Source organism: Myxine glutinosa, chromosome 9 (assembly GCF_964187855.1).
Source record: "Myxine glutinosa chromosome 9, kmMyxGlut1.1, whole genome shotgun sequence".
Lineage (NCBI taxonomy): Eukaryota > Metazoa > Chordata > Myxini > Myxiniformes > Myxinidae > Myxine > Myxine glutinosa.
In genome coordinates, this window is record NC_136269.1 from 92137436 (window position 1) to 92266957 (window position 129522).

At 43.1% G+C, this 129522-nt stretch overlaps 2 protein-coding genes across 9 annotated transcripts in view; one reads left to right on the forward strand and one right to left on the reverse strand.

Moving 5' to 3' along the window:
• The window catches only part of HEATR3 (HEAT repeat containing 3), a 92685-nt gene extending 87287 nt beyond the window's left edge, over nt 1-5398 (reverse strand). For 4 of the 8 annotated variants that reach the window (XR_013624553.1, XR_013624554.1, XM_068128822.2 and 1 more), the window contains exon 1: nt 169-404. Coding sequence is in view for 4 of the 8 variants with exons in the window: in XM_068128822.2 (XP_067984923.2) it covers nt 169-285 (117 nt within the window). In the remaining 4 variants the exon portion in view is untranslated. Of the gene's footprint in view, nt 1-168; nt 405-5332 lie in introns of those variants that run through there. The other 4 variants (XM_078784522.1, XM_078784524.1, XM_068128824.2 and 1 more) reach the window with 4 other exon arrangements.
• Nucleotides 5399-38889: 33491 nt separating this feature from the next.
• Nucleotides 38890-94017, forward strand: LOC137435225 (troponin C, skeletal muscle). The gene is made up of 6 exons (XM_068128826.2): nt 38890-39016; nt 52693-52747; nt 61642-61785; nt 80446-80560; nt 89236-89372; nt 93075-94017. Exons 1-6 carry the CDS (start codon nt 39014-39016, stop codon nt 93110-93112), a joined length of 492 nt encoding a protein of 163 aa, XP_067984927.1. The 5' UTR covers nt 38890-39013; the 3' UTR covers nt 93113-94017.
• Nucleotides 94018-129522: the final 35505 nt, after the last annotated feature.

Here is a 129522-nt window from a genome sequence, read left to right on the forward strand (position 1 = left end):
ACACGCAAGGGAATGAACAAAAAAAGGGGAGAGCGAGGAGAGAAAACACAGGAACATGCAAGTACGGGCCTCAGGTTAGTTAGGTGGGGTAAATGGGGGTAAGCAAGATCGCGGGTCACTGAAGTCTGAAGTCACGTTACATAGTCATAGTATTAGTAACATACATACCCTTTCCAGCAGTGATGTTGCCGGCAGCACCTCAAGATCCCCGGCATCCTCTACCTCTTGGTTACGAGCGATTGGGGAGGACTGCAAGCGCCTGAACTTCTTCTTGCTTTTACCCATTATGAGACTGACAAGAACCGCCTTTTACATGAATATTACAAGCGAATCCCCGACACCATAACACCATGACACCCACGTGTACTGAGGAAGTGTTGTGCGCATGCGCATCAACCTCGACCGAATCGTCACTTCCTGATTGTTGTTCTTGTTGTTAATTATTATACAAAAAAACTACAAAAATTGCATCGACATTGAAACGTTAAAATAATCCAACTTTACAAGATAATCAATTATAAGCGAGGTCTAATTACATGTTATTGTACACCAATAGTCGAGTTAACGTTAAGCCGGAAGTTAACGGCTCGTTTTGCACCACGTGATAACTCGCCGAGCAGGAAAACAAACACACAAGACTTGGACACAGGAGGAGATCATTTGGCCCATCGTGCCTGTGCTTCATCCACACCTCAATAATAAATCAAACACTGACAGTACAAAATAATGTACAAATCACTTTTTAACGATAATCGTTTATACAGACATCACAATCACTCAAGACTCGTACAGTAGTTATTGAAGTTATATATATATATATATATATATATATATATATATATATATATATATATATATCTCTTTCTAACCACTGACTGACTGATATTAATGTTCGGTACATTCCGGGTGACGTAGAAAGCTAAAATTTCACATGCCGACAGACATCGAAGCCGGTACACCGGGAAAAAAAAAATCTCAGAACCGTCAGAAAGCATCCATTATAAATGAAAATATGCCTCAAAAAAACCGTAAACGCATCCGTTAAAAAATAAATAAACAACCTCAATCGATACCTAGCAGGTCGGTGATGCTTGCCTATAATCATAACGCTTATATTTATTATATACCCCACTGGTATACATATATACAATCACCCATCCATACCTAAGCTACTTTGTACCTGTCCAACTAATGTCTCTATGTATCCTACGATGCCCAATTAGATAGGAACCCATCTAATTCCAGTTTAAACCTATCAACTCTACTGTACTTCTGCTGACACGACCTTTCCATACATTAACAACTCTGAGTGTAAAGGACCTCCATATTACTCCTCTTCTTCACTCAGTCTGAGGCTGCTGGTACTGTCACTGCCCATTCTGCCAAAAACGTCAGTATTTATTTTGTCTCTACACTTCATTATCTTAAACATCTCTGCTAGACCCCCACATAATCGCCTCCTTTCTAATGTATGGTAAAAATTGTGCTGTCTCCTTTTGCCGCTCCTCCTATCTGAGTCTAGCTGGACCTGGAATATCAATCTACGTCCGCTCTATGCTGAACCCTCTGTAAAAGCAGCTTGATGTCCTTCTTCAAATGTGGTGACCAAAACTGCACACAATATGTAAGGCCTCACTAAATTGCAGTTAACACTACTTCAGCTGAATTACAATTTCTCAACTTGTGAATACAACCTAAAACCATATTTACCTGTATCTACCAAGCACTGCAATGCTGTCTGCTTTCCCCTCGCTGTATGTATTACCATCCACAGATCCTTCTCCTGTGTGCTCCAACACTGCCCCTTACATCATGCAATCCCCATTTCAATTATCCCCTCCATCCCCACCTCCTCCCACCTCTCCCTACCCCTAAGCTTGACTTAGCATCAATTTCCACAAAACTAAATTGAGGTCTATTAGTAAAAATAAACAAAAGAATTGTCACTTTTGAATGTAAAGATCGATGGTAAACAGTTAAAACAGGTCAATTGTCTTGCGTACTTTGGGCATCTTCTTACTGATGACGACAGATGTGTGATGCGGAAATGAAGAGAATAATTGAGATGGCCAGATCAGCTTGTCACAATATGAAACTAGTTCTACAAGTAAGCTGAAGAAGAGCACTGATGATTCTATTCAAACTGCAGTGCTATGTATATGTGCTCAATATTGCTGTGTGGAGTGGAAACTTGTACCATTTCAAAATCTAAAGGTAATAAAAATCGTTTTTTTATGTAAAGGGTGTAGTAGGAATGTAATGGCAGAAAGTAGGTAAACAAGGTAGGGATGGTCACAAGAAATTATCATGTGAAACCATCGCTACATCTTCCTTTAAATAATGCTTCTGCCTGGAAATACAATGACAAATCTCTCTCGATTTGCTTTGCTTAAGTGTGTGTGTGTGTGTGTGTGTGTGTGTGTGTGTGTGTGTGTGTGTGTGTGTGTGTGTGTGTGTGTGTGTGTGTGTGTGTGTGTGTGTGTGTGTGTGTGTGTGTGTGTGTGTCTAAGTCTGTGTCTAAGTCTGTGTGGTTGGTTGTTATCTCCAAAGGCAGGTTTCAGAAGGTGAATCAGAGTCCTCTCAGGTCGAAGAGTGCCGACGTTCATGTGTGTGTGTGTGTGTGTGTTTAAGTGTTTACTATCTCGCTGGTCAAATCAATATACACCATCATTGTAAATGAATGCATGGAATGGGCAGGGAGCAACCATTATTTAAAGAAAGATGAAGCGATGGTTTCCCATGACAATTTCTTGTGACCTTCTCTACCTTATTCACATACTTTTTGCCATATCATCCCCATTTCCTTTGACATTGATGTTTTTATAATTTTGTACTCGTTTCTGTACTTTAAAAATGTATTTCCATGCTGGATAATTTATTTTGATTGCACAATGAAATATCTTGTCGTTTAGGTGTGAAAACACGGAAGATGTGATTATTGGTTAAGCATCGAGTCCACAGCATCAGTGCTTTTTCCGTCGGCTGACTCCACATCATCGCTAAGCAGACGCTCAAGGTCGATTGTGTTGGTGACTCCCATTAGGGCCTGGAAGTCACCAACACACAGAGCAGTGTCAATGTCATAAACACACTTATGAGCATCGAGAGCGTCGTGCAAATGACGCATTAATTCTACCAACACGGAATAATGCGCAGATGCTGCTTTAAGTATCCTAAATGTACTATGACATTCACTGTCATTAAAGCACATGGGACAATACACAAGGACAGTAAGAAAAGGGTCTTCACTCATTGCATCTTGAACAACTGTACACTCGGTAAAGTGCTGGTTATGACTACCATGGTCAATGGTGTCTAATGCTCTTCTCACGTCTTCCATGGGTTTGTCAAATGCTTCCTTCAGTGAAACAATTGCGCAAACCTCGACATCCGTGAGAGGCTTACATTCGCTAGAGCACTCCCATTTCATGGGTTCTTCCTCATTTGTCTCGATTTGTTTAGCAACCACAGCATTGCCATTCTCAATGGGTATGGGAGAGTACCTCCTAACAGGCTGGTGAGAGGGTTCGTCAAGGTTTGGCTCTGAGGAAGCAGTGTGACAGCCTCGAGCGAGGTCTTGTCTGGATTTTATTTTCAGGGATTTGATCTCCCCAGTACTTTTGAGCAAGGAGGCAGCAAATATTTGTCGCTTTTCAAGTGCCTTGTTTAGCAGTCGCCCAGCTGCTATTCTACAGACAGCTTTACCCATGACCCTTTGGTTGGCTGGAGTTTTCTGCTGTTTCTTAAAAGCTTCTATTAATGAATTTCTTATTTTTGAGTGCATAAAAAGTTTGCTCTGCATACCCTTCATGTACATCTCTTTCACGTCTACCGTCGGCTCTTGCAAGTCATGTCGGCCTCCACTATCAGCACACAAACTTTCTTTCTCCTTTGCACAGTTTCTTTTTGTGGAGCTCTTCCTGGCTGTATGCTTCTTGGTACAGCTCCCTTTGGAATCCATCTTCTTTCTTTGTAAGCGTTTCCCATACCTCATTTTAGAGGCAGCCTTCTGTTCCTCAGGGCTTAGCCCATACCTCATTTTAGAGGCAGCCTTCTGTTCCTCAGGGCTTAGCCCATACCTCATTTTAGAGGCAGCCTTCTGTTCCTCAGGGCTTAGCCCATACCTCATTTTAGAGGCAGCCTTCTGTTCCTCAGGGCTTAGCCCATACCTCATTTTAGAGGCAGCCTTCTGTTCCTCAGGGCTTAGCCCATACCTCATTTTAGAGGCAGCCTTCTGTTCCTCAGGGCTTAGCCCATACCTCATTTTAGAGGCAGCCTTCTGTTCCTCAGGGCTTAGCCCATACCTCATTTTAGAGGCAGCCTTCTGTTCCTCAGGGCTTAGCCCATACCTCATTTTAGAGGCAGCCTTCTGTTCCTCAGGGCTTAGCCAATACCTCATTTTAGAGGCAGCCTTCTGTTCCTCAGGGTTTAGCCAATACCTCATTTTAGAGGCAGCCTTCTGTTCCTCAGGGTTTAGCCAATACCTCATTTTAGAGGCAGCCTTCTTTTTCTCAGGGTTTAGCCAATACCTCATTTTAGAGGCAGCCTTCTTTTTCTCAGGGTCTAGTCTATATCGCCTTCTTGAGGCAGCCTTCTTTTTCTCAAGCTTTGCTCTGCGGATAGCCTTTAATTCCCCAATACTCTTATTGTAGTGATCCTTTCTTCGGACCAAAATTTTATCTTTGTTTTGTTGATAATTTTTTTTTGACCGAGCTCTTTTTGTCTTTGCAGAAGGCATACTTTGTCTTTAAATGTGTACTGCACACACTTGATTTAATAATAATAAAAAAATTTAAAAAATCTTTCTGTTGTAGGACGGTAGGTAATAGTGCACTGTTAACCAACCACACCCAAAAAGGTGTGGGTTTAGCAATACAGTTCGTATAATGCAGTAAAAGCAAGCACAGTGTTATATACACGTACAGTAGAAAGTACGCTTGACTTATCTTAAGTTAAGAATCCAAGATGGGAGGTAGACACAATAACAATTACGAATGGCTGTAACAAACTACCGGTTTAATACGACCGACAGAACACAAAGGATCTGAAGACGAAAGAGCAGTCAGACTTGAAAATATTTTTTGTACTTATACTATAGGACAGTACGTGATAGTCCACCGTTAACCACACCCATATAGGTGTGGCTTAGTGGGTTTAGCAATACAGTGCAACAAAGCAAGCACAGTGTTATGTATGTACAGTAGATAGTACGCTGACTTATCTTATGAATCCAAAGTGGGAGGTGGACACAACAATTACGTGGCGGTTAAAACTGCAGGTTGAACACGAACACAGGAACACAAAGGATGTGACGGCTGAGCAGTAGTCAGACCTGAAGTAGACCAACTTGAAAATGGCGCTCTGTTGATAGGACTGTACTGTACGACTGTACGTACGATTCGACGATTAACCACACCCATGTAGGTGTGATTGGCCATCTCCCCACTAGCCCGCCCCCACCATGCTGATTGGCAGGCGTTGCCCCACCCACTTCTCGTGGCCCTTCTTTGCGCTGAACCGAGTTATGCAGGTGTCCTTGCTTTTCGTGGAATCCTTTCAAGTTATGAATATTTCGAGTAGTCATGGACTCTCCCACTATAAAATGTAACTTGTAACTGTAACAAGGCCTCAAAAGCTTGAGAGTGATAAAACGAGATTGTATCCACCTTCGTGTAGAAACACATCGTCCTTGTCTTGTTAATCAATATTGTCCCTCATGAGACCTGTGCTTGAATTAAATGATTACTTGGCATGGGGTCCTGCAATTGTTTCTGATGCAGATGAAATATAAAGGCTTTCTTTTTTCTTTTTCTTTAAATACAAGATCGAGGCTCGTGAAAGAGCTAACATTTATCACACAAAAATGAAAAAGACATAAAACATATCGCAAGTGGAGTGGTAGACAAGATGGGGAGAGAAGGGGAAGCACACAAACACAACATTTGAGAGCAGGGACATCGGGAGATCTGTGGGAGGGAGAGGGTTTGGGGGAAGGAGGCGTGAGAAGGGGACGGGTGGGATGGGGTGGTCGAAGTATAAAACACAAGGACACTGCAAGGACGTCCAGGAAAGAAGTCGGTATTTCAAAAAAGTGGAATTGGGGTGAAATTAGCGGGGGTAGAAAAGATCAAAGTTTTGGATGGTGGAAGATAAGAGATGGTGGTGAACAGCTGTTTTAAAGACCTGGAGGGAGGCGTGGGATTGAAGAGAGTGAGGGAGTTTGTTCCAGAGGCGGGAGAAAAGAGGAATGAAAGGGTGAAGGTGAGCAAAGAGTCTTGATTTTGGCAGTTTAACCATAAGAGGGTTGCTGGCAGATCTTGTGCAACCTGGAGGAATATTTGGGGGACAGAGCACAGAGAGAGCTGGGGGAGCAAGGCCGGAGAGGAGTCGGTAGAAGACAGAAAGACCACCAACCTGCCTGCGGTGATTAAGTGAAAGGCCCTCGGAGTTAGCTTAATCACAGGAGATTCCAATGATTCCGAAAGCTTTGGTTTCAACAGCGTGAAGCCGAGCTAGGTGCGAGGCAGGAGTACCGGCCCAGAGGGGAAAACAGTATTCCATTGAGCTGCGGATGAAAGCCTTGCATGTGGTGAGGAGCTCAGGTGTGCCAAGGAAAGACTTCGCACGACGGAGGATGCCCAGTCGGCGACTGGCTTTGGAGGCCAGATTGGAAATGTGGTTTCCCCAGGAAAGATCATGGCAGATATTGAGACCCAAAAGCTTGACTGACAGAACTTATTGGAGAGGAATTTCCAGAAAGTGGATGGGAGGGTTGTTCAGTCGGTCTTTTTGGAGAGACATAGTAAGAGTGTGAGATTTGTCAGGATTGAAAGACATGTTCCACTTGTTTGACCAGTCTGTAATTTTGCCCAGGTCTGCAGAGAGTGAGGAGGCTGCAGACTGCTGGTCTGAGGGATGAGGAATGGAGCGGCAGAGAGTGGAGTCATCAGCAAAGATATAGAGAGGATTTTCAAGAGAGTCAGAGAGATCATTGATGAAGACCAGAAAAAGCACAGGGCCCAGAACACTGCCTTGGGGAACTCCAGCCTAAACAGGAAGGGGAGATGAGAGAAACCCATTCAGGGCCACATGTTGACTACGACTAGAGAGGAAGTCCGCAAGCAATGCGTGGAGATTTCCATGGATACCATAGGAGGAGAGTTTGGAGAGCGGGGTGCCCGACCGTATCGAAGGCACGCGATATGTCAAGGGAGACAGCTCTAATTTCCTGTTTGGCATTGAGGACCTCCATCCATTGTTGAGACAGCAGAAGCAGCATGTCTAGAGTAGAATGACCTGGTCTGAATCCAAATTGATGATCCGAGATGAGGCCATTCGAGAAGAGGAAGGATTTGATGTCAGAAGCGATGATTGAATCCATGACCTTGCTGATTATTGGGAGCAGGCTGATTGGTCTGTCGTTGCAAGGATCTGTTTTTGCACCTTTTTTGTGTAAAGCAGTGATGTTGGCTGATTTCCAAGCTGATGGAAGATGACCTTGAGCAAAAGAGAGGGTGAAGAGAACAGAGAGAGGGAGTGTAAGAGCGGCAGAGCAGGATTTTAGGACCCGTGGGCTGATGCCGTCTGGTCCAGTTGCAGAATCAGAGTCGAGGAATGACAGAAACTTCTCGACCTTGTCAAGAGAAAAGGACACATAGTCCAGGAGCAGTTGGGTACGACTGGGTACGGTGGATACAGAGAGGGGTGGGTTTGGGACACAAGATTTTGAGGCAAACACAGAGTTGAGGCATTCAGCTTTTTCACGTGCAGAGTCAGCTGTGCAGCCGTTTGAGGTAAGGGAGGGGATGGAGGGGGAACAAACACCAGAAACAGATTTGATGCCACCAGGATTTGGAAGAGGGAGACAGGTTTGAGAGTTCAGTCTTGAGAGTGGAGAGATATTGTTTTCTGGCTCTCCTGAGGGTGGACACACACTTGTTTCAGGCTTTGTGAAAGGAAATGAGATTTCCTTCCGTTGGATTTGCTTTCCAGGAGACGAAGGCAAGTTGTTTCTGGGCAACAGTCTCACCACAAGATTCCGTGTACCATGAATGGGAGGAAGGGTATGACAACTGAAGACGAGATGGGATAAATCTGTGCATGAGAGAGAGCAGTTCGCTTTGGAAGAATTCCCAGGATGAGTTGATGCCAGAGGCGGTAGAGATGGGAGACCAGTCCAGATGATTGATGGCTGCTTGAAGACCGTGCCAGTTGGCCTGAGTGAAATGCCAGACTCGTCGACGCTGAGGAGGCTCTCTGAGAATGGTCAGAGAGATGTCCACTTTAGCAAGCACATGATCAGATGAGCCGATTGGAGCAGAAGAAGAGCAGCAGACATTTGCAGGAAAGTTAGTCATAACTCATAACCAAGTCTAGAAGAGAAGATGATCCATTGAATGAGATCCGTGTCGGGAAATTGACAGATTGTGTCAGACCCAATGAGTCACAGAAGACCTTTGCTGAGGAGCCATAGCTGGTGAGAGAGGTACCCACACCCAGCCAACCTTCATGGTGACAATTGAAATCACCACATATGAGGAAGAGATGGGTTGGGATGAGTCGATAGAAGTTGGTCCATATTGTGAGACAGCGAGATGTAGATGGAGTCATCACTGTTTGGTGGATGGTACAACACACATATGAACAAAAGGTGGGAGCGAAAGGGAAGCCGTAGCCAGAGGTACTCCTGGGGGTGAGGTGGAGAGAGGGCAGTGCAGGGAGAGTGAGGAAGAGAGTTTTTGAAAAAGATAGCAACCCCACCTCCAGGACGAGGCTCAGGTCTATAATACTGGAGAAGTGAGTAACCCGGGAGAAATATTAAGGAATCAGAGACATCATGAAGGAGCAAAGTTTCTGTTAAGCAGATTAAGTCTGGTTTGTCAGAAGCAACCTGTATGGAGAGATCAGTCAGGTTTGAGCGAAGGCCATGGATGTTTGAGGTCCATAAGAGCTTCATATATGTTCATATAGGTCCATATAGGCTTCAGAGAAGAGCTACTTAGCTTGTGCCATCTGTAAACCATCCGCCATATAAAGACAGGCTTAAGAGATTGGGCATGCACTCACTGAACTATCGAGGCAAGAGAGGTTTCCGCCACTGGTATTCAAAATCTTGAACACCTTCGACAGGCTTTCTCAAGATGATTTATTTGTGAGTGCAGATATACCAACCCATGAGAGGTCACATGATGAATTTATTAAGCAGAGAAGCAAACTAAACATCAGAAGAGGATTCTTTCATCAAAAAGAACATCACTGATTGAAACCGTCTTGCATGACATGACACATAGTTGGGGCCCCAAAAGTGAAGACCCTGAAGACAATTTTAGATCAACACTGGAAATGCAGGCAAATCAGCTTAAGCTGTCTCTCCGACATGCCTTGTCAAAAGTATTGTAACGAATTTGGAAAGTGTAAAGAATGTGAGAACTGGTTTGCTGTGTTTTAACTGACCCTCGTAGAGTAAATAAGGTCGAAGGACGTCCCCCTAGTTAATTCCATGAAACTTACACACAGGCCACGATATATCTTTTTAAATAGCTTATTTCCTTATTCCATGTAGGCTAAATATGTGTTTCCCACTAGATTGACTCTGCATTGTATCAAACGAAATAAGCGTAGGCCCCTTTCAATTTCCCCAATCATCTCCGCTCTCCAAAGTTCCTTTCAAAAGCGGTGCGAGTGGTGTACAATCCAGCAAGCCGCCATTGCCCATGTGCTAATCTCGGAGAAGAGGGGGGTAGGAGCCGCCAACTCACGGGCGTGGCACGTCGTCATGATCAAAGGGGGAATCGGACAGCCCTAACAGCCAACCAGCACCGCGGTGAGCGACCCGGTAGGCGTGCCCTCGCAGCCGGCGGCTTGATTCCGACCCGAGTAATAAAAGTGACTGGAAGGGACTGCTTCGCCAGATGAGATGAGATGAGAGGTGAGATGAGAGATGAGCTGTGAGATGAGAGATGAGAGACGCTCCAAAAGAGAAGAGGTACTTGGAGATGAAACAAGCTTTGGAGAGACGCGCTGAGAGGAGGGAGACGGCTCCACCAGAAGGAGAGGAGCAGGTGTGACCGAGCCAGCGCGTGACGTCCACAGCATCAGCAGCATCGACGCGACCGAGGGTTTTCCCGCCAAAAACGCGAAGAGTGGGAGCTGCTACCTCCAGCCCTGCCGGTTGCAGGGACCTGACCCTGCCTCCCTCTCCAGCAACCCACCTCCGCCATTCCTGCCTGCAATTTCCCCCGTGTAAGTGTGAACGTCGTCTGTCTTAATCGTTGTCCTGGGGTTAAGTAAACTGCATAGATAAGCTAACGATTCACTGTGTGACTGCTTCTTCCATCAATTGCTTGTAAATAACTTTGATCGCTCCTTCTTTTTGCTTGTGTGTATAATAAATCCTGTTATTCCTCCGAACTCTGTCTTCTTCTCTCTTCCTTCTCTTTCGGTCGCTTTAGAGGTTTCCAAATTGAATATCTGTGGCGCGATCTGGTCAACGTTGGGGGAGTCGGGCCAATCGGGGATCCTGTAACGGTCGCGGTTGACCATCCGCTCGGCCCAAAGTAACATCTTGTCCGCGACCCGTAACAATTGGTGTCTAGGAGTGGGATACGAGGCCCGACCCAAATTTTTAAAAACGTCTAGAAAAAATTTGGTCAAAATTACGAGCTGCTGAAATTTTGTTGTTTTATAAAACCCGAATTTTGAGATCGCGCCATGGACAATCAAGGCGATCGGATGTCGGTGGGGGAGATAGACGGGTTAGGGGTAACCCAGGACTTAGGGGAAGAAAGGGAGGAGGAGAGCAATGAGGTGGTTGAGGGTGTATCAGGTGCACAAAATGGCGGCCTCGCGCACATGGTTATTGTGGCGCCAAATTTAGCCGCGCCCGTGACCGTAGCAGCGCCGCCGATGGATTGGGGCCTATTTATGGAACAAATAAAGGCGCTCATGGTCCAGACAAGGGAAGACCTGAGGAATGACTTGGGAAACCAATTGGGAGCAATGAGGGCTGATAGTGAGTGATTAGAGGGCCAAATGGGGGCAATGAGGGACGAAGCGAGGGGTACCGGTGAGGGGTTAGACAAGAAATTTGGGAAGTTAGACAATAATTTTGAGGGGATAGACAACGGGATAAAAGAGGTGAAAAATGGGTTAATGGGGTTAGAAAATAGGATGGAGGACAAATTGCGGGAAATAGGGGAACAATCCACCAGGGAAATCAAACGAATGGGGAACCAGATAGAGGAGGTGCAAATCGGGTTAGAAAGTAAACTGGATGCTCAGAGGGATGAATTGGGACAGATGAGGGTAGCATCTACAAAAGAGAGGGAGGAGATGAAAGAGGAGATACGACGAGGTGTAAGTGAGGAGGTCTCGGGGGTACGCGAGGAGGTAAAGCGAGGCGAAAAGCGTATAGAGAAAGAGGTGAGAAATAATACGGCGAGGTTACAAGGGGGAATAGAAGATCTGACGGAGGAGGTGGAACAGCTGACGGAGGGACAGACGGAGTTAGTGGAGCAGGTTCAAAGGAACACTGCGGTACTAGGAGGGTTAAAGGCGACACAAAAAGAAATTAAAAATGACTTGATAGCGACACAGAGGCAATGTCAGATGGTACGTGAGGGACTGACAATGAGGTTGGACGAGGTGACAGAGGTAATGGAGACAAAGGACCGGCAGGTGAGGATGCACATAGAGACGGTCACGGTAGCCTTAGAGGACGAACTTGAGGAGACGCACTGGGAAATAAAAGAGGTGAAGCAAAAATTAGAGGAAGTGGAAGAAGAGGTGAGTGAAATTAAGAAGGGACGGACAGAAACTAAGAGGGAGATAAAGGAGGAAGTAATGGAATATGTACAAGGTCGGTGCTCAACTCATGATGTGCTGCTCACTACCAAATAAAGAGTTTGCAGGTGGCAAAAGAGGTGCGGAGACGAGGTGACAAGGTGAGTGGCGAAATATTTGGCAATGTATATGATGTGAGGAAAGCTTCAGTCGGCTTGGGGATTGATTTGGATCCGGGTGTTCGTGAAAGGCCGTTGGTAAAGTGTGCGACAGGACTGGTGTGCGAAAAACTAGGTGTGCGAGAATGTCCGACCATGGGGTGTGTGAGGAAAAAGTGCGCGCCGACCAGTGACTGTGCTGTCGAGAGTGAGTCGGTAGTAGCGCGTGTGCGAGGGAGCACATGGAAGCGCGGTGTGGTGAGTGTTACAGAGGATGTAACGAGAGAGTGTACACCTGTGGTGAGTGTTACAGAGGATGTAACGAGAGAATGCACGCCTGTGGTGAGAGTTACGGAGGAAGTAACGGGAGAGTGTGCGCAAGAGTGTGCGCGAGAAAGGTGTGTAACGGACAGGTGCATGAGGAAAGAGTGCGCTGTCAAGAGTGGAGGGGAAAGTAGTGAGAGTGACACGGAGCGTGAGTTGGTTGTGACAAGTGAGCGAGGATGTACACCTGGCATGGAAGGATGCACACCTGGAATGGTAGAGCGGGTGTGGGAATGCACACTTGAGTTGGTAGTGAGGCACGTGGTTGGGTGTGCGAGTGAGAGCACCCCTGTGATAGTCACAGAGGAGGTGACCGAGAAGGGGGCGCGAAGAGGTGTGTTGGTGAGGTGTGCGAGCGACGAGTGCGTGCAAAGGTGTTCGGTGGTCAGGTGTGTGACCAAGTCTGTGAGCGGAATGAGTGTACCTGGGTGTGTTAGAGAAGGTACGACGAGGAGCATGGGAACAGCTGGATGTATGGGCAAGAAAGGGGTAGCGTATGCGTGTACCCATGCAGGTGAGGCATCGACGGTAACCGGGTTAGCGGTTAGAGCGACTTATAGCCGAATCGGGCCCTCGGTGCGTGCCGGGCTTCGCGTGCCGCGAGAACCAGCGGGGATCCGAGCCACGGCGGGTTCGAAAGGACCGCCGTACGCGATCCACGCTGGGCCTCGCTTGGAACGGCCGCGTCCGTGCTCCACTAGGCGGAGCGGGCAGCCCGATAGGAAGGGTCGTCATGGCGACCCCCTTTTATTGAGACGTTCCGGCAGGTCGAGATCGGGCAATTGGATGGCTCCGCGCCGAGGTGGTGCGTGGGATCTCGGCACGGGTAAGCCCCCGTCCCTGCACCGAGTGCCGGACGCATCCAGCCGCCGGCACCAAAGAACCCGCGTTCATTGCTCGGCTGTACGAAGCCGGGCTGTAGACGTGAATTGGCGCACCGAGAGGATCTAATAAGTAGACGGGTGATGAGGTTAGTGTTTTGGACCCAAAATTAGAAAAAGGCGAAATTTGATGATTGGTACGATGATTGGAAGATGATTGGCAAAATTTTTGATTTGTTGGATTTGGTGTGCAAAATTGATAGTGGGAACGTCCCCCATGTGGAGGGATGGCAACTCTGTCATCCCTCACAAGGGGGGCAAAGGAGCACGAGGTTTATGGGGTTTATGGCAGTGAAAACTAGCCCGGGTGGGTTAGGATATTGTGTGTAGGGCCCTAGAAGATGACATTAGGTAACGTTAAGGTTAGTTAATGACTGATACCTGTAGTGGGGGACGCAGGTAGATTAGGTGGATTATAATGACGTGGTATGTGCTTAGTTTAAAGGGAAGACGGGGAGCACTAGGTTAGCAGGGCAACAGGTAGATGAGATGATGCCGTGTGTTTGAGGATTGAACAGGTGTGATTGCACAGGTGTGCAACTGAACAGGTGGATGGAGCAGTGTATGAGTGAGTGAAGGTGATTGTGTATTGTGATGACCAAATGGTCCAGGAAGAAAGGAGGGTGCAGGTGGCACCAGGTATGATTGCACAGGTGTGCAACGACAGGTGAATGGAGAACAGGTGTATGGAATAAATGGTATGGAGTATTGGAATGGATGGTCGTGGAGTGAGTATGGTGGAAATTGTGGAGTGGAGTGGATGGTGCGAAGGTGTGAATGGGGGAAGGATGGACCCCCATCACGGATACCCGGGGCGGGTAGTGTAAGTGTTAGGTAGAGTGTACAGGTAAATTGTGGTTGGATATTGGCATCTGTGGTGCGGTTGGAAGAATGATGTTTGGATGGGTGCATTAGTGTTGTGGAAATGGCTGGGCGTGTAGCCTGTTAGTGTGTGTAGTTGGTTTGGGCACTCTACCATTGTGAGGATGTCGGCCAGGTGAGGCCGCAGGTGGGCTATGGGAGCCGGTAGTTGTTGTGGATGGGGCCCGAGGATCCGGAGGACGGACCCGGGTAGACCAGTGCCAGAGGGCACCAGTGGGGTGACAGAGCCAGGAGGGGCCTTCCCCAGTTAGATAGGTTAGGGTGAGGAGCTAGGTAAGCTCGGGTGGCAACTACAGTGGTGGAGGTGTGCAGGTGGGTAGACCTGCTGGGAGAGTTACACGCCCCAGTCCTGAAATTGTGCCAGGGCACCGGGAGATGAATCGGGGGAGTGAGACCCCAAATTGAGAAGCACCACAGTTTGGTCAATGGGAATTGGTTTTTAGAACCCATAGAGTAAGTTGGCCAATGGATTGGCAGGGAAAGACCCCAGGTAGTGTAAAGTGTGTTAAAGTCATTTAGAGGATAGTTAGGATTGAAGTCTCCTCGCACCATCTACATCCACTCACCTGAGGTGACAGGTACTCCACACCATGCCATGTTTTGTTATTTTATTGTGCAGATGTTTGGAATGTGAGACGCATCATGACGTGGGTGTGACATTGTGCTTTGTTGTTCCATCTCTCCCTCCTTATGAGGATTGATGATGAATTGGGTGATGGCAAATTTTGAAGTAGAGGGATTGTGGAGACGAATTTGGTATAAGGGAAATATGGGGAAGACGTGACAGTAGTGACGAATTTGTAAAGGTGTAAATTGTTGTAAATATGGGGTAAAGGCAAGGGTAGTGTAGGTGACAGGGGGGGGTGACGTACAGTAGGGACGAGTTTTTCTCACTTCGCTCTCCGTATGCACTTCACCCTGCATTGCCTTTATTGACGTGTACCCTTGTGACCTTACCCCTCGCTCATTTGTCTTCCCCCCTTTTGTCTCCCACTTGAGGACCTGTGCGCCATTGGGCGCCGAGGGGAGCGTGCGTGAGGTGGCCATTGTCGCACGAGATTCTCAGAACCAGCATGCATTGCGTTGATGTACCACTTTATGGACCGCTGTTCTGCGGCCAAGTACCACTTGATGGACCCCAGGTTCTGGGGCAGGGCACCTCTGTTGGAGACTGGCCATAGTGGCCAGGGAATCTTGCTTGCGGACCTCGGTAAGGTGGCACCTATGCCAAACAGGTGGACCACCCTTAGTTGGCCCCTGAGGCCCTAAATAAAAATGAACACAAGTTGTGCTTTGTATTATTTCCAAGTAGGCCGCATGAAGCCAGAAGACGTCGGGAAGAACATCGGCCCAGCAGAAAAAGAGAAGACCACCACCAGTTGTTTTGTTGTGTTTATTATGAACAGTGGTGACTGTGCACCGAGTGGTGCTTTTGGTGCTTTGTGGTGCTTTTGGTGCTTTGTGGTGCTTTTGGTGCTTTTGGGTGCTTTGGAGGTATTGGTACTGGTGCATCGATGCAATGCGTGCTGTCTCCTCCCTCCCAACAGGAATTTCTTTTTCTTGTTCCCTAAAAAAAGAAAAAAAAAACACAGGTCCTGGGTTGCGTTGTAAATAAGAAATAACGTTACTGTAAATAATGCTCCCCACCGTAAATGTATAGTTTGAGAACAATTCCGTAATTCGGTTAGCTGTGGGCTTGAGTCTGTTAGACAGGGTGCAATGCAATAGGGGGACATACTTATTTGTGTTTTAAAATCGTCACACTCAGGGTCAGGTTAAAAGTAGAGGGAACTACACCGACGTGTCACACTAAATTAAAGTTGTAGGCCCGGGCACGGACCTGAAGAAAGGAGGGTGCAGTGTAACGAATTTGGAAAGTGTAAAGAATGTGAGAACTGGTTTGCTGTGTTTTAACTGACCCTCGTAGAGTAAATAAGGTCGAAGGACGTCCCCCTAGTTAATTCCATGAAACTTACACACAGGCCACGATATATCTTTTTAAATAGCTTATTTCCTTATTCTATGTAGGCTAAATATGTGTTTCCCACTAGATTGACTCTGCATTGTATCAAACGAAATAAGCGTAGGCCCCTTTCAATTTCCCCAATCATCTCCGCTCTCCAAAGTTCCTTTCAAAAGCGGTGCGAGTGGTGTTCAATCCCACAAGCCGCCATTGCCCATGTGCTAATCTCGGAGAAGAGGGGGGTAGGAGCCGCCAACTCACGGGCGTGGCACGTCGTCATGATCAAAGGGGGAATCGGACAGCCCTAACAGCCAACCAGCACCGCGGTGAGCGACCCGGTAGGCGTGCCCTCGCAGCCGGCGGCTTGATTCCGACCCGAGTAATAAAAGCGACTGGAAGGGACTGCTTCGCCAGATGAGATGAGATGAGAGGTGAGATGAGAGATGAGAGATGCTCCAAAAGAGGAGAGGTACTTGGAGATGAAACAAGCTTTGGAGAGACGCGCTGAGAGGAGGGAGACGGCTCCACCAGAAGGAGAGGAGCAGGTGTGACCGAGCCAGCACATGACGTCCACAGCATCAGCAGCGTCGACGCGACCGAGGGTTTTCCCACCAAAAACGCGAAGAGTGGGAGCTGCTACCTCCAGCCCTGCCGGTTGCAGGGACCTGACCCTGCCTCCCTCTCCAGAAACCCACCTCCGCCATCCCTGCCTGCAATTTCCCCCGTGTAAGTGTGAACGTCGTCTGTCTTAATCGTTGTCCTGGGGTTAAGTAAACTGCATAGATAAGCTAACGATTCACTGTGTGACTGCTTCTTCCATCAATTGCTTGTAAATAACTTTGATCGCTCCTTCTTTTTGCTTGTGTGTATAATAAATCCTGTTATTCCTCCGTACTCTGTCTTCTTCTCTCTTCCTTCTCTTTCGGTCGCTTTAGATGTTTCCAAATTAAATATCTGTGGCGCGATCTGGTCAACGTTGGGGGAGTCGGGCCAATCGGGGATCCTGTAACGGTCGCGGTTGACCATCCGCTCGGCCCAAAGTAACATCTTGTCCGTGACCCGTAACAGTATCAATTTTGCAAAGAATGGAAGTGAAGTGATATGGGTTCAGGCAAATGTATCTATATATATACAGTGCATTCAGAAAGTATTCAGACCCCTTCACTTTTTTCACATTTTGTTATGTTGCAGCCTTATGCCGAAATCGTTTAAATTCATTTTTTCCCGCATCAATCTACACTCAATACCCCATAATGACAAAGACAAAACAGGGTTTCAGAAAGTTTTGCATATTTATAAAAAAGAAAAAACTGAAATATCACATTGACATAAGTATTCATATCCTTTGCTATGACACTTGAAATTTAGCTCAGGTGCCTCCCATTTCTCTTGATCACCTGTGAGATGTTTCTACACCTTGATTGGAGTCCACCTGTGGTAAATTCAATTGATTGGACATGATTTGGAAAGGCACACCCTGTCTATATAAGGTCTCACAACTGACAATGCATATCAGAGCACAAACCAAGCCATGGGGTCGAAGGAACTGCTTGCAGAGCTCAGAGACAGGATTGTGTCGAGGCACAGATCTGTGGAAGCCTACAAAAAAATTCTGCTGCATTGAAGGTTCCCAAGAGCACAGTGGCCTCCATAATACTTAAATGGAAGAAGTTTGGAACAACCAGGACTCTTCCTAGAGCTGGCCACCCGGCTAAACTGAGCAATCGGGGGAGAAGGGCCTTGGTAATAGAGGTGACCAAGAACCCGATGGTCACTCTGGCTGAGCTCCAGAGATCCTGTGTGGAGATGGGAGAAACTTCCAGAAGGACAACCATCACTGCAACACTCCACCGATCTGGGCTTTATGGCAGAGTGGTCAGACGGAAGCTAAACAGTTCAATCTTGGTTTCATCAGACCACAGAATCTTGTTTCTCACAGACTGAGAGTCCTTTAGGTGCTTTTTTGCAAACTGCAATCGGGCTTTCATGGGTCTTTCACTGAGGAGAGGCTTCCGTCAGGCCATGAGCATGACATGTACATGACCTAGTGTCGCGAATATTTTCTCGTGGCAAGATGCCGAAAAGTTGTGCCTGCTGCGGGTGCACAAATCGTAGCAACCAGAAGAAGGATGTTAGTTTTCACAGGTGAGTACTCTGTCTGTGTTTTTCTTTTTAAAAGTAGAAATTGTGGTCGGAATTTGGTCAGATTCATTGAGAGTGGCGGACAGGCATACAACAAGAAGCAGGGCTGTGTGGCTCTCTTTTATGTCATGGGTCTTATTGTTGTCGCCATTACAATAAGACCCATGGTCTCAGATCCATCTCAGACCCAGACCAGCTCGGGTCCAGACCATCTCAGAACCAGGCCAGCTCGGGTCCAGACCAACTCAGACCCAAGAGTTTTTTTCAGTGTGACTTATCTTAATTTTTATCATGAAGTATCATTCTTTTAAAGTCATTTTTTTTCTAAAACCAAGTGGGACAAAAGTCATATTATACATATTCTTGCTTCAGGTTAATTTTGCCCTTATACCGGTGTACATTAAACTATTAAAGGATAGCAAACCTTAAAGACTTTTTTCCCCACGTATCAAAAGATGTTAGAGAAGTCGAAAACAACTACACATTTTCCCTTTGGTGTTTTCTTTTGTGGATTTTTGACCCAAAATATATTTGTACATTTTCCATGTGCAGTACCATATTGAGACCCTGTGATGTAATGGGGTCCCATCGATCCAGACTACCATCACAAGGTCAATACTAAAACATGCCTGTAGCAACGTCACATGTGCAGCCTCAACAAAATCCAACAATCTGCTTTGGATTTTTGTTAGGTCATGCGAAGAATGGATGTGGTGTTTATTTGTTGGGGTGTTTGTTTGTTTGTATGTTTGTTTGTGGGTGGGTGGCTGGGTGGCTGGGTGGCTGGTTGGTTGGGTGGGTGGGTGGGTGGCTGGTTGGTTGGGTGGGTGGGTGGGTGGCTGGTTGGTTGGGTGGGTGGGTGGCTGGTTGGTTGGGTGGGTGGGTGGGTGGCTGGTTTGTTGGGTGGGTGGGTGGTTGGTGGGTGGGTGGGTGGGTGGCTGGTGGGTGGGTGGGTGGCTGGTTTGTTGGCTGGTGGGTGGGTGGGTGGCTGGGTGGGTGGGTGGGTGGCTGGTTGGTTGGGTGGGTGGGTGGCTGGTTGGTTGGGTGGGTGGGTGGCTGGTTGGTTGGGTGGGTGGGTGGGTTGGGTGGCTGGTTGGTTGGGTGGGTGGGTGGCTGGTGGGTGGCTGGTTGGTTGGGTGGGTGGGTGGTTGGTTGGGTGGGTGGGTGGGTGGGTGGGTGGGTGGTTGGGTGGGTTGGGTGGCTGGTTGGTTGGGTGGGTGAGTGGCTGGTGGGTGGCTGGTTGGTTGGGTGGTTGATGGGTGGGTGGGTGGTTGGTTGGTTGGTTGGGTGGGTGGTTGGTTGGGTGGGTGGGTGGTTGGTTGGGTGGGTGGGTGGGTGGGTTGGGTGGCTGGTTGGTTGGGTGGCTGGTGGGTGGCTGGTTGATGGGTGGGTGGGTGGTTGGTTGGGTGGTTGGTAGGGTGGGTGGATGGTTGGGTGGGTGGTTGTGTGTGTGGTTTAGAGTCCCTGTATAAAGAGAGTTGCGCCATGCGCTGACCCGAGATTTCTGGTCACATGATTTCGTGGCGCCATTTTGTGTCTAACTTCACCGTGCGTGAACGTCAGCTTGGTACGGGAATGTTGTTTATTGCCAAACAAAATGACTGGTTGTTCTGCTTTTGGTTGTTCAAACCAATCTGGGAAATATAAGATGTATAGATTTCCAAGTGATAAAGTCAGAAGACAAATTTGGGAAGCGAAAGTCAGACGAAAGAGCTGGAAAGCGATCGACTCCTCGAGACTCTGCCAGGTAGGCCCACGCCGCTTGATGATCGATGTTCAAAAGCAATTCTATCTGCTCGGTTTTTTTTTGGTTGTCTGTCCGTTGAAAACCCTTTTAAAGGGAAGTGATTTGTGTTTGTTTATAATCTTCAAGGAGCTGACCAAAAATGCATTTCCGTGGGAAGAACCCTGCTCAATTTTTTTCGGGTAGTCCTAGCGGACCGCATATTATCATTGTGAACAGAGTAGTGATGAGTCTCACTTGTGAGGAGTGAACGGAGTAGTGATGAGTCTCACTTGTGAGGAGTGAACGGAGTAGTGATGAGTTTCACTTGTGAGGAGTGAACGGAGTAGTGATGAGTCTCACTTATGAGGAATGAACGGAGCAGTGATGAGTCACTTGTGAGGAGTGAACGGAGTAGTGATGGTGTCTCACTTGTGAGGAGTGAACAGAGTAGTGATGAGTCTCACTTGTGAGGAGTGAACGGAGTAGTGATGAGTCTCACTTGTGAGGAGTGAACGGAGTAGTGATGAGTTTCACTTGTGAGGAGTGAACGTAGTGGGATGAAGTGTTGGTCTGGTCAGAGTGTTGTATTACGGGCAGAGTTTTCTTACGGTCTGAATGTATGAATCATGTTCTGTACTGAATGTATGAACCAAGTTTTGTACTGAATGTTTACTGTGTTGGCCTCATCGTGTTCCTGGTGAAATTAAACAAGTTATGGTGAATACGACGTCTTATCTGTGCTTTTCCATATCTGTTCGACTAGACTAGACGAACCGTGCACACTGCAGGTATTTTTAAAAGTTTTTTCTCTGTTTAATTACGGCTTGGCGCAGTCGAAAATTAAGTGTTAATTAAGTCGCCAGCTATGAAACATATTAATCGATCAGGCAATATCCATCAGAGTTCTGGGCAAGGGTGTAGTAATAAATGAACGTTTCAATCTTACTAGATGCCGATGACGTTTTCCTTATGTCAGAGACAGAAGCTGACTTGCAGCTTGTTAAATCATTACAATGGAAATTGAATATAAATGTCGATAAAACTAAAGTTGTATACTATAGAAATATGGCAATACCACGTACAGAATTTGTTTTAAGTGTGTTAGACTATATGTCGGCTGGAAGTCCTCCACCGGAATTGCTCTCGGCACCCTTTAAAAAATATTGGATATGCCCACACTCCTTTCTAAAAGTTATTAAAATTCAGAGAACGACAGCATTGGTTTGTCTTACTTATAATGTTAGCTCTTATATGCAGTGTTGGCTTGTAATATGCATTGCCATACCACTTTTAATATCACCACACAGCTCTTTTTCACGGCAATAGCTGAGTTTTTGACAAAACAAATATCACCTGTATGTAATAATAAGACTAAATATGTGTAGTAATTTTTTTTTTAGCAGGTTTAGAATATATCACCCCATATCGCGAATGTACATGTATATCTAATCCGACACACTTAGACACAAAATGGCGTCCAAATTTGAGTTGACACAACTCTCTATATACAGGGACTCTAGTGTGGTTGTGTGTGTGGTTGTGTGTGGTTGTGTGTGTGGTTGGTTGATTTTGTATTATATATATTTTTATTTATTAAGGTTTGAATTATAAATGAAGTTGAAATGAATTAAATTAAATATGAAAGTGATCTTTCTTGTCACTGTGCCTCAGTTTTTTATGTTGCAGTTTTATACTATCAGCATATAAGTGTGATTGTGCCCCCCTTCCCGTTACAGTGAGCAGAGTGAATGTCCAGATGACCGACAATAACTTAGTTTTATCATGGGTGCTTTATAATCAACTGTTTTACACTCCATTAATAATCAGGAAAATAGAACTTTTTTTTTAGGTAAATAAATGTATCGTTCGTTCGTTCGTTCGTGTGGGTGCAACTTCAATCAAGATTGGTGCTTTAATGTATGAAAAATAGTGGCAATGACGATATTGTTCGTTTAGATTAAAGAAAAAAGAAACAAATAATAGCCGGCGAAGCCGGTGTTGTGAATGAACGCGTACGTATTACGTTGAAAAGCCAGATTTTTCTGGATCCCTTGAGAATTTCGAAGCTTTGACGCACCAAATCGCTCAATGGAGGCCGCCATCTTGCGGATGCGGAAGTATGCATATTAAAATTGCGAAAAAGTTCAATGGAAGTTTCTTTCACCCGTATTTGTTTGATTCACATTGTTATGCACATCTAATTTGTAACTAAAATACTTTAAGACCAACCTCCTTCCCCGGGCCCACATGGGCCCTGGTTATCTTCAACGAAAATCGTCACCAATTACCGGAACCAATGAGATTCGAGCATTTGAAAAAATATTTCCAAAAAGCTTTTTACCACATTTCGGACGCTGAAAACGGCGTCAAATATTCTAAAATTGACGAAGAATTATTTTTTAGAAATCTTGCGGCCGTAGGGAATAGATTTTCACGGCCGGAAATATCCGAAGTTGAGACGGAATTCACCGAATTAATCAGGAAGGAAATTTTATAAATATTAATCTCATCCAGAATGCAAATGGTGTCATTTTGAACTAGGTACGGTACCTACTACACCTACCTACCACCAACTACCTAACCGACTGATGCCATAGTGATGGGTAAAATAGTGGCAAGAGGCTTTGGCTTCGCCGGCTCATTGCGGCTTTGCAGTCAGGTACTAGTAGCCGGCGAAGCCGGTGTTGTCAATAACCGCGTACGTATTATGTCGAAAACCAGATTATGCCTTGGCTTGAGAATTCCGAAGCTCAATGGAGGCCGCCATCTTGCGGATGCGGAAGTATGCATCACAAATTGAAAAACGTTCAATAGGAGTTTCTTTCACCCGTCTTTGTTTGATTCACATTCTTATGCACCTCCAATTTATTATTAAAATACTTTAAGACCAACCTCGGCCCGCACGGGCCTGGTTATATTCAACGAAAAGCGTCACCAAACACCGGAACCAACGAGATTCAAGCATTTGAAAAAATATTTCTAAAACCAAATCACGCAATGGAGGCCGCCATCGACCGGATGCGGAAGTTTGCATAAAACAATTGCGAAAAAGTTCATTAGGAGTTTGTTTCACCCGTCTTTCTTTGATTCACAATCTAATGCACCTCTAATTTGTAATTAAAATACGTTAAGACCAACCTCGTTATCTTCAACGAAAATCGTCACCAAACACCGGAACCAATGAGATTCGAGCATTTGAAAAATATTTTTAAAAAGCTTATTACGCGTTTCGGACGCTGAAAACGGCGTCAAATATTCTAAAATTGACGAAGAATTATTTTTTAGAAATCTCGTGGCCGTAGGGGATAGTTTTTCATGGCCAGAAATACGGTATAAGCTGTTTACATAAAGAAAGAAAGCTCGGTTTGATTAACGACAGTCACACATTGCCGTTGAAACGGCGCTATCGTCTGACCTGTCGGCACTGATCTTACTGCAAGCTAACTTCTTCTGGTGGAGGAAGCTGCCGTGCCCGGAGAGAACCAGCCCTGACAGTGACTGAAATTAGAAGACGACACACATACTGTGAAAACGTATGTTAAGCCCAGTTAAAATTTCTTAAAATAGGCCTTAAGCTAGCACATCGTATAGTTACTTCCTTCAGCTTCTTGTGACATTTATTGTATGTAGGTATTGGGGAGGACTGTCTGCTCTTCTCTTTTACCAAGTCTTACCAGGTACAGTACCTACACCGACCTACTATCAACTACCTAACCTACTGATGCCATCGTGATGGGTAAAATAGTGGCAAGAGGCTTTGGCTTCGACGGCTCATTGCAGCTTTGCAGTCGGGTACTAGTATCCGGCTAAGCCGGTGTTGTCAATAAACGCGTACGTATTATGTCGAAAACCAGATTATGCCTTGGCTTGAGAATTCCGAAGCTCAATGGAGGCCGCCATCTTGCGGATGCGGAAGTATGCATAACAAATTGAAAAACGTTCAATAGGAGTTTGTTTCACCCGTCGTTGTTTGATTCACAATCTTATGCACCTCTAATTTGTAATTAAAATACTTTAAGACCAACCTCGGCCCGCACGGGCCTGGTTATCTTCAACGAAAATCGTCACCAAACACTGGAACCAATGAGATTCGAGCATTTGAAAAAATATTTCTAAAACCAAATCACTCAATGGAGGCCGCCATCGACCGGATGCGGAAGTTTGCATAAAACAATTGCGAAAAAGTTCAATAGGAGTTTGTTTCACCCGTCTTTGTTTGATTCACAATCTCATGCACCTCTAATTTGTAATTAAAATACGTTAAGACCAACCTCGTTATCTTCAACGAAAATCGTCACCAAACACCGGAGCCAATGAGATTCGAGCATTTGAAAAAATATTTCTAAAACCAAATCACTCAATGGAGGCCGCCTTCGACCGGATGCGGAAGTTTGCATAAAACAATTGCTGAAAAGTTCAATAGGAGTTTGTTTCACCTGTCTTTGTTTGATTCACAATCTAATGCACCTCTAATTTGTAATTAAAATACGTTAAGACCAACCTCGTTATCTTCAACGAAAATCGTCACCAAACACCGGAACCAATGAGATTCGAGCATTTGAAAAATATTTTAAAAAAAGCTTATTACGCGTTTCGGAGGGTGAAAACGGCGTCAAATATTCTAAAATTGACGAAGAATTATTTTTTAGAAATCTCGCGGCCGTCGGGAATAGTTTTTCACGGCCGGAAATATCCGAAGTTGAGACGGAATTCACCGAATTAATCAAGAAGTAAATTTTATCAATTTTAATCTCATCCAGAATGCAAATGGTGTCATTTTGAACTAGGTACGGTACCTACTACACCTACCTACTACCAACTACCTAACCGACTGATGCCATGGTGATGGGTAAAATAGTGGCAAGATGCTTTGGCTTCGCCGGCTCTTTGCGGCTTTGCAGTCGAATACTAGTAGCCGGCGAAGCCGGTGTTGTCAATGAACGCGTACGTATTATGTTGAAAAAACAGATTATGCTGGATCCTTTGAGAATTCCAAGCTTTGACGCACCAAATCGCTCAATGGAGGCCGCCATCTTGCGGATGCGGAAGTATGCATAAAAAATTGAGAAAAGGTTCAATAGGAGTTTGTTTCACCTGTCTTTGTTTGATTCACAATGTTATGCACCTCTAATTTGTAATTAAAATACTTTAAGGTCAACCTCGGTCCCCGGGCCCGCACGGGCCCTGGTTATCTTCAACGAAAATCGTCACCAAACACCGGAACCAATGAGATTCGAGCATTTGAAAAAATATTTCAAAAACCAAATCGCTCAATGGAGGCCGCCATCTTGCGGATGCGGAAGTGTGCATAAAAAATTGCGAAAAAGTTCAATAGGAGTTTGTTTCACCCGTATTTTTTTGATTCACCATCTTATGCACCTCTAATTTGTAATTAAAATACTTTCAGACCAACCTCGTTCCCCGGGCCCACACGGGCCCTGATTAGGCCAAAAAAATATATATTTACGGTCTCTGTTCAGCGCGCGCGTCGATTTTGCCCCTGCGCGTCAACATTTTTTTTTTCCATCGGAACGTACAACAGCGCGCGCCGTCTATATATATATAGCAAATGATCAATTATAGAGCACATTAAACATAAACAATGCCGCACAATTTGCGCGCCTCGCGGGAATTGCGCTGCCGGCTCATAACACATGTACTGTATGTTAAAAATGGCGGCGTGGTGAAAACTAGGACAAACATTGCGAGTCAAATTAGTTCTTTTGTGGTCTAAATATGCCGCTTATTTCTGTATCTCTTGTTTGTGGAGTGAAAACTCTTCGACCTTTCGGCATTGTATCGTGTGATGGCTCGGCTCGTCTTCTTTACGTGTACGAATCGGTGTGGGATGGGACTCTGGCCTCCGGCAGTGCTGATCAATTTGTTCTGGACCCAGAACACGCTGGATCGAAGGTCACTGCGATGGTTGTATCGTCCCCCGGCGGATTTTTCCAAGCTATCCCCCTTACGGAACAAGTTAGTGACTGTCTGGAATTCGGGAAGTATTTTAAATTCGTGGTAGACATGCCAGTTGTTCAAAAGAGGGCCGCGGTGACTAATGCTTTTGAACTCATGATGCAGTCTGCCAAAGGAAAATGCCTGCCGCGTCCTCGAGACACGACACAAAAAAATGCGAAGTTCGAACTTTACAACTCCATCCTAACGTGCTTGCGTGCCGGTGACCTCGGTTGGAGGAGGGAATACCTACACCTTGGAGAACATTTTGTGGGGGTTCTCTGCGATACACTTTGGATGTTAGACCCCCATAGACCAACCCTGCAACAGCAGATGTGTGGAGTTCCTCACATTTTTGACTCTTTTACGGGATTTAATGACCCCAGAAAACATAAGCACTTTCCACAGGGACTCAACCATGATGAATTAGTGACACTATCACAGCAGCTCTTCAACATTTTCGAACAGGTATGAACATCATGATCAAAATCACTATCCTATAAATCCCTAGCTATATATTATGATTTGCCAATACCTGATTCACTGTCTGCTCTAGCGACGTGAGTCAGGTATGCAGAATGAACTGGTGTGAATGGTTCGAGGGTGCAGATTCTGTGTTAATTTTTTATATTGATTTATTTTCAGCCATGGTTGCAAAAGGATGAATGGAGAGAGATGTTTTGTGGTTTGTGGCTGTCATGCTGCGAGGACATTCAGAAATGCTCTGTGTTGATGACAAACATAAAGTGAAAGTTGGTGAACCTGGACACCCAGTTGCCGCAGTCGAGAGGGGCAAGAAAGTTCTGATAGGCCTAAAACAGTCCTTTGAGGTGTCGGACCATGGATTTACCAAGATGACCTTGACAACTAGTGTAGTCCTTCAGATTGACATTCCAGAGACTATAGAGGGCAGTTTTTACCAGGGTCAAGTCTACACTGCCTTGAAGGATTCAGTTTTCCAGTCCTCCTCACCTAACCCTTATGCCATGCCACAGAGATGATAAAGATTATTAATGGTGGTGAAGAACCATTGAAGGAAGTGATGTTCTTGTATTCTGATGGTGGTCCAGACCACAGAGTAAACTACCTCTCGGTACAGCTGTCACTCATTACATTATTCCTTCAGGGTGATTTTGATGCCGTCATTGCAGTACAAACACCACCTGGCCATTCCTGGAAAAATCCATGTGAGCAAATCATGTCGATTTTGAATTTAGCTCTGCAGGCTGTTGGAGTCATGCGCCACGAAATGTCACCAGAAATGGAGGCTTTGCTAGCCAAGTGCAATAGTGTTACAGACATCCGTACAGCTGCCACAAAGGACCCAGCCCTCAATGACTCACTGTCTGATAGCCTCCAGGACACCATCTGCCTGATATCATCCCTGTTCCGCCAGTTAAAGTTGAAGGACGTTCCCTTTAAATCTTTTAGTCCTGCCACTCGTGATGAAATGGATGCCCATCATGACCATGTCCACCAGATCGATGCAGATCTGCCCCCAAAAGCCACCATGAAAGTCCTAAACAAATCAGATAGTCTGAAGAACTTTTTTGACAAGCACTGCCAAGTCAGACACGACAGTTTCTGTGTCAAGAAGTGTTCTGATCCTGGATGTCAATTCCACAAAGCCCCAAGACTGCCAGAAGCTGAGTTTGAAAAGCTCCATCACCTTCCCGATCCCATCATGGCTGCTGATGGACTCCACTACAAGGGGTTTACTGAAGTGTATGGAACTCCGACAACTGAACGTGACCGCCCATCACTCAAAGAAGGACAAAAGACAGCCCATGGACTACCCTTTAATCCATCCGCACAAATGTCAGCACGTGTCAAAAGAACAGTTTCTTGTCAGGAGTGTGATAAACCTAGGGCACTGCATGCAGCACGAAAGCTAAAACAGGAGCAACTAGATCAGCTGGATGCTGCCCTGAGTCAAGTTGACTACACTTGTGGGACAGACCTTGAAGACTTTGCGCCACATGATTTAGATCCCGAGGGAGAGCATATTTTGAAGAAAGTGTTTGTGAGGAAGGACTTGCAATGTGTTCAGCCAGTTGAGGTGACCTACTATTCTTCTGGGGTGTTCGCAGCAGTCTGTTGTCATTGTGCATCGGGAGATGATTTGCTGAGTGGACCTCAAGCTCAGGACATATACCCAATATGTCACACCTGCAAAGCTACTCCAACGAAGTCAACCATTTTGAAAAGAAAAAGGAAGTTTATAAACTTCTCATATTTGACTAATAGTCAAATAGAAAGAAGTCTTTGAAGCAAAATATTTGTTGGTATTTGCAGTGATGGGGAGGAATGGTTTCTAGCCTTTTCGACTTGCTTGCTGCAGAAAAATTAAGACTTTGTATTGATACATGTACTTCAAATGAACATGATGAAGGAACAATAGGCCTCTCTTGCATTTTTTTCATTTATGCATCACTCCCGTCAGTATTTTAATTTTCACCACTACTTGCTTACAAGATCTGCATCTTTTTGCATGTATAAGTTTTGTCATGCACAGAATTTTTACCTGGTATCTATATTATAATAGCCGTAGGTGATATAGCTTACTTACTCGGTTAGCTTACTTACTTACTACTTACTCGTAGGTAGGTACTCGTAGGTACTTACTCGTAGGTAAGTTATAGCTTACTTACTCGTAGGCTTACTCGGTTTGCAGAGTAGCTCCACCCATAGCTCCACCCATTCTGGGAGAGGCTTCATATAAACAAATATCCTCCATTTTATTAACTCGCATAGCTTTGAGGCCTGTTTTGTAGGCCCGTGGTGTCTTGCTCTCTCTCCCAGTTTTATTTCAAATCAAATTCGATATATCATTTCATTTTTCACAGTCGCTAACATAGTTTTAGACTCAGTTGAAAATAAACGGGAAGAGAATCCGATGAAAGTTGCCGTTTATAGAACGAAATGAATTCTCAAAGGCCTGTAACTTCAAGGCCATTGAGTCTCTCTCACGCCTTTATCTCCAATCTAACTCACCATATGATTTCATTTTTATCGATGGTTTTGGACTCGGTGTCAGCAATAATTGAGAACATTCCACACACGCGGGAAAATGCAGAGATATATTTTTTAAAATCGCGTCATGGTGTATCATACACCGCCCAACATGACACTGACGGCAACGTGTCGACATATATTAAAAATTCGCTTTTGCTTTTCCGTTAAGATATATTACTTTTTCGTTTGATGACAGTCATCACAAAAACGTCAACAATGATGCTGACATATATTTCTTCGTTTTTATTTCATTCAACATTATTATCCGGAAGTAAAATATGTTTCAGGAAATTACTGAGAGATATTTCTTCGTTTTTTAAAATTAGTTATGTGCGCATACACTTTAAATAGGTTTATTTGAAATCTTAAATTTTCCACAATATAATTTACTTGCCATTTATCATTTGATGATTACGAGACACTTCCTCTTGAGGATTGTGACAATTCATGCGCTGCGTGGAAACTTCTATTTCCAAAATGAATGAGACGATCGATGAAGAACGCAGACTTGAACAGGATGTAGCAAGAAAACGAATGAGACGGGCGAACGAGTCCATCGACGAACGTCAATGCAAACCTGAACATGATGGAGCAAGAAAAAGAACGAGACGGGAGAAAAACGAGAGAAACGAGACGGGGAAAAGCCGATTGGAGAGGCGAGTGAGGAGCGATTGGAGAGGAGAGTGAGGAGCGATTGGAGGGGAGTGTGAGGCGCGATTGGAGAGGAGTGTGAGGCGCGATTGGAGAGGAGTGTGAGGCGCGATTGGAGAGGAGTGTGAGGCGCTATTGGAGAGGAGTGTGAGGCGCGATTGGAGAGGAGTGTGAGGCGCGATTGGAGAGGAGTGTGAGGCGCGATTGGAGAGGAGTGTGAGGCGCGATTGTAGAGGAGTGTGAGGGATTGGAGAGGAGTGTGAGGGATTGGAGAGGTGAGGGATTGGAGAGGAGAGGAGTGTGAGGGATTGGAGAGGAGTGTGAGGGATTGGAGAGGAGTGTGAGGGATTGGAGAGGTGAGGGATTGGAGAGGAGAGGAATGTGAGGGATTGGAGAGGAGATGAGTGCTCGGTGGAGAGAGGAGAGTGTCAGGTGGAGAGAGGAGAGTGTCAGGTGGAGAGAGGAGAGTGTCAGGTGGAGAGGAGTGAGGGGTCACATATTATGTGAAATAAATAAATTGTGTTCATTACACCATTTCTGGATCTGATGAATTGCCAGTAACCATTTTGTAAAAATGAATGTGCAGCATCTAACTCAATATGTCGAAATGTCACACACGTCCATGCCCGTGGGATTCCCACGGTGACCCCACTAGTAAAGCTATATTTTCATACTTGCTTTTCCATCTGCACACTTGTGAACGTGTATTGAAAAACGTTGTTCACATCTGATCCATATTTCAAACTGACTTTGATCGATACCTAGTTTGTACTGACTATTTTCATACAGTCCTCCTAAATAGGGATCAGTGCTGGTGGTCTAAGTCACCCAGCATGATCAACAATACATCACAGGTGAGGGGTATTGGGTATCTTGAAAATGCTGCTACCTTGCCTACTTGTAGAAATAGTACAACAAGGTATTCACACCATGTTTGTATTAAAAAAAAAACACTCGTTTACCAACCATGCAAGTCAGTCTATAATATGCTTGAAGAACTGAATGATTTTCAGAATAAATACGTTTTAAAATAACTTATTAAGCTTGTGTTCGTTATTTACAAAAAGGCCTACCAGTCCCATTGGCTGTCTTTAATTTATCTCTGGGCGGCGCCACAGCAGATGAGGAGGACCGCAAGGCATGAGGACACAAAAAAACACCTTTATATGTGCAGTCCATGCTTTTCAAAAAAAAAAAGAAAAAAAAAAAGAACCGCATCGCCGCATCAATTCTGGAACTTTGGTCTGACCAGAGACCAGCAATATATTTTCTTCGGCCTTATCTTCAACGAAAATCGTCACCAATTACCGGAACTAATGAGATTCGAGCATTTAAAAAAATATTTCAAAAAAGCTTTTTACCACATTTCGGACGCTGAAAACGGCGTCAAATATTCTAAAATTTACGAAGAATTATTTTTTAGAAATCTCGCGGCCGTAGGGGATAGTTTTCACGGCCGGAAATATCCGAAGTTGAGACGGAATTCACCGAATTAATCAAGAAGGGAATTTTATAAATGTTAATTTCATCCAGAATGCAAATGGTGTCATTTTGAACTAGGTACGGTACCTACTACGCCTGCATACTAACAACTACCTAACCGACTGATGCCATAGTGATGGGTAAAATAGTGGCAAGAGGCTTTGGCTTCGCCGGCTCATTGCGGCTTTGCAGTCGGGTACTAGTAGCCGGTGAAGCCGGTGTTGTCAATGAACGCCTACGTATTATGTTGAAAAGCCAGATTTTGCTGGATCCTTTGAGAATTTCGAAGATTTGAAGCACCAAATCGCTCCATGGAGGCCGACATCTTGCGGATGCGGAAGTATGCATAAACAATTGCGAAAAAGTTCAATAGAGGCTTTGGCTTCGCCGGCTCATTGCGGCTTTGCAGTAGGGTCATATTAAAAATCAACTTTAAACGGCCACTCATTCTTCGACACCAAAGCGTTAGTGTGCACATCCGTCTACTTGTGCCCCCCAAAAACATGGCGGGCGGGTCTCCATGGTGGCACGGCCGGGTTCTGTACACGGCAAAGCGAGTGCACCCTCTAGTCTATAATATAACTCTATGTGTGCTCCATAGGCCTACGATCGGCCTCTGATGTGGATTTTAAGACTGAATCAACATGTCTTCGATCATAAATTACTTTTTGAAGAAACAAAGGTACATTGTGATTACAACTCAAGCAAAGGAAAGCAGGTAATGCCTGTTTCGTTCGGGGCGATTATACACCGCCCAAAGAAAATGCGTTTCATAGCTACAGGAAATAAAATCGTGAAATCTTTATTGAAATTTTTTTCCCCGTGTGTGTGTATATGTGTGTCTATGTGTGTGTCTATGTGTGTGTGTGTGTGTGTGTGTGTGTGTGTGTGTGTGTGTGTGTGTGTGTGTGTGTGTGTGTGTGTGTGTGTGTATAAATATGTGTAGGCCTATACGGGTGGGCCAAAAGTAACCATACATAGGGAAAATAAACACTTTTATGAAATTACTCCAATAACGTAACGTTTGCCGATTAACCTCTCCATTGACGTAAAAATTGGCTTCATCGGTAAACAAGATCCCAGATGAGAAGTTTGCGTCGTCGTTCAATTTGCTTTTTTTTTTTTTTTTTGTATACTGAATCGAGGCTCGTGAAAGAGCTGACATTTACTTCACAAACAAATCAACCAGACAAACAAAATATATAAAAAGAGGGAGCGGAAGACAAGAGAAGGGGAAGCACACAACCACTTGAGGGCACACAACATTTAAGAGCAGGGAGATGTGTGGGAGGGAGAGGGCTTGGGGGGAGGGGGGTGGCAGAAGTATCAAACACAAGGACACCAAGGACTTCCAGGACAGAAGTTGGTATTTCAAAAAAGTGGAATTGGGGTGAAATTAGCGGGGATAGAAAAGATCAATGTTTTGGATGGGGGAAGATAAGAGATGGTGGTGAACATCTGTTTTAAAGACCTGGAGGGTGGAGTGGGATTGAAGAGAGTGAGGGAGTTTGTTCCAGAGGCGGGAGAAAAGAGGAATGAAGGAGTGAAGGTGAGCAGAGAGTCTTGATTTTGGCAGTTTAACCATAAGAGGGTTGCAGGCAGATCTTGTGCGACCTGTAGGAATATTTGCTGGACAGAGCCCAGAGAGAGCTGGGGGGGCAAGGCCAGAGAGGAGTCGGTAGAAGACGGAAAGACCACCAACCTGCCTGCGGTGAGTGAGTGAGAGGCCCTTGGAGTTAGCTTCATCGCGGGAGATTCCAATGATTCTGAATGCTTTGGTTTCAACAGCGTGAAGACAAGCTAGGTGTGAGGCAGGTGCACCAGCCCAGAGGGGAGAGCAGTATTCCATTGAGCTGCGGATGAAAGCCTTGTATGTGGTGAGGAGCTCAGGTGTGCCAAGGAAGGACTTCGCACGATGGAGGATGCCCAGTCGGCGACTGGCTTTGGAGGCCAGATTTGAAATGTGGTTTTCCCAGGAAAGATCATGGCAGATAGTGAGACCCAAAAGCTTGAGTGACAGAACTTCTTGGAGAGGATTATTCAGAAAGTGGATGGGACGGTTGTCCAGTCGGTCTTTTCAGAGAGACATCGTAAGAGTGTGAGATTTGTCAGGATTGAAAGACATGTTCTACTTGTATGCCCAGTCTGTGATTTTGTCCAGGTCTGCAGAGAGTGAGGAGGCTGCAGACTGCCGATCTGAGGGATGAAGAATGGAGTGACAGAGAGTAGAGTCATCAGCAAAGAGATAGAGAGGATTTTCAAGAGAGTCAGAGAGATCATTGATGAAGACCAGAAAAAGCACAGGGCCCAGAACACTGCCTTGGGGAACTCCAGCCTGAACAGGAAGAGGAGATGAGAGAAATCCATTCAGGGCCACACGTTGACTACGACTAGAGAGGAAGTCCGCCAGCCATGCATGGATTTCTCCATGGATACCAAAAGAGGAGAGTTTGGTGAGCAGAGCGGGGTGCCAGACCGTATCGAAGGCACGTGATATGTCAAGGGAGACAGCTCTAATTTCCTGTTTGGCATTGAGGACCTCCATCCATTGTTGAGAAAGCAGAAGCAGCATGTCCAGAGTAGAGTGACCTGGTCTGAAACCAAATTGATGATCAGAGATCAAGCCATTGGAGAAGAGGAAAGATTTCATATCTGAAGCAATGATGGATTCCATGACTTTGCTGATATAATTGGGAGAAGGCTGATTGGTCTGTAGTTGCTGGGATCTATTTTTGCACCTTTTTTGTGCAAAGCGGTGATGTTGGCAGATTTCCAAGCAGATGGCAGATGACCTTGAGCAAAAGAGAGGGTGAAGAGAACAGAGAGAGGGAGTGAAAGAGCGGAAGAACAGGATTTTAGGACCCGTGGGCTGATGCCGTCAGGTCCAGTTGCAGAATCAGAGTCGAGGGTTGACAGAAACTTTTCCACCTTGTCAGGAGGAAAGGACACAGAGTCCAGGAGCAGCTGGGTACGACTGGGTACGGTGGGTACAGAGAGGGATGGGTTTGGGACACAAGATTTAGAGGCAAACACAGAGTTGAGGCATTCAGCTTTTTCACATGCGGAATCAGCCGTGTGGCCATTTGAGGTGAGGGAGGGGATGGAGGGGGAACAGACACCAGAAACAGATTTGACCAGACGCCACCAGGATTTGGAAGAGGGAGACAGATAAGAGAGTTCTGTCCTGAGAACGGAGAGATATTGTTTCCTGGCTCTCCTGAGGGTGGACACACACTTGTTTCGGGCTTTGTGAAAGGAAATGAGATTTCCTTCCGTTGGATTTGCTTTCCAGGAGACGAAAGCAAGTTGTTTCTGGGCAATAGCCTCACCACAAGAATCTGTGTACCATGGATGGGAGGAAAGGTATGACAACTGAAGACGAGATGGGATAAATCTGTGCATGAGAGAGAGCAATTTACTTTGGAAGAATTCCCAGGATGAGTTGATGTCAGAGGCGGTAGAGATGGGAGACCAGTCCAGATGATTGATGGCTGCTTGAAGACCGTGCCAGTTGGCCTGAGTGAAATGCCAGACTCGTCGACACTGAGGAGGCTCTCTGAGAATGGTCAGAGAGATGTCCACTTTAACAAGCACATGATCAGATGAGCCGATTGGAGCAGAAGAAGAGCAGCAGACATTTTCAGGGAAGTTTGTCATCACCAAGTCCAGAAGAGAAGATGCTCCGTTGACTGAGATCCGGGTCGGGAAATTGACAGATTGTGTCAGTCCCAGTGAGTCACAGAAATCCTTTGCTGAAGAGCCATGGCTGGTGAGAGAGGAACCCACACCCAGCCAACTGGCATGGTGACAATTGAAATCACCACATATGAGGAAGAGAGAGTTGGGATGGGTAGATAGAAGTTGGTCCATATTATCAGACAGCGAGATGTAGATGGAGTCATCACTGTTTGGTGGACGGTACAACACACATATGAACAAAAGGTGGGAGCGAAGGGGAAGCCGTAGCCAAAGGTATTCCTGGGGGTGAGGTGGAGAGAGGGCAGTGCAGGGCGAGTGAGGAAGAGAGTTTTTTTTATAAAGATAGCAACTCCCCCTCCAGGACGAGGCTCAGGTCTATCATACCGGAGGAGGGAGTAACCTGGTAGAGATACCAAGGAATCAGAGACATCATGAAGGAGGAAAGATTCTGTTAAGCAGATAACGTCTGGTTTATCAGAAGCAACCTGTATGGAGAGATCATTCAAGTTTGAGCGAAGGCCCCGGATGTTTGAGGTCCATACTGTTAAAGAAGAGGAAGGGGGAGCATCGGATACAGAACAGGGGTGGGGGGGGGGGGGGGGGAGCAGTAGGGTAAGATGTGGAAGAGGAGGAAGAGGTAGGGAGAGCTGTTGAAGGTGTGTCAGAGATTTCAGAATAGCTTGGAGAAAGGGAAGAATGGGGCGGACAAAAGGTTTGATGGTGATTGGGTGAGGTGCAGTGAGGTGTTATTTGAGGAGGGGGAAGAGTGAGGCAGAAGGTTGAGGGAGATGAAGGTGAAAGTTGGAAGGGGGAAGAAGCGGGGAGGACGCTTTGAGGAGGAGGGGTGAGAGGGGAGTCTAGGAGGGGAAGAGTGAGGGAGGGTCTCGGAGGGGAGGGGTGTGGGGGGAGTTTAGGAGGGAAGGGGCAAGGGGGGAGATCTGAAAGGGATGGGTGATGGGGAAGATTTGGAGGGGAGGGGCAAGGGGGAAGATTTGAAAGGGATGGGTGATGGGGAAGATTTGGAGGGGAGGAGCAAGGGGGAATATTTGAAAGAGATGGGTGATGGGGAAGATTTGGAGGGGAGGGGCAAGGGGGTGGATTTGGAGGGGAGGGGTGATGGGCAAGTTTTGAAGGGGAGGGGTGATGGGGAAGTTTTTGAAGGAAGGGGTGATGGGGAAGTTTTGGAGGGAAGGGGTGATGGGGAAGATTTGGAGGGGAGGGGTGAGATTGGATTTTAGAAAGTGTACGATTAATGGGAAACGAACATTTATTGCAAAATAAGTTTCTTGAGACCTTCAAATCAAAAATACATTTGAGGACGCTGAAGGATGGGTGGAGTTCTGGAGAGTTTAGGGAATGGATGAAAGAGGCACTGTAACTGTAAGAGATGGAATTTTTTTTTGGAATGAATAGATTTGGTGAGCAAGTCGAAAGCATCCTTTTATAGAAGAAGAAGAAAAAGGTGTTATAGTATATGACAGAATACAGTTCTTCAGGGGACAGTTGAAACATTTTTTAACGACGTGAACACGTGATCACGAACAACGTGGTCGAAACACCAACGAGCAAATAAGAACGAACAACGGATAAGAACAGAGAAGGGATTTTTTTTATTTTTTTTATTTTTTTATTTTTTAGTTGAGATGAAAACAGAGACAGAGACCGAACGTGAAACGTGAAAAATAGAGAACGAAAGTAATTGCGAGCGCAATCGAAGAACCGCTGAGACAGAAACAAAGCCTCAAGCCAAGGTCAGACACGGTAGCCTACTAGTACTACACTAGGCGTCAGTACTACACTGACACGATAGCGTCAGTACTACACTGACACACTGTACTTCACGTCAGTATTACACTGACACACTGTACTAGTACTACAGACACGGTAGCCTACTAGTACTACACTAGGCGTCAGAGTACACGACACGAACTAACCGACGATTCTGTACACAGGTATGAAAAACCAACACCAAGAATACTATTAAAGACACACCAATAGTTACGCACACCGTAAGAAAGATACAGTTTCGACAAAACACAATTGTAAAGTTACTTAACTTCGAAAGCGTGCGCGCATGGACAGCTTTGAAGAGACGTGACATGACATGACGAGAAGAGACGTGAAGAGACTTTGAAGAGATTTAAAACGTTAGACAAGTGGTCGATGTTCGGGGAAGTTAGGGGGAGAAGAGAAACTCTAAGAAATAAGCAATACAGCAAAGGAAATAACTTAAATTCACAGAACACCTATGGGGGTAGGGAAGCCGAGAGAAACCAGGCCGCGCACGCGGTGAGACAGAAAATGTTTAAATTATACAAAAGTTTGCAAGAATTGCAAATCAACACCAACTGGAAAACACCCTGCAACACATGCACAATAAAAAACGAGTAGAAATTGACGAAAACACGAATGGAAAAAATACTTTAACTTTTGCTGCCGTCCAGTGGTCGAAAGACGCTTCCTTGCTCCAGGGACCGGAAACGGAAGTGCTTAATACACATTCACAAAATTCCATCCGTCTATCCGGGTCGTCTTCACTCAGATGCTGCGCCATATGCAATTTGTATGGATGCCATTTGTTTGCTTTCAAAATGCACCTGATACTCGATCTGCTGACACCGCTTTCTGCAGACAACCGTCGTGTACTTTTTAGGGGACTCCGTGTAAGCTTTGTTAGTATTCTGTCCGCTGTATCTTCATCTGTGGCTATACGTCTGCGACCACTTTTAAAAACCCTATGTATGGCTACTTATGGCCCACCCTGTATGTGCATATATATGTGGATGTATGTGTATGTGTGTATGTGTGTGTGTGTGTCTGTGAATAAGAGAGACAGAATTGTGAGGAACAGAAATGAAAAAACGAGGTGTGTGTGTGTGTGTGTGTATGTGTATGTGTGTATGTGTGTATGTGTGTATGTGTGTATGTATGTGTGTGTGGGTGTACGTGTGTGTGTGTGTGTGTGTGTGTGTGTGTGTGTGTGTGTGTGTGTGTGTGTGTGTGAGACCCACTCCCCCGTGTGTGTGTGTGTGTGTGTGTGTGTATGTGTGTATGTGTGTATGTGTGTATGTATGTGTGTGTGGGTGTACGTGTGTGTGTGTGTGTGTGTGTGTGTGTGTGTGTGTGTGTGTGACCCACTCCCCCGTGTGTGTGTGATCCACTCCCTGGTGCAGTGTGCGTGATGTGGGAGGGATGGGGGGAGGAGGGAGAAGATTTGAGCTCTTGAAGTCACATTTTATGTGAGAATGTAATAACACATTTCAAACTGTATTTCCCATGTGCATGCACACGCATTCACATGTTATCAGAAGTAAATACATTGTGTAGATTACATCATTTGTGGATCTGATAAATTGGCAGCAACCATTTTGTAAAACTGAAGGTGCAGCAACTAAATGAAGATGTCCAAATGTCACACACGTCCATGCCCGTGGGATTCCCACGGGTGACCCCAATAGTATGTAAATAATTGCTCCAGTCAATAAAAGTAGAGATGCCACTTCTGGCAAAAAACATTTTGGATTTTATGCTTTTTTTCATAATTCTGGGTTTTTTTCTTCCAAATGTCGGAAAAGTCACGCGCCGAGGTAGTATAGGCAGTTAAACGGCAACAGCAACCATGTTGTCCTTTCGGATTAATACATACCGCACTTTGCGGCAAATTATGGCATTATTAATCAACAAAGGAAAATGCCGTTTTGAACACACATGCCGCATTGTGGAGGTTCTTTTTATTTATTGTAGCAGCTATTTTTTTGCCATTTTACAACCAACAGCATCTCTACAATTAAGGTATGTATACCTATCATGTATACCTACCTACCACATCACTCAAATATCACGTATGGACATCACAATGTTATTCTTTTTAAATAAAAAATAAAATTGGAGGGACACAGTATTATACTGTAGATCCAAAGATCACATCGATTAATTCCACAAAATAATGATTATTGAATGTGGATGATTATGAAGTGTATATTTTCAAGATGTTTTTAGCATGATTTCAATGAGTGGTTATTAAAAGACTATTTACATTAGATTACATTCTACATACATTTTGTTTTTTTCTCAAAACTTTTCTTACTTGCGATGATATTAAAACTGTGTACGTAACTTGAAGCTTCTGCTACACAGTTCTTCCAAATGTAACAAGACTGTCGTTTAACGTACACGGTTTGGTAACCCAAACCTCCATCAATGCCCTGAACACTAAAAATGGTCATGCCTTCACCAGCCTTATTCTGGGCCTGGGTACTTAAGGGACTTGGTGAGAATTCTCACAGGTGTTGTGGAAGAGTGGTCTGTAACATCTCCTTCATCCCCAGTGTGCAAGAAAGAAAGATCTACCAAAATGGTAAGCACGTCTCTGGCAGAGGCAGCTCAAAAGTTTTCCTGTGATTAGCTCTTTTAACACCCATGCTGAGCATGCTTGTTGGCAGGATAGAGACCTATGAAGAGTGATTACCGATCTGAACTAACATGGAAAAAAATGATGAAATTCCAACATTTTTGTGGGAGATTCACCGGTAAGAAAATCTTTGTAATTCGCTGCTCCTTGGTATATACATTAAGGAGGCGGAACGTTTTCTCGTGGAATTATGGCCAATCGACATTTGTTTTGACATTTCTAAAATTTGTTGTTTCTTTCTAAAAAAAAAAAAAAAAATTGTTTCTAAAATTTGTTGTTTCTTTCTAAAAAATAATATTTGTTTCTAAAATTTGTTGCTTCTTTCTAAAAAAAAAAGTTTCTAAAATTTGTTGTTTCTTTCTACAAACTCTTTGTTTATAAAATTTGTTGTTTCTTTCTAAAAAGATTGTTTCTAAAATTTGTTGTTTCTTTCTTTAAAAATGTAGTTTCTAAAATTTGTTTCTTTCTAAAAAAAATGTAGTTTCTAAAATTTGTTGTTTCTTTCTACAAACTTTTTGTTTCTAAAATTTGTTGTTTCTTTCTAAAAAGATTGTTTCTAAAATTTGTTGTTTCTTTCTAAAAAAAATGTAGTTTCTAAAATTTGTTGTTTCTTTCTCCAAACTTTTTGTTTCTAAAATTTGTTGTTTCTTTCTAAAAAGATTGTTTCTAAAATTTGTTGTTTCTTTCTAAAAAATGTAGTTTCAAAAATTTGTTGTCTTTCTAAAAAAAAATGTAGTTTCTAAAATTTGTTGTTTCTTTCTACAAACTTTTTGTTTCTAAAATTTGTTTTCTTTCTAAAAAAAAAAGTTTCTAAAATTTGTTGTTTTTATCTAAAAGAAAAAAAAAGGTTTTTAAAATCTCAAAAATATATATTCTAAAATTCTGATATTGTTGAAAAGCACTCGAAACTTGTGTGCTTTGAAATGAATACTGTCGCGTTGAGTCGCCCGCTTTCAAAATTCCAGGTCGACATTACCGAAGCCTCAGTCGAACACACGAGGCATAACAAAGTTCCAGTTTATTTCCCTCGCACTTTCGGCCAGCTCCCATCGCGGCTCGGTCCTTTTGGGGTCTTCCCACAAGCGGTCAAGTGACAGTTGCTAACACAGCGCTTTCGCAGCCATTCCCTGCATTCCCTTGCACCGACGCAGCAGATTTCCCAAAATACTCTCGCAGAGGTTGGCCAAACGCGGGAGCATGGCAGATATGTCCTCGAGCAGATGTTTGTAGCACCCCGTAAGATTATGAGCGATCTGCTGTGCCGGAGGATTAAGCCAAAACACTATAGTTAGTAATGCAAACTCACGCGAGAAGGTTCCGGTGACAACCACGTGTGTTTTCACTGCTTGTCTCAACATACCTGCAATGAATTATCTTTAAAAGTTTCTTAAAACTTAATATTATCTTTAAAAAGTTATTATTTTCTTTTTATAATCCTGTGTAAATCTCACGTGCTTGAAAATTCATGGGTAGAACCATCGTAACCACGTTGAACTCTCAATAACCACTCAATAAATTAACAAATACTTCAAGAAATGGAAAGTATGGCTTATTCCCTTCCTCCTGATGACTCCATCCTTGCTCTTTACCTTTTTATGCTTCCTTCTGATGACTCCAATGCAGTATTTGGTTTTCTGTTTCATTCAATATTTCTGTAGTTATAGGCTGGCAGGATGGCATAGAGGTAAGTTATAGGCTGGCACGATGGCACCGTGGGATCTTTAACGTCCACCAACTATTACCGGCAGACAGGACACCCAGCTTAACGTCCATCCGTGGATGTTAAGCCATCTAGATAGCCTCTACGAGCTATCTAGCCTGGGTTCGAATCCCGACCCAGCTATAAACTGCCATCCTGGTGTTGCACAGGCAGGATGATTTGTCAACGTGTGCGTGCCATCCCACAGATGGACGTTAAACTGGGTGTCCTGTCTGCCGGTAATAGTTGATGGACGTTAAAGATCCCACGGTGCCCTACGCCATGAGTACGTGAGCTATCTCCAGCATCTTGGCCAAATTACAAATTCTGACCCTGACTATTGCTGGAAACGCAATGGCAAACCACACAGTATAAAGTATAATGTAACCTTGCAAATAAACTGCAGAATGTGATGTATGAGATCGGATCAGATATGTATAGTTATTGGGCTAGCAGGAGAGTTTACAGGTATACAGTCACGTGAAAATGGAAGTACACCCCATGTAAAGTTTTGACTTTTTCAACATATTTCAACATACAGATATTTGATCTTCATTTCAACAATATTGATAGATAAAGATGATATAATATAACAAATATCATGAAACATTTACATTTTGTAGTCCATTGTATAATTTAAATAAACATAAATGCTAATTTTGCATGTGGAAAAAGTAAGTACACCCCTGGCTCTATTAGGTGGTATTGCCCCCTTTGGCAGAAACAACCTCAAGTAGGCGTTTCTTATAACTGTCTACCAGTCTCTGACATCGACTGGGAGAAATTTTCCCCCCCTCCTCCATGCAGAATTCTTTCAGCTGTGCGATGTTTGAGGGGTTTCTTGCATGCACAGCTCGTTTCAAATCCCCCCACAATATCTCAATGGGATTTAGATCCGGGCTTTGACTTGGCCATTCCAGAACCCTCTATTTCTTTCTTTTCAGCCATTCCTTGGTGGATTTACTGGTATGTTTAGGGTCATTGTCATGTTGCAAGGTCCATCCTCGGTTGAGCTTCAACTTTCCGACAGATGGCCTCACATTATCCTCAAGCACCCTCTGGTACAATGAAGAATTCATAGTGGATTATATGATGGTGAGCTGCCCAGGCCCTGATGTAGCAAAGCTGCCCCAAACCATAATATTTCCACCACCATGCTTTACAGTTGGTATCAGGTTCTTGTGGTCAAATGCTGTCTTTGGTTTTCGCCAAACATGTCTTCTGGTACTGTGGCCAAATAGCTCTACCTTTGACTCATCTGTCCAGAGCACATTGTTCCAGAAGTGCTGGTCTTTGCCTTGGTGTTCATTGGCATCCTTTAGTCTTGCCCTGATGTTCTTTCTGGACAGCAACGGTTTCCTTCTCGCACACCTCCCATGTAGATCAAATTTGTGCAGCCTCTTTCTTATGGTAGACTCGTGCACTTTGACATCAACAGTGGCAAGAGCTACCTGTAGGTCCTGTTACGTGGTCCCCTCAGTGCATACCAGGTCTCGGTGACCCCCGGACCGTGAGAGGACCTTCGCCAGCAAATAGTATTATATAGGCGCATTCGCCACGCAATCCATAGGAATTTCACCCAGGCGACAACTGATGTGCAAGTATATATTTCCAATGGTAATGATACCAAACACTTTCAAAGACACAACCACGGAGATTTTCCCCGAGCAATCAACAATACACAACCAGGCACAATCAATATTACAACCATGTGAACTCATCTACACAAACTCTAAGATGGCCATCTTAATCTTATACATTCCTCACGTGAGCCCCACTCCTGACTCCCTCCGTGGTCAATGTCTCTCCTCTCCGCACACGGGCGGTTGAACGAGCCCCGGGCGGACGTGCTCTAAACGTGCCGTCTCGGACTGGGGCCGCGGCTGCAGCGCACCTCCTTGCCAAGCCACGGGGCAAACCCAGCGCGGCGTCCAACGTGCGCGAGGCCCCAAGTGCGGACCCGTACGCGTCTTGGTAGACGGGGCCAAAACCCAGCGCGGCTTTCGACGCGAGCGAGGCCCAACGTGCGGACCCGTACGCGTCTTTGTAGACGGGGCAAACTGTCCCGGACGCTTGGTTTCGTGCACGAACTCACGGTGACTGGACGTGTCAAAAGGTATTTACCGCCCAGGTAACTCCTCTCGCCAGACGTTTCGCAACGGCGCGGTTTCCGCGCAGCGTAAGGTCGATTCCACCTTCTCGTCGTCGCGGGGCGAGGAAAAAGAAGCACCGTCCTTTTCTCTCCTCGTGTCTTTTCTTCTTCCGTTTCCGGCCACTTCCGTTTCCGGCCACTGGTTCCGAAGGGCTCCTGACCCTCCCATCACAACAACCCTTAATATAATACACACGGATAAGCAACCTGAATGGTAATTTACATACATTCACCTAAATATGTAACAGTCCCATGATGACATTCTGGGGTTCTTAGAGACTTATTTCAGCATCTTGTGGTCTGCTCTCAGGCTGAACTTGCTGGGGCGGCCTGGCCTGAACAAGTTGGCAGTTGTTTGGCATCTTCTCCACTTGTAGATGATCTTCCGGACAGTCGAATGTTTGATTTCAAATTGTTTGGAGATCTTTTTAAATCCCTTCCCAGACTCGTAGGCATCTATAACCTTCTTTCTGAAGGCTTCAGAGAGCTCTTTTGATCTAGGCATGGTGATGCCGCACACTTCAACAACAAAGAGCAAACCAAACGAAATGTCTGAGGTTTAAATAAGACAGGTTCCTCCAAGATCCTCTCTAACGATGTTCTAATCATTTGCACCTGAGCTGGTGCACCTGATTCTAATTTTAGTTATTTGAAGTAGTGATAAATGTGGAGGTGTACTTACTTTTTCCACATGCGAAATTTGCATTTATGTTTATTTAAATTATACAATGGACTACAAAATGTAAATGTTTCATGATATTTGTTGTATTATATCACCTTTATCTGTCAATATTGTTGAAATGAAGATCAAATAGCTGTATGTTGAAATATGTTGAAAAAGTCAAAACTTTACATGGGGTGTACTTACTTTTTCACGTGACTGTATGTGTGGTCACTTTAAATTGTCTAGTCTGGGTTCGAATCCCAACCCAGCTATAAGCTGTCATCCAGGTGTTTCACATGCATCAGGACCCGTCTTCCAGCACTGAGGGTGTTGATGGAAATTAAACTTTCAAAAAGAGTAGGCGAGTTATCCCCAGCATCCTGGCAAAATTGCAAATTCCTGCCCTGACTAGAAGGCAATGGCAAACCACCCCAAAACAGCCTTGTCAAGAGTGCTTGGGCAGCATGACCAGGGATAGGGTTAGGGGGCACTGAGATCCAGCACGGGCCCCGGGGCAAACAACTTCGCACCCACCCTCTTTCTCTCTTTAAAAACTTTTTTGAAGACCTGTATGTAAAAAGAAATCCGAAATTAAGACAGCAACGAGTTCATAAACAAACAAAAAAAATCACAGCAGCAGCCATTTACAGCTCACAGTATAAGTGTAAAAAAGTGCAGAAAAGTAAATAAAGTATTGTCGTGTTCCCGGGATTAAGATCCCCTAGGGACAAATGGCCGATCAGCTTACCTCCGAGGCATTCAGTCAGACTATGGCGGATCTTCTTCACACGCGAGGGAACGGAGAGTGACGATGCTTACCTGCACGGATGGTTTTCCGAATACCGAGAGATAAACGGGACAGGGCAAGGAATTAAAATGCAACAATACCGGGTTTAATAAAAGAAATGCAGGTAACAAAAAATGCACTGTAAAATCTAATTCCTAATTGGGGCGCCCCCCATATTGACTCGTATACAACACAAGGGGAGAAATCAATGACATTAATAAAATTTTCGTGCAGTTTGTCTGCTTAGTACTCAGCTTTGAGTGGCCCTTGAACCCCGGCCGTCCTCGAACGGGTCCCCGAGTCCACGTGCGGGAAAACATGCCCTCTGCGCGAAGTCCGTTCTCCTGCTAGCCGCCGAATGTGAAGTGAGCAGGCCCTCATTCCGTCCTCATCCCAAGCTCCACCAAGCACTGAGGTCTCTCAGGCACACACAGCCGTCACGAAGCCAGCACCAACGAATCAGGGAAAGGATGCGTCTGCTCCTCCATGCAGCCAGGGACAGAGCAAGCACCCGAATGCCACCGCCAAGAGCGAGCACAAACTGCGACCGCATGCAACGATAACCCAGCGCAAGAGAGAGAAAATGGCCATCCTCAGCCTTTTTGTTCCCCGGTTTCGAACGTCATCTGATGATGTCCGCGCGTGCTCCAATCAAAGAGTCCATCTTGCCTTGACCAATCATCACCTCTCGTCTGCCCCTGTGATGACTTAGCTGGTGGCATCATTGGCAGTGTGCAATGTCCAAATCCAGTGGCTTTATTTAATGTTTATAATTACGCGCCGATCGCTTGGCTGGTAGTGTGTGTAGTGTAGTGTCATAAGGAAAAAGGGAAAAACCACAGAGGCAAGTACACACAGGGAATTATTCCTTAAACCCTAACTAATTAACATAGCTCCACCCCTCACCACGTAGACAAATATACGACCTTACGCGACATCCAGCCTAACGGATTCCCTCCTGAGTTACATGGAGGTTCTTCTTCTTCGTCGCGACATTCGGAGCACACTACCCGATACATTCCTACCTGGCCCTAAGGTATTTCATTGGTACCCCCACAAACTTAACAGTATTTTGTCGAAGTACTGATAAACTAAAGGAGTTTGAAAGTGCCAAGAAGACACTTTATTGTGTCTAGTTGATACGATACGCAGTATTCTTCATTGTTCAAGTATATAATTTAATTGAAATAAAATAAAAGCTTCTCAACAGGAGATTAGAAAGCATATGATTACCATCATGGGAAACAAGGTGAGGCTGATACCTAACCATTACTGAACCAACGACACACACACACACACACACACACACACACACACACACACACACACACACACACGCACACACACGGAAATAAACAAGAAGGCATCAGGCAGTAGCCTGACAGGTATGACGAAAATCGAGAAAAACAATAGTTGATTTATTAATTGATTAATTGTATAGTTAAAATTATTAAAATTATATCTTAATCAATTGGCAAATAGCATATCAAAACCACCACTGCTTCATCCGAATCTGTAACTTTTTGAAAATTAATTAAGTATTGAATTGAAACATTAAATAATTAATTGATTAATTAATTAATCAATAAATCAATTAATCAGTAAATCAAAAACACCGTTTACAGCCAAATCACTTGGTCATTGTCATGTCCAAATATCAGCTTCCTAGCTCAAAAGGTGCCTGAGATAATGCCCAAGCAAGAAAATAAATAAGTACTTTTATGTTTGTGGGGGTAAACAAAGAAATACCTTAGTCAAGATAAAATTGTGTAGATTAGCATGCTCCATATGTCGCGAAGCCATCTTGATGTATCTAAGTAGTGTTGAATGCCCGGGTAAGTGTTTACGTGTATCCACACAGAGGAGTGGAGTTGTGCTGCAGTGCATTCAGAAAGTATTCAGACCCTTCACTTTTTCACATTTTGTTATGTTGCAGCCTTATGCTGAAATCGTTTAAATTCATTTTTTCCCTCATCAATCTACACTCAATACCCCACAATGACAAAGTGAAAACAGGATTTTAGAAAGTTTTGCAAATTTATCAAACAGAAAAAACTGAACTATCACATTCATACCCTTTTCGATGACACTTGAAATTTAGCTCAGGTGCCTCCCATTTCTCTTGATCATCTTTGAGATGTTTCTACACCTTGATTGGAGTCCACCTGTGGTAAATTCAATTGATTGGACATGATTTGGAAAGGCACACACCTGTCTATATAAGGTCTCACAGCTGACAATGCATATCAGAGCAAAAACCAAGCCATGGGGTCGAAGGAACTTCCTGCAGAGCTCAGAGACAGGATTGTGTCGAGGCACAGATCTGGGGAAACCCACAAAAAAAATTCTGCTATATTGAAGGTTCCCAAGAGCACAATGGCCTCCATAATTCTTAAATGGAAAAAGTTTGGAACAACCAGGACTCTTCCTAGAGCTCACCGCCCTGCCAAACTGAGCATTTGTGGGAGATGAGCCTTGGTACGAGAGGTGACCAAGAACCCGATGGTCACTCTGGCTGAGCTCCAGAGATCCTGTGTGGAGATGGGAGAAACTTCCAGAAGGACAACCATCACTGCAACACTCCACCGATCTGGGCTTTATGGCAGAGTGGCCAGACGGAAGCCTCTCCTCAGTGAAAGACACATGAAAGCCCGCTTGGAGTTTGCAAAAAAGCACCTAAAGGACTCTCAGACTGTGAGAAACAAGATTCTGTGGTCTGATGAAACCAAGATTGAACTGTTTGGCTTCCGTCTGGCCACTGCGCTCTCGCTCTCACCATCTTTCCCAAATTTATTGACTCAATATTCAATATTCAAGTCAATCGGATGAAAAATGCTGATTTTAGAATTTTGACCTTCATATGACCTTTGCCCTTTGACCTCAAAATCAATAGGCTTCTCAATTGTGATGACCACTACAACTATGTGAAGTTTCATGACAATCGGTTTAGAATTGTGACTTGTAGGCCGGTGACAAACGGACAGACAGACCCACAAACGGGAACCACAAACGCAACCGACCAATATACTTGAAAAATCTTCGATTTTGCAAGTAACAAACAGACAGAATAACAAACGCAACCGACCAATATACTTGAAAAATCTTCGGTTTTACAAGTAAAAATACGTCAAACGCAGCATCACCATCCTTGGAGATGTTGCTTCCGAGGTAGGTGAAATGGTTGACCTCTTCAACACTCTGTTTCCCAATGGTGATGGACTGTTAAGGTTAGGGATGGGCGGCCATTGGTGCTGGTTGATGGGCATCGGCTTGGTCTTCTCAGCGCTGGTGCACAGCCCAACCTTTCTACCACATACCTCCAAGTCGGTGATCATCTCCTGGAGCTGATGCGTCTCTTTGGCCAGCAGTGCAAGGCTGTCTGCAAAGTCCAAGTCCATCAGACGATGTTGTCATGATACATCAAACTCTGGTCCAACCATCACCTTCTTCATGGTGAAGTCAATGACCAGGAGAAACAAGAAGGGTGTCAGGATACAGCCTTGGCGAACTCCCGATGATGTCGAAGAGGCCTTTGCTCATTCTGACACAGCAGCTGGAGTTGTGCTAGAAGGCACCAAAGGTGTTAATGTGCTGCTTGGTGATGGCATAATAGTGAATGATGTTCCAGAGAGACTGCCGGTGTATGCTGTCAAAAGTGTTCTTAAAATCAACAAAATTGATGACAAGGAGATTTTGGTACTGCAGACCCTGCTCGATGTCCCTGAGCATGAAGACCTGCTCACAGCATGACCTGTTGCTTCTGAAGCCAGCCTGCTCCTTTCGGAGGGCCACTGCCAACCTCCACCTTCATTCTGTTAAGGAGTACTGTGCAGAAAACCTTCCTAGGTACTGACAACAATGTGATACGTCTCCAATTGTTGCAATAATTGAGATTACCCTTTTTCGGCAGTTTGATGATGACTCCCTTACTCCAGTCGTCTGGGACATCCTCAGCTATTTAGATGTTATTGAAGAGGTCAGTGAGCTTTGTTGCACTGATGTTCTTACCATGCTTCAAGAGCTCTGCTGAAATCTCATCAAGTCCACGTGTTATTGTTATTCTTCAGATTATTGACTGCTCTTGTGACCTCTGACATGCTAATTTCACCCATGTTGATATCGAGCAGAGAAGGGATCTCATCTTTGTTGAATGTGAATGTGGAGTTAGGGATGGGTTGGCTCAGGACCCATGGAGGTGTTCCCTCCACCTCCCACCTTCTCTTCATTCGTTAGTGCAAAGTAGATATCGGCCTCAGCCGTTCATTACTATTCCTCTGTGAATTCTCGATGATTCTCGGTTATTGTGCCGGTCGGCGACTTCTGTGAATTATCGGTGCACGGAGTTGATTGGTTGAACAAATGTTTTCCGTTTAAAAAAAAAGTTGTTACGGTACTTAAGAATATTCGGATGATCGTTTTGAGATGACCGTGATAAGTAAAACACTTATCATGCATTTATAGCAAAAACTGTTGTAAACTCCCATGATCCTCATCGTCATGGGTTCTGCCATCTTGATGCGAGCCATGCGGTCGATGGCCGATGAGTCGTGGACATCGGGACTAGTCCGTTATCTCTATCATGTCTGTGTAGCTGTCACCGGGGGTGAGTGTTGCATTAATCACGCCACGGAATAATGTATGTTTGTTTTAATTGACTGTTTCGTCTGTTATGGCTGTAATGTTTGCATTGCTATGGAAATACGAATGCTCAGGGTATTGTATCCATCTTGTTCTGGGTCTTGTTATATTAACTGATACATTCGGGCATATTCATTAATAACAAGAAGTACTGTATGTATTGCACATTTATTGGAGAGCAATTTTACTCTTGGTTACCGGTTGATGTATGGTAATATTTTTACTGGTCAACTACAGAATAATTGTCGTCATTAGTGAAATTGGAATGTTGAATTGTTATTAACTAAATGTCTTTAATGGTTAACGATAATATTTTTTATTAATTAAAACCTGAATTAATGACAGAAGATAGTTGATCGGAATTGTTCAATTGCTAGTAGATTGCATTGGTAAAATATTTACTCTTCAATTGTAGTGAATTGTAACGGTAATGGTAACAGAGTTTATCATTGAATACATTAAAGTATTGCCCTGAAGTTTGTAAGTTCCTAAATTGTCAACGACTGCATCCTGACAGAGTCTTCATTGTGTCTTTTAAGGTTTTTCATCCATCTCCACCTGCAATGCTCAATAAACTGTTGAACTTGAAGCAAGATCAGTTGTTCTCATCTCACCTTCCACATCTTGGTGTCAGAAGTGGGATTCGAACTCACGCCTCCATGAGGAGACCAGATTAGTAACATTCTGCCTTGATTGGTACTGAGGTGTTACTGCTCGTATCACTCAGTTCTCACACTATTCTGTACAGTGTCCTGGTGTAAGTTGGATTCACTGCCTCTTGGGCCTCTGCCTTTCTCTTCCATCCAGCTCCTCTTGTCTCACTTGCAACTTATTTTGATAACTTTGTCCAATTGTCTGTATTCTTCATCTGCTCGATGTTTGCTCTTTGTTATCCTTTCCTGGTCTCTCCTGTTCCTTTTTTCCTTCAGTCATCTTCCACATTGGGTCATTGATCCAACGGTTTTTGTGGGTTGCTCTCCTTCACTTGATGGTGATATCTGCTGCCTCTTTGTTCACATCCCTGAAGATCCTCTACTGCTCTTCAAAGTCACCTGCACCTTGCATGGCTTTGAACCAGTTGGAAAGGGCCAACAGGAAACTTTGTGCTGTGCCCCGATCCTTCAGTTTCTCCAGAACATACTGATGTCATCGAGTCTGAATTGTTGTCTTCTTCAATTTCAGGTGGATCTCAGCAATCACAAGCTAGTGTTCTGCAAAATCACAAGGTGAACATCAGCACCTCTATATACTCAAACATCTATGGCAAACATAAAAGGATTTCCGCCATCTATTGCTGATGCACACACAGTCAATTTCATTCAAGGTGTTGCCATCTGGTGACTTCCATGTCTTCTTGTGAATGTCCTTGTGTTTGAAGAACATGTTCCCGATGGCGAGACCATGAGTGCAACACAGGGCCAACGATCTTTCACCATTATCACTGAGGGCTCTGGCTGACCCATGTGACCCTATGATTGTGGGCAGACCTCGTCGACACCAAGTTGTGCATTCATGTTTTTATGAGCAGATTTATGTCATAGCTAGGTATCTCATCCAATGTGTCCTGCAGTTGTTCATATAATTGGTCTTTCTCTTCCTCCATTACTGTCTCGGTGGGCACAGACTTGCATGATAGTGACTTTTCTGTGCTGTGTGTGGAATCTAGCAGTGATGATGCAGTCGTAGTAGTCTACCAGAACCAAATATTACCTTTCATGTAGGTAAAATATGTCAGCGGTGACCTTCACCCACGGACGTGTTGGGACTTTGAGACGAGAGTTTCTCTGCACTGCTTAGCTGCATTAGCATTGCAGGTGTCATATTTTTGTATGTAGTCACGTACATGAGCATTTATGTCTGGCCAATAAATGTTTCCCAGGTCCCAGAAGACAGCTCTTCCTGCCGAGGTGAGATTAATGGTGTCGCTTCATCAATTCATGGTGGAGAGAATGTGGTATGACTGGCCGTTCCCCTCAATACACGGGGCCATCCTGAAATGACAGTTCATCATGTGAATAGAAGTATTGGCAAAACTCCTCTGGGGTCGCCCACATTGGCAATGTCCAGCCACTTCTGATGATTCATTGTAGCCCGAACATCGTTACATCTTTGGATGTGTGTATAGAGATGTCAGAACGTGTTGGGAGAAACTCCCACATACGTAGTCCAGTATATTGACGCTTTCCACTTGTGACTGAGTATGTAACGTTAGGTCCGGGCATCCTTGGCAGGTAAACCCTGCTCAAATCCTAATCCAGAAATTATCTGTCCTAGCTCAACACTACAAACCTCTTCATTATCAAAATCATTAACATTAACTGAGTCTATAATTTGATTGAACAATGATTAAAATCATGCCCTACCTCATGAAAATGATTATATAAATACGTCTTACCACCAGAAGACACACTTAACCTATGCCCATTATAACCTTTATAACGTTATAACTTAACTATACCTATGCCCATTCAAACGTTGATGCAAAACATTGTGACGTTTTACCTACATATTGCACACCACAATCACCACAGGTGAGAAGATAAATAACTTGTTTTGATTTGTATCCTAACAAACCTACACAAACGACAAAAGTCTTCCCTGTAACATGACTTACAAAAGTTTTACGAGTTCTAAAAATCTTACAACACAAACATCTAGACCATTTACACTTTCAAAAAACAGTTTTGCATCTACTTGACAAAACATACTGACACATTTTTCTTAAGCCAGTCATTAAAGTCACATTGTTCGGCATTTAACCTAGTCTGGTTGGTTCCAGGATACTAATGTGGGCATTATTTGTTGGTGAGGGGGCTGCCTCGCTAAAGGTGGGTGTATAAATTATACTAGATTTTTGCATCTATTGGTAAAAGGAGAAGCTCTGTCCCATGTTTGTGTGTGTGTTATAGCCACAGTGACCACGAGGTTGTATCAATAGGAAATGATAGAAACTCTACACCTCTCATCCAAAGTTAAATGTCGTATTCCTATATTTTCGTGAGTCCGATATGCATTGAGTAACAGAACAATTCTGCTAAACCATCCCTGAAATTGCCACTCTTTCGTCTAAACCTAAATGCTGAAAATTATGTTAAAAAGATTATTTTACTTACACATTTTGTGCTAGCGATGGCAGGTTAAAAGTGCCCAGCGAGCAGAACAGTTACTGTAGATGCACACACAGCACATGTGCAAAAGGCCTCTGGATGGCACACACATTGATGTCTTGCCATGCCCGCGAAACCTCAAGATGACAGTTTATAGCTGAGCCGAGATTCAAACCAAGGCTGGACAGCTCAGAGGTGAGTTAGCATACCTTTAGGCTATCCTACAGACCCATGAGGTGCAGAACCTAACACACTTACTGGGAAAGATAAAATATGCTGTTGCCCATACCATGTTTCTTTTCTGTCAAATATATTTGTGTTTCATGTAATATATATCTTGTATGTGCAATACATCCATGAGCTGCAAGCCTGCAACAAACGAAAAAGCTTTCTGCGAAAACCTGCAAAAGAAAACCCAGAATTTTTAGTGAATATTTTCATTGCTAGAATTTCCCAGAAACCAGTCTGTGATTACACAAAGGTAATATGGAGACCATGAAGTGAAGGTTTAAATGTAAATGTTCTGCTTTGTTTTGTACTTTTCCCATTTCTAAGTCGAAGCTACTGTGTTGCAGGAAACGGAGGCGCAAGTGGATGCCAAGGCGCATCTTTCAGACGAACAAATTGCTGGTATGTTTTCTTCTCTTTATTGATAACTAGTTGAGCCTGGTGTTGGCTTAGCGGTTAGAGTGCTGGATTGGGATCCCTGGATCCTGGGTTCGAATCCCAGTCAATCGGTGAATTAACACCAGGGGGGTTGACTCAGCCTGTCATCCGACCTTCCGAGGTCGGCAAATTGAGTACCAGCTCACTGGTAATTACCTGTGTGTCACAAGAGGCAACTAACAGGGTTGGTGGCAGGAGGGCATCCGGCCATAAAACATTGCTTCAAAAAGGGGACAACGGTGCCTGAAAAAGGACAACCCCTGCTCTGCCGGGAAAAATGGCCTCGAAAGGTGGTTCTATTGATAAGTAGTTGATATACCTATCAAGCACAGGTGATGGCCAGGATGGTGTAGGCTTTCATATTTATGGGAGGCCCATAGAGCAACAACAAAACAGCAGCAGTAATCCAATAAATGGAATAGTGTAAGAAGCACTGCCCACCAGAATTCCATGACATCATCCAGCATGGCAAACACTTTGGCAAAAATCTACTTTGGGCCGGACAGAATGAAATGATGAGTTGGAAACACATCTAGAGGGCATAAGCAGATTTACAAGAAATTAACTAACTGTCCTTACAGGTGGGTTAATTCACCCCCTTTTATGAAGTATATGGCGTTTTATTGTCCCCCGTCGCACCGCGGAGCGAAAGGGGGACTATGGTTTTCCCCTCCGTGCGTGCGGGCGTACATGCATGCTTGCGTGTGTAAACGAAGGACCGCATTCGAATTTGGTGTGTGGGTGCAACCCACGTCAAAATCCAAGATGGCCGCCACCATGTATGTCTGATGCCATGTATGTCTGAAACTTGTGAGCTGAATATCTTGAAAAATAAGCGAAGTACCAACTTCAAATCTGGTGTGTGGGTGTATCTAGGCACAAGGAAGAACGCTATTTAAAATTGGGTCGCCACGTCAAAATCCAAGATGGCCGCCGCCATGTATGTCTGAACCTTGTGAGATGAATATCTTGAAAAATAAGCAAAGTACCAACTTCTAATTTGGTGTGTGGATGTATCTCGGCATAAGGAAGAAGGCTATTGAAAATTGGGTCGCCACGTCAAAATCCAAGATGGCCGCCACCATATATAATTGTCTGAACCTTGTGAGCAAAATATCTTGAAAAATAAGCGAAGTACCAACTTCTAATCTGTTGTGTGGGTGTATCTCGGCAAAAGGAAGAACGAGATAGAGAGATACGAGATAGAAGAACGAGAACGAGATAGATTGAGATCTCGCGAGATCTTTGTCGGGGCGGTCACGGTTTTTCGAAGCTGTTCCACGATCTTCACGCACGCTCGAAGTTAAGTAATTGTCACATTTGTATTTTTGTCGAAACTGTATTTATCTTACGTGTGTGTACCTTTTGCGTGTCTCTCGGAAGATTATCGGTGTAAATCTTTCATACCTGTATAAAATAGTCGAGTATTTCGTGCCACGCAGCCGAGTTGTTGAAGCTTCCGACCTTTAGGCTTGGTTCTCTCCGGGCATCCAAATTGGTTATTTTTTCATTCGTGTGTTTGTCAAATTTCAACTCGTTATTTTATCGTCCATGCGTTATACTTATTGTTTGTTTATAGTTAGTTTTGGTTTGAATTTCCTGTAACTCGTAATTAATTAATCGTGTTCTGCTCCGCGTGTGCGGCCTTGTACACCCGTCGGTGTTTGTTAACTTAAGTCCCCTACATCGTGTTGTGCTTGGCTCTTAGTTTTTTCCCTTCTACCCCGAACATAATACTCTTTGTCGAACGTTTTAAATCCCCACCCCCTCTCCCCCCCCCTCAAAAAACCAAACCAAAAACATTTATTTTCCTTTCTCCACGTGTGCTGTTGTCTCATCCTGTACTTTCTGTCCAGGTGTGCTGTTCGCCCCGCCCCCATTATCTCCTTGCCATACACCTTTTGCCCTGTTCACGTGACTCGTGGTGGTCCCTCTCGGCCTTCCCCCCGTTGGTATTTTGTGCATATAAGATTGTTCACAGTTCTGTTTAAATATTATTTAAATATGTTTAAACTTTCCCCTTCAGTGTTTTATTCAGTGGTATATTACAACACGCTGTTTTTCTTCCTATTTAAAAGGCTTTTTTCAATTTCCTCTCCAACTCATTCCACGTCAAAAAAAAGAAATTCAATCTCTTATACGTCTCCCTCACAACATGGTCTAAATTCACATTCATTCCACCCGTCCTCCATCGTTCTGAATCGGATTGCTAACTTGAAAATCACAACAAACCCAATTTGTTATCAATGTTCGTCCTTCATTAATCATCTACTTTCTAAACTCCCCTCTTGCCCCTCCCCTCCAAATCCCCCCCCCCTTGCACCTGCACTCCTAAACTCCCCCCTTGCCCCTCCACTCCTAAACTCTCCCCTTGCCCCTCCACTCCTAAACTCCCCCCTCACTCCTCCCCTTCAAAACTCCCCCCCCAACCCCTCCCATTCAAATCTCCCCCCATACCATTCCCCTCCAATTCTCCCTCCTCCCCCCTCCTCCTCAAAGCTGCCTCCTCCCCACTTCGTCCCCCTTCTATCTCATACCTCCACCCCCCCCCCAACCTTCTACTTTCCTCCCCCCCCCCCCTCAAACAACCCCTCACTTTGCCTCATCCCTTCACTATCAAACCTTTCATCCTCCTCATCCTTCCCTTTCTTGGAACTCTTCTGTAATCTCTGACACTATCAACTGCTCTCCCCACCTCCCCCTCTCATCCTTCATCTTACCCTACTCCTCCCCTCCCCTGTCCTGTACCCGATGCTCCCCCTCTCTCTTCATTAGCGGTATGGACCTCAAACATCCGAGGCCTTCGCTCAAACCTGACTGATCTCTCCATACAGGTTGCTTCTGACAATCCAGACTTGATCTGCTTAACAGAGACTTTCCTCCTTCAAGATGTCTCTGATTTCTTAATATCTCTTCCTGGTTACTCCCTCCTCCGGTATGATAGACCTGAGCTTCGTCCTGGTGGTGGGGTGGCTATCTTTATCAAAAACTCTCTTCCTCACTCTCCTTGCACTGCCCTCTCTCCTCCTCACCCCCCAGGAGTACCTCTGGCTATGGCTTCCTCTCTGCTCCCACCTTTTGTTCATATGTGTTCTGTACCGTCCTCCAAACAGTGATGACTCCATTTACATTTCACTGTCTGACAACATGGACCAACTTCTATCCACTCATCCCAACTCCCTCTTCCTCATATGTGGTGACTTCAGCTGTCATCATGCCAGCTGGTTGGGTGTGGGTTCCTCTCTCACCAGTCATGGCACCTCAGCAAAGGACTTCTGTGACTCACTGGGATTGACACAATCTGTCAATTTCCCGACCCGGATCTCAGCCAATGGAGTATCTTCTCTTCTAGACTTGGTCATGACAAACTTCCCTGCTAATGTCTGCTGCTCTTCTTCTGCTCCAATCGGTTCTTCTGATCATGTGCTTGTCAAAGTGGACATCTCTCTGGCCATTCTCAGAGAGCCTCCTCAGCGTCGACGGGTCTGGCATTTCATTCAGGTCGACTGGGACGGTCTTCAAGCAGCCATAAATCGTCTGGATTGGTCTCCCATCTCCACTGCCTCTGACATCAATTCTTCCTGGGAATTCTTCCAAAGCAAACTGCTCTCTCTCATGCACATATTTATCCCATCTCGTCTTCAGTTGTCTTACCCTTCCTCCCATCCATGGTACACTGAATCTTGTGGTGAGGCAGTTGCCCTGAAACAACTTGCCTTTGCCTCTTGGAAGGCTAATCCAACTGAAGGCAATCTCAGTTCCTTCCACCAAGCTCGGAACAAGTGTGTGTGTACCCTCAGGAGTGCCAGGAAGCACTATCTTTCCACACTCAAGAATGAACTCTCAAACCTGTCTCCTTCCTCCAAATCCTGGTGGCGTCTGGTCAAATCCGTTTCTGGTGTTTGTTTCCCCATCCATCCCCTCCCTTACCTCAAATGGCTACACAGTTGGCATTGCACGTGACAAAGCCGAATGCCTCAACTCTGTGTTTGCCTCAAAATCTATAGTCCCAAACCCATCTCTCTCTGTTCCTACCTTTCCCAGTCGAACCCAACTGCTCCTGGACTCTGTGTCCTTCTCTCCTGACAAGGTGGAGGAGTTTTTGTCTAACCTCGACTCTGATTCTGCAACTGGACCAGACGGCATCAGCCCACGGGTCCTAAAATCCTGCTCTGCCGCTCTATCTCACCCTCTCTCTGTTCTTTTCACCCTCTCTTTTGCTCAAGGTCATCTGCCAGCATCCTGGAAATCAGCAAACATTACCGCTTTACACAAAAAGGTGCAAAAACAGATCCTTGCAACTACAGACCAATCAGCCTGCTCCCAAATATCAGCAAAGTCATGGAATCCATCATTGCTTCGGATATGAAATCTTTCCTCTTCTCCAATGGCTTGATCTCTGATCACCAATTTGGTTTCAGACCAGGTCAGTCTACTCTGGACATGCTGCTTCTGCTGTCTCAACAATGGATGGAGGTCCTCAATGCCAAACAGGAAATCAGAGCTGTCTCCCTTGACATATCACTTGCCTTCGATACGGTCTGGCACCCAGCTCTGCTCACCAAACTCTCCTCCTATGGTATCCATGGAAATCTCCATGCATGGCTTGCGGACTTCCTCTCTGGTTGTAGTCAACGTGTGGCCCTGAATGGATTTCTCTCATCTCCCCTTCCTGTTCAGGCTGGAGTTCCCCAAGGCAGTGTTCTGGGCCCTGTGCTTTTTCTGGTCTTTATCAATGATCTCTCCGACTCTCTGGAAAATCCTGTCTTTCTCTTTGCTGATGACTCCACTCTCTGACGTTCCATTCCTCTTCCCTCAGATCGGCAGTCTGCAGCCTCCTCACTCTCTGAAGACCTGGACAAATCACAGACTGTTCAAACAAGTGGAACATGTCTTTCAATCCTGACAAATCTCACACACTTACTATGTCTCTCCGAAAAGATCGACTGGACAACCCTCCCATCTAGTTTCTCAACAATCCTCTCCAAGAATTTCTGTGGCTCAAGCTTTTGGGTCTCACTATCTGCCATGATCTTTCTTGGGAAAACCACATTTCCAAGCTGGCCTCCAAAGCCAGTCGCCGACTGGGCATCCTCCGTCGTGCGAAGTCTTTCCTAGGCACACCTGAGCTCCTCACCACATACAAGGCTTTCATCGGCAGCTCAATGGAATACTGTTCTCCCCTATGGGCCGGTGCTCCTGCCTCACACCTAGCTCGGCTTCACGCTGTTGAAACCAAAACGTTCAGAATCATTGGAATCTTCCGCGATGAAGCTATCTCTGAGGGCCTTTCACTCACTCACCGCAGGCAGGTAGGTGGTCTTTCTCCCGACTCCTCTCCGGCCTTGCTCCCCCAGCTCTCTCTGTGCTCTGTCCCCCAAATATTCCTACAGGTCGCACAAGATCTGCCAGCAACCCTCTGATGGTTAAACTGCCGAAATCTCGGCTCTCTGCTCACCTTCACTCTTTCATTCCTCTTTTCTCCCGCCTCTGGAACAAACTCCCACACTCCCTTCAATCCCACTCCTCCCTCCAGGTCTTTAAAACAGCTGTTCACCACCATCTCTTATCTTCCCCCATCCAAAACCTTGATGTTTTCTACCCCCGCTAATTCACCCCAGATCCACCTTGTTTGAAATTCCAACTTCTTTCCTGGAAGTCCTGGCAGTGCCCATATATTTTATACCTCTCACACCCCCCCCCCCCTTCCCATGCCTCGCCCCCCAAAGCCCTCTCCCTCCCACAGATCTCTCGATGTCTCCATGTCTCTCGGTCCCTGCTCTCAAATGTTGTGTTTGTGACCTTCCCCCTCTCTCCCCATCTTGTCTACCGCTCCCGATGTTATATGTTTTATGTGTCGGTTTGTCTTTCTGTGTGATTAATGTTCGCTCTTTCACGAGCCTCGATCTTGTATACAAAAACAAAAAAACAAAAACAAAACGCTATTGAAAATTGGGTCGCCATGTCAAAATCCAGGATGGCCACCACCATATATATGTCTGAACCTTGTGAGCAAAATATCTTGAAAAATAAGCGAAGTACCAACTTTTCATCTGGTGTGTGGGTGTATCTAGGCATAAGGAAGAACCCTATTGAAAATTGGGTCGCCACGTCAAAATCCAAGATGGCTGCCTTGCGTCCTCCACTTTGTCAACTCGCATCACCACCGACGGGGGACCGAGGCGTAACGCTTGTTTATATTTGAAACCCTGGATTCCACAAGGTGGCGCTTTACGATACGCATTTACAAAGAGAGAATTGGGGTCCTCCCCACACACTGATTCCCAGTTTTCACAAGGATACACACGGAACTGTGGCACAGAAGGAGGCCATTTGGCCCATCATGCCTGTGCTGTACCAACCCCAATATCATCGCCTTTCCACACACAATTAAGCTACCTACTAAACACACAAGCCAATATCCGCATATCCCAGGTGGGTTGACTCACTGACTCAGCCTTTTATCTCACCAAGGTCGGTAAAATGAGTACCAGCTCACTGGGAAGAATGAGCCATCCTGGTATCCTGTGTCAGAGTGGAGGCCTGTCCAGGATTGTGCCCAATAGCCTAAGAAACTGCTTTGGCAGCCCCTTGCATCTGAAGATGCAAAAGGAGTGGTCAACTTCTTCCTCAATATAGATTAAAGCATTTTTGATTCCCAGGAGGTGAAATGGAACCAATGACAATCTTACTCGATATGTCATGTAGTTAGTTGAGTGGTCGCTGTGATTGGTCAGCATATTACACTGCCCTTTTCTGAGAGCCAGCATAACATCTGAAAACTAGAACAGCGCTCTTTGACGTCGCAATGTTAACCGATACACATTATTACACTATTATGCATACTTATACCAAGTTTGATTTAAATTCCTTCAGTCGTTCTCAAGTATATATATTTTACATGACATGACCTCTTGAACTTTGAACTCTTGATGTCAAAATCGAATGAGTTAATCTTTGCATCATAATATATACTTTACCAAGTTTGACTTAGTTTCATTCAGCCGTTCTTATGTTATGGCGATATGCAAACCTATTACAGACTCTTACCTTCGACCTCTTGGTGCCAAAATCTAATCAGACTCTCTTTGCATCATAATATATACTTATATAAAGTTTGGTCAAAATCTCAACACTGGTTCACAAGTTAGCTCGGGAACAGATTTGTTACCTAATGGAACCTCTGACCTTAGACCTCTTGACCCCATAATCTAATCAGTTTAACTTTACATCATTATACATACTTTTTCCAAGTTTGACTTGGTTCCATTCAGCCGTTCTTAAGTTATCATGGTAACAAAAAACCTATCATGGACGGACACACGAACGGACGGACAGCCGGATAGACATCCCGAAAATATAATGCCTCCGGCGACAGATAAAGAAGCAGTGATCGTTTTCATCCTGGAAAAGCGATCAAGATAATCGATCAATATCACAAATTATACCACAAGAGGTACCATGGAATAATAATATTCTTGGTCATTTTTGTTGAAATTTTTAAGTCTGCTGGCTTTTTTTCTATTGAAATGTCGGCCTTTTTATTAGAATTTTATGAAAAGGTCAAAAGAAAAACAAGTTAAAATCTCATTCTGATTGCATTTCATTTGAATACTATTGTCCAGTCAAGTAAACCCACTTTTAGTTAATTTGAGCGAATATTCCTTCCATTTACTCAAAAATGAGGTGCAAGAACACAAGTTGATGTAAATCTAATCTTACTATAATTCACCAAATGTCCGTTCATCTGTCTGTCCGTTTCCAGGTACCGCAAAAACGGCTGAACTAATCGCAACAATATTTTGGGTGGGTAATCCTGGGACTCCCTGGAGTAAAATAGGCTATATTGTTTTTCCAATTTCAGCTTTGGTCGCCAGCATTTTCAGGTTTGGACTCCCGCATAACATTATTTTCCCGGGTACCGCACAAACGGCTGCACCGATCGCAACCTGATGAATGAAAACACAGTTAAAAATAATGACCTCGGACAAAGACCTTTTATACGGACATGGGTTGAATCCCTGCTTGAGAGAATGCCAACCCCCTCCCCACCATCACGGTCGTCTCTCCAACTCACAATCCCACGGGATATGCGGAAAGGACGACCAAAAACCAATTATCTTCTTTTTGAATCGTATATAAACATCATTAAAAGTAAATAATGACCTCGGCCAAAATTCAAACGACGTGAGTTTAATCTCGACATGAGAGAATTCCACATAGCTATTTGGTCGGGGTATGCGCTAACAGATCGCTGTCTCCATTGATCTTGCCAAGGCCGTAACACCTATCGGCTCAAAATCCTTTTAACTGTTGATTTGGTAGTTTTTACAATGAAGGAAACATTAACAATGTTGTTAAAAGTTTATTTTGTGATTAATTTGTAATTGGAGTTATGTTGTTTGGAATGAAAAAACGAGATATCGAGTTCAAGTAAATGACGACATGCCGTGATGGCATGGTCTACTTTCTAAACGTGAACTTTGTGGATCGCCATATGCAGATTCGCCACGGACCCATGATCGATGTTTCTATACGTAAACGTACCCATTTGTTTCCGAATGGGTACGTTTTTCATGGACGTCCATCACGAACTTGCTGTGCATGTCTGACGTGCGACTGAAGGTGCTACAGGAATGTGGAATTTATTGGTTTCATGCTTTAGCATTTGCCATATCTGCATTGTCCGTTTGCTTCTGGCCTCCCACCCGTGCTTCGCATGGGTATCTCACTCGTGCTGTAAAGCCAATGAAGTTCACGGTTATATCTGATTAGACTGTTAGAGGATGTTTTAAGTAAACAGAATATCATATGTTCGGTGCTCACATCCTATACTCCACCGTTGGCTGTGTCTGCAGAGTTTAAAGCCGCATTTGACTTGTTTGATGCTGATGGCGGAGGAGATATCAGCACAAGCGAGCTCGGGAAGGTCATGAGGCTACTGGGACAGAATCCAACCAAAGAGGAATTGGACGCCATCATTGAAGAGGTCGACGAGGATGGTTCGTCATGGATAATTGACATGTGTACCATAACATATAAAATTCTCATGTTAAGAAAACATGTTACAAAGTAGCATATTCATGAAGGTAAACGTTTTTCTGCTTCAAAAAGTATTTAAATGAATGAATAGTTCAAAATGCTTTGACCGTTTTCAGACAGTCAACACACACTCTCATTCTTAACCTCAGGTGATTGAAGGAAATGTCATCATCCACTCAAACTTACTCTTTGTTACATAAATTCGTTTTTATCCAATTTCATCCCCTCCACAACGTCCACCTCTACGCGCATTCCACTCTTGTTTCCAACACTTCCACTCTTGTTGTGGAATCAAAGTATGATTGCTGAGAAGCAGAAACTGCTATCTGATGTTTTCCTGAAAATTGAATGTTTCGATCGCCCATAGCAGTCATTCGACTATTGGAGACCAATGGCGAACCAACTTCCTTGGTTAAAGAAACGCAAGATCATGTTGAAAGGGGACATACCAAGGGAGCGGTTTGGTTTATCAAAGCGTTCCCTTACAGAAAAGTCAAGATAACAACACCTGAATCCACCTAATAATTTGCAATTGGTCATTCACTTCGGCACCAATACAAGTTTTTTATTACGGACCCCAGGCATCAAAAAGCTACAAACTAGTGCCTTCAGAACGTATTCACACCCCTTGACTTATTTCACATTTTGTTGTGCTACAGCTTGAATTGAAAATAGATTAAGTTGCGTTTTTTTGTCACTGATCTACACATAATATCCCAGAATGTCAGTGAATTTTGTTTTTTGAAATTTTTTACAAATCAATTAAAAATGAAAAGCTGAAATGTCTTGAAAAAAAGTATTCGACCCCTTTGCTATGACACTCCAAATTGAGCTCAGGTGCATCCAATTTCCTTTGATCATCCTTCAGATGTCTCTCCAACTTGATTGGAATTTACCTGTGGCCAATTCAGTTGATTGGACATGATTTGGAAAGAAACACACCTTTCGATATAAGGTCCCACAGTTGACAGTGCATGGCAGAGCAGAAACTCCACCATGAAAGCCAAGTAACTGTCCGTAGAACTCCGAGATAGAATTGTGAGGAGGCTTAGAACTGGGGAAGGTTATAAAACAATTTCTAGAGTGTTGAAGACTGGATATCCGAGACTCTGGAGGTATGCACACTCTCCTCGTAAAGAAGATTTATGATGGATAGTGATATTTTGGAGCTGGGATCCCCAATATTTATCTTTCACCCCTCTATCCTTTATCCCAATTTTCTCCACCAAACATCTTGCTTCCCAACCACTGAGAATGCATTGTATTGTCATGGCATGGTGGTAGCCTCAATCTCATTTTGTTTGTTAAAAATTTATTGTGTGAAGGTTAACAGGTGTTACCAGTAGTCACTATGGAGTTTGACGCAGAGAAGTTTACAGTGACCCCTAGTGAAGCACAGTTCAGAGCGTTAGTAAAATCGGACCTCTGGCAATTGGCCAAACATTTTAGCTTGGAGGTCCGAACTAATATGAAGAAGGCAGAGTTGCAGACAGTGGTGATACAATCTATGGTGGGATTAGAAGCAAGGGAAGAGGTAGCCTGGGCTTGGTTACCAGAAGAGCAAGAAAATGTGGAGCTCCGGAAACTGGAGATGCAATTACAGAGCCAGGAAAGGGAAAAAGCACAGGAAAGAGAACTCCAGGAAAGGTTAGAAGAGAAAAAAACAGAGGAAAGGAGAGTGGAAAGAGAACTCCAGGAAAGGTTAAAAGTACAGGAACGAGAACTCCAGGAAAGGTTAGAAGAAAAAAAAAACAGAGGAAAGAAGAGTGGAAAGAGGACTCCAGGAAAGGTTAGAAGACAAAAAAGCAGAGGAAAGGAGAGCTGCAAGATAACTCGAAGCAGAGGAGAGAAGAGCCGAAAGGGAGTTAAAGGACCGTGAATTGGCGCGTCAGCAGGAAATTAAAGTCAAGGAGCTGGAGTTAAAGAGAGAACGGGGAGAGGTACCATCCCTGCTGACTGGTTCGACACCTAGTCAGAACACCTGGGATGTTGTCAGACATGTGAGGCTGGTTCCACCCTTCAATGAAAAGGAGGTAGCCAAGTTTTCTCCACACTTTGAGAAAGTGGCTCGACAGTTAAACTGGCCTGAGGAGTACTGGTCCATACTAGTGCAAAGTGTTCTGGTGGGTAAAGCTCAAGAGATTTATTCGGCTTTACCGATTGACCAATGTGCAGATTACGAGGTATTGAAGAAACACATTCTCAAAGCCTATGAATTGGTCCCGGAAGCTTACCGGCAAAAATTCCGGAATGCCAGGAGGAGGGAGAGTGAGACCCATGTGGAATTTGCCAGAGTGAAGGAAACCATGTTTGATAGGTGGTGTGATTCAAAAAGAGTTGGGAAAGACTTCGAACTATTGCGACAATTGATCCTGGCGGAGGAATTCCAACAGTGTGTCCACGAGGATATTAAAGTTCATCTGGAGGAAAGGAAAGTACCAAAGCTGTATGAGGTAGCCACCATGGCGGATGACGATGCCTTAACACACAGGATGGGGTTCCACAAACCGAACTTCTCGCCCAGACCTAGCCAGGGGAGCTATGGTACATCAGGGGCGGAGAATGAAAATCCATGGGGGCGGCCTCGGGATGAAAATGAGGTCCACTTTGACACCACGACTTCGAGAAATCAGAAGACTGCGGTTCTAAGACAGACCTATGGTCCAGGGGACTCGAGGCAGACCGCCGCCCCCATGCCTTGGCAGACCACGAGGTTCTCCTCCGGGCCTACTTGCACTTTTTGCCATAAACCTGGACACTGGATGTCCAACTGTTATGCTCTGAGAAAGGAAAATCAGGAGCAGAGTTCGACTAGTACGACTCCAAATGCGATGGCCATTGTGAGAAATCGCCCTCAAAAGGGTTACCAACCATTTATTTCCGAGGGGTTTGTGTCACTGGATGGAGCCTCGACTAACTGGAGACTGGTTAGGATATTGAGGGACACAGGAGCACATCAATCTTTAATGCTTGAAGGCATCTTGCCATGGTCCGAGGAGTCGGCAACTGGGGATAGAGTTCGTTTACAGGGGATTGGTGGCTGTGTTAGTGCTCCACTTCATGTCATCCATTTGGAGTCAGATTTGGTGTCAGGACTGGTCACCATCGGTTTACAAGCCACTCTTCCTGTAGAGGGAGTATCGGTTGTTATCGGGAATGATTTGGCCGGTGGTCAAGTTTATGGTAACCCGATGGTTGTTAAAAAGCCCAGTAGGGAAAATAACACCACACCAGTTAGGGATGGCGACAAGTTTAGCAAGTTATTTGTAGGTGGACTGAACTTCAAAACACAGGAAGATGTTTTGGAGTCTGCCTTCAGCAACTGTGGACCGCTTTTGGAAGTGCTGCTGATAAAAGACAGGGAGACACGAAAGTCAAGAGGGTTTGGCTTTGTCACGTTTGAAAACTCAAAGGACGCCAGAGAGGCAGAAAAGGATCTGAATAGCAAGGAGTTGGAGGGTCGGACCATCACAGTAGGGAAAGCATTTCCTAGGGGTCGAGGGGGCTACAGAGGAGGACCACGCAGTAGTAGTGTTGGTGGCCGCAAGCGATATTATTATGGAGGCTTCCAGAGTTATGACAGCTCCCGAAGGAAGGATTATCAGAGCAGTGGCCGAGAAGGAGACCGCTAGTCAGGTGACTACTGTGACAAGTGGTCCCACCGTAATTATTAGGAGTCCGGAAAAGTTGAAGCACTGAATGCTGCAGAGCCGCCGAGCCAAGATTCCTACACGGACTAACCGTGAAAGCCACGTTCCTAAAGGCATCCAGGTAGTGAACGTTCCTGCACGGACTAACCGTGAACTCCACGTTCCTAAAGGCGTCCATGTAGTGAACTTTCCTCCCCGGACTAAACGTGAACTCCACATTCCTAAAGGCGTCCATGTAGTGAATACCTCCAGGCCTCAACACCCAACCACCATGGACCCTGGCTTTCAGCTCGGCTTCCCGGGGAAAGTGCTATAGATTTGCTGGCCTTTGGGTTTTTGATCACAACCTCTTAACCTTCATTCAAGAGAAACTATAAGTAAAAATCAGAGGGGCAGGGACAATGTCGTTGTTGACGCTTGGTCCAGAGGGAATTAACTTTGGAAAGCTCTGGGGGTTGTGTAAAATTTTGTTGCTTTATTTTTGGGGAAGGTTGAATATTGTTGCCCACGGGGATTGCTGATTTGGGTTGTGAATTTACTTTTGCTTGTTTAAAGAGGGCATGCAAAGAAAGTTTTCACGGTGTTCAAACTTTCTTTCTTGAGGAGGGGAAGTGTTACGGATTCGGCCCTAATGATTGTTGTTATGATTATTGTTGTTGGTTCGAAGTATTCTGGTGATTGTGGTTGAAGGGAAAGGGTTATTATTGTTAAAAGATTTAAAAGCGCTCCTGGTAAAATGTGGCCGGAAATCCGGATCGTGACCGGAAGAGGTGGAGCGAGGAAGAAGAGGCGGTAGGAGATCGTGAAACAGACGTTATTGTTGAAGTTCCGGACCGAGCGTTCGACGTACGGCCCTAATGATTGTTGGACCCTGGAACCCTCCAAGTGAACTTGGCGTCCTTGAAGGGAAGTTCAGGCGATAAGAGTTATCGCCGGAGTGCGTGGAGCCTGTGTCGTCGGGTATCCTCATTGAGGTTCCGGAGGATCCTGGCCTCAAAGCCCGGGTTCGAGGGAAAGCTGTCCGCCATCTTTGCCACGCGAGCAACCTGCAGTGAACCGGTTTTGGTCGTGTCGGCTGGGCCTTATTCCCCGGTGGTTTGCCGGGGACAGCTGTGCCAGAAAGGGAACTTGAGAATTATACGGAGGCTCGCGGATGGAACTGCAACGTGTACGTCGGAGCGCGTCTTTGTGAGGTTCCTTTCCACCGCTGTATTGCGGGGTGCTGAACAACGTGGCCTCGATCGCCTACGCCTCAATTAACTTTGATCGGGCCTTGACTCCCCGATCGCGGGAGCGCACAGAGACATTGGGACTTCGCCTTGGAGGAGTGCACAGACATTGGGGAGGTGCCGTGAGTTTGGGGTTAAGGGGCTTGATAAGGTTATCATCGTAAGTTTGAAAGTAGGGGTGATTGCCCCAATTGTTGTATGGCTCTTTGTGTGTGATTTATAATATATTATTGTTTGGTCATAACCTGGTGTGGTGGCATTATTGAGTGGACTGTTTCATTTGCTGGTTCCATTGAGGGTTTCATTATTTGCTAGATTTCAACCAAGGATAACACATCTTTCTGCCGGGGACCCTCTCGGGGTTCGGAGGTCTACCGAGACCAGAGGTAAGGGGGGGGGACCCCGTAACACAACATACAGCTATTTGATCTTCATTTCAACAATATTGATAGATAAAGGTGATATAATATAACAAATATCATGAAACATTTACATTTTGTTGTCTATTGTATAATTTAAATAAACATAAATGCAAATTTCGCATGTGGAAAAAGTAAGTACACCCCAAGAAATGTTAAAAAAAAAAATCTTTTCAACAGATGTGGACATATCAATATTTGATCTTCATTTAAACAGTATCTATAGATAAAGGTGATCTCTAATTTAACAAAAAACAATGAAAAATTAACTTTGCAATAATTTATTCAACAAAAAATTAACAGAGATGCCATTTCCTTCTGTGGAAAAAGTAAGTACACCCTTGGCTCTAATCGGTGGTATTGCCCCCTTTGGCAGAAACAACCTCAAGTAGGCGTTTCTTATAACCGTCTACCAGTCTCTGACATCGACTGGGAGAAATTTTTGCCCACTCCTCCATGCAGAATTCTTTCAGCTGTGCGATATTTGAGGGGTTTCTTGCATGCACAGCTCGTTTCAAATCCCCCCACAACATCTCGATGGGATTTAGATCCGGGCTTTGACTTGGCCATTCCAGAACCCTCCATTTCTTTCTTTTCAGCCATTCCTTGGTGGATTTACTGGTATGTTTAGGGTCATTGTCATGTTGCAAGGTCCACCTTCAGTTGAGCTTCAACTTTCCGACAGATGGCCTCACATTATCCTCAAGCACCCTCTGGCACAATGAAGAATTCATAGTGGATTATATGATGGTGAGCTGCCCAGGCCCTGATGCAGCAAAGCTGCCCCAAACCATAATATTTCCACCACCATGCTTTACAGTTGGTATCAGGTTCTTGTGGTCAAATGATGTCCTTGGTTTTCGCCAAACATGTCTTCTGGTACTGTGGCCAAATAGCTCTGACTTTGACTCATCTGTCCAGAGCACATTGTTCCAGAAGGGCTGGTCTTGCCTCGGTGTTCATTGGCAAACTTTATTCTTGCCCTGATGTTCTTTCTGGACAGCAAAGGTTTCCTCCTGACACACCTCCCATGTAGATCAAATTTGTGCAGCCTCTTTCTAATGGTGGACTCGTGCACTTTGACATCAACAGGGGCAAGAGCTACCTGTCGGTCCCGTGATGACATTCTGGGGTTCCTCGAGACTTCTTTCAGCATCTTGCGGTCTGCGCTCGGGCTGAACTTGCTGGGGCGGCCTGGCCTGAACAAGTTGGCAGTTGTTGGGAATCTTCTCCACTTGTAGATGATCTTCCGGACACTCGAATGATTAATTTCAAATTGTTTGGAAGCCTGGTGTTGCCTGGTGTTGCCTGGTGTTGTTGCCTGGTGTTGGCTTAGCGGTTAGGGTGCTGGCTTGGGATCCTAGGATGCTGGGTTCGAATCCTGGTCGATCGCTGAATTAACGCCAGGGGGGTTGACTCAGCCTGTCATCCTTCCGAGGTCGGCAAATTGAGTACCAGCTTGCTGGGATGAATGATCACGGTGTGTACCCCGATTTAGAATAGGTACACTGTATCCCTGCACATCGTAAGAGCGTGACCAAGCGTTGGCGTCAGGAAGGGCATCCGGCCATAAAAACATTGCCTCAAAACAGGGAACAATGATTGTCATGGGGCCCGCAAGGCTAACCCCTGCTCTAGCGGGGAAAATGGCCTTAAAACGATCATTCATTCATTTGTTTGGAGATCTTTTTAAATCCCTTCCCAGACTCATAGGCATCTATAACCTTCTTTCCGAAGGCCTCGGAGAGCTCTTTTGATCTAGGCATGGTGACGCTTCACACTTCAACAATAAAGAGCAAACCAAACTAAATGTCTGAGGTTTAAATAAGACAGATTCATCTGAGATCCTCTTTAACGATGTTCTAATCATTTTCACCTGAGCTGGTGCACCTGATTCTAATTTTAGGTATTTGAAGTAGTGATAAATTTCGGGGTGTACTTACTTTTTCCACATGCGAAATTTGCATTTATGTTTATTTAAATCATACAATGGACTACAAAATGTAAATGTTTCATTATATTTGTTATATTATATCACCTTTATCTGTCAATATTGTTGAAATGAAGATCAAACAGCTGTATCTTGAAAAAGTCAAAACTTTACATGGGGTGTACTTACTTTATCACGTGACTGATATATGACTGATACACACTTTGTATTTTGTTTTTTAAATTCAACATGTAAAGTAACAGGAAATGATAGGAAATGAGATGGTTTTATTTGGTGTTTGAATTTTGTGTAACTCATGCCTTGTCTAACAAAGCAATGGAGACTTTACCTTATTTTGTCCGAGCACTGGTAGTTGAACTCTTCCAAGTTGGTTGCTTTAGTAATGTTTATAGTCCAAGAGCATTAGCACCAAATAAGGTGAAACCCGGAACAAATTCAAACAAAGCTGAAAATTTCAGGATATGTTCAGAAAACTGTCCTGAATAACATACTAAAAGTCCCCAGACATCGCCCTTGTGCTTCCGCGGGAATTCAAGATGGCGTCCAAAATGGCGGCAATTTTGGCATTTTATCATATTACCACCTAAAAACATGATAGAAATGCAAACAGGGTGTCAAAATACATGTTTTCCAGCACGAGGATTGTTTTAAAGATTACATTATGAGTTTATAGGATTTATATGTGTCATTTCCAAGGTCAAATGATATTTATCAAGGTCATTGTTGGCCAAAAACGGCCGTAATTCTGAAACATATTATCTAGGCTCTTAGGACCTAGGTTTATTCTATTATAGGTTTATACTAGGTTTATTTTATAATATGCCTTATTCCCACTGGGCGACGCGATGGTATTGTGACGTCATAGGCGAATGACGTCATAGGCGAATGATGTCACGCTAGATGACCTGACTTCTCAGTAGTAGTCTCACGTCACTGTGTTGTCACTTTTAGCATCATCATCACAAATCAATGTATTTGATTGTGATAGAGAAATGAACAAACTGTATCTAAAGTACTTAAGAACATACTACTGGTAAGTTTATGATTTTTGGCACATTGTGTCTCCGCTAAGACGTTTTGCGCTTGACCTTGCTTGAATTGTGTTGCTTGTGCCAAGGACAATCTAAAAAAGAAATATATGATATATCCGCTATGATAGAAACTAGTAGCAAAATCGCACTCAAACGAAGGAAACCCTTCAGCAATGTTCAGACCATTCACAAGTATCTCTGGACAGTGTTTCGAAACGCGCAAGAGAAAGATGTGATGAGTGGGGCAACAAAGTTGCCAAGAGAATAGATGCTGTCATAGATTTGGTAGCAGCTGAGGCCAAATACCATAGAGCCTGTGGTGTTGAGTTCTTTACTAATACTGAGAAAACACAATCCGTTGGCAAACCAGCTGACGCTGTAAGAGATTATGCCTTCAATACACTCTGTTCATTTATAGATGAGAATGATGAATGTCAGTTTTCTATTTCGGTGCTCATGGAACATATGGAAACGTTTCTTCAAGGTGAAGAAGGGTATTCCATCAAATACTTCAAACAGAAGCTGAACGAACGTTATGGTGAGGACATCATCATCACAAGTATCCCTGGAAAGACAATTATTGTCAGTTTTCGTGACTCTGCGCACCGGATCCTTCGTGAAAAGTGGGTGACCGACAGAACAACTGGGAATTATAACGAAAATGATCGAATAATTGAAATGGCTGCATCAATTAATCTTGATATTCGCTTATCAATTTATGATCTCACTGAATACCCCACAATGAAAGACACTGATAATGGTAACACCTTGATTCCTGACTCACTAAAGCGTTTCTTGCAAAAATTGCTAGATCCGAAGGATAAACAGTCTAGAGTTGTAAACAGACGGTGCACGGCCATAGCCCATTCCATCATTTCAACCTGCAGGCCGAGGTCATTTAGCTCACCATTGCTACTTGCCATTGCATTGTACATACATCGCAACTACGCCTCACGTGAGCTGATAGATATCCTGAGCAGTATCACCTTTGCTGACGATTACAAGGAAGTGCAACGCTTTGAGAATAGTCTAATACCCACTTGCGAACCTTCCTATGGCTTGAATGGTTTTACGCAATTTGTGTTTGACAATGCGGACTTCAACGTAGCTACGCTGACCGGTCACAACACATTTCATGCTATGGGTGGAATAGCATGTGTAACTCCTTACGGAACAGTGGATAAGTCGCCCATCAAGCGCACAGCGAAAGCACCATCAACAGAGCTATTATGTACATTTGCACAAATCCCAATCAAGACTTACAGCAAACCGCCATTTCCTGGGCTTCAGTGTGTAAGAGTTGAGTCTCTGAACATTTCTGACAGTCAAATTCTTCAAGCGACAGCTTTTGATTTGGTTTGGATGCTTGGGTATGTGTTGAACCTATCATCTCGAGTTCCTTGGAGTGGATTCATGAAAACTGTTGTGAGGAATGTCGAGTTTCATACCTCCAGAATTGAAACTCTCCCCTTCATCAATCTTGATCCTAGTAACCCCAGCACCATCTACTCTGCACTGTGTTTTGCCCAAGAACAAAGTGAAAAACATGATCTGAAAATCTGTCCTGTAACTTTTGATCAGCCTTTGTTCCAGAAGGCTTCAGAAATAGTTGCTGCTTCCAACGACTTGGACAGAGTGATTGTTCGACTTGGTGGATTTCATCCTCTGATGTCATATCTTGGTAGTATCGGCCACATCATGTCAGGGAGTGGGTTAGCGGAACTGTGGGGAAGAGTGTATGCCAATGGGTCTGTGGTACACATGCTGACTGGCCATGCTTACTCTCGAGCAGTGCGGGCTCACATTCTCTCCTTGTTAGCTCTCATAAGTGTCCTGCTGGAGAAGTCTGACTCGTTAAACCAGACTGACAGAGAACACCTGGCCTGTGTGCACGGCAACACTATTCACCAAGATGTAGGCACCGCTAATGTAGAAGAGGACGAAATTGTTACGCAGTTCCACCAACTACTGTCACAACAGCTTGACCAAGCAGCTAGCCATAGTAGAACTGGCAAGCTATGGGTGCAATACGTCCATCAGGTTATCCTGATGCTGAACTTTGTCAGAGCTGAGAGGACAGGTGATTGGAAGCTCCACCTTCACAGTGTAAGGGAGATTATTCCACATTTCCACGCAGCTGGTCATCTTCCTTATGCCAAATCTGCCAGACTCTACCTCCAGCAGATGGAATCCATCAACAAAGTCATGCCACCTGATGAGTATAGTTTGTTCACTGACAAAGGTTACTTCACAATCCGCCGAGCTAATTAATTCTGGGCTGGGAATTTCTCTGATCAAACAATCGAGCAGTTATTGATGAGGATGCTGAAAATGAGTGGGGGAATGACCCATGGTCGAGGTATTACCGACAGTACCTTGGCAAAATGGGTTCATGCTTTACCTCAATGTGTCCCTGTCTATGATGATCTGGAGGAGTTCACTGGTGTACACACAACTAACTCGGAACAACATAAGGATCTCCGTTCATCCACCAAATAAAAATTCAACACGGATCATGGTGTTTTCGTGCAGTGGTTGCAGGCGCATCCACCATTTGCTGGTTATCAACGAGACCGTCTGGTGTCAATCGCGACTGGAGTTGTAGCTGATGTCTCGGTCAACTGTGATGATGCAGTGAACGTTGGTCTTACTGCGGCCTCTAGGATAGCCGGCAAACGCTTCACAGAGATCACACTGCACCGCAGCGACAAAGTGAAGATGTTGAATGATAAGCATAATAGCATCAACATCAGGGGGAAAAACACAGTCGTGAATCCTGATCTCTTCTTCAACAAGATAAACTGTGTCTTGAAGACTAGCTCGGACCTGGAAGAGTTTCTGGCATACGAACTTGGCCCTCAACCTTCTTCCCTGTTTCACGATGGCGCCATGCGGAAGACAAACAAGAGTGCCCTAGGTACACTCCTGAAGTCGTTTGTCCCTGCACAGCCGGACATGCCCGACAAGTGTCGCTACGTTGTGGATGGGGGTCATCTGTTGCAGTCGGTGTTCTGGCCACAACCATCGAAGTACAGTGATGTGTGTCATTGTTACGTTTCCTATACTTTGAAACATTATGGAGCAGGCAACACTGTTGTATTTGATGGCTATAACACCAGCTCCACAAAGGCAGTTGAACAACAGCGGCGGGCAAAGAAAGCCACATCCAGTAACATCTTGTTTGACCATAACATGCAAACCACCACTTCCCAGGCAATCCCTTGCAACCAACAGAGTGGGGATGGAGACTGCAGGATAACAATCTCATTCCCGTTGAAACAGACCAGCCCATTGCCCCTGACACTCTGCTAAACATGGTATCATGCTGCTGCAAAGCAGATGGCTGTGGCTCGTCGTGCGGTTGCAGGAAGCTTGGGTTACCTTGCTCCACCTTATGCGTCAAGTGCAATGGCCAGACCTGCAACAATGCTGCACCATTTCCATCACTGCTGGATGAAGATGGAGAAGATGAAGAGACTCGACCATTTTTTCCTGACAGTGATGAAGACGATGATGATAAAATATAATCTTATAAGTAGTTGAAATTGTTCATAATCGATCGAATGACACATATGTCATATAAACTCATAATGTAATCTTTAAAACAATCCTCGTGCTTGAAAACATGTATTTTGACACCCTGTTTGCATTTCTATCATGTTTTAGGTGGTAATATGATAAAATGCCAAAATTGCCGCCATTTTGGACGCCATCTTGAATTTCCGTTGAAGCACAAGGCGGATGTCTGGGGACTTTTAGTATGTTATTCAGGACAGTTTTCTGAACATATCCTGAAATTTTCAGCTTTGTTTGAATTTGTTCCGGGTTAAATCTATTATTGCTGAATAATCGATTTTAACAACTACATACAAATCAGGCCACTTTGATTGGTGGGTATCCACCAACCGGTTCAAGTTCTTTCCTCAAGTTACATTATTGCTATGGTACAAGGGGGGTGTGAGAGGTGAGGTGTGGGGGGTAAACAAAGACCAGCAAAGATTGTACAACCCTTGTACATTATTAACATCATCAGTGCGTTGTTGTTGTTGTTGTTGTTGTTGTTGTTGTTTCAGAGGTCTGCTTGAGTGCATGGTTTCGTCTCATGGCAAAGGATTGCACTGGGGTGGTTGCCATTGCTTTAAATTTGGAATTTGGCCACATTCTTATCCAGGGCGTATTTTGCAACGCTTTATGAAAGACACTTTAGGATCTTTAAAATGCCCCAACCAATGCTGGCAGGTGGGTCCCTTGCTTAACGTCGCACCTGACGGATGTCACACTTTGTGATGTAACGCCGAGCCTGCGGAACACCTGGATGACAGCATATAACGGGTAATATAATTCCCTTACTGGTACGATGAGCCACCAACACACTCTACTCGTACGGTGGTGACGTTTAAAGCCCGGTATGGTGGCGATACTAAGGGTATAAACGTTATGCATTCACCCATCCATAAACCATCCATTTTCATCCATAAACCATCCATTTTTCATCCATAAACCATCCATTTTTCATCCATAAACCATCCATTTTTCATCCATAAACCATCAGTTTTTCATCCATAAACCATCCATTTTTCATCCATAAACCATCCATTTTTCATCCATAAACCATCCGTTTTTCATCCATAAACCATCCATTTTTCATCCACAAACCATCCATTTTTCATCCATAAACCATCCATTTTTCATCCATAAACCATCCATTTTTCATCCATAAACCATCCATAAACCATCCATAAACCATCCGTTTTTCATCCATAAACCATCCGTTTTTCATCCATTAACCATCCATTTTTCATCCATAAAGCATCCATTTTTCATCCATAAACCATCCATTTTTCATCCATAAACCATCCATTTTTCATCCATAAACCATCCGTTTTTCATCCATAAACCATTCGTTTTTCATCCATTAACCATCCATTTTTCATCCATAAACCATCCATTTTTCATCCATAAAACATCAATTTTTCATCTATAAACCATCCGTTTTCCATCCATAAACCATCCATTTTTCATCCATAAACCATCCGTTTTTCATCCATAAACCATCCATTTTTCATCCATAAACCATCCGTTTTTCATCCATAAACCATCCATTTTTCATCCATAAACCATCCATAAACCATCCATTTTTCATCCATAAAACATCAATTTTTCATCCATAAACTATCCGTTTTTCATCCATAAACCATCCATTTTTCATCCATAAACCATCCATTTTTCATCCATAAAACATCAATTTTTCATCCATAAACCATCCGTTTTTCATCCATAAACCATCCATTTTTCATCCATAAACCATCCGTTTTTCATCCATAAACCATCCATAAACCATCCATTTTTGATCCATAAAACATCAATTTTTCATCCATAAACTATTCGTTTTTCATCCATAAACCATCCATTTTTCATCCATAAACCATCCATTTTTCATCCATAAAACATCAATTTTTCATCCATAAACCATCCGTTTTTCATCCATAAACCATCCATTTTTCATCCATAAACCATCCATAAACCATCCATTTTTCATCCATAAAACATCAATTTTTCATCCATAAACTATCCGTTTTTCATCCATAAACCATCCATTTTTCATCCATAAACCATCCATTTTTCATCCATAAAACATCAATTTTTCATCCATAAACCATCCGTTTTTCATCCATAAACCATCCATTTTTCATCCATAAACCATCCGTTTTTCATCCATAAACCATCCATAAACCATCCATTTTGATCCATAAAACATCAATTTTTCATCCATAAACTATTCGTTTTTCATCCATAAACCATCCATTTTTCATCCATAAACCATCCATTTTTCATCCATAAAACATCAATTTTTCATCCATAAACCATCCATTTTTCATCCATAAACCATCCATTTTTCATCCATAAACCATCCATTTTTCATCCATAAACCATCCGTTTTTCATCCATAAACCATCCATAAACCATCCATTTTGATCCATAAAACATCAATTTTTCATCCATAAACTATTCGTTTTTCATCCATAAACCATCCATTTTTCATCCATAAACCATCCATTTTTCATCCATAAAACATCAATTTTTCATCCATAAACCATCCATTTTTCATCCATAAACCATCCATTTTTCATCCATAAACCATCCATTTTTCATCCATAAACCATCCATTTTTCTTATTCCACACTACATAGCAACTACGACGGTGGTTGGAATTACTTGCTTAGAGAATTTATCTACCTTGCCAGAACCAACATGGCCGAACTTCAACCTTTGCTGGATTAGAACATCCGAAAATCTTTACGCACTGAAAATTTGTGTAAACCTTGCCCCTTCCACCGGGTCGTGGTGGGGTCAAATCAGCTAAACTTGGTGACCACTCTGCATCTGGTTTTTCTGAAGTTAAATGTTCAGTAAACAAATTAATGGTGGGAATGACACACATTTTTTAGGGTAAAAGGTAAGAGGGAGGTCTTGGGATGGAGGGGTGCAAAAATAAACCACTTAATTATATAGTTAATGAATATAATGTGAAATAATGTAGTCTTGTTTTTGGGTCAAATTAACATTGTTGTTGTATTAATGTTCTATTATATTTAAGATAATCACCGGTGTGAAGTCGTTCTGTGACGTTTTGAATGAATTTTACTTCAAAGCAAAGTTACATTTACGTTACGTTGCTTTGTGAATCAAGGACACAGTCTCTGGTGGTACTCTTCGCCCGCACCCTGTTTCCTGCCCCTGCATTCTGTATACCCCAAAATGTACAAAGTACAACAAATATAGATTGGTTACCTGTTAATAAATATCCTGGAATTCCATTACACATTCTTGCTTTGAATGGCTTCAGCAAACAGTGCGGTTATTGCCAGGAAGAGTGGAAGATAGATACATTTTTGTAGCTAATAAAAAAATAACTTTACAATTGTGACGTCAGATAACACTTGCTTTTTGGTGATGCTCATAGTAAGTCATTGTGAAACAGACATTATAATCGGATGCGCGCTTCTTCTTCTTCATTCTTCAATTCAAACTTCATTTTACCTCTCCCACCCCCTTCCCGTGCCCCCTCCCCCAAGCCCCCTCCCTTCCACAGATCTCCCGATGTCCCTGCTCTCAAATGTTGTACTTGTGTGCTCCCCCCCTCTCTCCCCATCTTGTCTCCCGCTCCCTTTATTTCGTCTTGTGTCGGTTTTTGTTGTTGTTTTTGTTTTTTTGTCATTATTGTTAGCTCTTACACGAGCCTCGACCTTGTATACAAAAAAAAGAAAAAAAAAGAAAAAAAAAAGACTGTAGAACAACGACAGTGCATTTAACAAATTGATCTCAATATTATGTGTTTTACTCTGAGAAGACCAAATTTGCATGTCAGCCTCTGAGGTTGATCTCAGGAATAATCTGGGGGCATGGAATGAACCAGAAAAGCAAAGACAAAAACAAGGCATTATTTGGGTAACAGTAACGGGTAAAAAAAAATAATAATTTGGGTAAAAAACAAGGCAAAAGCAAGGTAACGTCACAAGTATCAATATTTTTTTCCTGAAATGTACATGCGTATATATATATATATATGTATGTATATATATATATATATATATATATATATATATAATATATATATATACAGTATATATATATATATATATACATATACAGACTTGGCATTTAATATGGAATTTTTTTTCTTTCTTGAATTGGGTTTACTTTCTGAACTCAGTACATCAATCTGGTGAGTTTCGTTTACCCTTCGGTGATGTCTTTGTTGAAAGAACCATGTCACTGATTGTCTTTCGCAGCAAGAAGTCAATAACAGGATTATATCACAGGTGGCGTGGCAAAATGTACGGACAGGTGCATTTGATGATTGGCTTCACAGTCGGGTATACAATGGTTGTTGCGTTCTGAATTAGTGGAAAACAACTGCTGCACGTCTCCAAAAGTTATTGCCGCTTCCTCTGGAGATGGTCCGTCAACTCGACAATGCTGTTTGTCATGGAGTGGTGGCTTTACGAAATTCTGGCATGAAACAGCGTGCTATTGCTCGGCAGTATGGCATCACTCAAGGTCAGGTGTCAAAGATCCTGAAACGAAATGCTCAGAGGGGTGTCCCTACTCCAATACCGAGGCCAGGACGTCCACGCAGAACCACAAGGAGAGAGATGATCGCTAGCTGCACCGGTTAGTCTGCAATAGCGGTACCAAGTCAGCTAAACGGCTTTGGGCTGAGTGGCAGCAACTGACAAATGTGCCTGTATCCAGAAGGCTCGTCAACCAACGACTGGTTCAAGCAGGCTATTGTGCCAGGCGTCCCCTGAGAAAGCCACGCCTGACCAGACAACACAGCCAGCGCTGATTGCAGTGGGCCAGGGAGCACCGTCAATGGCAGCCAGGACACTGGAATCATGTGACCTTCAGTGACGAGTCTAGATTTCTGGTCTATCGTCAAGATGGCCGTGTCCGAGTGCGCAGACAAGTGCATGAAGCCCACAACGAAGATTGTATAGTGCCAAGAGTCCAAGCTGGAGGTGGTGGGGTGACCGTTTGGGCTGCTTTTCATGCAGGGGCAAAACTGACCTGGTTGTTCTGAATGGAAACCTGAACCAGTTCAAGTACAAGGTCATTCTGGAAGAAACATTGCTTCCATTTGCTCGTGCAGCCTTTCGAGGAAACTTTGTCTTCCAAGATGACAATGCACGGCCTCATCGTGCTCGCATGATCCAACACTTTCTTGCTGACCGTGGTGTCGAGCATATGGAGTGGCCTGCCATGTCCCCGGATATGAATCCGATAGAGAACTTGTGGGCAGAATTAACGTGTCAAATCGACAACTTGGACCAGCAGCCTGCCTCTGTGTGTGAATTGCAGCAGGCTATTGTCACTGCATGGCAAGCGATTCCTGTCCAAACCTTGGCAAATCTCGTGAACAGCATGCCTCGACGTGTACGTGCTCTCCTGAATGCTCGTGGGGGTTACACGAAGTACTGAACTGTAATTTTACTGTCCGTAATCCCAGTCTTAATTTAACTTTTGTTTTTGTTGAATTTTTTTTTGGCTAATGTGCAAAATAAAGAGATACTTCTGCAAAACGCACAGAAGTTTAACACAGTACTGTCCGTGAATTGAGTTCGATATCAGTTTCCGTCTCTTTCAAGGATCAATTTATTTGCTTCGAAATGTCAAATGTGGTTTTTGTTTCTTTTAAAGGTCACATTAACAAAATCTAGAATGATTTCAACATAATTCCAATGAACTTTTGGTTCTAAGTCATCTTGAAAAGTAAGTTCACCCACACAAAAAAAATATTCCATATTAAATGCCAAGTCTGTATATACAAGCCTGGTGTTGGCTTAACGGATAATGTGTCTGGCTTAAGATCGCAAGGCACTGAGGTCAAACCCCTGTCATTCCGTTGAATTAACACCACGTGGGTTGACTCAGCCTGTCATCCTTCCAAGGTCAGCAAAATGAGTACCAGCTGACTTGGATGAATGAGCCATTTGAGTATCCTGCACGGTGACCCATCCAGGATTGTGCCCAATAGCCAATAAACTGCTTTGGCAGCCATATGCATCTGAAGATGCAAAAAGAGTGGTCATCAAACCCAACACAGCACATCACCCAAAGAACACCATCCCTACTCTGAAGCATGGTGGTGACAGAATCATCATGTTATGGGGCTGGAGTAGCTAAGGAACAAAAAGATAAATGTCCTTGAGTGGCCCAGTCAGAGCCCTGACATAAATCCAATCGAAAATCTGGGGTATGACTTGAAGATTGATGACCATCAACACTCCCACGCAACTTTTTTTTTTTTTTGTATACTGAATCGAGGCTCGTGAAAGAGCTAAACTGAGATTGAGACAGTCAATCTCAGACTTGACTGAGATTGAACAGTTTTGGCCAGAAGAATGGGCAAATATTGCACAATCAAGGTGTGCAAAGTTGTCAGAGATCTATCCCAACAGACTCACAGGTGTAATTGCTGTCAAAGGTGCTTCCACCAAGTACTAACTTAGGGGGGTGGATTAACCAACCAAGGTATTCTAGTTTTGTATTTTTAATGAATTTTCTGAAATTTGTATAATTTGTTTTTCACTTGGAAGTTGTGGGTTATGATGTTTAAATAAAGGTGGAAAAGTCTGATTTAATGCAATTTAATTCCATGCTTTAAGATGAAACAGTGAAATTGCTGTAAGGTAAGGTGTGACAAAAGGTGAAAATCTTGATGGGGGGGGGGGGGGGGGGGGGGTGTAGACTTTCTATAGGCACTGTAAATGGAGATATCAATGAAATTCCTGTGTCAATAGCACTGTGATAGAACCAAAGTGATACTTTCATTTCAGCAAGTGGAACCATCGACTTTCAGGAGTTTCTGGTGATGATGGTGGAGCAGATGAAGGAAGAATCCGCAGGACAGACAGAAGAGCAACTGTCAGAAGCTTTCCGCATCCTTGACAAGTCAGTTTGAAAGCCTATACTTATAACATCACAATAGTAAATATGATTTACTCATCAAAATGTTTACGCTCTTCGGTTTCTCCCACAGTAAAAGAGCAAGCAGAGATTGCAGACCCTCACTCGGACTTGTTTTGCTTCGTGTAATTTGTGTACTGATGTGTTTGTGTGGTGTGTAGACAATACATTGATGACATAGGTTTATGTTCATATAGCGGACACACAGACGTTTTTTCGAGAAGCATCAAGTTCGTGGGAGCAGCAACTGAAGTAATATCTGTAGACAAGAAAAAGAGAGCCAACTTTGGGGCGTAATTCGAGCGGGTCGAGTTTTGAGGTCAGATTGGGAGGGTTGATAATTCGGATTACTTCGGATTCAATTCTGCCAGTAAATATGTGGAGCTAGAACCTCCCCAGATGTGAGAGCAGTACTCTATACAAGGATGAAAAAATAATTTATATAGTTGAAGCAACTGTTGAGAGGAGAAGAATCGTCGACATTTGAACAGGACTACTTTCTTCGAGGCAGACTTAGCTATTTGTGTAATGTGTGGATTCCAGGAAAAATTTGAAGTTGGGGTAATACCTAGTAGGTTTATTGAATCACATGGTAAATTGTGGAGCTTTCAAAGGAGATTGGAGAGTTGAGAGGAGTTTTAGAGTTAGAGAGATGGGAAGAAATTGGGTTTTTAGAAGCATTAAACTTAACCTGATTACATTTGCCCAAGTGGGAAATCTTGTCCAAGTCCAAATTTAAAGAGGTGGCTGTAAAAAGAGGGAAGAGTGTTGGAGACAGGACAGAACCCTGAGGGACACCGCTGTTGATAGAGAAGGAGGGAGATGTTGAACCATCAATAATTACACAGATAGAGCGGTCGGAGAGAAAGGTCGATATGAGAGAGCACAGTGAAGGAGGAAAGCCGAAAGAGGGAAGCTTGGATATCAGACCCCGATGCCAAACTCTGCCAAAGGCTTTTGAGATATCAAGGCCTACAACAAAGGATTCCCCAAAGTCTCTCAGAGAAGAGGCCCAGACATTTGTAATGTAAGAAAGGATATCACCGGTAGATCTTGACTTGCAAAAGCCATATTGATGGTCAGATAGAAGACTGAGATACAAGATGTTTGAGGAAATGGGAATTGAGAAGATATTCAAAGACTGGAAATAGTAGAAGTCAGAGCAATAGGACGGTAGTTAGAAGGGTTTGAATGATCACCCTTCTTTAACATAGGCTGCACGAAGGCATGTATCCAGGAAAGAGGAAAAGTTTGGGTTTTTAAACAAAAGTGAAACAAACGAGCATGCATGGGAGCAAGTTCTGAAGCACACTCCTTCAAGACACGAGGAGGAATGCCATCTTGTCCGTATGCCTTGCTTGTGTCCAGAGAGAGGAGTACGTTTTTGACTGCATGAAAAGAGATTATAGGGATGGACATATGATTGGTATGGGGTGCATCGGAGGGAGATGGAATGTTAGAGTCATCCAGTGTGGAATTTGAGGAGAAAAGAGAACGAAAAAGAGTTGCTTTATCATTCGGAGAGACCGATAGTATCATCAGAACGGAACAGCGAAGGAAAGGAAGAGCGACAGAAGTTGTTGGAGATACTTTTAGCTGCAGACCAGAAAGATCTACTAGTGGAAGAAGATGAGAGGTCGTCACATTTATTTTGGATAAAGGAATGGTTTGCCTCACAAATAAAATGTTTGCAATGATTTCTCGCAGATATGAAAGCTGAATGTGAGTCGGAGGAAGAGTTTTTCCATGTCCGATATGCTGCATCTCTTGCACGAATGGCCGCAGAGCAGGAATTATTGAACCTCGAGTTGGTTGGAGAGATACACTTGAAAGAGAAGGGGATATAAGCCTCCATTCCTGCAACAATAACGTCAGCTATACGTTCAGCAGAGATAGAGGCATCGGCCGAGGAGAGGCAGTAGTCTTTCCAGGGAAATTCAGAGAAGAAGTTTCGTAAACCAGTCCAGTCAGCGCTATTGAAATGCCAATACTGGCGTTTAGTCGGAGCAGTCGGAGGAGAAGGAGTGGTAAGTAAAGTCGTATTCACAAGATTGTGGTCAGAAGATCCAATTGGAGGTGAAATTGTGTAGCTGTAACACAATGGATTGGAGGTGAGGAACAAATCCAGAGTATTGGAAGAGTGGTCATGACGATTTGGGATATGGGTAGGGTGGGTGATAATTTGTTCCAAATCATTGAGAATGGAAAATGTAAGAGCTTCAACTCCCCCAACATCCATGTGGGAAGATTCCAACCACTCCCTGTGGTGTACATTGAAGTCTCCTAGATAGAGGAATTCTGCTCGAGGGTGTTTGGATGTCATGGCCTCATGGCAGGAATTAAAATTGTAAATTCTAATTGTATGTACTTTTTATGGGCGCTTGATTGAAAAAAAGATAACATGTAATATTGGTTCCCACCAGGTGACATTTGTGGCCTATATTAGCACATTATGTGTCGACAAACATTATGTGTCGACAAACAAATGCAGAGCACAATACTTGCAAAATCCCTAAAACAAATTTGACCTTTAAATAATTGGTGGTTGAATTAATTGACCTGATTTGCAAATCCTGTTCAAATTTGGTCGATCAGATAAAAATTGAAGATTTTAGAAATTGCACCTTAGTTGTTGATCTTTGGCCTATGCTAACCTTTTGGCCGATGTTGACGTCAAAAACAAATGGTGGTTGAATTAATTGACCTGATATGTGAATCCCCATCAAATAAGTCAATCGGATGAAAATGGAGGATTTTAGAAATGCGACCCGAGTTGTTGACCTTTGGCCTGTGTTGATGTTTTGACCTCAAAATCAATATGCTTCTTGCTTATGACCAACTCTACCATTTGGTGAAGTTTCGTGAAGATCGGTGGAAAATTGTGACCTGTAGGCGATTGACATAGACAGACAAATAGCAAACAAGAAAGACATCACGATACGTGCAAACACCACCCCCTGCCTCCTCCCCCCTAACAAAGGTTGCCATGGATACATCAAATTGTCCATTTCATTAAGATTAAAATTGCCGATTAAAATCAAAGTTCAGGTCGATTGAATGAAAATTTATTATTTTTCACATGAAAATTTATTATTTTAGAAGTTTGAAGATTTATTATTTTAGAAGTTAGTTGATTTTTGACCTTTTGACCTCAAGGAGTTGGTTTTTCCAATTCAATGATGCACTATGCAATTGCTCTTTAATTTTCAGGTTCATCGGATAACAATTGATGATTTTAGAAGTTTGACCTTGAGGTTACCTTTGACCTCTTGACCTCAAAAATAGTTCCTTTCCCAATTTAGTGATGCACTGTGCAATTGTTTAATTTTTCAAGTTAATAGGATGACAATTGATGATTTTAGAACTTTGACCTTCAGGTGGCCTTTGACCTCAAAAGTAATTGGTTTCCCAATTCAGTGAGGCACTATGCAATTGCTGTTTAATTTTCAAATAAATCGGATTTAAAATGATGATTTTAGATATTTGACCTGAAGATGACCTTTGATCTTTGACCGCAAAATCAATAGGATTCTCAGTCGTGACTACTTCTCCTATCTAGTCATGAGATGTTGACCCTAAAGTTTCTTGACGATTGGTTTAGAATTGTGACCTGTAGGTGATTGACAGATAAACAAACAGACAGAATAACAAAGTCGACCAACCAATATACCTGAAAAATCTTTGATTTATTCAAGTAACAAGTGGTCATAGACAGGTGCTTGCGAAATTAGTCACTGCAATCTTGCCCTTTTGATATCGAAAACAATTGGCTTTGGTGACCAAATATGCAAACCCTGTTCAAATTTCAAGTCGATCAGATGAAAATTGTCGATTTGAAGTGACTTTGACCTATTGATCTCAAAAACGATATGGTTTTAGCTTTTGATTGGTGATGCAATTCACTGACCCACTATGCTAATTATTTTCAAATTTAAAGTTAATCAGATGAAAATTGACGATTTTATGTGACCTTGACCTTTGACCTTTTACCTTCAAAAACAACCGGCTTCTAGCTATTGCCAGGCTCTACCAGCTGGTTATGTTTTGTGAAGGTCAATGTGGAATTGCGACCTGAAGGTGAATGACCTACAGACAGAATAACAAACTAGACAAACCAATATACTTGTGAATCTTCGATTCGACAAGAAACAAACGGATCCAAATACAACAAGGAACTGATACACTAGGTACACTGCCTTTTGGGTGGTATGAGGAATAGATCTGTGTAATATAAAAGCTAAATCTTTAACGTTTTTTGAAATATCACAAACTCAAGCCAAGTTACCTTATCATGAGCAGAGTCGGCTGTGGTCCCAATGTGAATGGAGGAAATACACCAGAGGAAGACTTAACAAGGCACCACCAGGTTTTCAAGGAGAGATCCAAGTTTGAAAATTCAATCTTGAATTTGGACAGATGTTGTTTTCTGGCTCTCCAGAGAGTGGACAAACACTTGTTGCAAGCTTTGTGGAATGATCTGAGATTGTCTTCAGTTGGAGTGCCTTCCAGGTGTAGAATGCAAGTTGTTTTAAGGCAACTACCTCACCACATGATTCAGTGTACCCTGGGTGGGTGGATGGGTAAGATAACTGAAGACAAGATTGAATAATATGTGCATAAGAGACAGCAGCTTTCTGTGGAAGAATTCCCAGGCTGAATTAATATCAGCGGTGGTAGATATAGGAGACCAGTCCTGAAGAGAGATGGCAGCTTGGAGTCCCTGCCAGTTTGCCTGAGTGAAATGCCAGGCTTGCCAGCACTGAGGATGTTCTCTGAGAATGGCCAAAGAGATGTTGACCTTCACAAGTACATGATCAGCTGAACCAACTGGGGCAGAAGAAGAGTAAGATACATTGGCAGGGAAAGTTGGACACAACCAAATGCAGAAGGGGGGATTTGCCAATGGGAGAAATCCGGGTGGGAAAGTTGATGGGTTGAGTTAGTCCCATGGAGTCACAGAAGTCCTTTGCAGAAACACAATGTGTGTTTGTACATTTGTGCAGATGTCTGATGTCTGTCCCCCTTCATAAAGGTAGGTTTTACAGGCTTGAGTATGGGTTTAAAGGCCAATCTGTTAACACGACTGTGTTTACTATGGTCAAAAGACCCATAAGATCCCAATGACCCAAAAGACCCAGATGACCCAAAAAGATCCCAAGGACCCAAAAAGACCATAAAGACCCAGATGGCACAAATACCCAGAGGAACCAAAAGACCAAGAGGACCCAAAAGACCCTGAGGTCCCAATAGACACCGAGGACCCAAAAGACACCGAGGACCCAAAAGACACCGAGGATCCAAAAGACACTGTGGGCATGAGGACCCAAAATACCCAGAATACCCCAAAGACATGGACGACTCAAAAGACTACAAGGACCACAAAGACCCAAAAGACCCAGAGGAAGAAAGACCCAGAGGACCCAATATATCAAAAACCCCAAATACCCAAAAGAGCGAAAGGACCCAAAAGACCCAGAGGACACAAAAGACCCCAAAGAAACCAAAAAACTCAAAGGACCCATAAGACCCAAAAGAAGAGTAATTGCATCTCTTCTATTGGAATTGTAGATGGTGACTTGCAAACTGAGCCTCAAGGGTGGTGTACAGAAGCGTTTTTAAAAAGAATAACAAGAAATACAAGACGCAGGAAGGTCAAATTCGCCGCACTTGATGTGCAACGTGCGCAGATTAAAACGGGTGTTCATTTTCGTCCGTAAGATGTCGAATAAATAAAGAAGATACAAGCACACCTGACGTGAGGTCGAGGCTTCAGACTTTGGCACGCTCACCAGGCTGCACCGTCGAATAAACTGTTCCAACCCGTCATTTTTAACGGGATTTTATACGTGTATTTTAAGAAAGCTTAAAGCAAATATTTTTGGAATAATCATACTTTTCTACATTTTTTATTTTTTCTACGGCAAGTAAAAGTTTATTTGTGTCATTGGCATGGGGTTGGGGTGGCCAAACCGGGAGGGGGGAAGGGGTTGGGGAAAGTGAGTGAGCATCTATTGAATGGATATTAGGCTGGGATGCAGTCAAAGTTTATCTGCTGGTTGCATCATTAGTGAAGCATGGCTCTGCAGCTGTTGCAGTGCACTTCTAATCAGGGCATAAATGTCAGAGGAAATGGGACAGCAGATGGCCAGCATACTTTATTCGAGAGGTACCACATGATCTTTAACATATGCAAACAAATGCTAGCAGACAGGTTAGCAAGCTTGGCCTGTCATCCAAAGCACCCCACACTCGATGATGCAGTGTCCTGCATGTGAAGCATCAGCATGGATGGCAGTTTATTGTTCGGCCCAGACATTGAACCTACAGTGCCCTCCCTCGATAAGTTTTGGAACAGTGAAGTCAAATTTGTTATTATTGCATGTATATTCCAGAAATTTGGATTTCAGATCAAAATATGAATACGAGGAAAGAGTACAGAAGGTCAAGTTTATTTAATTTTTTGTATACTAATTCAAGGCTGATGTAAGAGCTAACATATCGAATAAAATAAAAGGAGTGGGAAACAAGAGGGAGTAAAAGAGAGGGAGGCACAACAACAGTAGAGAACAGGGACATCGGGAGATCTGTGGAAGGGAGAGGGCTGGGGCAGGGTACACGGGATTAACAAGATGGACACTACAAGGACTTTCAGGAAAGAAAACGGAATTTGAAGAGGGTGAATTTGGGATGGATTAATACGGGCAGAAAAGATCAAGGTTTTGGATGGGGGAAGATAAGAGATGGTGGTGAACAGCTGCTTTAAAGACCTGGAGGGAGGAGAAGGATTGAAGAGAGTGATGGAATTTGTTTCAGAGGCGGGAGAAAAGAAGAGTGAAAGTGAGCAGAGAGTCTTGATTTTGGTAGTTTGACCAGAAGAAGGTTGCTGGCAGATCTTGTGTATCTTGCAGGAATATTTGGGGAACAGAGCACAGACAGAGCTGGGGGAGCAAGGCCGGAGAGGAGTCGGTAGAAGACAGAAAGACCACCAACCTACCTGCTGTGAGTGAGTGAAAGGCCCTCGGAGATAGCTTCATCGCGGGAGATTCCAATGATTCTGAAAGCTTTGGTTTCAACAGCGTGAAGCCGAGCTCGGTTTGAGGCAGGAGCACCGGCCCAGAGTGGAGAGCAGTAGTCCATTGAGCTCTGGATGAAAGGTTTGTATGTGATGAGAAGGTCAATAGTTCCAAGGAAGGACTTCGCACGACGGAGGATGCCCAGTTGGTGACTGGCTTTGGAGGTCAATTTGGAAATGTGGTTTTCCCAGGAAATATCATGGCAGATAGCGAGATATTTATTGGTATTTCTATACATACATGTTTTACCATTGTAGAACAATAGCACTTTTAATGTTCAGTCCCCCATTTGAATTAAGCAGAAGTGTTAAGCAGAAGAAGACCACAGGAGGGCACTGTATCTATACCTCTGAGCTGTCTTTACAGCCTTGAAGAAAGGATGACAGTGGAGAGAAAGGTGGGTAGTGGACTGTCGGAAGAGTGTAATGAGAAAACAAAAGTTTGGAAGGACACAGGAGTAAGAATGGAAGGGATAAGAAACATATAGCAGGGGTAAGCAAAATCAAAATCTAACCATATTTAACTTGTATATCGAGTAAATACCTCCAACTGTTAATTATACTTAACTAGCAGAAGTACCCGGCATTGCCGGGTGGGGGAGGGGAGGGGAGGGGGAAGGGGAGGGGAACGGGCAGGAGGGGAGGAGAGGGGGGGAGGGGAGAAGAGGGGGAGGAGGGGAGAAGAGGGGGGGGAGGGGAGAGGAGGAGGGGGAGGGGGGAGGGGAGGAGGGGTAGGGGAGGAGGGGGAGGGGAGGAGAGGGGGAGGGGGAGGGATGGGAGGGGGAGAGGGGTGGGAGGGGGGAGGGCGAGGGTGGGGGAGGGGGAGGGGGAGAGGGGGGGGAGGGGGAGGGTGGGGGAGGGGGGAGAGGGGGGAGGGGGAAGGGGTAGGGGGGAGGGGAAGGGGCTCACTCACAAGCTCACTCGGACAAAAGCCTCGCACAAATTACACCGTGAAGGCCCAATGGCCATGTCTATGCCACAAATCAAGTACGTGAGCGAGTCGGGCGCACTGAATTGAAAATATATAGAACGCTCATACTCCGTGAAAAGTGAAGCCGCCGTGTCGCCATCTTGGTTAGCACGACTCGACCAACTCGCTTCGCGGATCTCGTTTGTTTTGAACGTGTGAATTACGTGCGAACACGTAACTGTGAGTTTATGGCGGCAAGGAACATCACATGATCGCTCTGAGCGAATCAGCGCGCTGCTCTGCCACCTGCTCAGATTCCGTGCATAATATTCCTCGCTGAAATGTGCTGAGGTAAAAATATGGTAAAAAATATTATGAAATGTTTTTTTTTAGGTCGGCCATGTTCTTCCCAGGCTCAATGGCCATGTCTATGCCAAATATGAAGCACGTGAGCCTCTCCGTTTAGGAGTCTATCGGTAACATTACACACACACACACACACAAACTGTGTTTTATATATATATAGATTGTAAAGCAAGCTAATTTACCATTCAGTCATCCCAACTCAGTCAAGGAAAGTTCTATAAAAATGAAAAAGTTCATTTTAACTCATCCCACCATTATCCACTATTATTGACCTTCTGAGATGATCAGTGAATAATGTTATTCCTTCCACAGGAATGCTGATGGGTTCATTGACCGCGATGAGCTGTTGGAAATTCTGCAGAGCATGGGTGAACCCGTCACAGAGCTAGAGGTGGACGAGGTTCTCGCTGATGGAGATAGAAACAACGACGGAAAGTTGGATTTTGACGGTAAACAGAACTCTTGTCCGTGCAGGGATGGGAACACGCCTTTGAAGCGCTATGTAATTGTCGGAATAGGCGTGATGGAATTGGGGATTACCTGTAATATATACTGTATGTATATTACACTTGTCAGGCAGTCTCTCTGTCTGTCCCTCCATCAGATATCGCACGATTGGGAATGAAACATTGCTTTTCCATTATTTAATTTCAATGTTGTGTGTGTGTGTGTGTGTGTGTGTGTGTGTGTGTATATGTATATATATGTATCCCTCTCCGATGGCCCAGGGAGAGAGAGAACAACGGCATGATCGCTTGCACAGAGAGAGAGAGAGAGAGAGAGAGAGAGAGAGAGAGAGAGAGAGAGAGAGAGAGAGAGAGAGAGAGAGAGAGAGAAAAAAAAAGAGAAAGAGAAAGAGAAAGAAATAAAGAGAGAGAAATAGGGAGAGAGAGAAATAGAGAGAGAGAGAAATAGAGAGAGAGAGAAATAGAGAGAGAGAGAGAAATAGAGAGAGAGAGAAATAGAGAGAGAGAGAAATAGAGAGAGAGAAATAGAGATAGAGATTGATGCGTCCACTTCCACCAGCCAGGAACAATGAGGGAAATGCATGTGCAGATGCAACCACCGTGCGAGGAACAGACAGAGCACAAAACTGCAACTACTCGTACCAAGAGCCCGGACCAAGAGAGCGACAGGGAATGCAAATGCATCCGTTCGTGACGAAGCCCAGAGCAGAGAGATAGAAAATGGCAGGACGTGTCCTTTTTTACTCCTTGCTAGAATGTTCTCTCTGACATCACACTCTCACCGATTGTGCAGCGCCATCGCAACGCCCCAACCAATCGTCCTTCGGGGCGTGGCCTCACGGCCACACTTTGCGCCCATCGAGAAGATTCGGCTAGGTGCGGTAGTGGTGTCAGGATCCGGTCGGCGATCATGTTATTGTAATGTGCCGATTGCATGGCTTTTTGATGAATATAAAGACAGGGAAGACAACAGGAGGGCAAGCACACACATTGGGGAATTAATCCTTGTGGACCCTATCTAAATAACACTACTTCGTCCCTCGTACGAAGACGCACAAACACTTACACGACATCCGGGCCTGACTTAATTATAGGAGGGTTTCTCTTCGCGACATTCGGAGCACACTATGCAATCTATGAAATCTATGCATTTCCCCTATGCAATCCTATCTGAACTAAGGTATTTCATTGCCTACCCCCATACACGTAACAATATTTGTGGGAAGCTAGATATGTGCAATATCGGTAGACATTAACTAGAATTTCTGTGAAAGTTAATTTAATATCACAGTTACTTTGATTGTGGAATTTATTTTCATCAGCTTGTGCCCTTGTTTGAAAGTCTATGAGCGGGCTCAGAATGGCACCAAGGTAGAACTTTCAACATAACAGCAAGTGGAGGGCACACTATGAAGAAAATTGGAGAAAGTCTGTAAATCTCCTGCAATGGTGTGAGGACACTGCGACACTTGAAAGAAACGGAGATACACTACATTTTCTATTGTGAGACAAGAAAAGGCCAGGAAGACCCGGAAGAACCTCCCCAAGGTAAAACAAGCTCTCGAAGTTGCTCAGCTTACACAGCAGAAGAAAATCAAGTCAGCAGCTGATAGATGAAACAATATCAGGCCTGGACATTAACATCTCGTCCAGCACTGTGCGCAGAAGGCTGATTGCAGCAGGTCTCCATGGCAGAGTTGCAGCAAAGAAACCACTACTGAGACCACAGAATAATGTGAGGAGCTTGAGATTTGCAAGACAGCAACAAGAACAATGGAGTAGAGTATTCGGTGAATAATCGAAGTTTGAACTTAGTGGATCTAAGACACGCCATTTCGTACACCGAAGACCTGGAGAACGTTAAAAGTGTACATGAAGTGTTTGCAGCCTGCTGTTAAACACTGGGGAGGCTCTGTGACTGTCTGGGCTTGTTTCTGGGGTCTGGGGTTGCTTTTGGTGTCGGAAAACTTATTTAAATCATTGGGACGCTTTCAAAAGAGAAGTACAATCAGATACTGCAGCACCAATCAGTTCCTGGTGGAAATAGTTTAATCGGAAGAGGATTCATTTTCCAACAAGATAATGATCCATAGCACACCTCCAACATAGTAAAAGAGTATTCGAAGAACAAGGTTACAGTTGGTGTGCTCCAAATGTTAGAATGGCCACTCCAGAGTACGGACATCCAATCGGGGCCGTATGGGATTACCTGGAAAACAAGCACAAGAGGAACCCAACTGACTTTGCAGAACTGTGGAATGTACAACAGGTTATTTGGCACAATCTTCCTGTAAAAGTGCTTCAGTCGTATACAGGAAGCATATGGGTAAATGAGTGATGTACTCAAAAAGGCAAAAGGCGGACAGACTAAGTATTGACTGATACTATAAAATGGCAATGTTAGGGTTATTTACTTCAGTAGTTTGTTTGACACACATTTATGAAGGCTGTTCATTTACAAAATTAAACACATAATATGAATGTACGTAATTACTGATAATTTGATGAATTCACCCTGAAGTATGAATATCATTGTAATAACCAATACTTTTGCACAGCACTATATATATACTGTGTGCATCACGAAGAAGATAATTAATTTAGGATCAGTTATTAACACACTTTGGGCAACTTACAATCATTTGAGTGTGGCAATTTAACGGAATTGTACATGGATGCTCACTGTTCTTGTTGTTTTTCTTTCAACATAGGAGTGCTTTGCTTTAATAAGTGCCGTCGGACAGACAAGTCGTTGTTTTTTTTTACTGAAGCATCGGGGACCATTGTGAATGCGGAATCAAAGGTAGTTTGGATAATTGTTCTACCTGCTACGGAGATTGCGAATGGGGTGAAAGTAGAAGTTGCGAAGGTAGGAAAGTAGGCTATGAGGAGGTAGGAGGAGGTGAACTTAGTAATGTCATAAAATGAAGGTGGATAAGGGAGGGGAATGACAGTTACATGTACTACCATTTTAGTAATTCAATGAAAAAATAATATGTAATGATGGAAGAATACTCTGTTGCTTTTAAGAACGGGAAGTAAAGGGGAGGGGAGGACGGAGTTTGGGTGGTGGGGGGCAGAGAGGGACAAAAGGTTTGGAGAGAGGGTGTAGGCTTGGGGGAGGTGGTTTAGGATTGTGGTGGTGAGTGGATTGAAGCCCTGGGGTCGGGGCAGGTGGTGTTCAGAATTTAGGGATTTGGGTGGGGGAGGGGGGGGGGGGTTGAGGAATTGGTATGGGCGTGAGGGGTGATTTAATCAAGCAACGTCTTTAGGGGGCACTTAGCTAAACAATATTAAATTACGACATTATATTTAACTGTTTTTCGCACAATATTGTCGAATTAATTCTTTCCTGGAAATCCTAGAAGTGGCCATGAGTTTTATACCTCTCCTTCCCATGCCTCCTCCCCCCAAGCCCCCTCCCTCCCACAGATCTCCCGATGTCCCTGTTCTCTGCTGTTGTACTTGTGTGCTTCCCTCTCTCCCCATATTGTCTCCTGCTCCCTTTATCTTATGTTTTATGTGTCAGTTTGTATTTTTGTGAATCATGTTAGCTCTTACACAAGCCTCGAGCTTGTATACAAACAAAAGAAAGAAAAGTCACATTTTAGATACACGGAATTTCCGTAATGTCTGACAGTATAGAACATAATCCTTATGCTTTGGTTCATTCTTCTGTTCTAGAGTTTTTGAAGATGATGGAGAACGTCTCAGTTGCTTAAGGTGCCATCTTGTTGAACCATGTTGATGCAACATCAGCAGCATTGGGGGAAGATGGAGTGGTGGTCTTGGGAGACAAGGTTGTGAAGACTTCAATTCGAAGACAACTGCAATAGCAGTTGCTATCAACAATTCATGTTAATGAAACCTTAACCACCATCTAAAAGTGCTTGGGGCGGTTTTTCATTCAGACATTTTGGTTGTAAACGATATAGTCAAGTTCCACATAGGAAATGCTAAAGCTTATCTCGTCTCATACATGAGTAGTGATATTCTTCTAATTGCATTGTCTTCAAATAAATAAATAAAGTCTCATTTTACAACAACACCAGAGGCCCAATAAATGAAACGTACTTCCAGTAAGTGCATCCATCCTTTGCAAAGTTGTTTCTTTTTCATCACTCTCATCAATAATTTCATTCTCTTTGTTAATTTGTTCTGAATTAGTCTTCATGTCCCTTGCAGGGATAAGCAACAACTTCCCCATGCAAATATTCCATGAAATACTGATATGGGAGTGTTGGAGCTGCATCAGATCATGGTTGTAACAGCTAAGACCACAGGTAGAGTCAACATTGACAGCGAGGATCGGTATAGTTTCTGCAGCTCGGTTTCGGTTGACAAGTTTGAAACCAGAACATGTTCTTTGGAGGCTTTTGATGTCTGATTTATTATTATGTTTCACATTCCCCAATGAATAGTGAAACTAGATGTTATTCATAGAATACTTACCCTGCGCAGTCAACTTGGTGTGAGCCAACTCTTCTGTTTTTGAACGTTTTTTTTTTGTTGTTTTTTTTGGATCCAATATGGTTGCCAGATCACGTGAGCTATGACATAAATTTATATTCTCTAATATAACTGTTCCAGAGATCATGCTCAATAAATTTCAAACTGATCAGACTAAGCGTTGTCCCTGTCGAATTATGACGTCATAATTATGGCACCAATGACGTCATCGTTAACACCTATTCCCCATATGGAGTTATTTACAATGAGCCACGTTTAAATTTTTTCCATAGAGCGGTTTTGGAGATATAGTGATGCAACGTTTTTCGGTTTTTCCAAGATGGCGCCTGTAACACATGACCTATGACGTCATGATTGTCATTAAAATATTCTAAAGGAGGAGATGCTCCTATGGTGAAAATTTCGTGTCCATCAGACCAACAGTTGCTGAAAAAAAAAAGATCATAATGATCGGATGGATAAGTGTTGTATTTGTCGAATTATGACGTCATAACGAAGGCACCGATTACATCATCATTAACATATCTTATTCCCCATGGAGAGTCGGTGACAATGAGCCAGGTCTCCATTTTTTTCCATGGAGTGGTTTCAGAGATATAGAGGTGAGAAGTTTTTCTGAGATGGCGCCTGTACCACGTGACCGATGACGTCATAATTATCATTAAAATATTCTACAGGAGGAGGCGCTCCTATGGTGAAAATGTCGTGCCAATCGGACTAACAGTTGCAGAGGATTTTTTTTTCATACTGATCAGATCAAGCATTGTACTTGTCGAATTATGACGTCATAATTATGGCACCGATGACATCGTCATCAACATATCTTATTCCCTATGGTGAGTACTTGACAATGAGCCATGTTTCCATTTTTTCCATTGAGTGGTTTGGGAGATATAGAGGTGTAACGTTTTTCCAAGATGGCTCCTGTACCACGTGCCCTATGACGTCATAATCATTAAAATATTCTACAGGAGGAGGCGCTCCAATGGTGAAAATTTCATGTCAATCGGACAAACGGTTGCCGAGAAAACGGCACACACTGTAACTACTGCAGACACGTACATACGTACTTACGTACAGGAATGCTTAACCCCGCTTTTCGCTTTGCGAGCGCAGGATAATTACCACATAGCATATACTATAGGTGGAGCATCCCCGGATGGACGCCAAATTACAAATTCCTGCGCTAACCTACGGCGGCAGAGCTGCACCACCCACAGCCAATGAGGCTACTTTCAGCGGTGTGCTGTGTTGCATATTGGAATGTTCAGGGATTGACGTCACCAGGGGTGGAGCATGCGCATGCGCAATAAAGCACTTTGGTGATAACTTCCCCACGTGCGAGTCGTGTGCATATGTCCTCAGCCTATAAGACTGGAATACGAAGCATATTTGCTTCTCCAGGATACAACAAATTGGCAACGAAGGTTGTAGAATGTGCAGGAACCCTAAAGGATGCCTGTGTTTTGGAAATATTGGTGCCTACGATGAGAAAGTCGAGTGCTTTGATGACTACATCGACAGATGTGATGCGATTGATGGCGGCAAATGCAATCGACGAGGGGGAAAAGAAATGTATTTATTATCGAAGGCAATTTTGTCTTTTGAAAAGGCCAGAATTAAATGCTTGTCGGACGAATTATCTGGCGAAGCTAACAAGGCATGGGTAACCACTAACCAAGCAGCAAGAACCAAGGAGGAGTGACGGAGCGATTTCAGTGGTGGGTAGGAGGTCGAAACCAGCTGGGTGAGGTGCGAGATCGCCATTTTGTGCGCCAGTTGGCAGAATGGCGGGAACGCCATTTTGTGCACCGGTTGGGAGAATGGTGGGAACGCCATTTTGTGTGCCAGTTGGGAGAATGGTGGGAACGCCATTTTGTGTGCCAGTTGGGAGAATGGTGGGAACGCCATTTTGTGCGCCAGTTGGGAGAATGGCGGGAACGCCATTTTGTGCGCCAGTTGGGACAATGGTGGGAACGCCATTTTGTGCGCCAGTTGGGAGAATGGTGGGAACGCCATTTTGTGCGCCAGTTGGGAGAATGGTGGGAATGCCATTTTGTGCACCAGTTGGGAGAATGGTGGGAATGCCATTTTGTGCGCCATTTGGGAGAATGGCGGGAATGCCATTTTGTGCGCCAGTTGGGAGAATGGTGGGAACGCCATTTTGTGTGCCAGTTGGGAGAATGGTGGGAACGCCATTTTGTGCGCCAGTTGGGAGAATGGTGGGAACGCCATTTTGTGTGCCAGTTGGGAGAATGGTGGGAATGCCATTTTGTGCGCCAGTTGGGAGAATGGTGGGAACACCATTTTGTGCGCCAGTTGGGAGAATGGTAGGAACGCCATTTTGTGCGCCAGTTGGGAGAATGGCGGGAACGCCTTTTTGTGCGCCAGTTGGGAGAATGATGGGAATGCCATTTTGTGCGCCAGTTGGGAGAATGGTGGGAATGCCATTTTGTGCGCCAGTTGGGAGAATGGCGGGAATGCCATTTTGTGCGCCAGTTGGGAGAATGGTGGGAATGCCATTTTGTGCGCCATTTGGGAGAATGGCGGGAACGCCATTTTGTGCGCCAGTTTGGAGAATGGTGGGAATGCCATTTTGTGTGCCAGTTGGGAGAATGGTGGGAACGCCATTTTGTGCGCCAGCTGGGAGAATGGTGGGAACGCCATTTTGTGCGTCAGTTGGGAGAATGGTGGGAATGCCATTTTGTGCGCCAGTTGGGAGAATGGTGGGAACGCCATTTTGTGCGCCAGTTGGGAGAATGGCGGGAACGCCTTTTTGTGCGCCAGTTGGGAGAATGATGGGAATGCCATTTTGTGCGCCAGTTGGGAGAATGGTGGGAACGCCATTTTGTGCGCCAGTTGGGAGAATGGTGGGAACGCCATTTTGTGCGCCAGTTGGGAGAATGGTGGGAACGCCTTTTTGTGCGCCAGTTGGGAGAATGATGGGAATGCCATTTTGTGCGCCAGTTGGGAGAATGGTGGGAACGCCATTTTGTGCGCCAGTTGGGAGAATGGTGGGAACGCCATTTTGTGCGCCAGTTGGGAGAATGGCGGGAACGCCATTTTGTGCGCCAGTTGGGAGAATGGCGGGAACGCCATTTTGTGCGCCAGTTGGGAGAATGGCGGGAACGCCATTTTGTGCGCCAGTTGGGAGAATGGTGGGAACGCCATTTTGTGCGCCAGTTGGGAGAATGGCGGGAACGCCATTTTGTGCGCCAGTTGGGAGAATGGTGGGAATGCCATTTTGTGCGCCAGTTGGGAGAATGGTGGGAATGCCATTTTGTGCGCCAGTTGGGAGAATGGTGGGAATGCCATTTTGTGCGCCAGTTGGGAGAATGGTGGGAATGCCATTTTGTGCGCCAGTTGGGAGAATGGTGGGAATGCCATTTTGTGTGCCAGTTGGGAGAATGGTGGGAACGCCATTTTGTGCGCCAGTTGGGAGAATGGCGGGAACGCCATTTTGTGCGCCAGTTGGGAGAATGGTGGGAATGCCATTTTGTGCGCCAGTTGGGAGAATGGTGGGAACGCCATTTTGTGCGCCAGTTGGGAGAATGGTGGGAACGCCATTTTGTGCGCCAGTTGGGAGAATGGTGGGAATGCCATTTTGTGTGCCAGTTGGGAGAATGGTGGGAACGCCATTTTGTGCGCCAGTTGGGAGAATGGCGGGAACGCCTTTTTGTGCGCCAGTTGGGAGAATGATGGGAATGCCATTTTGTGCGCCAGTTGGGAGAATGGTGGGAACGCCATTTTGTGCGCCAGTTGGGAGAATGGTGGGAACGCCATTTTGTGCGCCAGTTGGGAGAATGGTGGGAACGCCTTTTTGTGCGCCAGTTGGGAGAATGATGGGAATGCCATTTTGTGCGCCAGTTGGGAGAATGGTGGGAACGCCATTTTGTGCGCCAGTTGGGAGAATGGTGGGAACGCCATTTTGTGCGCCAGTTGGGAGAATGGCGGGAACGCCATTTTGTGCGCCAGTTGGGAGAATGGCGGGAACGCCATTTTGTGCGCCAGTTGGGAGAATGGTGGGAACGCCATTTTGTGCGCCAGTTGGGAGAATGGCGGGAACGCCATTTTGTGCGCCAGTTGGGAGAATGGTGGGAACGCCATTTTGTGCGCCAGTTGGGAGAATGGCGGGAACGCCATTTTGTGCGCCAGTTGGGAGAATGGTGGGAACGCCATTTTATGCCCCGGTTGGGAGAATGGTGGGAACGCCATTTTGTGCACCGTCGGGACCTACATGCAGTAGCTGTGGAGGAAATCATTGCCCTGAGAAGTGTCGATTTCGAGATGTGACCTGTTGCAGGTGTCATAAAATGGGGCATGTTCGGAATATGTGCCACATGAACAGTTCCACCAGATATGTGATTTTGTCGGTGTGCAACACGGATTCGGACAGTGGTCCAGAAAGCGACCATGCAACATTTGCTTTGTGTTGTTTCAGTGAAAAAACCGGTAATGTAAAGACAGTAAGGCTCGATGTGACGGTAGGTTGGTATGTCACACAGATATTGTTATGGAACTTATACGGTATGGGGATAACCAATCGTTCAAGTTAGAACTTGTTTCTGTGAAAAGGAATCGTCCATCTTTGTTTGGGAGGAATTGGCTGAGTAATGTAAAGCTAGATTGGGAAAGGATCTTCTTGGTTACAAGGGTTTCAAATCCCAAGCTTTCTGTCCCTTAATCAAGTCAATTCCCACCAGTTTAAGAAGCTGTTAAATCTGGATTTCAGAAAGCCAGTATGATTAGATCACCACATTCCATTGTAGAAAACGTGAATAATGAGTACCACAGGCTAATTATGGGGGACATTTTGTACCCTGTAGAACGTAGTGATTGCGCATCACCAGCACAGTTCATGTGCCCAAACCAAATGATAAAGCAAAGTTGATGATATTGAACACAGAAGGGTTTTTATTGGCAACTAAACGTTTGTGTTTTGGTGTGAAAACTGCACCATTTCTGTTTCAGGCCACAATGGACAAGATTTTGTCTGGAGTAGATCATGTACTTTGTTACACTGATGATGTCATAGTAGCTAATAAGACAGTAGAATAACATATTGGAGTTATTGAGAAAGTGTTACAATGTCCATCTAAATGGGTAAAAATGCAATTTTTTTTAAAAGTTAAACGTCAGCATTTAGGTCATTTGTTGAGGGCAGATGGAATCTGTCCCTTGCAAAACAAGGTGGAGACTATTCAGAATGTCCCCAGACCTAAAAATGTTTCAGAACTAAAGCAAATTTGGGAATGCTGATTATGGAAAGTTTTGCCCAAATTTGTCTTTCAAAATGCCCCCCTCTATGACCTATTGAACCAGCACACATAGTGGGCGTGGTCTGCAAAGTGTGGTGAGGAGGCGTTGTTGGGAGCGGTATTATGTCACAAACTGGGAGATGGATCCGAACGAGCGACAGCATATGTCTCTAGAACCCTCAGCGCTATGGAGAAAAATGACGCGCAGATTGAGAAGGAGGAGTTGGCAATTGTGTACGGCAAAAAGAAATTCCATTTGTATTGGAATGGCCGGAATTTCAATGTGGTAACGGATCACCAGCCTTTGACGCGTATATTTGGACCAAAAACAGGAATTCCACCACTTGCTGCAGCGAGACTCCAACGTTGGGCAGTGTTGTTGTTTGGGTATACGTACCAGATTTAGTCCAGTCAATATACAACAAGACCCACCACTAATTGCAACAGAAATGAAACTACATGTATCTGTCGAAGATAAGTCAACCTTATAACGTACCAAAAGTCTTGTAAAGTCTTTGGAGTGGAACATGGTGAATTTTGTGGATGAAAGTTGTCGATTTTAACTCATTTTCCATTAAATTGCCGAATTTTTAGATAGGCATAACTCGGCCAATTTTCAAGATAAACCAACAAAATCAACACCTTTCCCGAGGTTTTCAGGGGCAATATTTCATATGGAAGTACTAAAAGTAGTGTTGGATGATTCCTTATGCCATATATGGGGGTACCCCTACCCCAAACCCGTTGCTTCACAACTCAGAATTACAAATGTGCATAACTTCTCAACCATTCATCATACCCCCAAAAACTTGGTGTCTTTACCAATGTTTCTGGAGTCAACCTTTCATTTGGAAACATTTAAAAATACTTTAAGAGACTTCTAATGCCCGCATTCAGGGTACCCACTCCTCCCCCCCCCCCCCCCAAACTTTGACCAGCATCCCAGAATTACAATCTGGCATAGCTTCTCATTATTTCATCATAATCCACCCAACCTAGTGTTTTTACCAATGTTTTTGGCAGCAGTCCTTTCAATGGAAACCGTATGAAGGTCCTAAAGTGGCCATGAGTAGCATTTTGGGGGGTAACCGAAAGTACACTAACCACTAGTCAACACTAAAGCTCATCGAACCTCAGAGAAGTACTGCTCGAAAAGTCACATTTCACTGCCACTGTCCTGGTTATCATCCAAGTCATTAGTCGACATGTTTTGACAAATGCCTCTGCATCCAGAACAAGCAGACGAACATTTCAGTCCCTGTCGGCGGCACCCACACCGTAATGTCCCACAGCCAGTCTTGCAGGTGCATCTCACAAGCTCCAGCACAAGTGAGAAAAGTGGTTCTGCAATACAAGCTCTAGTCTGGAAAGTGGTTTTAAATGCCAGCACAAGTGCGAAAAGTGGTTTTGCAACAGCAACACAAGTGAGACAAATGGTTTTGCAACACTAACACAAGTGCAAAAAGTGGTTGTCAATGCCAGCATAAGTGAGAAAAGTGGTTCTGCAACACAAGCTCTATTCTGGAAAGTGGTTTTCAATGCCAGCACATGTGCAAAAAGTGGTTTTGCAACAGCAACGCAAGTGAGACAAATGGTTTTGCAACACTAACACAAGTGCGAAAAGTGGTTTTGCAACAAAAACACAAGTGTAAAAGTGGTTTTGCAACACTAACCCAATTGCGATTTGTGGTTTTCAACACTGGCGCAAGTGCGAAAAGTGGTTTTGCAACACTAACACAAGTGCAGAAAATGGTTTTCAATGCCAGCACAAGTGCAGAAAGTGGTTTTGCAATACTAGCACATGTGTGAAAAGTGGTTTTCAATGCCAGCACAAGTGCAGAAAGTCGTTCTGCAACACTAGCTCAAGTGTGGAAAGTGGTTTTAAACACCAGCACAAGTGCGGAAAATGGTTTTGCAACACTAACACAAGTGCAAAAAGGGGTTTTGCAACACCAACACAAGTGAGACAAATGGTTTTGCAACACTAACACAAGTGCAAAAAGTGGTTTTAAGCACTAACAGGAGCGCGAAAAGTGGTTTTCAACACTAGCAGATGTGCAAAACATGGTTTTCAACGCCAGCACAAGTGCAGAAAGTGGTTTTGCAATACTAGCACATGTGTGAAAAGTGGTTTTCAATGCCAGCACAAGTGTGGAAAGTGGTTTTGCAACACTAACACAAGTGCAAAAAGTGGTTTTCAATGCCAGCACAAGTGCGAAAAGTAGTTTTTCAACACTAACACAAGTGCGAAAAGTGGTTTTTCCACACTAATACAAGTGAAAAAGTGGTTTCCTGCACCAACACAAGTGCGAAAGTGGTTTTTCAACACTAACACAAGTGCGAAAAGTGGTTTTTCAACACTATCACAAGTGCAAAAAGTGTTTTTTCTGCACTAATACAAGTGCAAAAGTGGTTTCCTGCACCAACACAAGTGCGAAAAGTGGTTTTTCAACACTAACACAAGTGTGAAAAGTGGTTTTTCAACACTAACACAAGTGCGAAAAGTGGTTTTTCCACACTAATACAAGGGCAAAAGTGGTTTCCTGCACCAACACAAGTGCGAAAAGTGGTTTTTCAACACTAACACAAGTGCGAAAAGTGTTTTTTCCACACTAATACAAGTGCAAAAGTGGTTTCCTGCACCAACACAAGTGCGAAATTTGTTTTTTCAACACTAACACAAGTGCGAAAAGTGGTTTTTCAACACTAATACAAGTGCGAAAAGTGGTTTTTCAACACTAACACAAGTGCGAAAAGTGGTTTTTCCACACTAATACAAGTGCAAAAGTGGTTTCCTGCCCCAACACAAGTGCGAAAAGTGGTTTTTCAACACTAACACAAGTGCGAAAAGTGGTTTTTCAACACTAACACAAGTGCAAAAAGTGTTTTTTCCACACTAATACAAGTGCAAAAGTGGTTTCCTGCACCAACACCAGTGCGAAAAGTGGTTTTTCAACACTAACACAAGTGCGAAAAGTGGTTTTTCAACACTAACACAAGTGCGAAAAGTGGTTTTTCCACACTAATACAAGTGCAAAAGTGGTTTCCTGCACCAACACAAGTGCGAAAAGTGGTTTTTCAACACTAACACAAGTGCGAAAAGTGGTTTTTCAATACTAACACAAGTGCGAAAAGTGGTTTTTCCACACTAATACAAGTGCAAAAGTGGTTTCCTGCACCAACACAAGTGCGAAAAGTGGTTTTTCAACACTAACACAAGTGCGAAAAGTGGTTTTTCATCACTATCACAAGTGCAAAAAGTGTTTTTTCCACACTAATACAAATGCAAAAGTGGTTTCCTGCACAAACACAAGTGCGAAAAGTGGTTTTTCAACACTAACACAAGTGCGAAAAGTGGTTTTTCAACACTAACACAAGTGCGAAAAGTGGTTTTTCAACACTAACCCAAGTGCGAAAAGTGGTTTTTCCACACTAATACAAGTGCAACCGTGGTTTCCTGCACCAACACAAGTGCGAAAAGTGGTTTTTCAACACTAACACAAGTGCGAAAAGTGGTTTTTCAACACTATCACAAGTGCAAAAAGTGTTTTTTCCACACTAATACAAGTGCAAAAGTGGTTTCCTGCACCAACACAAGTGCGAAAAGTGGTTTTCAACACTAACACAAGTGCAAAAAGTGGTTTTTCAACACTAACACAAGTGCGAAAAGTGGTTTTTCAACACTAACACAAGTGCGAAAAGTGGTTTTTCAACACTAACACAAGTGCGAAAAGTGGTTTTTCCACACTAATACAAGTGCAAAAGTGGTTTCCTGCATGAACACAAGTGCGAAAAGTGGTTTTCAACACTAACACAAGTGCGAAAAGTGGTTTTTCAACACTATCACAAGTGCAAAAAGTGTTTTTTCCACACTAATACAAGTGCAAAAGTGGTTTCCTGCATGAACACAAGTGCGAAAAGTGGTTTTCAACACTAACACAAGTGCGAAAAGTGGTTTTTCAACACTAACACAAATGCGAAAAGTGGTTTTTCAACACTAACACAAGTGCGAAAAGTGGTTTTTCAACACTAACACAAGTGCGAAAAGTGGTTTTTCCACACTAATACAAGTGCAAAAGTGGTTTCCTGCACCAACACAAGTGCGAAAAGTGGTTTTTCAACACTAACACAAGTGCGAAAAGTGGTTTTGCAACAGCAACACAAGTGAGACAAATGGTTTTGCAACACTAACACAAGTGCAAAAAGTGGTTTTCAATGCCAGCATAAGTGAGAAAAGTGGTTCTGCAACACAAGCTCTATTCTGGAAAGTGGTTTTCAATGCCAGCACATGTGCAAAAAGTGGTTTTGCAACAGCAACGCAAGTGTAAAAGTGGTTTTGCAACACTAACCCAATTGCGATTTGTGGTTTTCAACACTGGCGCAAGTGCGAAAAGTGGTTTTGCAACACGAACACAAGTGAGACAAATGGTTTTGCAACACTAACACAAGTGCAGAAAGTAGTTTTCAATGCCAGCACAAGTGCAGAAAGTGGTTTTTCAACACTAACACAAGTGCGAAAAGTGGTTTTTCAACACTAACACAAGTGCGAAAAGTGGTTTTTCCACACTAATATAAGTGCAAAAGTGGTTTCCTGCAGCAACACAAGTGCGAAAAGTGGTTTTTCAACACTAACACAAGTGCGAAAAGTGGTTTTTCAACACTAACACAAGTGCAAAAAGTGGTTTTTCCACACTAATACAAGTGCAAAAGTGGTTTCCTGCACCAACACAAGTGCGAAAAGTGGTTTTTCAACACTAACACAAGTGCGAAAAGTGGTTTTTCAACACTAATACAAGTGCGAAAAGTGGTTTTTCCACACTAATACAAGTGCAAAAGTGGTTTCCTGCACCAACACAAGTGCGAAAAGTGGTTTTTCAACACTAACACAATTGCGAAAAGAGGTTTTTCAACACTAACACAAGTGCGAAAATTGGTTTTTCCACACTAATATAAGTGCAAAAGTGGTTTCCTGCAGCAACACAAGTGCGAAAAGTGGTTTTTCAACACTAACACAAGTGCGAAAAGTGGTTTTTCAACACTAACACAAGTGCGAAAAGTGGTTTTTCCACACTAATACAAGTGCAAAAGTGGTTTCCTGCACCAACACAAGTGCGAAAAGTGGTTTTTCAACACTAACACAAGTGCAAAAAGTGGTTTTTCAACACTATCACAAGTGCAAAAAGTGTTTTTTCCACACTATTACAAATGCAAAAGTGGTTTCCTGCACCAACACAAGTGCGAAAAGTGGTTTTTCAACACTAACACAAGTGCGAAAAGTGGTTTTTCAACACTAACACAAGTGCGAAAAGTGGTTTTTCAACACTAACCCATGTGCGAAAAGTGGTTTTTCCACACTAATACAAGTGCAACCGTGGTTTCCTGCACCAACACAAGTGCGAAAAGTGGTTTTTCAACACTAACACAAGTGCGAAAAGTGGTTTTTCAACACTAACACAAGTGCGAAAAGTGGTTTTTCAACACTAACACAAGTGCGAAAAGTGGTTTTTCAACACTAACACAAGTGCGAAAAGTGGTTTTTCCACACTAATACAAGTGCAAAAGTGGTTTCCTGCACGAACACAAGTGCGAAAAGTGGTTTTTCAACACTAACACAAGTGCGACAAATGGTTTTTCAACACTATCACAAGTGCAAAAAGTGTTATTTCCACACTAATACAAGTGCAAAAGTGGTTTCCTGCACCAACACAAGTGCGAAAAGTGGTTTTTCAACACTAACACAAGTGCGAAAAGTGTTTTTTCCACACTAATACAAGTGCAAAAGTGGTTTCCTGCACCAACACAAGTGCGAAATTTGTTTTTTCAACACTAACACAAGTGCGAAAAGTGGTTTTTCAACACTAATACAAGTGCGAAAAGTGGTTTTTCAACACTAACACAAGTGCGAAAAGTGGTTTTTCCACACTAATACAAATGCAAAAGTGGTTTCCTGCCCCAACACAAGTGCGAAAAGTGGTTTTTCAACACTAACACAAGTGCGAAAAGTGGTTTTTCAACACTAACACAAGTGCAAAAAGTGTTTTTTCCACACTAATACAAGTGCAAAAGTGGTTTCCTGCACCAACACAAGTGCGAAAAGTGGTTTTTCAACACTAACACAAGTGCGAAAAGTGGTTTTTCAACACTAACACAAGTGCGAAAAGTGGTTTTTCCACACTAATACAAGTGCAAAAGTGGTTTCCTGCACCAACACAAGTGCAAAAAGTGGTTTTTCAACACTAACACAAGTGCGAAAAGTGGTTTTTCAATACTAACACAAGTGCGAAAAGTGGTTTTTCCACACTAATACAAGTGCAAAAGTGGTTTCCTGCACCAACACAAGTGCGAAAAGTGGTTTTTCAACACTAACACAAGTGCGAAAAGTGTTTTTTCAACACTATCACAAGTGCAAAAAGTGTTTTTTCCACACTAATACAAATGCAAAAGTGGTTTCCTGCACCAACACAAGTGCGAAAAGTGGTTTTTCAACACTAACACAAGTGCGAAAAGTGGTTTTTCAACACTAACACAAGTGCGAAAAGTGGTTTTTCAACACTAACCCAAGTGCGAAAAGTGGTTTTTCCACACTAATACAAGTGCAACCGTGGTTTCCTGCACCAACACAAGTGCGAAAAGTGGTTTTTCAACACTAACACAAGTGCGAAAAGTGGTTTTTCAACACTATCACAAGTGCAAAAAGTGTTTTTTCCACACTAATACAAGTGCAAAAGTGGTTTCCTGCACCAACACAAGTGCGAAAAGTGGTTTTTCAACACTAACACAAGTGCGAAAAGTGGTTTTTCAACACTAACACAAGTGCGAAAAGTGGTTTTTCAACACTAACACAAGTGCGAAAAGTGGTTTTTCAACACTAACACAAGTGCGAAAAGTGGTTTTTCCACACTAATACAAGTGCAAAAGTGGTTTCCTGCACGAACACAAGTGCGAAAAGTGGTTTTCAACACTAACACAAGTGCGAAAAGTGGTTTTTCAACAGCAACACAAGTGAGACAAATGGTTTTGCAACACTAACACAAGTGCAAAAAGTGGTTTTCAATGCCAGCATAAGTGAGAAAAGTGGTTCTGCAACACAAGCTCTATTCTGGAAAGTGGTTTTCAATGCCAGCACATGTGCAAAAAGTGGTTTTGCAACAGCAACGCAAGTGTAAAAGTGGTTTTGCAACACTAACCCAATTGCGATTTGTGGTTTTCAACACTGGCGCAAGTGCGAAAAGTGGTTTTGCAACACGAACACAAGTGAGACAAATGGTTTTGCAACACTAACACAAGTGCAGAAAGTGGTTTTCAATGCCAGCACAAGTGCAGAAAGTGGTTTTTCAACACTAACACAAGTGCGAAAAGTGGTTTTTCAACACTAACACAAGTGCAAAAAGTGGTTTTTCCACACTAATATAAGTGCAAAAGTGGTTTCCTGCAGCAACACAAGTGCGAAAAGTGGTTTTTCAACACTAACACAAGTGCGAAAAGTGGTTTTTCAACACTAACACAAGTGCGAAAAGTGGTTTTTCCACACTAATACAAGTGCAAAAGTGGTTTCCTGCACCAACACAAGTGCGAAAAGTGGTTTTTCAACACTAACACAAGTGCGAAAAGTGGTTTTTCAACACTAATACAAGTGCGAAAAGTGGTTTTTCCACACTAATACAAGTGCAAAAGTGGTTTCCTGCACCAACACAAGTGCGAAAAGTGGTTTTTCAAGACTAACACAAGTGCGAAAAGTGTTTTTTCAACACTAACACAAGTGCAAAAAGTGGTTTTTCAACACTATCACAAGTGCAAAAAGTGGTTTCCTGCACCAACACATGTGCAAAAGTGGTTTCCTGCACCAACACAAGTGCGAAAAGTGGTTTTTCAACACTAACACAAGTGCGAAAAGTGGTTTTTCAACACTAACACAAGTGCGAAAAGTGGTTTTTCAACACTAACACAAGTGTGAAAAGTGGTTTTTCAACACTAACACAAGTGCGAAAAGTGGTTTTACCACACTAATACAAGTGCAAAAGTGGTTTCCTGCACCAACACAAGTGCGAAAAGTAGTTTTTCAACACTAACACAAGTGCGAAAAGTGGTTTTTCAACACTATCACAAGTGCAAAAAGTGTTTTTTCCACACTAATACAAATGCAAAAGTGGTTTCCTGCACCAACACAAGTGCGAAAAGTGGTTTTTCAACACTAACACAAGTGCGAAAAGTGGTTTTTCAACACTAACACAAGTGCGAAAAGTGGTTTTTCAACACTAACCCAAGTGCGAAAAGTGGTTTTTCCACACTAATACAAGTGCAACCGTGGTTTCCTGCACCAACACAAGTGCGAAAAGTGGTTTTTCAACACTAACACAAGTGCGAAAAGTGGTTTTTCAACACTAACACAAGTGCGAAAAGTGGTTTTTCAACACTAACACAAGTGCGAAAAGTGGTTTTTCAACACTAACACAAGTGCGAAAAGTGGTTTTTCCACACTAATACAAGTGCAAAAGTGGTTTCCTGCACGAACACAAGTGCGAAAAGTGGTTTTTCAACACTAACACAAGTGCGACAAATGGTTTTTCAACACTATCACAAGTGCAAAAAGTGTTATTTCCACACTAATACAAGTGCAAAAGTGGTTTCCTGCACCAACACAAGTGCGAAAAGTGGTTTTTCAACACTAACACAAGTGCGAAAAGTGTTTTTTCCACACTAATACAAGTGCAAAAGTGGTTTCCTGCACCAACACAAGTGCGAAATTTGTTTTTTCAACACTAACACAAGTGCGAAAAGTGGTTTTTCAACACTAATACAAGTGCGAAAAGTGGTTTCTCAACACTAACACAAGTGCGAAAAGTGGTTTTTCCACACTAATACAAGTGCAAACGTGGTTTCCTGCCCCAACACAAGTGCGAAAAGTGGTTTTTCAACACTAACACAAGTGCGAAAAGTGGTTTTTCAACACTAACACAAGTGCAAAAAGTGTTTTTTCCACACTAATACAAGTGCAAAAGTGGTTTCCTGCACCAACACAAGTGCGAAAAGTGGTTTTTCAACACTAACACAAGTGCGAAAAGTGGTTTTTCAACACTAACACAAGTGCGAAAAGTGGTTTTTCCACACTAATTCAAGTGCAAAAGTGGTTTCCTGCACCAACACAAGTGCGAAAAGTGGTTTTTCAACACTAACACAAGTGCGAAAAGTGGTTTTTCAATACTAACACAAGTGCGAAAAGTGGTTTTTCCACACTAATACAAGTGCAAAAGTGGTTTCCTGCACCAACACAAGTGCGAAAAGTGGTTTTTCAACACTAACACAAGTGCGAAAAGTGGTTTTTCAACACTATCACAAGTGCAAAAAGTGTTTTTTCCACACTAATACAAATGCAAAAGTGGTTTCCTGCACCAACACAAGTGCGAAAAGTGGTTTTTCAACACTAACACAAGTGCGAAAAGTGGTTTTTCAACACTAACACAAGTGCGAAAAGTAGTTTTTCCACACTAATACAAGTGCAAAAGTGGTTTCCTGCACCAACACAAGTGCAAAAAGTGGTTTTTCCACACTAATATAAGTGCAAAAGTGGTTTCCTGCAGCAACACAAGTGCGAAAAGTGGTTTTTCAACACTAACACAAGTGCGAAAAGTGGTTTTTCAACACTAACACAAGTGCGAAAAGTGGTTTTTCCACACTAATACAAGTGCAAAAGTGGTTTCCTGCACCAACACAAGTGCGCAAAGTGGTTTTTCAACACTAACACAAGTGCGAAAAGTGGTTTTTCAACACTAATACAAGTGCGAAAAGTGGTTTTTCCACACTAATACAAGTGCAAAAGTGGTTTCCTGCACCAACACAAGTGCGAAAAGTGGTTTTTCAACATTAACACAAGTGCGAAAAGTGGTTTTTCCACACTAATATAAGTGCAAAAGTGGTTTCCTGCAGCAACACAAGTGCGAAAAGTGGTTTTTCAACACTAACACAAGTGCGAAAAGTGGTTTTCAACACTAACACAAGTGCGAAAAGTGGTTTTTCCACACTAATACAAGTGCAAAAGTGGTTTCCTGCACCAACACAAGTGCGAAAAGTGGTTTTTCAACACTAACACAAGTGCGAAAAGTGGTTTTTCAACACTATCACAAGTGCAAAAAGTGTTTTTTCCACACTATTACAAATGCAAAAGTGGTTTCCTGCACCAACACAAGTGCGAAAAGTGGTTTTTCAACACTAACACAAGTGCGAAAAGTGGTTTTTCAATACTAACACAAGTGCGAAAAGTGGTTTTTTAACACTAATACAAGTGCAAAAGTGGTTTCCTGCACCAACACAAGTGCGAAAAGTGGTTTTTCAACACTAACACAAGTGCGAAAAGTGGTTTTTCAACACTATCACAAGTGCAAAAAGTGTTTTTTCCACACTAATACAAATGCAAAAGTGGTTTCCTGCACCAACACAAGTGCGAAAAGTGGTTTTTCAACACTAACACAAGTGCGAAAAGTGGTTTTTCAATACTAACACAAGTGCGAAAAGTGGTTTTTCCACACTAATACAAGTGCAAAAGTGGTTTCCTGCACCAACACAAGTGCGAAAAGTGGTTTTTCAACACTAACACAAGTGCGAAAAGTGGTTTTTCAACACTATCACAAGTGCAAAAAGTGTTTTTTCCACACTAATACAAATGCAAAAGTGGTTTCCTGCACCAACACAAGTGCGAAAAGTGGTTTTTCAACACTAACACAAGTGCGAAAAGTGGTTTTTCAACACTAACACAAGTGCGAAAAGTGGTTTTTCAACACTTACCCAAGTGCGAAAAGTGGTTTTTCCACACTAATACAAGTGCAACCGTGGTTTCCTGCACCAACACAAGTGCGAAAAGTGGTTTTTCAACACTAACACAAGTGCGAAAAGTGGTTTTTCAACACTATCACAAGTGCAAAAATGTTTTTTCCACACTAATACAAGTGCAAAAGTGGTTTCCTGCACCAACACAAGTGTGAAAAGTGGTTTTTCAACACTAACACAAGTGCGAAAAGTGGTTTTTCAACACTAACACAAGTGCGAAAAGTGGTTTTTCAACACTAACACAAGTGCGAAAAGTGGTTTTTCAACACTAACACAAGTGCAAAAAGTGGTTTTTCCACACTAATACAAGTGCAAAAGTGGTTTCCTGCACGAACACAAGTGCGAAAAGTGGTTTTCAACACTAACACAAGTGCGAAAAGTGGTTTTTCAACACTATCACAAGTGCAAAAAGTGTTTTTTCCACACTAATACAAGTGCAAAAGTGGTTTCCTGCACCAACACAAATGCGAAAAGTGGTTTTTCAACACTAACACAAGTGCGAAAAGTGGTTTTTCAACACTAACACAAGTGCGAAAAGTGGTTTTTCCACACTAATACAAGTGCAAAAGTGGTTTCCTGCACCAACACAAGTGCGAAAAGTGGTTTTTCAACACTAACACAAGTGCGAAAAGTGGTTTTGCAACAGCAACACAAGTGAGACAAATGGTTTTGCAACACTAACACAAGTGCAAAAAGTGGTTTTCAATGCCAGCATAAGTGAGAAAAGTGGTTCTGCAACACAAGCTCTATTCTGGAAAGTGGTTTTCAATGCCAGCACATGTGCAAAAAGTGGTTTTGCAACAGCAACGCAAGTGTAAAAGTGGTTTTGCAACACTAACCCAATTGCGATTTGTGGTTTTCAACACTGGCGCAAGTGCGAAAAGTGGTTTTGCAACACGAACACAAGTGAGACAAATGGTTTTGCAACACTAACACAAGTGCAGAAAGTGGTTTTCAATGCCAGCACAAGTGCAGAAAGTGGTTTTTCAACACTAACACAAGTGCGAAAAGTGTTTTTTCAACACTAACACAAGTGCAAAAAGTGGTTTTGCCACACTAATATAAGTGCAAAAGTGGTTTCCTGCAGCAACACAAGTGCGAAAAGTGGTTTTTCAACACTAACACAAGTGCGAAAAGTGGTTTTTCCACACTAATACAAGTGCAAAAGTGGTTTCCTGCACCAACACAAGTGCGAAAAGTGGTTTTTCAACACTAACACAAGTGCGAAAAGTGGTTTTTCAACACTATCACAAGTGCAAAAAGTGTTTTTTCCACACTAATACAAGTGCAAAAGTGGTTTCCTGCACCAACACAAATGCGAAAAGTGGTTTTTCAACACTAACACAAGTGCGAAAAGTGGTTTTTCAACACTAACACAAGTGCGAAAAGTGGTTTTTCCACACTAATACAAGTGCGAAAAGTGGTTTTTCAACACTAACACAAGTGCGAAAAGTGGTTTTTCCACACTAATACAAGTGCAAAAGTGGTTTCCTGCACCAACATAAGTGCGAAAAGTGGTTTTTCAACACTAACACAAGTGCGAAAAGTGGTTTTTCAACACTAACACTAGTGCGAAAAGTGGTTTTTCCACACTAATCCAAGTGCAAAAGTGGTTTCCTGCACCAACACAAGTGCGAAAAGTGGTTTTTCAACACTAACACAAGTGCGAAAAGTTGTTTTTCAACACTAACACAAGTGCGAAAAGTGGTTTTTCAACACTAACACAAGTGCGAAAAGTGGTTTTTCCACACTAATACAAGTGCAAAAGTGGTTTCCTGCACGAACACAAGTGCGAAACGTGGTTTTCAACACTAACACAAGTGCGAAAAGTGGTTTTGCAACACGAACACAAGTGAGACAAATGGTTTTGCAACACTAACACAAGTGCAGAAAGTGGTTTTCAATGCCAGCACAAGTGCAGAAAGTGGTTTTTCAACACTAACACAAGTGCGAAAAGTGGTTTTTCAACACTAACACAAGTGCAAAAAGTGGTTTTTCCACACTAATATAAGTGCAAAAGTGGTTTCCTGCAGCAAGACAAGTGCGAAAAGTGGTTTTTCAACACTAACACAAGTGCGAAAAGTGGTTTTTCAACACTAACACAAGTGCGAAAAGTGGTTTTTCCACACTAATACAAGTGCAAAAGTGGTTTCCTGCACCAACACAAGTGCGAAAAGTGGTTTTTCAACACTAACACAAGTGCGAAAAGTGGTTTTTCAACACTATCACAAGTGCAAAAGTGTTTTTTCCACACAATTACAAATGCAAAAGTGGTTTCCTGCACCAACACAAGTGCGAAAAGTGGTTTTTCAACACTAACACAAGTGCGAAAAGTGGTTTTTCAACACTAACACAAGTGCGAAAAGTGGTTTTTCAACACTAACCCAAGTGCGAAAAGTGGTTTTTCCACACTAATACAAGTGCAACCGTGGTTTCCTGCACCAACACAAGTGCGAAAAGTGGTTTTTCAACACTAACACAAGTGCGAAAAGTGGTTTTTCAACACTAACACAAGTGCGAAAAGTGGTTTTTCCACACTAATACAAGTGCAAAAGTGGTTTCCTGCACCAACACATGTGCGAAAAGTGGTTTTTCAACACTAACACAAGTGCGAAAAGTGGTTTTTCAACACTATCACAAGTGCAAAAAGTGTTTTTTCCACACTAATACAAGTGCAAAAGTGGTTTCCTGCACCAACACAAGTGCGAAAAGTGGTTTTTCAACACTAACACAAGTGCGAAAAGTGGTTTTTCAACACTAACACAAGTGCGAAAAGTGGTTTTTCAACACTAACACAAGTGCGAAAAGTGGTTTTTCAACACTAACACAAGTGCAAAAAGTGGTTTTTCCACACTAATACAAGTGCAAAAGTGGTTTCCTGCACGAACACAAGTGCGAAAAGTGGTTTTCAACACTAACACAAGTGCGAAAAGTGGTTTTTCAACACTATCACAAGTGCAAAAAGTGTTTTTTCCACACTAATACAAGTGCAAAAGTGGTTTCCTGCACCAACACAAATGCGAAAAGTGGTTTTTCAACACTAACACAAGTGCGAAAAGTGGTTTTTCAACACTAACACAAGTGCGAAAAGTGGTTTTTCCACACTAATACAAGTGCAAAAGTGGTTTCCTGCACCAACACAAGTGCGAAAAGTGGTTTTTCAACACTAACACAAGTGCGAAAAGTGGTTTTGCAACAGCAACACAAGTGAGACAAATGGTTTTGCAACACTAACACAAGTGCAAAAAGTGGTTTTCAATGCCAGCATAAGTGAGAAAAGTGGTTCTGCAACACAAGCTCTATTCTGGAAAGTGGTTTTCAATGCCAGCACATGTGCAAAAAGTGGTTTTGCAACAGCAACGCAAGTGTAAAAGTGGTTTTGCAACACTAACCCAATTGCGATTTGTGGTTTTCAACACTGGCGCAAGTGCGAAAAGTGGTTTTGCAACACGAACACAAGTGAGACAAATGGTTTTGCAACACTAACACAAGTGCAGAAAGTGGTTTTCAATGCCAGCACAAGTGCAGAAAGTGGTTTTTCAACACTAACACAAGTGCGAAAAGTGTTTTTTCAACACTAACACAAGTGCAAAAAGTGGTTTTGCCACACTAATATAAGTGCAAAAGTGGTTTCCTGCAGCAACACAAGTGCGAAAAGTGGTTTTTCAACACTAACACAAGTGCGAAAAGTGGTTTTTCAACACTAACACAAGTGCGAAAAGTGGTTTTTCCACACTAATACAAGTGCAAAAGTGGTTTCCTGCACCAACACAAGTGCGAAAAGTGGTTTTTCAACACTAACACAAGTGCGAAAAGTGGTTTTTCAACACTAATACAAGTGCGAAAAGTGGTTTTTCCACACTAATACAAGTGCAAAAGTGGTTTCCTGCACCAACACAAGTGCGAAAAGTGGTTTTTCAACACTAACACAAGTGCGAAAAGTGGTTTTTCCACACTAATATAAGTGCAAAAGTGGTTTCCTGCAGCAACACAAGTGCGAAAAGTGGTTTTTCAACACTAACACAAGTGCGAAAAGTGGTTTTTCAACACTAACACAAGTGCGAAAAGTGGTTTTTCCACACTAATACAAGTGCAAAAGTGGTTTCCTGCACCAACACAAGTGCGAAAAGTGGTTTTTCAACACTAACACAAGTGCGAAAAGTGGTTTTTCAACACTATCACAAGTGCAAAAAGTGTTTTTTCCACACTAATACAAGTGCAAAAGTGGTTTCCTGCACCAACACAAATGCGAAAAGTGGTTTTTCAGCACTAACACAAGTGCGAAAAGTGGTTTTTCAACACTAACACAAGTGCGAAAAGTGGTTTTTCCACACTAATACAAGTGCGAAAAGTGGTTTTTCAACACTAACACAAGTGCGAAAAGTGGTTTTTCAATACTAACACAAGTGCGAAAAGTGGTTTTTTAACACTAATACAAGTGCAAAAGTGGTTTCCTGCACCAACACAAGTGTGAAAAGTGGTTTTTCAACACTAACACAAGTGCGAAAAGTGGTTTTTCAACACTATCACAAGTGCAAAAAGTGTTTTTTCCACACTAATACAAATGCAAAAGTGGTTTCCTGCACCAACACAAGTGCGAAAAGTGGTTTTTCAACACTAACACAAGTGCGAAAAGTGGTTTTTCAATACTAACACAAGTGCGAAAAGTGGTTTTTCCACACTAATACAAGTGCAAAAGTGGTTTCCTGCACCAACACAAGTGCGAAAAGTGGTTTTTCAACACTAACACAAGTGCGAAAAGTGGTTTTTCAACACTATCACAAGTGCAAAAAGTGTTTTTTCCACACTAATACAAATGCAAAAGTGGTTTCCTGCACCAACACAAGTGCGAAAAGTGGTTTTTCAACACTAACACAAGTGCGAAAAGTGGTTTTTCAACACTAACACAAGTGCGAAAAGTGGTTTTTCAACACTTACCCAAGTGCGAAAAGTGGTTTTTCCACACTAATACAAGTGCAACCGTGGTTTCCTGCACCAACACAAGTGCGAAAAGTGGTTTTTCAACACTAACACAAGTGCGAAAAGTGGTTTTTCAACACTATCACAAGTGCAAAAAGTGTTTTTTCCACACTAATACAAGTGCAAAAGTGGTTTCCTGCACCAACACAAGTGCGAAAAGTGGTTTTTCAACACTAACACAAGTGCGAAAAGTGGTTTTTCAACACTAACACAAGTGCGAAAAGTGGTTTTTCAACACTAACACAAGTGCGAAAAGTGGTTTTTCAACACTAACACAAGTGCAAAAAGTGGTTTTTCCACACTAATACAAGTGCAAAAGTGGTTTCCTGCACGAACACAAGTGCGAAAAGTGGTTTTCAACACTAACACAAGTGCGAAAAGTGGTTTTTCAACACTATCACAAGTGCGAAAAGTGGTTTTTCCACACTAATACAAGTGCAAAAGTGGTTTCCTGCACGAACACAAGTGCGAAACGTGGTTTTCAACACTAACACAAGTGCGAAAAGTGGTTTTGCAACACGAACACAAGTGAGACAAATGGTTTTGCAACACTAACACAAGTGCAGAAAGTGGTTTTCAATGCCAGCACAAGTGCAGAAAGTGGTTTTTCAACACTAACACAAGTGCGAAAAGTGGTTTTTCAACACTAACACAAGTGCAAAAAGTGGTTTTTGCCACACTAATATAAGTGCAAAAGTGGTTTCCTGCAGCAAGACAAGTGCGAAAAGTGGTTTTTCAACACTAACACAAGTGCGAAAAGTGGTTTTTCAACACTAACACAAGTGCGAAAAGTGGTTTTTCCACACTAATACAAGTGCAAAAGTGGTTTCCTGCACCAACACAAGTGCGAAAAGTGGTTTTTCAACACTAACACAAGTGCGAAAAGTGGTTTTTCAACACTATCACAAGTGCAAAAGTGTTTTTTCCACACTATTACAAATGCAAAAGTGGTTTCCTGCACCAACACAAGTGCGAAAAGTGGTTTTTCAACACTAACACAAGTGCGAAAAGTGGTTTTTCAACACTAACACAAGTGCGAAAAGTGGTTTTTCAACACTAACCCAAGTGCGAAAAGTGGTTTTTCCACACTAATACAAGTGCAACCGTGGTTTCCTGCACCAACACAAGTGCGAAAAGTGGTTTTTCAACACTAACACAAGTGCGAAAAGTGGTTTTTCAACACTAACACAAGTGCGAAAAGTGGTTTTTCCACACTAATACAAGTGCAAAAGTGGTTTCCTGCACCAACACAAGTGCGAAAAGTGGTTTTTCAACACTAACACAAGTGCGAAAAGTGGTTTTTCAACACTATCACAAGTGCAAAAAGTGTTTTTTCCACACTAATACAAGTGCAAAAGTGGTTTCCTGCACCAACACAAGTGCGAAAAGTGGTTTTTCAACACTAACACAAGTGCGAAAAGTGGTTTTTCAACACTAACACAAGTGCGAAAAGTGGTTTTTCAACACTAACACAAGTGCGAAAAGTGGTTTTTCAACACTAACACAAGTGCAAAAAGTGGTTTTTCCACACTAATACAAGTGCAAAAGTGGTTTCCTGCACGAACACAAGTGCGAAAAGTGGTTTTCAACACTAACACAAGTGCGAAAAGTGGTTTTTCAACACTATCACAAGTGCAAAAAGTGTTTTTTCCACACTAATACAAGTGCAAAAGTGGTTTCCTGCACCAACACAAATGCGAAAAGTGGTTTTTCAACACTAACACAAGTGCGAAAAGTGGTTTTTCAACACTAACACAAGTGCGAAAAGTGGTTTTTCCACACTAATACAAGTGCAAAAGTGGTTTCCTGCACCAACACAAGTGCGAAAAGTGGTTTTTCAACACTAACACAAGTGCGAAAAGTGGTTTTGCAACAGCAACACAAGTGAGACAAATGGTTTTGCAACACTAACACAAGTGCAAAAAGTGGTTTTCAATGCCAGCATAAGTGAGAAAAGTGGTTCTGCAACACAAGCTCTATTCTGGAAAGTGGTTTTCAATGCCAGCACATGTGCAAAAAGTGGTTTTGCAACAGCAACGCAAGTGTAAAAGTGGTTTTGCAACACTAACCCAATTGCGATTTGTGGTTTTCAACACTGGCGCAAGTGCGAAAAGTGGTTTTGCAACACGAACACAAGTGAGACAAATGGTTTTGCAACACTAACACAAGTGCAGAAAGTGGTTTTCAATGCCAGCACAAGTGCAGAAAGTGGTTTTTCAACACTAACACAAGTGCGAAAAGTGGTTTTTCAACACTAACACAAGTGCGAAAAGTGGTTTTTCCACACTAATACAAGTGCAAAAGTGGTTTCCTGCACCAACACAAGTGCGAAAAGTGGTTTTTCAACACTAACACAAGTGCGAAAAGTGGTTTTTCAACACTAATACAAGTGCGAAAAGTGGTTTTTCCACACTAATACAAGTGCAAAAGTGGTTTCCTGCACCAACACAAGTGCGAAAAGTGGTTTTTCAACACTAACACAAGTGCGAAAAGTGGTTTTTCCACACTAATATAAGTGCAAAAGTGGTTTCCTGCAGCAACACAAGTGCGAAAAGTGGTTTTTCAACACTAACACAAGTGCGAAAAGTGGTTTTTCAACACTAACACAAGTGCGAAAAGTGGTTTTTCCACACTAATACAAGTGCAAAAGTGGTTTCCTGCACCAACACAAGTGCGAAAAGTGGTTTTTCAACACTAACACAAGTGCGAAAAGTGGTTTTTCAACACTATCACAAGTGCAAAAAGTGTTTTTTCCACACTAATACAAGTGCAAAAGTGGTTTCCTGCACCAACACAAATGCGAAAAGTGGTTTTTCAACACTAACACAAGTGCGAAAAGTGGTTTTTCAACACTAACACAAGTGCGAAAAGTGGTTTTTCCACACTAATACAAGTGCGAAAAGTGGTTTTTCAACACTAACACAAGTGCGAAAAGTGGTTTTTCAATACTAACACAAGTGCGAAAAGTGGCTTTTTAACACTAATACAAGTGCAAAAGTGGTTTCCTGCACCAACACAAGTGTGAAAAGTGGTTTTTCAACACTAACACAAGTGCGAAAAGTGGTTTTTCAACACTATCACAAGTGCAAAAAGTGTTTTTTCCACACTAATACAAATGCAAAAGTGGTTTCCTGCACCAACACAAGTGCGAAAAGTGGTTTTTCAACACTAACACAAGTGCGAAAAGTGGTTTTTCAATAATAACACAAGTGCGAAAAGTGGTTTTTCCACACTAATACAAGTGCAAAAGTGGTTTCCTGCACCAACACAAGTGCGAAAAGTGGTTTTTCAACACTAACACAAGTGCGAAAAGTGGTTTTTCAACACTATCACAAGTGCAAAAAGTGTTTTTTCCACACTAATACAAATGCAAAAGTGGTTTCCTGCACCAACACAAGTGCGAAAAGTGGTTTTTCAACACTAACACAAGTGCGAAAAGTGGTTTTTCAACACTAACACAAGTGCGAAAAGTGGTTTTTCAACACTTACCCAAGTGCGAAAAGTGGTTTTTCCACACTAATACAAGTGCAACCGTGGTTTCCTGCACCAACACAAGTGCGAAAAGTGGTTTTTCAACACTAACACAAGTGCGAAAAGTGGTTTTTCAACACTATCACAAGTGCAAAAAGTGTTTTTTCCACACTAATACAAGTGCAAAAGTGGTTTCCTGCACCAACACAAGTGCGAAAAGTGGTTTTTCAACACTAACACAAGTGCGAAAAGTGGTTTTTCAACACTAACACAAGTGCGAAAAGTGGTTTTTCAACACTAACACAAGTGCGAAAAGTGGTTTTTCAACACTAACACAAGTGCAAAAAGTGGTTTTTCCACACTAATACAAGTGCAAAAGTGGTTTCCTGCACGAACACAAGTGCGAAAAGTGGTTTTCAACACTAACACAAGTGCGAAAAGTGGTTTTTCAACACTATCACAAGTGCAAAAAGTGTTTTTTCCACACTAATACAAGTGCAAAAGTGGTTTCCTGCACCAACACAAATGCGAAAAGTGGTTTTTCAACACTAACACAAGTGCGAAAAGTGGTTTTTCAACACTAACACAAGTGCGAAAAGTGGTTTTTCCACACTAATACAAGTGCAAAAGTGGTTTCCTGCACCAACACAAGTGCGAAAAGTGGTTTTTCAACACTAACACAAGTGCGAAAAGTGGTTTTGCAACAGCAACACAAGTGAGACAAATGGTTTTGCAACACTAACACAAGTGCAAAAAGTGGTTTTCAATGCCAGCATAAGTGAGAAAAGTGGTTCTGCAACACAAGCTCTATTCTGGAAAGTGGTTTTCAATGCCAGCACATGTGCAAAAAGTGGTTTTGCAACAGCAACGCAAGTGTAAATGTGGTTTTGCAACACTAACCCAATTGCGATTTGTGGTTTTCAACACTGGCGCAAGTGCGAAAAGTGGTTTTGCAACACGAACACAAGTGAGACAAATGGTTTTGCAACACTAACACAAGTGCAGAAAGTGGTTTTCAATGCCAGCACAAGTGCAGAAAGTGGTTTTTCAACACTAACACAAGTGCGAAAAGTGTTTTTTCAACACTAACACAAGTGCAAAAAGTGGTTTTGCCACACTAATATAAGTGCAAAAGTGGTTTCCTGCAGCAACACAAGTGCGAAAAGTGGTTTTTCAACACTAACACAAGTGCAAAAAGTGGTTTTTCAACACTAACACAAGTGCGAAAAGTGGTTTTTCCACACTAATACAAGTGCAAAAGTGGTTTCCTGCACCAACACAAGTGCGAAAAGTGGTTTTTCAACACTAACACAAGTGCGAAAAGTGGTTTTTCAACACTAATACAAGTGCGAAAAGTGGTTTTTCCACACTAATACAAGTGCAAAAGTGGTTTCCTGCACCAACACAAGTGCGAAAAGTGGTTTTTCAACACTAACACAAGTGCGAAAAGTGGTTTTTCCACACTAATATAAGTGCAAAAGTGGTTTCCTGCAGCAACACAAGTGCGAAAAGTGGTTTTTCAACACTAACACAAGTGCGAAAAGTGGTTTTTCAACACTAACACAAGTGCGAAAAGTGGTTTTTCCACACTAATACAAGTGCAAAAGTGGTTTCCTGCACCAACACAAGTGCGAAAAGTGGTTTTTCAACACTAACACAAGTGCGAAAAGTGGTTTTTCAACACTATCACAAGTGCAAAAAGTGTTTTTTCCACACTAATACAAGTGCAAAAGTGGTTTCCTGCACCAACACAAATGCGAAAAGTGGTTTTTCAACACTAACACAAGTGCGAAAAGTGGTTTTTCAACACTAACACAAGTGCGAAAAGTGGTTTTTCCACACTAATACAAGTGCGAAAAGTGGTTTTTCAACACTAACACAAGTGCGAAAAGTGGTTTTTCCACACTAATACAAGTGCAAAAGTGGTTTCCTGCACCAACATAAGTGCGAAAAGTGGTTTTTCAACACTAACACAAGTGCGAAAAGTGGTTTTTCAACACTAACACTAGTGCGAAAAGTGGTTTTTCCACACTAATCCAAGTGCAAAAGTGGTTTCCTGCACCAACACAAGTGCGAAAAGTGGTTTTTCAACACTAACACAAGTGCGAAAAGTTGTTTTTCAACACTAACACAAGTGCGAAAAGTGGTTTTTCAACACTAACACAAGTGCGAAAAGTGGTTTTTCCACACTAATACAAGTGCAAAAGTGGTTTCCTGCACGAACACAAGTGCGAAACGTGGTTTTCAACACTAACACAAGTGCGAAAAGTGGTTTTGCAACACGAACACAAGTGAGACAAATGGTTTTGCAACACTAACACAAGTGCAGAAAGTGGTTTTCAATGCCAGCACAAGTGCAGAAAGTGGTTTTTCAACACTAACACAAGTGCGAAAAGTGGTTTTTCAACACTAACACAAGTGCAAAAAGTGGTTTTTCCACACTAATATAAGTGCAAAAGTGGTTTCCTGCAGCAAGACAAGTGCGAAAAGTGGTTTTTCAACACTAACACAAGTGCGAAAAGTGGTTTTTCAACACTAACACAAGTGCGAAAAGTGGTTTTTCCACACTAATACAAGTGCAAAAGTGGTTTCCTGCACCAACACAAGTGCGAAAAGTGGTTTTTCAACACTAACACAAGTGCGAAAAGTGGTTTTTCAACACTATCACAAGTGCAAAAGTGTTTTTTCCACACTATTACAAATGCAAAAGTGGTTTCCTGCACCAACACAAGTGCGAAAAGTGGTTTTTCAACACTAACACAAGTGCGAAAAGTGGTTTTTCAACACTAACACAAGTGCGAAAAGTGATTTTTCAACACTAACCCAAGTGTGAAAAGTGGTTTTTCCACACTAATACAAGTGCAACCGTGGTTTCCTGCACCAACACAAGTGCGAAAAGTGGTTTTTCAACACTAACACAAGTGCGAAAAGTGGTTTTTCAACACTAACACAAGTGCGAAAAGTGGTTTTTCAACACTAACACAAGTGCGAAAAGTGGTTTTTCAACACTAACACAAGTGCGAAAAGTGGTTTTTCCACACTAATACAAGTGCAAAAGTGGTATGCTGCACGAACACAAGTGCGAAAGGTGGTTTTCAACACTAACACAAGTGCGAAAAGTGGTTTTTCAACACTATCACAAGTGCAAAAAGTGTTTTTTCCACACTAATCCAAGTGCAAAAGTGGTTTCCTGCACCAACACAAATGCGAAAAGTGGTTTTTCAACACTAACACAAGTGCGAAAAGTGGTTTTTCAACACTAACACAAGTGCGAAAAGTGGTTTTTCCACACTAATACATGTGCAAAAGTGGTTTCCTGCACCAACACAAGTGCGAAAAGTGGTTTTTCAACACTAACACAAGTGCGAAAAGTGGTTTTTCAACACTAACACAAGTGCGAAAAGTGGTTTTTCCACACTAATATAAGTGCAAAAGTGGTTTCCTGCAGCAACACAAGTGCGAAAAGTGGTTTTTCAACACTAACACAAGTGCGAAAAGTGGTTTTTCAACACTAACACAAGTGCGAAAAGTGGTTTTTCAACACTAACCCAAGTGCGAAAAGTGGTTTTTCCACACTAATACAAGTGCAACCGTGGTTTCCTGCACCAACACAAGTGCGAAAAGTGGTTTTTCAACACTAACACAAGTGCGAAAAGTGGTTTTTCAACACTATCACAAGTGCAAAAAGTGTATTTTCCACACCAATACATGTGCAAAAGTGGTTTCCTGCACCAACACAAGTGCGAAAAAAGGTTTTTCAACACTAACACAAGTGCGAAAAGTGGTTTTTCAACACTAACACAAGTGCGAAAAGTGGTTTTTCAACACTAACACAAGTGCGAAAAGTGGTTTTTCAACACTAACACAAGTGCAAAAAGTGGTTTTTCCACACTAATACAAGTGCAAAAGTGGTTTCCTGCACGAACACAAGTGCGAAAAGTGGTTTTCAACACTAACACAAGTGCGAAAAGTGGTTTTTCAACACTAACACAAGTGCGAAAAGTGGTTTTTCAACACTAACACAAGTGCGAAAAGTGGTTTTTCAACACTAACACAAGTGTGTAAAGTGGTTTTTCAACAATAACACAAGTGCAAAAAGTGTTTTTTCCACACTAATCCAAGTGCAAAAGTGGTTTCCTGCACCAACACAAGTGCGAAATGTGGTTTTTCAACACTAACACAAGTGCGAAAAGTGGTTTTTCAACACTAATACAAGTGCGAAAAGTGGTTTTTCCACACTAATACAAGTGCAAAAGTGGTTTCCTGCACCAACACAAGTGCGAAAAGTGGTTTTTCAACACTAACACAAGTGCGAAAAGTGGTTTTTCAACACTAACACAAGTGCGAAAAGTGGTTTTTCCACACTAATACAAGTGCAAAAGTGGTTTCCTGCACCAACACAAGTGCAAAAAGTGGTTTTTCAACACTAACACAAGTGCGAAAAGTGGTTTTTCAATACTAACACAAGTGCGAAAAGTGGTTTTTCCACACTAATACAAGTGCAAAAGTGGTTTCCTGCACCAACACAAGTGCGAAAAGTGGTTTTTCAACACTAACACAAGTGCGAAAAGTGTTTTTTCAACACTATCACAAGTGCAAAAAGTGTTTTTTCCACACTAATACAAATGCAAAAGTGGTTTCCTGCACCAACACAAGTGCGAAAAGTGGTTTTTCAACACTAACACAAGTGCGAAAAGTGGTTTTTCAACACTAACACAAGTGCGAAAAGTGGTTTTTCAACACTAACCCAAGTGCGAAAAGTGGTTTTTCCACACTAATACAAGTGCAACCGTGGTTTCCTGCACCAACACAAGTGCGAAAAGTGGTTTTTCAACACTAACACAAGTGCGAAAAGTGGTTTTTCAACACTATCACAAGTGCAAAAAGTGTTTTTTCCACACTAATACAAGTGCAAAAGTGGTTTCCTGCACCAACACAAGTGCGAAAAGTGGTTTTTCAACACTAACACAAGTGCGAAAAGTGGTTTTTCAACACTAACACAAGTGCGAAAAGTGGTTTTTCAACACTAACACAAGTGCGAAAAGTGGTTTTTCAACACTAACACAAGTGCGAAAAGTGGTTTTTCCACACTAATACAAGTGCAAAAGTGGTTTCCTGCACGAACACAAGTGCGAAAAGTGGTTTTCAACACTAACACAAGTGCGAAAAGTGGTTTTTCAACAGCAACACAAGTGAGACAAATGGTTTTGCAACACTAACACAAGTGCAAAAAGTGGTTTTCAATGCCAGCATAAGTGAGAAAAGTGGTTCTGCAACACAAGCTCTATTCTGGAAAGTGGTTTTCAATGCCAGCACATGTGCAAAAAGTGGTTTTGCAACAGCAACGCAAGTGTAAAAGTGGTTTTGCAACACTAACCCAATTGCGATTTGTGGTTTTCAACACTGGTGCAAGTGCGAAAAGTGGTTTTGCAACACGAACACAAGTGAGACAAATGGTTTTGCAACACTAACACAAGTGCAGAAAGTGGTTTTCAATGCCAGCACAAGTGCAGAAAGTGGTTTTTCAACACTAACACAAGTGCGAAAAGTGGTTTTTCAACACTAACACAAGTGCAAAAAGTGGTTTTTCCACACTAATATAAGTGCAAAAGTGGTTTCCTGCAGCAACACAAGTGCGAAAAGTGGTTTTTCAACATTAACACAAGTGCGAAAAGTGGTTTTTCAACACTAACACAAGTGCGAAAAGTGGTTTTTCCACACTAATACAAGTGCAAAAGTGGTTTCCTGCACCAACACAAGTGCGAAAAGTGGTTTTTCAACACTAACACAAGTGCGAAAAGTGGTTTTTCAACACTAATACAAGTGCGAAAAGTGGTTTTTCCACACTAATTTAAGTGCAAAAGTGGTTTCCTGCACCAACACAAGTGCGAAAAGTGGTTTTTCAACACTAACACAAGTGCGAAGTGGTTTTTCAACACTAATACAAGTGCGAAAAGTGGTTTTTCCACACTAATACAAGTGCAAAAGTGGTTTCCTGCACCAACACAAGTGCGAAAAGTGGTTTTTCAACACTAACACAAGTGCGAAAAGTGGTTTTTCCACACTAATATAAGTGCAAAAGTGGTTTCCTGCAGCAACACAAGTGCGAAAAGTGGTTTTTCAACACTAACACAAGTGCGAAAAGTGGTTTTTCAACACTAACACAAGTGCGAAAAGTGGTTTTTCCACACTAATACAAGTGCAAAAGTGGTTTCCTGCACCAACACAAGTGCGAAAAGTGGTTTTTCAACACTATCACAAGTGCAAAAGTGTTTTTTCAACACTAACACAAGTGCGAAAAGTGGTTTTTCAACACTATCACAAGTGCAAAAGTGTTTTTTCCACACTATTACAAATGCAAAAGTGGTTTCCTGCACCAACACAAGTGCGAAAAGTGGTTTTTCAACACTAACACAAGTGCGAAAAGTGGTTTTTCAACACTAACACAAGTGCGAAAAGTGGTTTTTCAACACTAACCCAAGTGCGAAAAGTGGTTTTTCAACACTAACACAAGTGCGAAAAGTGGTTTTTCAACACTAACACAAGTGCGAAAAGTGGTTTTTCCACACTAATACAAGTGCAAAAGTGGTTTCCTGCACCAACACAAGTGCGAAAAGTGGTTTTTCAACACTAACACAAGTGCGAAAAGTGGTTTTTCAACACTATCACAAGTGCAAAAGTGTTTTTTCCACACTATTACAAATGCAAAAGTGGTTTCCTGCACCAACACAAGTGCGAAAAGTGGTTTTTCAACACTAACACAAGTGCGAAAAGTGGTTTTTCAACACTAACACAAGTGGGAAAAGTGGTTTTTCAACACTAACACAAGTGCGAAAAGTGGTTTTTCAACACTAACACAAGTGCGAAAAGTGGTTTTTCCACACTAATACAAGTGCAAAAGTGGTTTCCTGCACGAACACAAGTGCGAAAGGTGGTTTTCAACACTAACACAAGTGTGAAAAGTGGTTTTTCAACACTATCACAAGTGCAAAAAGTGTTTTTTCCACACTAATCCAAGTGCAAAAGTGGTTTCCTGCACCAACACAAATGCGAAAAGTGGTTTTTCAACACTAACACAAGTGCGAAAAGTGGTTTTTCAACACTAACACAAGTGCGAAAAGTGGTTTTTCCACACTAATACATGTGCAAAAGTGGTTTCCTGCACCAACACAAGTGCGAAAAGTGGTTTTTCAACACTAACACAAGTGCGAAAAGTGGTTTTTCAACACTAACACAAGTGCGAAAAGTGGTTTTTCCACACTAATATAAGTGCAAAAGTGGTTTCCTGCAGCAACACAAGTGCGAAAAGTGGTTTTTCAACACTAACACAAGTGCGAAAAGTGGTTTTTCAACACTAACACAAGTGCGAAAAGTGGTTTTTCAACACTAACCCAAGTGCGAAAAGTGGTTTTTCCACACTAATACAAGTGCAACCGTGGTTTCCTGCACCAACACAAGTGCGAAAAGTGGTTTTTCAACACTAACACAAGTGCAAAAAGTGGTTTTTCAACACTATCACAAGTGCAAAAAGTGTATTTTCCACACCAATACATGTGCAAAAGTGGTTTCCTGCACCAACACAAGTGCGAAAAGTGGTTTTTCAACACTAACACAAGTGCGAAAAGTGGTTTTTCAACACTAACACAAGTGCGAAAAGTGGTTTTTCAACACTAACACAAGTGTGAAAAGTGGTTTTTCAACACTAACACAAGTGCGAAAAGTGGTTTTTCCACACTAATACAAGTGCAAAAGTGGTTTCCTGCACGAACACAAGTGCGAAAGGTGGTTTTCAACACTAACACAAGTGCGAAAAGTGGTTTTTCAACACTATCACAAGTGCAAAAAGTGTTTTTTCCACACTAATACAAGTGCAAAAGTGGTTTCCTGCACCAACACAAATGCGAAAAGTGGTTTTTCAACACTAACACAAGTGCGAAAAGTGGTTTTTCAACACTAACACAAGTGCGAAAAGTGGTTTTTCCACACTAATACAAGTGCAAAAGTGGTTTCCTGCACCAACACAAGTGCGAAAAGTGGTTTTTCAACACTAACACAAGTGTGTAAAGTGGTTTTTCAACACTAACACAAGTGCAAAAAGTGTTTTTTCCACACTAATCCAAGTGCAAAAGTGGTTTCCTGCACCAACACAAGTGCGAAAAGTGGTTTTTCAACACTAACACAAGTGCGAAAAGTGGTTTTTCAACACTAATACAAGTGCGAAAGTGGTTTTGCCACACTAATACAAGTGCAAAAGTTGTTTCCTGCACCAACACAAGTGCGAAAAGTGGTTTTTCAACACTAACACAAGTGCGAAAAGTGGGTTTTTCAACACTAACACAAGTGCGAAAAGTGGTTTTTCCACACTAATATAAGTGCAAAAGTGGTTTCCTGCAGCAACACAAGTGCGAAAAGTGGTTTTTCAACACTAACACAAGTGCGAAAAGTGGTTTTTCAACACTAACACAAGTGCGAAAAGTGGTTTTTCCACACTAATACAAGTGCAAAAGTGGTTTCCTGCACCAACACAAGTGCGAAAAGTGGTTTTTCAACACTAACACAAGTACGAAAAGTGGTTTTTCAACACTATCACAAGTGCAAAAAGTGTTTTTTCCACACTAATACAAATGCAAAAGTGGTTTCCTGCACCAACACAAGTGCGAAAAGTGGTTTTTCAACACTAACACAAGTGCGAAAAGTGGTTTTTCAACACTAACACAAGTGCGAAAAGTGGTTTTTCAACACTAACCCAAGTGCGAAAAGTGGTTTTTCCACACTAATACAAGTGCAACCGTGGTTTCCTGCACCAACACAAGTGCGAAAAGTGGTTTTTCAACACTAACACAAGTGCGAAAAGTGGTTTTTCAACACTAACACAAGTGCGAAAAGTGGTTTTTCAACACTAACACAAGTGCGAAAAGTGGTTTTTCAACACTAACACAAGTGCGAAAAGTGGTTTTTCCACACTAATACAAGTGCAAAAGTGGTTTCCTGCACAAACACAAGTGCGAAAAGTGGTTTTTCAACACTAACACAAGTGCGAAAAGTGGTTTTTCCACACTAATACAAGTGCAAAAGTGGTATGCTGCACGAACACAAGTGCGAAAGGTGGTTTTCAACACTAACACAAGTGCGAAAAGTGGTTTTTCAACACTATCACAAGTGCAAAAAGTGTTTTTTCCACACTAATCCAAGTGCAAAAGTGGTTTCCTGCACCAACACAAATGCGAAAAGTGGTTTTTCAACACTAACACAAGTGCGAAAAGTGGTTTTTCAACACTAACACAAGTGCGAAAAGTGGTTTTTCCACACTAATACATGTGCAAAAGTGGTTTCCTGCACCAACACAAGTGCGAAAAGTGGTTTTTCAACACTAACACAAGTGCGAAAAGTGGTTTTTCAACACTAACACAAGTGCGAAAAGTGGTTTTTCCACACTAATATAAGTGCAAAAGTGGTTTCCTGCAGCAACACAAGTGCGAAAAGTGGTTTTTCAACACTAACACAAGTGCGAAAAGTGGTTTTTCAACACTAACACAAGTGCGAAAAGTGGTTTTTCAACACTAACCCAAGTGCGAAAAGTGGTTTTTCCACACTAATACAAGTGCAACCGTGGTTTCCTGCACCAACACAAGTGCGAAAAGTGGTTTTTCAACACTAACACAAGTGCGAAAAGTGGTTTTTCAACACTATCACAAGTGCAAAAAGTGTATTTTCCACACCAATACATGTGCAAAAGTGGTTTCCTGCACCAACACAAGTGCGAAAAAAGGTTTTTCAACACTAACACAAGTGCGAAAAGTGGTTTTTCAACACTAACACAAGTGCGAAAAGTGGTTTTTCAACACTAACACAAGTGCGAAAAGTGGTTTTTCAACACTAACACAAGTGCAAAAAGTGGTTTTTCCACACTAATACAAGTGCAAAAGTGGTTTCCTGCACGAACACAAGTGCGAAAAGTGGTTTTCAACACTAACACAAGTGCGAAAAGTGGTTTTTCAACACTAACACAAGTGCGAAAAGTGGTTTTTCAACACTAACACAAGTGCGAAAAGTGGTTTTTCAACACTAACACAAGTGTGTAAAGTGGTTTTTCAACAATAACACAAGTGCAAAAAGTGTTTTTTCCACACTAATCCAAGTGCAAAAGTGGTTTCCTGCACCAACACAAGTGCGAAATGTGGTTTTTCAACACTAACACAAGTGCGAAAAGTGGTTTTTCAACACTAATACAAGTGCGAAAAGTGGTTTTTCCACACTAATACAAGTGCAAAAGTGGTTTCCTGCACCAACACAAGTGCGAAAAGTGGTTTTTCAACACTAACACAAGTGCGAAAAGTGGTTTTTCAACACTAACACAAGTGCGAAAAGTGGTTTTTCCACACTAATACAAGTGCAAAAGTGGTTTCCTGCACCAACACAAGTGCAAAAAGTGGTTTTTCAACACTAACACAAGTGCGAAAAGTGGTTTTTCAATACTAACACAAGTGCGAAAAGTGGTTTTTCCACACTAATACAAGTGCAAAAGTGGTTTCCTGCACCAACACAAGTGCGAAAAGTGGTTTTTCAACACTAACACAAGTGCGAAAAGTGTTTTTTCAACACTATCACAAGTGCAAAAAGTGTTTTTTCCACACTAATACAAATGCAAAAGTGGTTTCCTGCACCAACACAAGTGCGAAAAGTGGTTTTTCAACACTAACACAAGTGCGAAAAGTGGTTTTTCAACACTAACACAAGTGCGAAAAGTGGTTTTTCAACACTAACCCAAGTGCGAAAAGTGGTTTTTCCACACTAATACAAGTGCAACCGTGGTTTCCTGCACCAACACAAGTGCGAAAAGTGGTTTTTCAACACTAACACAAGTGCGAAAAGTGGTTTTTCAACACTATCACAAGTGCAAAAAGTGTTTTTTCCACACTAATACAAGTGCAAAAGTGGTTTCCTGCACCAACACAAGTGCGAAAAGTGGTTTTCAACACTAACACAAGTGCGAAAAGTGGTTTTTCAACACTAACACAAGTGCGAAAAGTGGTTTTTCAACACTAACACAAGTGCGAAAAGTGGTTTTTCAACACTAACACAAGTGCGAAAAGTGGTTTTTCCACACTAATACAAGTGCAAAAGTGGTTTCC

Coding starts and splice junctions, on each gene's coding strand:
- LOC137435225 (XM_068128826.2), top strand. Junction 61,786..80,445: donor TGAAGAGGTCGACGAGGATG/GTTCGTCATGGA, acceptor CTTTCATTTCAG/CAAGTGGAACCATCGACTTT. Junction 89,373..93,074: donor CGGAAAGTTGGATTTTGACG/GTAAACAGAACT, acceptor CTTCTGTTCTAG/AGTTTTTGAAGATGATGGAG.